This window comes from Trichogramma pretiosum, unplaced genomic scaffold (genome assembly GCF_000599845.2).
Source record: "Trichogramma pretiosum strain Unisexual culture from Peru unplaced genomic scaffold, Tpre_2.0 scaffold29, whole genome shotgun sequence".
NCBI classification, from domain to species: domain Eukaryota; kingdom Metazoa; phylum Arthropoda; class Insecta; order Hymenoptera; family Trichogrammatidae; genus Trichogramma; species Trichogramma pretiosum.
Genome location: NW_019641669.1, coordinates 1,171,632 through 1,315,810, shown reverse-complemented (window position 1 = coordinate 1,315,810; position 144,179 = coordinate 1,171,632). Strand labels below are relative to the sequence as shown.

At 40.5% G+C, this 144,179-nt stretch overlaps 7 protein-coding genes and 1 long non-coding RNA gene across 15 annotated transcripts; 3 read left to right on the top strand and 5 right to left on the bottom strand.

The window, feature by feature from the left end:
• The first annotated feature begins 2,114 nt into the window (after positions 1 to 2,114).
• LOC106660035 lies at positions 2,115 to 9,930 on the top strand. Its single transcript, XM_023460385.1, has 6 exons — positions 2,115 to 2,125; positions 6,742 to 6,841; positions 6,951 to 7,454; positions 7,522 to 7,894; positions 7,970 to 8,975; positions 9,915 to 9,930. The coding sequence occupies exons 1-6, from the start codon at positions 2,115 to 2,117 to the stop codon at positions 9,928 to 9,930; spliced, it is 2,010 nt and encodes a 669-aa protein (XP_023316153.1).
• A 134-nt stretch (positions 9,931 to 10,064) lies between these two features.
• Positions 10,065 to 34,508, bottom strand: LOC106660204 (RB1-inducible coiled-coil protein 1). 2 transcript variants are annotated; one of them, XM_014383106.2, is made up of 12 exons: positions 33,753 to 34,508; positions 31,503 to 32,252; positions 24,711 to 24,922; positions 17,864 to 18,483; positions 16,947 to 17,225; positions 16,220 to 16,839; positions 16,001 to 16,139; positions 14,252 to 14,667; positions 13,870 to 14,179; positions 13,430 to 13,795; positions 12,685 to 13,359; positions 10,065 to 12,598 (listed from the first exon to the last, which is right to left on the bottom strand). In XM_014383106.2, exons 2-12 carry the CDS (start codon positions 31,574 to 31,576, stop codon positions 12,494 to 12,496), a joined length of 3,816 nt encoding a protein of 1,271 aa, XP_014238592.1. In that variant the 5' UTR covers positions 31,577 to 32,252; positions 33,753 to 34,508; the 3' UTR covers positions 10,065 to 12,493. The 2 variants fall into 2 exon arrangements, with proteins under 2 accessions (XP_014238592.1, XP_014238594.1); XM_014383108.2 differs by lacking the exon at positions 24,711 to 24,922.
• Positions 34,509 to 43,698: 9,190 nt separating this feature from the next.
• Positions 43,699 to 49,617, bottom strand: LOC111693217. Its single transcript, XM_014383003.2, has 3 exons — positions 48,133 to 49,617; positions 47,065 to 47,271; positions 43,699 to 46,109 (listed from the first exon to the last, which is right to left on the bottom strand). Exons 1-3 carry the CDS (start codon positions 48,238 to 48,240, stop codon positions 46,023 to 46,025), a joined length of 402 nt encoding a protein of 133 aa, XP_014238489.1. The 5' UTR covers positions 48,241 to 49,617; the 3' UTR covers positions 43,699 to 46,022.
• Positions 49,618 to 49,794: 177 nt separating this feature from the next.
• On the bottom strand, positions 49,795 to 70,868 carry LOC106660146 (junctophilin-1). Its single transcript, XM_023460389.1, has 11 exons — positions 70,491 to 70,868; positions 64,376 to 64,587; positions 56,134 to 56,438; positions 55,862 to 56,029; positions 55,310 to 55,773; positions 54,593 to 55,184; positions 54,234 to 54,320; positions 53,662 to 53,897; positions 53,440 to 53,574; positions 52,985 to 53,354; positions 49,795 to 52,249 (listed from the first exon to the last, which is right to left on the bottom strand). The coding sequence occupies exons 1-11, from the start codon at positions 70,766 to 70,768 to the stop codon at positions 52,184 to 52,186; spliced, it is 2,913 nt and encodes a 970-aa protein (XP_023316157.1). The 5' UTR covers positions 70,769 to 70,868; the 3' UTR covers positions 49,795 to 52,183.
• Positions 70,869 to 70,909: 41 nt separating this feature from the next.
• On the bottom strand, positions 70,910 to 76,077 carry LOC106660150. Its single transcript, XR_001339574.2, has 3 exons — positions 75,489 to 76,077; positions 71,943 to 72,060; positions 70,910 to 70,992 (listed from the first exon to the last, which is right to left on the bottom strand). It is a non-coding gene; the product is annotated as an uncharacterized LOC106660150 (long non-coding RNA).
• Positions 76,078 to 78,707: 2,630 nt separating this feature from the next.
• On the top strand, positions 78,708 to 81,337 carry LOC106660149. Its single transcript, XM_023460384.1, has 3 exons — positions 78,708 to 78,748; positions 78,861 to 78,900; positions 79,535 to 81,337. Exons 1-3 carry the CDS (start codon positions 78,708 to 78,710, stop codon positions 80,222 to 80,224), a joined length of 771 nt encoding a protein of 256 aa, XP_023316152.1. The 3' UTR covers positions 80,225 to 81,337.
• A 275-nt stretch (positions 81,338 to 81,612) lies between these two features.
• Positions 81,613 to 132,900, bottom strand: LOC106660148 (rap-GAP domain-containing protein DDB_G0281809-like). 6 transcript variants are annotated; one of them, XM_023460392.1, is made up of 6 exons: positions 132,881 to 132,900; positions 127,746 to 127,841; positions 106,247 to 106,659; positions 103,054 to 103,394; positions 94,327 to 94,664; positions 87,628 to 87,748 (listed from the first exon to the last, which is right to left on the bottom strand). In XM_023460392.1, the coding sequence occupies exons 3-6, from the start codon at positions 106,653 to 106,655 to the stop codon at positions 87,628 to 87,630; spliced, it is 1,209 nt and encodes a 402-aa protein (XP_023316160.1). In that variant the 5' UTR covers positions 106,656 to 106,659; positions 127,746 to 127,841; positions 132,881 to 132,900. The 6 variants fall into 6 exon arrangements, with proteins under 6 accessions (XP_023316161.1, XP_023316160.1, XP_023316158.1 ...); XM_023460390.1 differs by lacking the exon at positions 132,881 to 132,900 and adding an exon at positions 128,840 to 128,868; XM_014383006.2 differs by lacking the exon at positions 132,881 to 132,900 and adding an exon at positions 128,840 to 128,868 and having other exon boundaries at positions 106,247 to 106,656.
• A 1,198-nt stretch (positions 132,901 to 134,098) lies between these two features.
• On the top strand, positions 134,099 to 143,584 carry LOC106660082. Of its 2 annotated transcripts, none has more exons than XM_014382918.2 (4): positions 134,099 to 134,400; positions 139,753 to 140,109; positions 140,273 to 140,506; positions 140,580 to 143,584. In XM_014382918.2, exons 2-4 carry the CDS (start codon positions 139,777 to 139,779, stop codon positions 140,733 to 140,735), a joined length of 723 nt encoding a protein of 240 aa, XP_014238404.1. In that variant the 5' UTR covers positions 134,099 to 134,400; positions 139,753 to 139,776; the 3' UTR covers positions 140,736 to 143,584. The 2 variants fall into 2 exon arrangements, with proteins under 2 accessions (XP_014238404.1, XP_014238405.1); XM_014382919.2 differs by having other exon boundaries at positions 134,105 to 134,400; positions 139,753 to 140,094.
• The last annotated feature ends 595 nt before the right edge of the window (positions 143,585 to 144,179 follow it).

Here is a 144,179-nt window from a genome sequence, read left to right as displayed (position 1 = left end):
CATAAAAGGTACAGTTGCCATCATATTTGAGCAAGTAACTTTACTAATCAATCCACGGGTTTAGGATGCGACATCTGTTTGTGACTTAGACACTAGTTAATATTTAGGTTGGTTACGAGGCTGACTGACATCTTAGAGATGACGAACAGCAGTGAATATATTTTTCCTTGTAAAAAGTTAAGATAATTTTATTTCATTTTAATCTTTTAGAAAATAAACCGTAAAAACGTCTAATTTATATGAAAAGACATATTACGTTCAAGTTATGAATACCATGTCGTATTCTACTGTAACTCTTTCGTTAGGCTGAAAAGTGTAAGCCAAGCAATAATTAAATTATTTTTCATTGTTTTATTAATTTATTTGGCTAAATTTTTCAATTAAATTGTTAACTAGCTTGGATTTTTTTAAATATTATGATGTTATCTTTAAAAAACTAATACGACTTTGAACTTGATATTTTGATGTCAATAATTTTACAATCATTCGAAAAAAATTTTTTCTCAAATTGACTTTATTTATACCTTCATCATTACTATCAAATTTTAAAAGGATATATCTATGCGGAGCCACTCGTCATTTTTTTCAGATATGGTGATAATTACTTGCACATGTATGCACTTTTGAGTGTTCGATCGTTGTCATTGTCGCAGAAAAGGGCTGACGTCTTGTAAACGTATTTAGTCTATGTCTGTGCACTGCTGCGCTTGTGTGTGCCTGTGTGTGTGTGTGTGTGTGTAATGCACGTATACATCGCACCACTGCCACCGATGTATGCGGGTAGATTACACATCGCATAAAATGTGTATATATACTGTATTATATACATATATTCGTGTGCTTGTACCTCTAATGTGTGTACTCGACGAGCTGTGCCGTGCGCGCACACGTGAAGCTCGACTCGCAGCAGTGCCTCACGACGTTGCGAGCAAATTTCTACTGGCGCGCAAACAGATTAAAAGCTCGCAAGCGATTTTGTATACGCTCGCCTTCTAAGTTTATTTTGCTTTGATTTGAGTTTTTCGTTTGTTGAACGAAATTATTCAATGCACGTCTTCGTAGAAATGTTAAACATTAATAAAGGTCTAATAACTAGAAAAGAAGCATTTTAAACGTCTTAGAAAATATTACCATAAGTTGACTTGATTTTGGTGATTTTTCTGTTAAAATTACGTTACGAATATCGATTGCCTTTTAAATAATCTGAAGGTGTCTATTCAATTATTAAAAAAAGTGTATCATTTAACAAATACTTTATATAGGATAATAGCACTTTCAATTTTTATCACCAGATCACGACTTCCTTCATCTGTATGCCTGCAAGTGGCAAAGTAAAAATAATTACATATAAGTATAAGTAAGTCCCAATAATTATTCAAGCAATTTTTTTATTACCGTTGTTTTTGATAATAATAAGCTGCTCATTATTGATATGTTTCAAAATAACTATACGTTAGTGTACAAATTTTTGTATCAACGATGCCTTAAGTTTGCGCAACTTGAAAATTTACTATTAAAGAGCGAAAAATAGTGTAACGATTGAAAATAGGGATTAGCACTTCCTATCTGTATAGATGCCGCGAGTGCCTCATTACGACGCCAACTCCGCAATTGGCTGAGGCAAACCACGCCCCCGCCATTTAATGGGCGGCGCTTCACACATGTATACTTATATCGTGCAGTGCGTTGCGCCCAACAAGGACGAGGAAAAGTATATACGCGAAACATACGGTAGAGAAAGAGAGAGAGAGAGATAGAACGAGGCGAAGCGGGGGTACTAGCGTTTGAGCTTCGTTTTGCTAGGTCCCAGAGTTTAGTTCGAAGTGTCGGCTCTTCGTGGATGCATCGGGACGAAGGACGAGGTTCCTTCGGGGGCATTGCGATCGTTACCAGTGTATTATTCGCTCGTATGAGGTATAAACATAGTACGCGGAACGTTGCACAGTGCTTGTTAGACTAGTGATTGTTGTATTTTCAATGTGATTATTCAAGTATACACCGATATCGTCCAAGATTCGTGCTAAAGAGTCGAAGGATAAAATAAGTTCGGTTGTTTTTTAACATTTGACATCGATTGAAGATCTCGATAAATTTTCAACAAGGATCACCATACTATGGTTGTGTTGTAAGTATTATGTATTTTATTATCAGTTTTATTAATTTGTAGCATTACATTTTTTATCGATTGTATAGGGATGCTTCAGGTGTTTTATTATTATTTTTTTTAAATTTTTGAGATTCATTTATTTCTGATTAATAAACATAATATTGGCGTGCATTTCGAATCGACACTTAAAAGTTCAATTAAAACAAACAATCGTTAACGCTTATTATAAAATGTCATTAAACCTCAAAATTTACCAAAAAAAACAAGATCAAAGCGAATCCAAAGATTTCGATAGTCTGTGGCTTTATTTGAAAGTTGTACTACCTTCATCTATTTTCATAAATAAGCAAGCTATTAACAGTAGAACTTTTATTTACTTGTTTGAATAAGTTAACGTCATTGAAAATTAGTTTAAAAGAAAAAATAAATGTTTTATAAGCACGAACAAAAAAATTTGAATTAAAAAAAACCGTAGTTGTATTTCGCATTATGAATGAATAATAATTTACCTCAAATATAGTTATTCATTTTATATTAAGGCTATAGACTACAGAACTATGATTTTCAATCACATTCTCAAAAAAATAATTTTTGGAATACTATTCAATTTAGAATTTGTATGTACAAACATGAAATGTAATACTTACCGTTAGTGCTAACTATAATGTTATTTTCAAATTGATATACCTGAATAATTATATTTCAATGTTACATTCCTACTGTTTATTTTTCAACACTGTACCAAAATTCCACTAATGCTTTTTTATTGTTTTTTTTTCACTGAGAACTCTGAGTGATTTCTGTCGTGATTATTTTAAAAAATCAACATAACTGGTTGATGTTCATAATTAAAAATAAATAAAAAAAAAAAAAAAAATAATAAATAAATGAAAAGTACTCAATCCAAAAAGTCATCGTAATTCTATGCTCCGTTTATACTGTCCGTAAAGTTCATCGCATTGAAAATTTCGATTTTTTTATTGAAAAAATTACAAACCTGCGAAATGAATTTAGACAACTTGACTGCTTAAAAAAATTCACTTACGACCCCCTCATAAAATGAAATTAGAAAATCAATCGGTTTATTCGTACAAACGAATTTTTAATACCTACACAAAATAGATACTTATAATAAAGGCCTAAGTTCGAGCGAACACACGAGCGCTGCGCAACAGCTCTTTCTCTCTAATCAGCCCGAGTGGGCGTAAAGCACGGTAGCTGCTATGGCACACGTTCTAGCCGTGCCATTGGCTCGGTGCTTTTGCGGGGGCGTTCAGACTCGCTCATTGGCGCTCTATGGATTTTCCGCGGCCGCACTATAACTCTCTCTAGGCCATTACTATATCACACATTATCATCGCTGCTCGACTGCTTTGTCTAACGCGACAAGACTATAATGTACGCACACAGTGAGCGTGGCTGACGTATACAATTCAAGCTGGTAAATAAAAAGACATCGCATCAAAATCGAGCCGAAGAATCGCGAGAAGAAAATACACTGTCATAACTATACGTAATGGACGATGATGATTGAGAGGTGCGTAGGATTATGTCCGCAGAGATTAGCCATCTCTCGACACTCTCCTGCGCACTGCGCGTATAATATGTGCATACATAAAGGACAGAGAGATAACTATCGCTTGTAGAATCGGGAGAGTCTCGCATATAATTAATGCGAACTCGTGAGCTGTTATATGCGCGTTTGTCCTTTCTTAAACATTTACGATCGGTACGTGCGATAAACGAGAGAGAGAGAGAGAGAGAGAGACCTGTGAGTCGTCGTCGTCGCTGCTGCTGGTGTGTTGATGCGCGTGACTCTTAGTATTTTGCTTTTTTTGGGATATCGGTGCATAATATTAAACGGCAACCGTTTATGTACTTTCCGTCTTTTTTAACGTGATCATTGACCCTTGAGTATTTTTACGAGCTCGCGACATGCAACCCACTAATAAGATACATCGAGTTTAATTTACAATCGGATCAATTTTTTGGATCAATTCTAGAAATATATAACTATACCTCAACCGAAGGCGATTACTTAGTCAAAAGGGATTTTCACATGGCGATAAGATTTTCTCATTGTACTTGAAACACTTGGGCTGGTGTGTATGTGTACGTGTGTGAAAGCGCTAACGAGAGTCGACTCGATCGAGCATTAGTATCCGTGTCCGTATATATAAGTAACGAGCCTTTCTCGCTTTTATCCCCGGCAAAAGGGAGCTGGTCCGAGATATTAAGTTCGAGATAAAGCGCCTTCGGAGCGACTCTCTTTCTCTCACGCGCGCTTCCACGCGAAAAGAGCCGGCAAAAAGAGAGTTAAACGTCCGAAAGATAAGGCAGAATTAGAAGAAGCTCGAGCGGCGGCGAATAATCCTTCGAGAGAGCCCGAGCTTACTTGACACTTTTGCCTCGGCCCGCGCGCACACGCCTTGAATTATTGTTGCACCTTTTAATCGGTCGCGCGCACGTATATGAAGACGTGTAGAAGTCGAGAGAGGCCGCGGAGGAAAGCGTGAATGATCGACGTAAAAGGACAAATGTTTTTTTACGTTATTAGATCGAGACAAAAAGTAAAAAATAAAAATAGCATCAATATTCGAAGGCAATCGTCGCCACGAATACACAAACGAGTAAGGTCGTTGGCAAAAATTAAATTGCTCGCGACGTACTCGCGCTTGGAAAGGTTAAAAAGAAAAAAGGTATGAAAAAAAAACAAGAAGAAGCGAAAGATAAGAGCGCGAGCAGCGGCGCGAATAAAAACGTACGCGCGCGGCAGGTATATACGGCGCGCGCCACTCAGTGTGAATGATTGCACGGATCGGTGATAAAGTCATTCGCGCGCGCATATTCCACGGTAAGGTCTTGTTCCAGCTCGGCTCGTATTTGATATTTACATTCGGAAAATCCAGCGGGTTGCTTTTTCGAGCGTGTGTATACAACATCACGTAGAATCTTCCCGAAAAATCGATACGAGAAATAGAGGCGCGCGCGCATTGCAATTTTTGGACTTTGGTAATCGTAGCGGGCCGTGCGCGCATCATCGCGCTTTGGCCACCCACGACGAGCCATAAGTATTGTAATGTTTGCGTTCGTTATGTGTGCCCCAAGAGCGAGAGAGCGAGCGAGAGAGGCAGCGAAAGAGAGAACGAGAAAGCCATAAATTGGGATTTTATCGCGATCGGCTCGCGTTCGCGGGGAGTAAGACGTACGGCTTTATGCAGCACACATCACAGCTGCCTCGCTCGACGAGGTGCTGCGCGAGCTTATATACACACGTATTCTCTCACACATATTCACTTGCGCAATCGTACCTAAATTAGATATCACCTAGAGAGAGAAGTGCATTGGACGAGCTATATATAGTACCTACTCGCGCGAGTCCCATATAGAGACTCGCGTATACTACCAACAGGGGGGAGAGAGAAAGAGAGAAATTATTTTTCCAAATCATAGTGTGTACGTACACCGCGTAAGTACACGTGTGTAAATTACCCGACGCGATATTAATTTCAGCTTTTATCGTGCGCCGATCGATGAATATAAATAACATAATCATCGCGCCGAGGAGAGAGAGAGTCGCGCAAAAGAGAGCTTGGGACACTGCACAATGCAGTATAGGGCGCACACTTACACAGTACACACGCATACACATACGAGGCAAACTGATTTATCGCAAATTTACACCTCATATGGAGATCGTTCGCGGTGATCGCGTGCTCATATGGCTTGTTTTATCACGCGTTTCGAATGCCAACGATTATTTCTTTCTCTCTCTTCTCTCTTTCTTTCTTCTTTCTTTTTCCTTGCTCCGAGCTCTGCTTCTCGGTGCGGATGCTCGAGTGAAACACCGTAGGTCTGCGTACACAAATGCGCAGAATTCATACTTTTGTCTCACGATCCTTCAAATTTTCATCTAAAACACAGAAGGAAGCGCGCGCAAGACTCGAGCGAGAAGAAACTATTTGCATTGCGGGACTGCGAGGCAATTTTTCACCGCAAAACGAGCGCGCGGAATCGTCTAACTACGTATACACATCGCTGCACACACACACACACACACTGTATAGGGCGCGCGTACGAAATAAAGCGGACTTATTAATCATTTGCTCGCTTCGCTGCGCTGGCTGCAGTACTGCGCGTAGTATACACACGCACGCTACGTAGTACGAGTCGCCCACCGCCGTGTCAATTAAATTTTGAATAATAATTTCGCGCCGAGCGCACTGCTCATACACACACGTTTATGCATACGTTTGTAGGCGTATAACAACGCGTATCCTCGCTTCGTCCGCAGCTTCTTCTTTTTCTTCTTGGCTTCCCTCGGTTTCAATCTCGAGCGGGTTTGACTTTCCGAGTATGCATCACAATCGCCCGTTTTGTCGATGATAATTCAACTCCATCGCGCACACGCGTGGCTGCGCATTGTTTCGGCCGCAGATATTTGTATTTTCGTGCATCTCGTAAATTATATTATTATTTTTATTGATGTGCACTCCAATATTATGTATTGCATATACGGACTCCTTTTTATGTCGCGTGGAAAAATGAATAACGAGGCATGCGTAAAAGTAAGAAACGTTGCTTGAAAAATTTGCTTTATTTTTCACACGTGCTTTGTTTGTGTTGCATCGCAGGAGTCGAGTTGGGTCGCCGACGATGTCAGCGACCGTGGCAGGCAATCAGCAGCAGTACCCTCACCAGGAGTGGGACATCAACGACGCAAACATACCTCTGGTAAGCTTACCATCATATCGACCGCAATCTAACTGAGAAAAAGAAGCGAAGCGCACGAGAGAGCCCGGGTGATGATGAAAAATTCCTATTCACACAGATGGTTTCGCAGATACGGGAGTTCGACGAGTGGTGCGACTGGACGGACGGCCACGTGCGCAAGGTGTACGCGCCGAGCTGCGAGGAGGCCAAGCGTCACGCCTCGGGCTGGGCCATGCGCAACACCAACAATCACAACGTCGCCATTCTCAAAAAGTCGTGCCTTGGCGTGCTCGTCTGCTCGCTCAAGTGCACCCTGCCGGGCGGCGGCAAGGTCCACATGAGGCCGGCCATCTGCGACAAGGCGCGCAAGAAGCAGCAGGGCAAGCCCTGCCCGAATCGCCAGTGCATGGGCAGGCTGCAGATACACGCCTGCCGGGGCCACTGCGGCTACCCGGTGACGCACTTCTGGCGCCACTCGGCGGACCACGTGGTCTTCTTCCAGGCCAAGGGCGTGCACGATCATCCGCGGCCCGAGGCCAAGTCCACCTCGGAGGCCCGACGGAGCGTCAGCACGGGCAGGCGGGTGCGTAGCATCGCCTCGAACCTCGACATCGAGGCCGCTACCACAGACAAGGTTCGTTGCGCACTTTTCTTTACAGCTGTATCGAACGACTTCGATTACATGATAATTGATCTTATAGATCGAGAGACTGAGGGGCACGAAACGACGCAGCTCGGAGATGTTGGAGATTCACCAAACGCAGGTGACCAATCTCGGCGTCAACGAGAATTCCTCCTTCTCCTGCTCGTGCTCGCCGTTCGAGTGCGTCTGCGGCGCTGGCAATACCGCAGGCAATCGTCGCTTGAGCTTTTCCTCGTATCAAGTTCCTCAGCACTACAATCATCATTCCGACTTGCATTACGGACAGCCGGCGGAACATCAGCAGGCGCCAAATCACCCGGGCCACCAGGCTCACTATCAGCTGTCGCAGATCGCGCAGTTACCCGCCAACGAGGCTCCGAATTACTGGCCCAATCAGGAGGCATCGACGATAGAGCACTCTTCCTTGGGCTACACTCACAATAATAACAATAACAATAGTAATAGCAACAATAATAATAACAATAACAACAACAATATCGCGCTCAACGCCAACGGCCAGGAATCGTCCTCGGGCTACCTGACGGCCACCGGCTACGCCACCTCCGGTTACAACGACGATCTGTTCGCGCCCGAGGAAATATTCCAGCTGGATCAGCCGATCAGAGCCGACTTCGGCATGGTGGTGGCGGCCAACAACAGCGGCAACAGCAACCACGGCAGCGTCGGCAATCCAACGACCGCCAGGACGACACCACCGACGTTGCTCGACCTCGGCAGCGGCACCATCAAGTACGAGGCGCCCGAGTTCGTCGCTCAGACGTGGAATCAGCTGCTAAGCGAGGACTCGAGCAGCAGCCAAGTGAGCGTCAACCAGCAGCAGCACGACAACAACGACAGCAAGTCACAGACATTCGGTGCTGCTGCGGCTTACGCGACGCCGTCGGCCAACGCGAGCTTTTGGAACAATCGAGCGCAGCAACAAGAAAATTATCCGAGTAGCGGGGCGGCGGCAATTTATGAGCCAAAATCGAAAACTCAGCTGGTTTCTAGTCATTCGCCGGTAGCCGAGGTGGCCGCTTATTCCGCATACGACGATTATCAACAGCAAATGGTCAAGAGTTACGGCACCTCGCCGACGAGTCAATCCCCCGATCAATCGCCGATTCAGCAGCAGAGACAGTATCGTATATTGCAAGAAAGATTGACTTACGGTATTCAACAGACGCCAACGACTACGACGTCGCTCCTCACTATCCAATCGCAAGCGAGTCCGGCAGAGTCGGCTTACTACTATCAGAGCAATACGGGCAACGATCGATGCCACTACAGCTGCGACGATGCTGCAGCACGACTTCAACAGCAACAGCAGCAGCAACACCATCAGGTCAACGTCAACAATAACATGACGAGCTATACCGGTGACGGCCAAACCACGGTCGACTTCGCGCCTTACGTGGATTACACCCTCGTGGGCATGCTCTGCAGTCCCGAGGACGAGGAGTCGTCTCAGCAGCAGAATCAGCATCAACATCAGCTGCAGCAGCAGCAACAGTTGCATCATCAACATCATCAGCCGCAGCAACAGCCGCAGCACCACCATCACCATCAAGGCTTCCCGCGAAACTGTCACGCACCGATGCACAATTACGTCGCGCATCACTAGATTATTACGACGAAAAATTGAAAATTTTTATTCCAAGTTATCTATAATATATTTGTTAAAGTATCTCGAGGGCATTTGTGAAGGTCTGTTCGTTTTTGGAAGGTGCGTCGAGAAGTTTTCTGCGATATTATTATTACTATTATTATAATTATTATAATTATTATTATTATTATTATTATTATTATTATTATTATTATTATTATTATTATTATTATTATTATTACTATAATCTTTATCGTTATTATTATTGTGTAAAGAAGATGTTCATTTCTTGTAACAAAAAAAGCGATCTCGTAGTAAGACTATTTATAAATAAATATATATTGCGTGGAATTGTCATTAAAAGGAAAAACTTGACTCTACAGATTACACCAAATTCTGTTGATGTTTTTGTGGAATAAATAATAAGTATTCATAAGTACTTACGTAACAATTAGTCTCTGGAATTTGTTGCAATGAAACTTTTTTTGTGTTTCTGTTTTAAAAGCAAATTAAGAAATTAAGTCCCTTGAATCTCTATCATACAAGTTATGATGGACGTACTCTACAAAAAATAACTTATCCATCAGTTATGTACTGTGAAAAATCGGTACTTTCAATAAGTTTTCAGATAAATGACCTAGAATCAAAAACAAGCTTATAGCGTTTTGGTATAGAGTTTTACGAGCTAAAACTTATTTTATTCTTAAAACTGTAAATGTGAGTAACCATGTTACGTTATGCGGTATTGAATGCAGTAAAAAAATTAAAATTTTTTATACTTTTCGATGCTCGCCTTGTAACTACCTCTCAACGTTGTATGTAATGTTTTCATTTACGAATTTTAGGAACATTTTCATTTGAAACGAAATGATTGCGTAGTGTTCGTGTTATGGTGATACACTGTTTTTTGAATTGTAAATAATATTGATTACTTTAAGAACTATTTGTAAATACGGGATATTATTCGTTTAAGTAATAATAATAATACCAAGTCATTCTCATGTAAAAGACACTTGTTTTTTTATTATCAATTAATTTTGCATCATTTTTTTTGCATTTTATTCATTTATAACGATGATAATGCTATTCTGCATGTCTATACAATTTTCAATTTATTACAGATTCGCATTCAAAAGTGACATGCGTGGATTGTATCATAATAAAAAAAGTATTAATCACTTCTCATAAAATAAATCGAGAATTCTTTATACATAATCCTTATCCTTTCGCACGTTCTTCAAGTGCCGAGTTTTCAACATTTTCTTCGATCGTGAATCTATCTTAATCAGAAATAATTAGTTTCCTTTACACGCTCTTTGATTAAAGGGGTGATTTTTTGTAGATTTTCTACTTTAATTGTAACGATTTTTATTATTAAGCTTCGTCACGGCGCATTCAACTGCGCCAATAAGTTCATTCAAACTCTTTCAATGGAGTCCATCATGTTTCAATTCATTCAGGTTTTCACACAATCTAAATCTTTTACTTGTATACAAACAATGAAAGTATAGTAGTAACATTCGATCATCACATCAGCTGAAAAAGGTACATAATACACTTAATTATTGATAAAATTTACAGCAGGCACGTAACTTTGATGTTTGAGCTTTATCCCATTGTATTATATAAAGTTAATAATTAACTTTTTGAGAAATGTGCACGTGAGATTACAAGAATTTTTTGAAATCACTCGCCATTATCTATTTCATTTTTTTCCATTTTCTATTTTTTCATTCTTTAAAACACGACGAACAATGGGAAGTTTTATTTTGAGCATGTGCAAGGCTCATACAATAGTCTACTAAAGTAAAAATTCAGGGTTTCTTGAAAAGGATTGACTTTAAGATTGGTCATGATACATTTCTGTATAAATATTAAAATGTTATGGACGACAAAGAGATAGATCACAATCGTGTTTATTATTAATAAACGCCAAAAGTGTACTGTTGTAAGAATCATTTTAAGAAATTGATTCTTTATTCCATTTCAAATTTTCAGCCAAGTTTTTCTATCATTCTGAATTGTTCAACTTAAAAATAAAACGAAGCTCTTCTGCTTAGTTTCGATCGAGGGGATGAAAAACAGAGGCAAATACATGTAGCATTGTTTAACATCATTACTGTTACATTTCCTACTTTCATGTTTTTAATTCACATGAGAATTGTTATATGCTAATTCACTACTATATACGACGTGAAAACGTTGACAGAAATATTTATTTATAATAGAGGTGAAGGCCACTCCCCGGAAAATCTCAGTTCGAAACCTTCAAATTCATGAAATTAAAATTAATAATTCATTTCACTCTGTACATTGTAAAAACGCAATAGATACGTAATACATATTATTAGATAATACATATATAAAAAAAGTAAAAAAGTTCGATTATGCTGTGCTCGCAAGTTTTCCGTCGAGTGGCAACACGTCGCATTGATCACAGCTATTTTTACGTTACACTCTATGCAAAGTGTCACTATATGTTATATTTTTATATATAATGTATATAATTATTATATACGTGCATCGGTAAGAACGGTCGGTGCCCTATGGTTTTTTTTAAATTATTTTTGCTATAAATTCACGCTTTATATATTTCATTAATAAATATCCAATATTTTTTATACGCTTAATGAAGAAAAACAATCTTAAGTTAATAACTAATTGTCGTAAGGTTTATAGCAATTTAGTAACTTATCGTATATAATACGCAATTCATTGCACGATTGATGAAATGTCCGGATGATGAATTTATGATTGAAAGTAGTCATTTGCGACTACTATAAGTTAATGGTATGTCACCAAATAACAAATCATAAACAGATTGTGATTAGTTTAGCGATGAAACTTAAAGTTTATCTTTTTCATAAAAAGTTCATATTATATCAAATTAAATGTACAAGTAATTAATTATGGAAAAATCAATCGGAAATCGAATGTAAATACTTTAAATATAAATTTTCAGGTATCTTTTTACTTAATATTAAGTAATATAACTTATTGGATTTTTTCGACTTAAGAAAAATCGATGTTTGTTTTAAAAAAAAAAAAAAAAAAATTGCTCCTCTTTTTAAGAATCATCATAGAATTCGTACGAAATTAACAATTATAAAAAATTCAAATTAGACTTTTGAAATGGCCCTCTTAGCTTTTGACATTTATAAATACTTAAATCGTCGATCCATTATCTTCTAGTATTTTTTTTCGATTTTTACCTATTATCACATTGATACAACTATCGTAGATTTAAATCAATATCAAATCTCACATTGCACTCACTTTTTCACTCATTTCACGCACTAAAGCCACATGCTTCCATTCATTTTTTAGCGAGATTCAACCATAGCTCGAAAATCATTTCGATCCATAACTTTAATTTAAAAATAAAGAACATGTCATATCGTTCTCCAAGGGCCTTTCTCAACTTCTATTGACTCTTCCCAGGCGTAACTGCGGCGTTTGACTTTTTGTGAGCCGCCACTCGCACGCGATAAAATTTCGTCCCTTTTGGTACTTTGTAGCGATTTTCCGTCTGAAAAGATTATCAATGTTATTAGTTATAATCGATATTAGAATTTAAAGCTCATAATTAATTAAGATAATTGAAGAAAAACATACTTTTCTGGCCGAGCAGTACTCTTTATCGATAACTTCAGCAAGAGTATGCAACTTTTCTGGTGTTCCGTCGCTCGATATTTTGAGATCCAAAGCGGGCATACAGTCGGAGTTTAGAAAATATATAGTCGATGATTCTTGAAACACTGTATAATTTCTATGCTCTTGATTCCATATTACAAGTACTGTGTCGCCTGGATTACAGCTGCTGCAAGTAATTTTGGTCTGTTGGTTGAAACTGTTGGTGCTTTTGACGAATTTGTCGCGCATCGAAGAGGACATGCCGCTGCCGTCGCTACGACGACGATCCATACTAGTAGCTGAATCGGCCCGCACACCCGTTAACGATAAGTCAGAAACTACACATACGGAGGTATTCATGTCTCGATTATCGCCGATTGCAGTAGCTGCAGACCCCATCATGGAGTCCGATGTGTAAGCATTTCGTTTTGTACGCTCCTTGGCATTTCGATACCGAGACGAGTGGCTACGATGTCTGTTATCGCTCTCACGAACCGACAGCGAATTCAGATCTTCTTCAAGACGGACTTTCTTTGACTCAGAAACTTGAATGTCGCTCTTATCCGAGCTGCTTTTGGATGTAACGAGATCATCGTTGCCTTGGCTCATTTTCAGTCTCTCCTCGTCCAGTTCTCTCTTAAGCTCTTCTTGCTTCGCCTGTAAACATTTTCAATGATTATTATAACAATAAGTATTTTATTTAAAATAGTTTTTCAATCAGACTAACCTTTAGCTGCTCGACGAGATTATTTTTTTGCTCAATTTCGTCACGATTGGTTGTGCAGGTGACTTTGAGATTGGCTTTATCGCTTTCTAAACTTCTGATCACATTTTCAGCTTGGTCAAGTCGTTGCTGCAAAGCGTCCTTGTGATGTTTGCATTCTTCAAGTAAAGCACTTTCACGCTGTCGATAAATTAAAAGATCTCGTTCATGTTGACTTATGATTTCGTTAGCCATACGCAAATCGCGAGTCAAAGTTGTTCGTTCTTCTCGGACGGCCTTCTTTATTGCCTCTTCCTTTTCGAGTTCGAAATCCTTCTTGGTTTGTGCAAGTATTGTCTCGTGGTTGACAAGCTCGATCACATCGACTCTCTGTAACACAATAAAGAATAAAATTATGAAATTGTACAGCCTCCCGCAGCGAAATAGTATGACGAAATTTTTACCTCAATCTTTTCTAAACTAGAATCGCTGGGACTTCGTTCCATGGCTGAAGCTGTCATTAATTTAAATCGGCTTCTTATGGTATCCAGTTGAGCTTTGTAGTTTAATTGTATTTTTTCAAGCTCGTCTTTGAACGCCTTTTGGTGTTCCATCTCAGAAGTTACAGCTTTGGCCTCCAACTCGCGTATTCTTTTTTGACACTGTTCTAAATCGCTTTCAAGACGGTTGGTCTTCAGAAGGGCCTCTTCGCTTAACTCTTTCAAGGAATTTTCCTTTTCCGCTTGCGCGTGTTCAAGTCTTTCTTTCATTTGCCTGCAATCAGGACGATATTTCGTTACTTCTTAACTCATTACTTGAAATAATGATTAGAAATAAATAACTTACCCGTAAACATTTCTAAATTCGTTAACTTGCTGTAGTTCAGCCTCATATTTTCTCATGATGGTCCTCGCCAATCTTTCCTGTTCTTGCACTTCTTGTTCCTTTTCCATCAATGCTCGTTTCATTCCTTGCAATTCCTCGTCTTTTTGCAACAGTAACTTTTTCAAATCTGCCATTTCCAGCTCGTGATCGACAGTCATCTCCTGTTCCCGTTGCCTCAGTGACTCCATGTGAACGTTAACCATCTGGCCAACCTTGTCTACGATTTCGCTTGCAGCTGTGCGCTCGCTTATGGTGTGCTCGCGCAAAATATTTAATTCACCACGGAGATTGAGCAGAGAATCGCTTGTGACGGATTTCATGTTTCGCACGAGATTTCTGAGACGTTCGTTCTCTTCCCGACTTTTGGCCACGCATTCCTGTAAGTTGAAATAATTACTTTATCAAATATAAATATTAATTATAAGCACTACGCTATCCTTGCACTTAATCGATATCTCATTACAAATTATTCATTGGTATTGACTGCAATATCTATAGTTAATCATGCGAAGTAGATAATTCTATAATTGTATAGTTATTATAAAAATTGATAGAAATTTCTTTATTTATAGCACTTTAACCTACGCATTAATAATGACTGTTATCGAGTTTTTCAATAAGCATAATTTACAAATAATATCTTTGAATATTATATTCAATTAATCTTATTATAGACTTATTGCGTCAATGCAAGTAATAAGGATATCTATCGTTAAAATAAAAATAAATTAAAGTTGTTAGATGAGGAAGAGGTGGGAGTTTTTTTGCCTGAAATAAAAATTAAAGTATTGAAGTACAAGGTATTTTCGTCGGGAATAGGGAAAAGGGATACAAATTGCGACGTCAGCTGTCCTGAAAAATGAAAAATAAATAAAAAACCGATTTCATACAACGGTAAATAATGACAATGAAAACTAACTAATACTTGAGAGTATATATCATGTAATCATGATTTCTATGAAATGCAATAACTAGAAACTCTCAGTGGAATGGTAAGAATTGTGTTTTACGTAAAATACCTAGCTATATGCGAGTAAAGTATGAAATGGCTAAAATTTATAATATAAAAATGTGCAATGATCAAGAACTTGAAGGTGAATCATAATGAAGAAACAAGATCAGATAATTCAAATGGAAATCGAACAAGTTCTCAACCATGTAATTTAATGGTGTCAGGTAAGCACTCGAGTGAAACTTTCTTTACACGCGAAGAATACAATCGCAGGAAAAAGCCTTCTTTCCCGCTTGTGAATTCTTCGCATAATCAAAAGTTGCACACCGCATCGCAATGTTGACCGTGAGTTAATGGTATACCTGGAGCATGGATACAATTGCCTGGTGCTGACTGTCAGTCGGGTGCTCGCTCAGGCTGCTCGGCAGCGACTCATCCATGTAAAAGTCCGTGGCCAGAAAGTCATTGGCGCTCCCAAGGGCGGGAGCATTACCGACCAGCGGACTGCTACCGTCGCTGCCGGACTGTCTCCTCGGCTTTTTCTGCTGTTGGCCATCGCTGCACGTCACCACGGCCGCGACCGATGGATTAACGGTGTGCGGCGAGGGTGATACTGCTTCGGCGCATTCAGTTAAGGGACTCAGGGGTTGTTTATCGGACAAGGAGGGAAAATGAAGGAGTTCGCTCGATGAAGAGGTCGAACGATTCAATGGTGATACGTTAGTTGATGTAGAAGATGTTGATAGTGTGCCACCAACCTCCAAATGATTGATATAAAATTGTTGCTGCGTAGGATGTTGTTTAGCGCTACCCTCGTACGATGTGAGTTTCGAATCCAGAGCAGCTTGGCCGATTTTCTCGAACTCATCTGTGTCCGTCTCTGATCCGAATTCTCCTCTACAAGCGAAATTATATTATGCAGTTGATATATATATGCAGGAATAAATTGCAATCAATTTTTTTTGAGATTCACGTACCTGTCACTAACTAATGTAGGCTTTATAGTTTCCTGGTCTTTGGGTGGAAGATCTACAGGCATCGAGTTACTTTCCTTGTTAACATCGCTGTTGCTGTCGCTGAGGCTTTTCGACAGGAAAAACTGTGTGATACTGTTAAGGTCAGGCGTCGCTACACTGTCGGCCAGATCGGGCACCAGCCTCTTGAGAAGCTCTATGTCCTCTGCCGTCAATTTGGGCAAGTTGGTGTCGAAGCTCGGTGGTGCCACGGTGGCGAACGGAGGGGGAATGTCCTCAAGACCGGGAAATAGCGGAGTGAGAAAGTGGGTCCCGAATCTGACCATGAATGTGTTGCGTCGCTCGACCTCCTCGTTGTGGACGCTACGCAGTTGATCGGACAGCTGCCTGGCCCATAGCAGGAAGGCCTGGGAGAAGGTGCGCCGACGCACGACCTCGCATACGGCCATGAGATACATCTCCGGAGACGTGTGGATCTGGTAGAGTATGTCGAGCTGGCGGCGCATTCGTTTGGTTTGCTCCCCATTCATGAGGAGGTTGGCGTCTACCGCAGACAACTTGCATTCGAGATCCACCACCCACTTGAGTCGACGATGCAAACTCGCTGACAATTCCTCTTTTGCCTGCGACAGGGTAAAAACGATAAGTTGAATTGTCAATTTCTATCGTGATCTCTTTTTTATCGCATCACTTACTCGTAACTCGATCTTATTAATGCGCGTACACCTACCTTGGTACACCTCCGACGAATGTCCCTAAGTTGATTGTGATTTTTTTGCATGACGAGAAGCTGCTTGATATGGGACTCGCTAAGATCGGGCAGGACGCTGTCGTCGTTGAGATTCGACACGCGTTTCATGTTCGCTTGAAAGCTCTGCGCGAGATCGTTCTGCTCGGCGACCAGCTTTCTCACTTGCACCATCAGCGCTTCTAGCTGGTACAGACGCTCGCCCAGACCCTTGATCTCCTTCATCTCCGATTTCGCAGCCGGCAGCAGCAAGTTGTTGATCTGTGAGCAAAATTTTTATAAACAAAACCATTTCCAACCATGCCAATCGGGACCAGTGATATTTTTACATTGGTAACCGAATAGTAGTATTGTATTTATGATTTTTTACTGTTTATTCAATAAGAATATGCTAAAGTTCACCAAACAATTATTGTTTCTATAATTAATCAAGATATAATTTTATAACAAACAAAGATCATGCACAGGATTATTTGAACACATTAACGTAGCATGCTTTTCTTTATGATTTTGAACATAAAAATGATCTAAACTACAATTAAAAATTAGTGTTAATTATATTCATGCAGTGAGTATGAAAAATAATAAAAAATAAAATGGTTTTTAACAGTCGAGCTCGTGTAATTATTCATTTAAATTTCGATCTATTTCACTCTGGCAAGTTATATACTGATTTGATGAAGGTTGAAAATGAACATTTTCCTCGTATCAATCATGAATGGTAGAAACAACATTGGTCGTAAAAATGTTGAAAAAAAATATTGAATTAAAAAATATTGAAAAAAAAATTTATCAGGCACGATTGTCGTCCTGGTTACCATTCTTACATTACGATGGGCATGAAGACATTCTCTTTTTGTGTGAACTCTGTATTTTTGCTTGCAAACAACAAAACTCACATCGATCTTCAACTGTTCCAGCGTGTTTTCGTCATATAGTTCGATCCCCCGGGAGTATGATTCACACGCTTCCTCCAAGGTGGTCCGAGTGTCCTTTGTCGAAATCCACTCACAGAGAGTGATCGACCTTTCGTTAGTACCAACGATCATATTTCCATCTTCTTGCTGTTGCTCCTGCTGCTGCTGCTGTTGTTGTTGTTGTTGATTGCCGTTCTCGATCTGCAGTTGACGCGGCTCATCGTCAGGACTAATGCCGAAGTCACCCAAGGCGTAGCCCTTCAGTGCCGGCAAAATCGGTATCTTCCTGAGAATGGGAATATCCTCGGTGAAGCAGCCGACGAGGTTCAAATGGCGGCTACGCGCCTCCAGGTACCCGGTGAAGTTGTGCTCGAAGTCCTTGATGCGTCCCTGGAAGCTGTCGTAGATGTCCTCGAGATTGGCGATGCAAGCAAACCATCCCTGCTGCTGTTGGTGCTGCTCGTGCACGAGGCGCGCGCAGATGCGTTCCTGGTCCTTGGCCAGGCTCAGGTACTGCTGGGACAGTTGGGCGCGCGACACGAGGGTGCTGAAGGTCGGCGGCGCGTCCACCAGCTCGTCCAGCTGGTTCTGCAGGTCCGTATCTGTATGCGAGCAGAAAAAAAGTAAAAGATCGTCAGCAAAATCATTTTAATTTTCCTGATAATGGTTATCTGGTTAGAATTAAGATGTACAGCCAGGTGGTGCGCGAGTTCGGAAATCGGCACGCCAAGTCGTATCGCCTATATCGTCTATATACAAATTGTATGTATTAAATGCGTTACGTATGTTTCGTGTGGTATACACCTTGGCACAAGAGCTATTCGACGATTCAAGGCCGCGCTCGATCGCGATGAGAGCGAGCGGTCGGAAAAATCTTGCGTCAATCGTGCTCGATGCAAGCGCATTCGCGAGGCTTCGTTCGGCATCCAAAGCGAAATTACGTACCCAACGTAGAGAGGCGTGTTGCGAGGTACCATTTCGTCGCGAGACGAGAATAAAGAAGAAAATGGGAAGAAAGATAGATAGAAAAGCGACGTTGCTTATATAGTATACGGCGAAGGAGCAGCGAGCAGAAAAAGCGAGTACAATGGCCTCTCTCAGACTTTGTATATCCTGATTACAGAAGACTCATTGTGTTGGTAAACAAATCCCGCTGTGCAGCTGTGCGCGCATATACATACACACACAGACACACGCTTAATCTATACAATACACGGCATAGCGCGAATATAGTTATATAGGTGCACGCGGCAGTGCAGCTTCATTATAATACATGCGTCTGGCAAGTGTATAATCGCTATGTATGTTTTCGCGGCCGTTATCAATTGCACACCTTGGCATGCACGACAGATAGAGAGCGCAATACATATATAATATAACGCGCCAAGCATATAAATCGAATTTTCGAACGAGCGAGTGATCTTGAGAAATGAGCTCGTATAGCTCGCTCGAGCCATCGTGCGTGAATATATAAACTTTATAAATAAATATAATACGTGTGGTTCACTATATAGGCCCTCCGTATCTCGCGGAACGTGCGCATATGCACAGCGCGTACTCGCGATGCACGTAATGTGCATTGACGTCTTCGTTCGCGATTTAGAGCATTTTTTTCTTCTTCTCTTTCATCTTTTTCGTTCCAATTAAGATGTGTTGCGTTATGCGCACCGCTGTATCTGTAGCATATGCGACGACAATCGGCCTCTCTTTCGATAAATTGCAATTAGAGAATCACCGAGCCCGCGAGTATGTGTATACGTAATGCACGCGTAACATAAACTTCGCAGACAATTGCGCGAACGTGAACAGCAGCAACGGTTCTCGATAAATAATATTATACTTACAAAAGGAGAGAGGGAGTAGTAACGACGGAGTGAAAAATGATCATACGACGGCGGGCGAGGGAGAGAGATATAGAAAACATTGTTTTTCTCTGTAATATCGTGCGTAGCGATAATTCAAAACCTTTAAACGTGTTTTTAAATATATTACCGCGATTGTTTACAATTCGAATCGTTTTCTCTCTTTCTCCCTTTCTTTCTTTCTCTCTCTCTGTCTCGATAACACGACGCTGCCATGCAAGCATGCACGCGCGAGCATAATAAAAATAATCGCCTGTTACGTTTTTATAACAATTATAAGTACGATCATAGTGTTTTTTTTATTATTATTTACGACTCGTCGCGAGATGAATGAACCTTTGCGCAGAGCTCTTTTTCTCTCTCTCACTCGCAACAGTCCCGACTGTCGAGAGAGGCAACGAATCTGTTCTCTGAAAACACGAGTGCTCCGATTATAAAGAGCGCTTTAATTACATTTCTTTTGACATTTCTCGCGATTACGGTACATAAGCGCGTATTTAAAGCTTCGCGCGCAGCTCGCGCGTCGAACAATGTAAATGGTATATCACTGACGAATTTTTTCTGCGCTTTTGTCGAAATCAGTAACCGGAACGCCGCTCGGTCTGTAATTCATATATAATGCAAGCGGTCATCTCGTAAAAAAACAAACGATATTATTTAGGTCTGCTCGATTTTAATTGTCATTATTTTTACGATTATATTTTCAGTAATTCATGATTTATACCCATTTCCTAGCGGACTATAAGGTAAGTTCATTACAGCTGTGGAACGGAACGTAATAATAATGCGTAAACGCACGTACAAAGACGAATGTTCAATTTATAATGTATAAAATGCACTCGGCTCGTCTCGCAGATTACACCTCTTGATTCCTTCTAATACATACACAGAGGATACGCATATGCTGCAGTGCGAGATATTTATCTTCCCTATTTTTCGTTGCGCGTATCGCGAAAATTCAGTCTACCTCCATACAGATAAGGCGGCGGGATTTTCTATGCACACACACACATACACAGACACGAACACACGGTGCAAGTCGGATGCTAGGTAAATACATGTAAGACCGCCGCGTATATGTATGTTTGCGCGTGCAACTCGCCACGCTGAATTTTAATGCTGGCCACACGCGGAACGACCGCCGTTGTACATGATAATAATGTATATAATGTACGATATATGGAAGGCGAGGGAAAGTCGAGCCCCGGCGAAATAATAACATTTATGTACGCGCTTCGTCGTAATAATGAATTTTCCATCGTATTAGCGAGCGAGCGAGCGAGAGTGGAACAAAGACAGAGCGACACACCAATTAAATTAAATTTTACGCGCACGGCGTATACATACACAATTCTCGGTTGATCTCTATCGTAGCAAGCTCGATACGCAAAACCTCGTCTGTCGCTGCTGAACGATCATAATTATAATAATGACAATAATAATAATTGACGCGAATATTCATCATGCAAAATCTCGAAGAAGAGAAGCTGTGCGCCGTGCGTGCGCATTTGCGTATCTCGGGCAACAAATGTCAATGTTATTGTACATCGAGATGCGATATTATAATGCGTCTGCGAATCGATTACATCATTCCAAAGATGCAGCTTGTCGGAGCGGCGCAACAAAGGCCAATGTATACATTTCATCGCGAAGAACTGTACGCGCGTCAACGCGTTGCGTATACGAAGAGCCAATGATTCGGCGTGATTCGCTTCCTCGTCGTCGCGTCGATTTACGAGATTATAAAGTCTCGATGCAAGAGCTTAATAAAAAAACGCATCAAGCTCGCGCGTGAGTAAATTTTTATTTTTCAATACTCTCGAATGGCAACGAGAGAGCATTTCAATTGTAGTTTGCGAATCTTTCCATCAAAAGCTCGCACAATTGCACGAAAAATAGAGTTGGTCAATCGACTACAAGCCTCAAGCATTGTACCCACGTTCTGAAAGTTACATACAAAACATATAGATATATGACGATCGTTATATATACACAGAGCGCGACGATAAGACGCGACACGCGCTAACTATATACACGGTTACATGCGTGCGTTATATGCGCGACTTGTGCACGTTGCACATATACATATACATATAAGTGCAGCAGCACACGCATACATAGAGCGCGAGGGACGTGCAGCAGTGTGGAGACGCGAGTGTGTGCCGAGGCGTCGCACTGTCTGCCGCTGCTGCAGCAGCGCGAGATTATAAAAGAGAGAACAACCGGTGCACTGCTGCTGCTGCTGCACAGACTCGGCATTCGAGCACGGCAGTACAGCGATATACATGCAGCATGCATATAAGCATGTTCACGCGGGCCCCGTTCACGCTCGCTCGAAGACAGCGATACTTTATTATATCGTACGTATCGTGATGCACGTATACAGCACTAGTCCGTGCATCGCTGCGCTGCGTGATAAATGCGTTTTGAGCTGCTGCTGCTGCTGCGGTTGAAGGTGTATTTCATATATGTATGTGCATTATACGAGGTCAACTTTGTAGCTCACGAGAGGTTGGGGAGGAGGGAGCGCGGCCAACGCGGCCACCAAATACGAGAAATAAAAGACAGAGAGAGAGAACCGTTTCTTTTTTGTTTATTGCGCGAGCGAGCGAGCGAGCATATTAGGTTCGCTTTTTTTCTTCTCGCGATTTATCGTCGTCGAGATGATATTTCTGCCACTGCTATCTTATACAGTTAGAGCGCGGCGTAATTATTATACAGGCAGTAGATCGAAAGTTCGCGTCTATATATTATTGTTGTTCGAGAGCAACCGAGGTAATTAATACTATATGTTTGCAGTTTTCGACTCGGAAATCGCGTTAAACAAGCTTTAAAATTTTTACTCTGTTTTTTATATGTAAGGAGAAATTTTGTTCAAACGATGGTACCTCAATAGCGTCACAAATTGCAAAATTTCACATCGCGTTCATTGCAATGCTCCGAATTCAGTTCTCTTAATTTTCTTACGCTTTATGAAATCTCCACGAAATGAGGACAAGGGATCGTTCGCAGTTCACACAGTTATAGCTCGCACGATAGATGCGAGCATACTTTTGTTCGCAAAAAACAAAATGACCCGAACACACGACCATCTCTCTCTGTTTCTCGCTGCTGCTGTATGGCTCGCTCAGCTTGCACAGATAACGAGATAAACGGTTATTGCTCCAGTCTTGTGTGTACACTCTCGGTTCGAGGCCGCGAATCGTCTCGAGAGTTTTTTTAAATATTTTTTTTCTCTCTTTTTGTTATCGTCGTGCTGTGCGTCTCTCTTGTTTTCCCATTCGAATGCGCGCAGTACGTATACACACTGAAAAAATGATCGGGCTGACTGCATCAAACTGTCGAGGCACAAAAACTCGGCGGTCGCACGAGCTACAGACCCACGATTATAGAGCTGCAGTAACTCTAGATGCGTAGAGAGACTACTCGAAGTAGTGAGGAGCCTGCGCGCTCGACGCGTCGAGTAACGCATACTCGACTCATCGAGGGAATTTCACTCGATGAAAAGCAAGCGCTGTCGCGTGTTCAGTCTCCTCGCGCAATGCGCGCTCGCTTGCTCGCCGTGCTCATCTACGTTTGCTTTCTGTATAATATACATGTATATTGTAATATTTACGTGTATATGAGCAATTCCGGAATTTAGTTTCGAATTTTTTGACTAAAAACGGAACAATTTTTTTACGTTGGACGCATACTATGAACATTAGATATTGTTCTTGAAGGTCCTAGGAAGCTAAAAAAATGCGCGAACATGAAATTTAAAGATAGGTAATTTTTTTTCATACCAGCGGCCCGAAAGTGACTACTTCCCTGCCGCTGTGCAAAGCGGGAAGAGCGATTTTCGGGCCACTGTGTACGAAAAATAGTATACAGGCCTATGCCGCGAAAAAAGAAAGCCCCAGAGCACGTGTTTATCAGCCTCGGCTTCGCCTCGGCCACTAATTACACGTACTCTGGGACTTTTCTGTTTTTCGCGGCCTAGGGCAGTAATATACTATTCTGGCTTGTGTTTTAGGGCCCAAAAAGTCATGTTTTCGCTTAATACGACCATTCACTCAATTTTTAAGTGGCTGAAAAAGTATCAAAACTCATTTTAAAAAAGTGACTGACTACTCCATTCGATAGGAAATTTCCTCAGCTTTCCGATGGTAGTATCAGATTTTCCGAAATATTCAATTTTGATAAGAAAAAATCAAAAATAAACCATAAAAAGCAGTTTTGCCGTACTGATTTTTTCGAGATATTTAGCTCGGCATGTTTGGTGATGATGTTCTCGGCGAAAATTGGAACAACATGTACAATTGTTGTTTAACACTGAACAAATGCTGCCTACGATACAATGTATACGTTATGAAGGTTTAACGGCAGAGAACATGTGAGTACTGGTTTCGGCGCGCGCGATGAAATAATACTCGAAACGTCTCACATGTAGTGTCCTTCGATTTTATGAGGGCGCTACTACTCTACATCGATGCGCTGCTGCTCGATCATCGAGGGAATTTCCCTCGATGGCCGAGAGCAGTAGCGTTTCCGCGTATCGAGGCTCTGCGCTGCGGCGTCGAGTGGTAGCAGCTCGAACATTTTTTCAGTGCAGGCACAATGCCATATATTTTTACGGTGCTACGGATGGTTAACGCAAACAGCTTCGTAATAAGAATTGGCGCGTTTGTTTGCGTCAGAACAACGAGCTGCTGCTGCTGCTGCTGCTCATTAGGATCGACATTATTATCATCGCATCGTCGCGAGAGTCTCAAGAGATGCGGAGGAATATTTGCTTTGCGGAAATATACGCGCTCGGCATATTATATATCACCGGGCGACCTTACCGCGCATTAAAATATAGCCTTGGTCGTCGTGAGCGAGCCTCGCGAGAAAATTTAATTAACGTCCCGGGGAGCACATTCCCCGCACTTATATAGCACTGCAGCCATTCGTCACGATTTCGTTGTTGTTGTTATATTACTCACCGAAACCAGTGTCGATCTTCGGCACCGGAGGCGTGTCCTTCGCGATGATGCCCTTGCTGAACAGGAAGATCGGATTGGTGGTGTCGGTGCCCGCCGAGTAGGTGCAGACTCGAGTCGACGGGTCGAGGCACTCGCCGCCGCTCATCAGCAGCACCTGATCCGACACCGGGATGTCGCATTCTCGCTCGATAGCCTCCTTCAGCTCGAGCACGCTGCAATAATCGAGAACAGTATTGAGAGCGATTTCGTTTCGCATTGTCCATTTGTCGAATAATTCTGCCGTGAGATTTTGCGCGCGATTGTTATATTATAAATTAAAGAGGATAATTGCTTTTAGCGAATTCGCGGCGGGTTGCACTAGATTGCAAACTCTCATAGACGTAGACTCGCCTCGTTATGTAACCAGCGCGAGGGGGCATATTTGCATTTTCTCTATCGCGGATACACATCGCCACCGCCTATGTGAACTTGGAGTTAATTGTCTTTTGCCGCGTTATGCGTTTGGCTGTGTCATGTGAACGACAAAAGGAAAAAATCGATCGCGTCATCGGGTTTATTACTGCGCCGTGTCGCGCGCGCGGCACGTATCAAAGCACAAGCTTATAATCTGCCGAATCGACCATTATGTACCATTATTGCACTAACGCACGGGAGACCGAGAAAATATTATACACGAGTTGAAGTATCGTACGAGTGCAGTGTCGATCCTAAACAAAGAACATGGCACCGATATGTCGAATCGAGTACGTGCGCACGGTCATATTATATTGGAGTCGAGTCGGAAAATGCCGATGATCCGCTTGTTTATAGAGTGGAAAATTGATAAGGTGTCAATTGGTCGTTGATACGGATTACAATAGATAGTTCGTGTGCCATGTGTGCGATTGTGTGCGAGAGTAGATTAGAACTCGAGCCAAAACGATCCGCGCGCACTCGTACAAATGTAGCCTCTCTCGTGCTGCAGCAGCGAGATTTTATCGCGCTCGACGAATCGCGATACACACATTATGTTTACATAAGAGCTCTTGACTCGTGTGTATGTTGTATAGTTGTCTGTACGAGCGATGACTTTTCGCGCACGACCTGGTGAGCGCAGGCCATATATATATAAATCAGAAAACAATCGGAGTCCTTGCTCGCGACGAAAAACTCTAATCGAAACCGCTCTATGAAATTTTACGAAGAAAAATCGTCAAGCTCGATGCGTCGTGTGCGCGCGCGCCTTATTGAGGATAGTCAAGGTTGTGGCGGGCTATAGAGCGAACATATACGATATTGTGCGCGCATGACGATGTGTCTCCGTTGGCACTTTTTTGTCATGCGCGCGGTGCATAAAAGCACGCAACTATTTATTAGTGCGCTTGTATAGAGTAGCAGTCGGCTTTTTTATTCTTCTGTTTTTTTGTTTTGGTCTCGTTCGAAGCAATTTCCATCGTTTGAATAATCTCAAGTTCGTCGGCATCGATTAATCGTTTCTCGCGTGCGCGCTTGTATTACATGCGTTTTATTTGTGCGTAAATTAGCGCAAATATTTACAAAGGGGGGTGTAAAACAATCAGCGACAATCGAAGCACGAACTCCGTCCATCGTCGATACGATTTATTATGAGTCTAATTAAACGTATACGTCGACGCGGCGCACTTGCTTTTCGTCGATCGTTCGTTGTTTATTCACGACGATTGCTTCTTCGCCTTTTTCATTATAATATATATATATATATGGGTCAAAATAATACTTTTTTACAAAACCGTGCGCACGTATGTCACCGATCTTGACGCGCTTTTGGTATGTTATAGTACATGGTAAAAAGGTCCCAAAAAAAAATTTTTAGACCCCCTCCCCCCTCCTACCCCCCACTTCCGGTATAAACGTCCATTTTCGATCTATATTTTTTCTGAGGACATGAAGCAAGTAAAAAATCTGAAAAAATTCATAAAAATACTTTTCCACAATCCAAACAACCTTGAATTTTTTCAGATTTTTTGAGTGCTTCAGGCCTTCAGATAAAATCATTGAAAATTTCAAAAATCGAGATACGGCGGTATGAGCCGATGTAGTACTCGGAAATTTTTTCAGTTATTTTTCGCATTAAAAAACATAACCTCAATTTTTTTCAGATTTTTTCAGATTACCTAACGCACCTTTTGAAGCCAAAAACCGATTTTTTTGACGAAAATAATTTTTTTAGGACAGTACGGAGCCTCGAAAAATCTGAAAAAAATTTTTTCTTGTTTTTTTCATCAAAATACGTAATCTCAAATTTTTTCAGATTTTTTAATTGAAGGCGATAGCTTCTAGGGCCGAAAAATGCTATTTTTAACAAAAAATGGTTCCTAGAACCCGATGGTTCCGGTGAAAAAATTTGAAAATATTTTTTTTGAATTCCTTGTCAAATTTTAATAAATTTTGACCGTTTCAAAAGTTCGATTGAAGCTTCCTAGCTCATTTTAGAGCATCAAACGAGTTTTATCATTCCTTAATGTCTTCAGAAACGTCTTCAGATATTTTGCACTAATCTTTGTCCTGCTCTAAAATGAGCTAGGAAGCTTCAATCGAACTTTTGAAACGGTCAAAATTTATTAAAATTTGACAAGGAATTCAAAAAAAATATTTTCAAATTTTTTCACCGGAACCATCGGGTTCTAGGAACCATTTTTTGTTAAAAATAGCATTTTTCGGCCCTAGAAGCTATCGCCTTCAATTAAAAAATCTGAAAAAATTTGAGATTACGTATTTTGATGAAAAAAACAAGAAAAAATTTTTTTCAGATTTTTCGAGGCTCCGTACTGTCCTAAAAAAATTATTTTCGTCAAAAAAATCGGTTTTTGGCTTCAAAAGGTGCGTTAGGTAATCTGAAAAAATCTGAAAAAAATTGAGGTTATGTTTTTTAATGCGAAAAATAACTGAAAAAATTTCCGAGTACTACATCGGCTCATACCGCCGTATCTCGATTTTTGAAATTTTCAATGATTTTATCTGAAGGCCTGAAGCACTCAAAAAATCTGAAAAAATTCAAGGTTGTTTGGATTGTGGAAAAGTATTTTTATGAATTTTTTCAGATTTTTTACTTGCTTCATGTCCTCAGAAAAAATATAGATCGAAAATGGACGTTTATACCGGAAGTGGGGGGTAGGAGGGGAGAGGGGGTCTAAAAATTTTTTTTTGGGACCTTTTTACCATGTACTATAACATACCAAAAGCGCGTCAAGATCGGTGACATACGTGCGCACGGTTTTGTAAAAAAGTATTATTTTGACCCATATATATATATAGCCTGGAGAATCGAACGACAATCGTCAATGATTGAGAAAAAAAGGCCGCAATTTATGTGTCGCGCTTCATGCATAATCATGACACATAATAAAAGCACAAAAACAATGAGCAGCGGTAGTGGCGAACGAGCCTTTTTCGTTCGGTTGCACCAAAGCTCATAATTATCGAGCGCCGCAAGAGGAAAAGACGCGAAAATTCGATACAGTACACCAGCTGCACGAATAGATTATCGATTATCATTAATCGATACACCTACGGCTTGCTCGCTTAAGATGGTCAATGACTCGAGGGGGGCTAGCGCAAGTCTTTTGCACGCGTGCGTGTCTGCTGTGTCCCGGTGCGGTGCGCGGGGGGGCAAGGCAGCACTGTAATAATACACGCACGTACGTGATACGCACGTGCCACGAACGAGAGAAAGAGAAAAGTTCAGCATCCTAAATAAGGTTCGGCTCGTGTGCGCGGCGCGGAGAGCTTCTGGTGTACGCGTTCATGTACTCAGGCACACATACGCGTGACTCTATATCTTTCTTCTCTCCGTAACTACGCTGGAGAGGCCGAAAGAAAATCAAGCAGCCACTCTTTTTTCTCCTTCTTACGCCGAGCTCTCTTGCCTTTCAACGCTGCTGCAGCATACATATATCTGTGTTTCTCCTATCTCTCTCTCTCTCTCTCTCTCTCTCTCGCGTTTATATATATATACTCTCTCTATCGGGCTCGCAGAGGCCTGCTTTTTCTCTCGTTCTCTTGCCTCGCGCGCGGGATCGAGTTCGATGTGCCGTACTACGAGCGACGACGCTCCGCTACGTTTTATGAGTTCCTTCTTCTCTTATGCCTTTTTGTCTTTTTTTCGTGAGAGCTTTGACCCTGTACGCAGCAGATATATTTACGAGATTTTCCCGAGACCAAAATATAACAGTGTTAGAGGTAGCTAGGCTTCACGCGTGATTCGAAAATGAGTACACATCGTGTGTGCCCACTCGTGACATTTCACTTTTTTTTCTCCTTTTTTGCGCGGGATTCATTTGTCTAAGATTACTGAGCGGCAGCACGTGGCCGCGCGAAATTAGAGACCACGCGTCACGTTCCATCTTTTTTTTTCGTTGTCTTTATAAATAGTATGCTACTTGGATGCTATCCGTCACACAGTGAATAATCATATTTTTTCAAGCATCGAACGTGGCAAGACTCGTCTCGACAAGAAAAGAGTTATTCATAAATTTCTTCGTTTTTCAGCTTAAAACACGAATTCGTTCGATGTGTTTTTATAAAGCCTATCTTTGAAATCATAATTATACGGACGAGTCGAGCTTTCGACATTATCGGTGGTTCTCTCTCTCCCTATCTCACTCACCCGAAAGTTTCGCAAGTGGAGTAGCTCAACTGCTCTATGGAAATAATTGCTCCCACAGCTGCAACACGGACGAGGCGCATGTTTAATTTTCTTTTTATTCAATCGGCGCGCGCGATGAGTCGAGTCTCCACTGCTCGGCCAGACACAGCACACATGCAACGCGTATACATGTCGTTGATCTCTTTACCTATATTAAACGTCCGATCGCTTCTGCAAGCGGCGCAACAGAAAGAGAGAGACCTATAGAATATTCAAATGCGCGGCGTGCATTCGTACGCGGAAAAGCGCGTCGAGCCCATACAGTTGCAAAATATAGACGCGCCGCGCGTTGCGTCGTGCTGCTTTGTTAAAAAAAATTCACGCGATAGTGACTCAACTCGCCAAGAAGCCCCGAGACGTTTGACGATTTTTGACACACGATTAATCGTATGCCGGAAGACAATAAAAACAAAAACAGAACGAAACAAACTGTACAACGGCAGCGAATCGGTCTTTTTTTATATTTCATGGTCTCTTTGAATTGTGCATGCGTCGTGGATACACTATCTTATAATTATACATACACGCGTCGATCAATTCTCAAACGGTGTTTGGTAAAAAAAAGTGCATGAAAAAAAAAACTAAAACAAAACCAAAGTCGGCGATCGGACTAGCATGTATACGTTACGTATATCAACACACTTGACTCGTTCGCCGATATATACGCATGCTTATCTCCGTCTCTCTCTCTCTCGCTCTTACCGATGTCTGTTTACATAACAAGTTGGTCGTGTGCGCGCAATGTGCAATTATATTGGGGTACATATATCATGTGTAATACTATGGCATGATTATTGTCACCTTGCCATGTAGATCAAAAACCGAACCGTCCAGAAGCGTGTTTATGATATGAAAAAAAACGAGGAGAGAAAAAAAATCATCTAGAGCATTATGTGTATACGTATATAGCGGTGTGTGTTCGATTACACAGGCGGTGGCAACATATATTGTGCGCGCATACATTTAATATTATTAATACAAACGCGGCGTGCACGCTATACACACATACGTGTACACGTTCGATGCAACGTGATTCGATTTATGGCTTTGAACCGACTCTTTAATCGTACGCGCATGCAAACACAGACACACACACGGACTCTGTATACGCTACCATAACACAGGCTACACCTTATTAACGTAAACTATATCATATGCGCAAAGATCGTACATTATAAGTATTATACGCTTCCATCCACTCGATATGGCGTTGCTGCATCGCTCGCTCGCGCGTGCCCGATGCATTTTCACGAGTAGAAAATAGACGGAGGCTCTCGTTCCCTTTTTCCGACTCTCGGGGCCGTCCATTGAGTATTAGTGTACACATGTATCTGCGCAACATACTGATGAGCGCACAATGACTTGTTTTCTATATAAATCATCGCCACGATGTAACGCGCGCGCGCAACAAACGTTTCGACCACGTATGCTCCGATCGGAGGTTTCGAGCTTCTATTTCGGAGTTTATTACACCTTGCGAGATGTACGCGGCCCGGTTAATCCAATGGAAAAGTGCGAATCGCGCGCGAGCAACTCTTTTTTCTCTCAATTTCTTCGAGTAAATAACGTAACGGTCAGGGAGAATGAGATTCGATGGATCGTTCGACCAATATCCCTATGCAAGAAGTGGCCTTTATCTATTCGGATCAGTGAGAAAGATCGAACGCATCCTCTTTCACTCTACAATAATTCAAGCATTAATTATATATGTATGCCACTATCATTGGCGCTTTCCTTCTATCTCTATCACGTTGTGTTCTACTTTATGAACTTCTCTCTTTCTCTCTCTCTCTCTCTCTCTCTCTCTCTCTCTCCAAGTGTGCATGTTACTGCTACAATCGAGATTTAATTGAAGCCTATGCTGGTTGGCAATCAGAGGGTGAGGCATATTTAAGGAAAGATTGTTTTTGACCTCATTGGGCATGCACACGAACCATAACCGAGTTTAATGATTTATTAAATGGAGTGCCAAATTGTTGCAAAGCTTTTTTATCTAGACCGACTGACTATTAAACACACTGGGCCTTAATTAGATAACTCATTAATCAAAGTTTTATAAGGTCATTTTGGGTAGAGTGCCAGGAAAAGAAATCTTAATGTTTATGTAAAATAAAAAATTAATAATTTACCTATCCAGAGCATGTTTGATCTCGAATGTGTAGGTGCAGCCGGTTTCAACATGAAATACGTACAACATGTTCATGCTCTTCTGACTGCTGCTCTTGATAGAAGATGGTGATGCAGCTGCAGCAGGTCAAGGCAAACTCCTAGCTGCTCTGGCTTGATGGTCATCAAATAACTGACTATTGTTTGAAGCCTTTTAGTCAGCTCAACCGGGGCCGATCCCCAGGTTGTTGTAACTGTTCGAGGATGGCCCCTGACTTTGCTGTGCTCATCAGAAAGACCAAAACAGTTACCTGCTCGATTCACCAATTTTAATCTAAAGAGCCTTTGATGCTCTAACGTTGGCCAACTTGCTGATATTTATCAATTTCATTCAGATCAATTGAAAACTGAATAATATTCTTTTATACTGAATTCTGTGACAAGTTAAATTACTATGCCGTTGAAATTAGCTTATTATTTAACAGTTATACTGAGAGATCAATGAGACGCTTGCTTGAACAATGGTTGTAGTTAATTAACAACTTGAGAAATTCTTAGGAACCTTGCTTACAAACAACAATTTTCAGTAAAAAAATTTGCTCGCTTTTGACTAGTTATACTATCATTCACTAAATTATCTGCACAAATCCGTGATAAGAGCTGGAAAATATGCTTTCCTTTAATACAGTATTTATTACAGCCTTAAGTTGAGGTTTAGTAAAGAAGCAATGTGCTCTTTTCTTGACTAAGTTAAGCTTGTTTTATTGCTTCATCTAAAACAGAAAAAAAATTGTTGTTACCAACCTTTTTGAAAATTTCATTTTAATTTATTTCTTAAAATTACAGTTCAATTATTTTCAATTTTAGCAGTTAAAAATGTTTTTTCCTAGATTCTCAATCTTATTTTCATATAAAAAAAATCAAATGCACGCGACGTACACAGAGTTTCTTCAGAACCTTTACTTATGAAATGAGCCAGAGCGTAATAGTGTATTAAATTTCATTATAATAGCATTCAAAGAAAGTCTATGTACTGTACAGTCGCGGAGATCTCGAGTAAAAGTCAATATTGAATAACGTTCGATCCAATTATAAAAACACTTCAAGTGTATAGAAATACATTTGCAGCAATTGGAATCTCCGAAAGGGAAACAATCGCCGAAGCCAACCATTGACTGTAATGTACGAAGACTCCGAAGTAATATGCGAGCTCTGCAATAACGAAGGTGTGTAATATAGTAGCTCGGCAGCAAGCAAAACAAAGGAAGGGGATCGACGAACGATCATCATCCAGCCTGGTCGTCGTCTGTCCCTTTAAAACGTGGAGTTTTTCGAAGTAAACAAGCCGACGGTGGGGGTTGCTGCTGCTTCGACATAATGAATTCGAAGCAGATGCCATTTACATAGTACATCGTTCGTAACCGCAGTACACGATACGCGTAGTTATGAAAATAGATCGTGCAGTGTCGTTGGCATAGTCTTTTTTTTTTTGAAAAAGAGAAAAGATGGAATGAAACTTCGAAAATAAGACCTACAAGCATCTTACGGTATACACAGCGTTATAATGTATACATATATAGCGAGAGAGAGGCTCGCAGGCGCAAGAGAGTCGAGCACTTGAAAAGCGAATCGATATCTCTCCGACTCTAGCAGGCAGCAGCAGCAGCAGCTGAGCCTGTGTGCGAGCGAGCTAGTGCGCGGCTGTCTGTGTACATGTTGTGCTTGTATACGCAGCAGCAGCATGTATACATAGGCAGCTTTTCCTGCGCTCGTGTGTGCGTGTCTGTGCATGAAACTTCTTCTCCCACCTACACACATAGACGCGCCACAGCTCGCTCGCACGCATATATACACTGCACACAGACACGAGCGTAAACTCTTCATGTACACGAAGGTAAATATAATACGAGCGAACGAGTAGCGAAATAGATATATATACGTATATGCAGTCACAAGAGCGCGAACGAGTGCAAAAAAGATAGCGCGAGCAGAATCGTTGCAGTGCAAAGTACACTCGTAGGTATATCTCTATATATGTAATGCTGCTGATTATATATAGGTATAAGGCAAAATGTAACGAGGCGCGCAGGTTTCGACGCGTCCGCTCGCAGCAGCCTCGGCGCTCTCGATCAGCTGTAGGTCCAAAACAAAGAAACAGCACGTACTGTGTATACACACTACCATCTATATATATATGCTGCTGCTGCTGCTGCTGCTGCTATATTGCGTTATATGTATATATTATAAGGTTGCGCGAATGGCCGTGCACTCACCAACGACGTAATTGTCATCCATTCTCAGCCACGATATCACGCTCGTATCGTAATGATCCGACGACGATAGCTGCGTAACTGTCTTATGTACATTGGGTAGTAAGCCCTCTTGTGATTTTTTTATTTTATCGCATGAAAATATCCACTGCCGAGCGCAGGTATCTGTACAGACTGACTCGTATATAGGAGAACAAAGGGCTGTACTCCGGGCTCGGTGGTATATACGTTTGCGAGCGTGTTATGACTGTCTCTCTCACTCGAGAGAGAGCGAGACAGCGTAAGACAGATAGAGAACGGTGTGCACAGCTCGTCAACGAACAAAAGACAACTCGCAAATGTTTTATATTATTGCGAGATTGTTGCTAGTTCGGAGCTGCGACTGTGTGTGTGTGTATGTGATGCGTGTCGACGGGGTTGACGACGTTGTAGCTCGAAATGCTGCTGTACGTGTGTGTGTGAGCACGATAAAAAGGAAGCTCCAGGCCCCTTCGATGTACTACACACACTTTCTCTCGCTTTGGGCGAATATCTTTGTCGTAGTCGTCGACTTCCGCGAAAACTCGCGGTTCAACGATGAAACACGCACGAGAGAGCAACGAAATTCACCGACAAGAGCGCAAGAGACGCACTCTCTCGCTTCGTTTTTCTTGATTTTTCGTCGCACGTAAGTCTTGGCAACTGTCGCACTTGCTCGCGCGTATATCTATCTATTAATTGTGCATATATACAGATATAGCTAGGTAAATATACACACGCACTCACGCACTATAACCGAAGCGAAGAATTGAAAAAAAGGAGTTCAATATAGAAGAAGAAGAAGACGAGAGTTCGTAGTTTGTATACATATACACTATATGTATATAATTCTATATTATATGTTGTGTTATTGTGTGTTGTGTGTTCTGGTGGGCGATGCGCTCACTGTATAACGCGCACGCCCGACTTCGCTGCTCGCCAGCTGTTCACTAAAAGTCGCGACGACGACGGCAGCAACACACGGACGATGCTTTGCCCCCACGACGACTCGACTCTCACGTACACAGCACACACACTTGCATTGCTCTGGTGCTGCTGCTGCACAGAAAGCGAGTCTCGCAATTGGAAACGCGCGCAGCAGAGTCGCACGGCGGGCAGAATCGCTGCGGCGGCCAATCCTCATAGGTGTGTGCGTGCGATGTTGCTATATGACACGCACACACACACACAACAACAACAAGCTGCAGAAACTCTCGGTTCGACCGCTAGCTGCTGGGCTGCTGCGCCAATGTTTACGTGTGTGTAATGTGTATGTGTGTGTCGGAGCAGCAGTAGCGGCGGTAGTGGGGAGGGTTGCAAGCGTGCTACATCTAGACGAAGACGAAACTATAAGTCGGAGTCGACGGCGGCGCAGACCGCTACTGCGTCTCAGCCGCGCGATATACAACACAACGCAGAAGCTCGATCGTTTCTGCTGTCACATTATGTATACCTATATCGTATGGCTGCTCGCAATACTGTGCAAAGTGCAGCACGAACTGCGACTCGAGCTAGCTTCATGACAGGCTAGTCGGATAGTAGTCGCCTATAATAATCTGCACTAAACGCGCGCGCGAGCCGGCTATATATCGCCGCGAAGCACCAGTAGTTGGACTTGCTCGTGCAACTCGCGTACTGCGTGTAGGTATACCTGCGCCGATGTTACACTCATTCGTCTCTGTCTTTTTTTTCTTTCTTTCTTTTCTGTCTTTCTTACTTTGTTTTGCAGCACTGTAAGTATACCGAGCGGCTTTTGTTTCATCTAGATAATATTATATACTTTGTTCGAAATAATAAGGGGGATCGGCTCGGTTGAGTCAGAGCGACTGATTTCCACTTTCGATTTTTCTTTATCGTCGTCGTTGGCACTCTCGTCGTTAGACTATTTCGATTTGTATACTTATTAATGTATAATGTCGTCGCACGGACTGCGACACACGCGATCGTTCGAGAATCTGAATTCCGCAAATTTTCAGAGCGTATCGCGACGTTGTGTGTATAACGAGAATTTATCATTCGAAACTGTAACCTCGTGGGGGGATGTGACAACCTTGAACCTTTTATCGTAATTTGTATGGGTTTTAACAGGAAACTAAGTCCCTGATGCGAGCTTTAATTTTCATCTCTTTTTCTTTCACTGACGTTACATAATTTCTCCGAACAAACAAAGTCACGCATAGTTACAATTAGGGTGAGATTCGATTATACTTATGTACGAGGGAAGAGAACGCTGAGTAACCCGAGATCCATGGTAACAATAAAAGCTTCGTTCATCACAATGAAAAAGACTGTCAAGAGCCTGCGTTTTCACCTTCAAGTCTTCAACAGTTATGAATTATTTAATAATAAAGAGAAAACAGTTATTAAGGTCGTAGCGCAAAGCTCGCGATGGTTAAAGATCCAAGCAAAAGCGAAGAAGAAGAAAAAAGAAAAAAAAACGAGAGTCATTTGGTGCCTCTGCCGTATTTTTTTCTGCGATTTCAATCGTTCTCGTATACATTATTGCTGCCGGAGCTCTACACACACATATAGGCCCCGCAAAGGTTGAATAACCTCTCTCGATTCAAACATATATATATATAAGCGGGTACACGCGCGTATAGATATACGCGTTGGTACTACATATTATTGTATATACCGCACACTCGAGAGAGAGAGCTCAAGTTTTGTTACAACAAATTTTCCAAACTGTCCGCGCCGCACAATTGCGAGAGGAGCTGCGATCATTGCGTATATATGACTCGGGTGCATGCACGATATGCACAGACGCGAGAAGCGGCACGAGCAACAAATACGTATGAGCAAAAAACGACGTTATGGTACTATATATGCAATATATGTATAGTACGTGAGCGGCAAGCGAATCCGCCGAGTACATAGTACATACACGCATGTGAGTTTGTGTGTGTGAGCCGTCGCGGCTATTTGTGTAATCGCTTGGGTTACATATACGCGTCTCATCTTTCTTTTATAACACACGACGCATACATCCAAAACGACAAACGGCAGCGCTTAATATTCGTTACATTATATGCGAGAAGAAAAAGTCGTGTGCGCTCTCATTAAAGATTAGGACGATGTGACAAAAACAGTTAAGCTCGTTGAATTCGAGACTGGTAAACTTGTTCTCTGTGCGTCGTTATGAGCTACGTTTTTTAATTTTAATAAGAAAAAAAAACTACCGAGTTTGACTGACATTGGGCTTGACGATCGCATTAACAAAAATCGAAATTTTCAGTTCTTGAAACTATTAATCGAAAACGAGTTCGATATAAAATTGGTACTAGCTCGCGTGATTTTATTACTCGCAGCGATTTTTTTATGACGAGATGATCGGTAACGTTCACTTTCTATCAAGTATTTGCGGTACAATTTTAGTCAAAAAAAAGCTCTAAACGCAATTAAAAACACTTCAAGATCGAACTCGTAAACACGGTATCATTTCTCGTCTTTGTTTTGAATTAAAAAACTCCATGTTTTCAAAACCAAACATTGTCCAAGTCAAAACGATGAGCTTTGATTTGTCGGTAAACGCGATAAGTTGACAGGAACTCTTGGCGTATACAGCATCAGCATTAAAAACAACAAACACACTCATCGTCTAAAATATAATTATCGCGTTACACGATAAGGAGTCCGCCAAAAGGAGCTCACGAGTGAAACTTGTCAAATCTGCTACATCTGCTTTCACCGTAACTTTTTCAACGCGATCAAAATACGCGACGAAATGGCACAACGCAATTCAGCGATCGTAGCTGTGCGCGCGCGGCAATAATTCAAGTTTAAATTTTCACGCGCGTGGCGCTGCTACTAGTGCTCCAATTGTGCACGCATCAGCTCTCAGCTGCATGTAGATCACAGATGCAGCTGCTCGTGCTGCTGTCAAACGTCCCGCGAGCGCAGCCAGTTGACTCGTCGTCGTCGTCGTCGCAGTCGGGGGAGGGCGGCGCAGGCGCACTTTGTAATTCGATATATGAAAATTCGACCTCGACGAAATACGTATCCTCTCTTCGCTATAATATTTTTAGATATTTATATGTATCCCGTACAAGCCAAATCATCGTCGTCGTCGTCATCTGCCTCATATCGTTGTCCTTCGGCTCACTCCCCCGCTTGAATCTATATAGAGGATTATATTAACGAATTTTCCGGCGCTAACCAAGAGGGAGAGAGAGAACGAGAGTGAGAGAACTTGGTCACGTGTGCTCGCGAGTCGTTAAAATCGATTCCCCCGAGGCATCCACGCACATTGCAGCGCTATATATTCCCGCCAATATGCACACGTACACACACAGTGCATACATACAGCTTATTACGGCAACGTGTGACCTTGCTTGTCAATGATGTAATGCACCACCGAATCTCTCGAGAGCGCTCGTTAATTGCGACCGGTGCAGGTTGAAAAAGCTCGGGTGCACTTATAACGCACGATCGCCTGCAGATAGACTGCGTCTCGTGTTGCGCCCGAATCGACTCTCGATGTCTCGAGGCATTATTGCGATACATATTGTTTTTATGTACACGAACTATATATCTATAGATGTGTAAGCATATAGAGAACAGCTGATCTCTTTAAGCATCGGGAAAACGAGTTCAAACTCGCGCGTGAAACGTAAAATATCGACCTTGTAACATACTTCTCGCGCCTCTCGGCTCTTTACGATGGGCAGATGTATATGTAACCAAATGCAGATGCAAATAAAAGCTTTTTACGTGATTCAATTTTCGTGTCCCGACTCGAGTGCATCGTTGCACGCGCAACTTTTCCTACTCAACTTTTTCCACCATCAGCTTGGCGTTCATATGACTTTAATGTCATAATGATGTGTGCAACAATTCGTCTAATATCGCAATTGAATTAAATCATATTGGTTAATCGCGTGTCTGTATTACGGACACATGATGAAGCTTCTCGAGATCACTATGAGTTGTACCACATTTACCAAAGATCGATCATGTACTAAAACAGAGACGCGCTCGCCTGCTGTATNTTTTAAGCGGCTAACACGCGAGTACAACATGGTCGAGCATTCGTGTACTCGGCTGTATGTTTTTTCATCAGCCGAACGAAGAGTTTCATGATTAATAATTTCCATCCATGGCACCCCCACTCGGCTTACGTAACCCAATATGTGTATATACTCGGTGGCCCACGCACAGCACACACACACACACACACACACACACACACATACAGTCGAAACTATATAGGCAACGGCGCTCAAGCTCTAGCTTCGAGTAAGAGCCACACGGGAGAGCGAGAGAAAAAAGAGGGGAAAAGTCGAGAGTTAACGCTCGAGCTACTTTATGCGTGTGTGTGTATTCGGCACTAAAACCTGTTCGATATGTAGGAGCATATGCGCGAGGATCACATCGGTAAAAGTACGGTACAGTCGCATGCACACACACAGACATATCGTTAATACATGTTTATGCGTTTTTCTTTGACTGCACCTGGTACACACACTGCCGATCGGCTGCCGAGCTTATACGTATATACGCGCGCGAGTACGAGTCAGGCGAAATGTTAATGACTCGCGGGCGTCATAATAATAACTCGGAGTGTATGTATCGCACGATTACTGCGTCACGGCAGCAGCAGCAGCAGCAACAACAACAAGAGGAGAGTATATACGTTCTACTTTAGGCCGATTTACGCGGTAATGGCACATAGGATAGGTAGCTAGCTAGCAGCTCGTGCTCACTCGCGATGTATGTTTTCACTTTTCTTTTCGTCGACGCGGATCTCCCTCTCTACCGCCGTGCGAGAACCACCTTTTCGCTTTCTTTGTTTCTCTCGCGATGTGTGTACATATAAAATATATACCAACGGCCGCCCGCACACGCTCGCACACACACACATGTACACGCCTTTCACACGTGAGCTAATGGCATAGATTTACAAAACCACAGATCGCGAGCTGTAGAGGAGAGAACGCGATCGCCTTCGACATATCGTATAAATATTATGCGCGAGAAGTATAAACATGCATTTAAATGTCACGTGAGCTCGCTCGCGCGCGATGCCTATCCTATAATAAATCGGAGCACGATATTGAGGTAACGTGGCGTGCGTTGGAGACCCATTAGAGACCTAAGTTGGTTCGAATATTACAGGGCATATAGGAATATTCTTATTTTGGTTTGAAAAGCAATTGGATTATTCCCAAAATTATCGTTATAATTTAGTAATTTTTTCAAAGTCAATGATCTCTCCAACTTGGATGTTTCTCAATATTTATATCGTGTTTTCGATCTAAATAAAAGTAGATATAAAATCGAGGTCACTGGCGGACGATTTTCTGAATAATAACGAGAACAAAAGAGGAAAAATGAAAGAGCGAGCTGCCAAGCGCCAATTTGAATTAGAGCCTTCACTGATGAAATATATCGTTGGTGGTATATTAGTGAAAAGAAAAAAAATGAAGGAAAAAAAAAAGTAAAAACTTGTTATCTTTCATTCGACGCTCTGAGGACGAGCGCGCTCGACTCTCTTTTTCTCTCTCCCGCGCCGTGCAGCAGTGTATATACGATAATGTAAGAAATTCAAAACATGAATTTCATCATCCGACAGCCACAAGCCTTACACATATAGCAAATATAATGTATAGGTATTAAATTTTTTTCATCTTCATGCTACCACTACTACTAGATATAACACGATGAGACTCCACATGGCATGTATATATTGTTGTACACCTCTATATGCGCTACTTCGTATTAACAATCGGTGCGCGCGACCGAACGAACAAAACACGTGAATCACGCGACTTCGCGCGACCAAAACATAGGAGGTGAATACACAACACATAAACGTATACAAAACTCTTATAGCGCGTAGACTCGACGAAACTCGTCATCGTTTTTTGCGCGTTGCTCTCTCATGCGCACCATAGCAAATGTAATGACAAAACAAAAAGAAAAAAAACACACGCTTTACGCCGTAGTCAGTAGTGTGTGCGCAATTTACGCCGTTGCTATACATTGCGCCGCTGTGCGTCGCGATTATTAGACAATTACTTAACCGTACTAATATATCGTCGTGAATGTGTGTGTGTGTGTGTGTGTGTGTGTGTGCGTGCAGTGCGCATCGCATATCGAGGTTGCACAATTGCGACACACATTTTCACATATATATTCACGTAATGAAAAATTATAAAAGCGCGCACACGACGCATGAAAAATAACAACGACATAGAGAGCGCGAGACAGAAAACGATAAAAGTTGACATAGCGAGGCTCGACTTTATCTGTGCGCTCGCGGAGGCTTTGTCAGAAATAATTATTATACGATCGTCTGATCGTGTCTGTGCACTCGATTGTCGAGAGATTAAAGGGGAGTCTATATCCTATATCGAATAAAGACAATTGCAAGTATGTCATTTTCTCTGACGAGTTTGGAGCGCGACGATTTGGATTGGATCTAAATGCACGCAATATTTCGAGCAGAGAAGCTTTTTACATTTTAATAATCAAAAAATTATCGCCTTCGGCGACAGCTGCAGCTGCAGCGTCAGCCACAAAACTAAATTATACGGAAGGAGACACGCGTACATTATTATAATATGCAAGACAACGCAGTTTCTGACGAGTTTCCGCGCAGATAACTCGCATAGTGGCGCGTACGATATAAGAGTGACACGTGCGTCGCTCGTCCACTATCGTAATAAGCTCGGTCGCGTCGTACCCGAGCGCGTTAATAAGTGCGCGCGACGCAATTTTTCAACGCTGCGATTCGCTACTTGCGACGCAGCGCGTCACACGCCGTGCATCGGACCACCTCGTATACAGGTACACCTAATGTGTACACGAATGCGCGTCGCAAATGTGTTTATATTGCGTTTTATAATACTGGGTGAAGGTCGACGAGTTTGATTCACATGTATACGCGCGTATTGTCTATAAGGTATGGGTATAATGCACTATTAACGAAAATAAGAAAGAAAATTCCATGCGAATACCATCGATTTAAGCGCATCACTCTTTTTCATACGTTTACCAAGTATCATTTATTTTTGGGTACGAGTACGATGCGTGAGCTCGCCCTCTAGCGGATTACGTAGCGCAGACTACTGGAATTACGAAAAACCCCATGTTGGGATTCGATCAAAATATTTTTATTTTTGTTTGTTATGGGTCATATCTTGATGTTATTCAATCGTTTCGCACTCGTCGTGCCAGTTGCAATGATTGTAAAGATTTTCGTCATTTTTTGGCCGGTAACGTACACTCTTTTTTACATAAATCGTTTGCGGTGCGGCGCAATAAGTACGACAGCTCTCCGATCTGAATATCGTCTGACTCATCGCGTCGATCGAGAGTATGCATGCCGCCCGCACTATACGTGCTAGTACAAGTGCACACATTCTTACACGCGTGTTTCTTTTTTTTCGCGTATATAACGTTCCGATGTGTTTGACATATCGTTTTACTACGTCGGATTGAGATCGCGATCGCATCGATCCAACCGTCTGCGTATAACTCAATAAGTCTCGCTTGTTGCATCGTCGAATGCACAGCTCATCGTGCTGCACATCGCACACAGTGAAATGTGCAAATTTACAGTTTTTTTTCATCACGCTTTCTTTTTAATCATTGAAATAACTAGGAGCAATGCTATGATTTAATTATCGCTCCCGTTTCATCTGCGCAATCAAGGTCAATGGCGAGGTTACACTTATTGCCATTATGTACGCATTGAAACGGCGCAGACGTTGTATACATACGCGATTATAATACCGCGCCGAGATCTCTTTGGCTCTGAGCAAATTGATTACAATTGCAGACGGTGCGTACGTTGAAATACACTTGTTCCGCGTGCGAATTATCGAGTGTGTGTTTTTATTTACCTCATATTTACACTATCGTTCTTGATAAGGATCGGCGATTCAGAAGATATGATATTGTTTGTTTTTTTTCTCGATTTTTTCGAGAAAAATTTAAATCGATCTATTAAGCAATTACAGCTGCATTTTAAAATTGTCAAATCCGATATCAGCAAAGGAAAAGGCGCAATTAGAATAGTTTCCATCTAATCGAATCGCCAAAGTTACGCAATCGTCTTTTTGTTGTGACGAATACTTTCAATATAAAATTCGATTTTGTAATTTTCTGTTCGATGAGTTATAAAAAGGCTAAAGCATAAAGATATTTTACTAAAAAAACCTTGGCGTCTTCGTGCACTTTCAAACAAAGAGAACAATAAAAAAAAGCAAGAAGCGCGATATCATTATTCATAGTTGAAATGAAAATTAATACAACACAGCTCTGTGCCTCGCGAACCTTACGCGATTATTCATTCTCATTCGCATCACGATTGCATCGTTTATTTATTCACGCACACACACACATGCATGACACCCGCACAAGGCAAAAAGTTGATTCTGTCAGGCGCGCACCGGAGCGGTGTAACTGTATGGTCAGGCTAAAAATATTACCTTTTTTTGCTGCCCTGGACATGCGTGTAACAAGCACATCATCATCCGTCACTTTTACGCATGAACGATATAACGATATAGCCCCTGAATGACTACTACTACGAGCGTCAGCCACGCCAGAGTCTCTGGAGTATCGACGAAGGCGCGAAATTTTAGAGAGCAAAAAATAATATGGAAAGGATAAACAAATAATGCAACATTTTAATTTTTTCCAAACTAATCGTCGATTTTACATAATAAAAAAGACAAAAGTATATAACTCTTATGATTTTATTAGTTGATTTTATTAGCTTAAATATGAATGTGTCTTATCGATATAGGATAAAACAAAAATCGATGTATCAGTGTGTAAGCACGGAATTGCGTAATCATTTGGCGTTCGCAATCATTTTGGAACTTTTTTTTAATCAATTCAATATTGAATTTTTTCACAATTAGCATTCAGCAGAGTAGATAAATAAATCATCCTTTTTTAACAATAATTTGCAGTGGCAAAATTTTGAAGTTTTTTATCTTGACACTTATTGATTTTATTTATCTAATTATCGTTTTAGATTTAAAAAAGTACACAGTCATGATATCATCATGATGATAATCATCTGAAAAGCGAGAGTTTTACTTTCATGTAACAATTTCGAAACAGCTCATATGCAATGCAAGCTTGGCTTGTCATATTATAGAATTGATTCGAATTTAATAAGTCAAGATAATTTTGTTAATTTGTTTCATTATTAAGCAGAGCTGATTGCATGGATTTCAAATTAGTTATCTGCATTTATTCAGGAAGGCATAGAAGGCACGAGATACCCAAAAAACATCGATACTTTTGTTAAGCCCAATTATAGTAATTAAATTGCTTTGTTTCATTCAGATGTACATGATAACGTTTAATTGCATATATCAAACCGTGTAATTTCCTAAATTGCGATCTTCAATTAACAAGGAATCTAAAAATGGTTACGTATTTCGTTCGCCCTAAAGAACGCTGATAAATGAGCACAAAGCAATCAGGGGTTTTCAAAAGCACCATATTTTCGTGTGATGGATAAATACATTTTTGTTTTTGCAAACGATTATAGACTCTCGAGGTGGTTCAATTTATTTTTATTATCACACGGCAAACGCCAAACGAAAACTCAGCTATTTACCAGCGTTCGATATACACTTACTTATAGCGAGTTTTTTTCCATGAATAGTTGCTATTTCCAATTCTAATCTTCATAACGTTTTTTAAAAAATTGCAAGGTTTAAAGTCAATCAAGAGATTAATTTTTAATTTACATGTTTCAATTCAGTTTTATAGTTTATTATACTCACACTTGTAATATCTTTCGGACTCACACTCAAATTCACAGTTGCATGCACACGTGCATTCCCAATAAATTTTACTTTTTCTTTATAATTATTATAATCTGTCTTTTGTGTAGCGCGCGGTGAAACACTTGTTTATAGGAAAACGTTCTCTCTAAATTTGAATTGGTAGAAAAAATGTTTTCTCATCCCATGGCGTTTTTTTTAATTTTTGATACCCATCTTTTGGATCTTTCACTGCTTTGACCAGAATATGCAAATTTTGTATTTTTCCCTATGAATAAATAGGAAATCTTGTAAATATTGTGCAAGTCGCCATGAAGCGACGGAATATAGAAAATGCATTGTAATATTTGCATAATATATAATATAAAAAAGGAAAAAACGCCATAGAATCAGACTGAATTCTTGCTTCCATCAAATATGATTTTTTATAAACGTTGTAGAATAAAATCTTTGACCATTGTTCTGGCTGTGTTGCAATATAATCTATATATATATTTATAATTTATATGTATATAAGTTTATTCAAAGGTACGTTTTTGTGAATTACAACGACAACGAGCGACTTTGTCGTTTGGCTTCGTCAAGAAATATATATCTATTAAGTATATTTATACGAATACGTATTTATAATAAAATCGTAAAATAACATAGCGGCAAAGTTACAAATGTTGTGCAGTTGACGATCATTTGATTTCATAAAATATTTCAAGTACATTCTTTTTTATTATTTTATTTTTTTCGTCGCTTCGACTCGTATTAACTATAAATATTTTACATACTTTATGCTTAATAACGTGCTAAAAACGACCTGGCGATATGCTCATTATATTGTTCCTCTTTCTTTTTTGCATTATAAATATCAACATTTCTTCACGCATTTGGCTTCATTTTTTTATTATTCAATATATTTATCATTATCAATTAATTAATAATATATTACAAATAGCTTCATCAGTCGATCAGTATGGGCTTAATATTTCTCCGCTACAATAGTTTTGTGTCCGTCTCAAGATAAAAGTTTCTTTTGTCGATACAGTTAAATAACAATACAATTTATTATTTATAAAGTCCCGTTATTGGCATCGCACTGCGTGCCACTTCACAACACTAAAAACCTTCGATACAACTTCGAAGATCCGACGTCGATCAATTAAGTAACAGTCACGGTTTAAAACGATCGTCGATGGCTCAACAGTTTAATAACATAATTTTTTTCCTTTTTTAAATTTATTTGAAATTCTTATTTTGCTAAATTGTGTTTTTTGTGCGCTTAAGTTTTCGATTCTTCTTTTTTCCGAATCGTTAGAAAAGTTCGTTTCTTTTTGTCACATCGATGCGGCTTGAAATACTCGTCCCATCGTTCATTGTCTAAGATTTGTCTGATACTTGAGTCAGTTTCTGCGTATAAATATAATTCGTAATTATCCTTTCGTCGTTTTCAAATTCTTCAAGTGACTTCGACGACTCGACATTCAAGCCTATGGTCACCTGCCTCTATATGCTACGTCAACAGTCTCACGAACATCACAATCAATGAAATATTGACAATGAAGATGAGAAGCACCATTTGTTGACGAGAAAACCAGTCCTGCAAAAAAATCCGATGTAGTTTTAATTGTATTATAAAAAATGAAATATTTTATAGCCGCTTTAAAGCTATTGAAAATGATTAATAAGATCGATGATTTGACGAATTGTCGGTTTAACAAGAAGATTTGTCTAGACTTTGAAAAGAATACATTCAAATTGACGGATGATTTTAGAATGCTGCAATGTGTGAGTATTTTTGTGTGAGGTTTCAAGATAATTCATGCTTTTCTTCAATGGAGAAAGAAAATGACCAATGCATAATATCGTCGCCTCAGCGCAAGAACCGCACAAATAAACGCAAGTGGCAAAAAGGTGCCTTAATCCTATCCTTTTAACATAGGGATAAGGTTGTTTTTGCCCCTTAAGTTTATTTGTGCGGTTCTTGCGCTGGGGCGACGATATACAACTGATAAGAGCGATAGGAATTAGAAATGTAATAGTTTATATTCACTAATACTACTTGAATTTAACATGAAACATTTACTATATTTTTACAGAGAGATCCAAATTTTATTTCAAAATCATTTCCTATTTCAATAAAAAAGGGACATTTTAAAATAAAATTTTTTAATTTAATGGTTATTAGCAAGAATGATGATTTTCAAAAAAAATAGCTATCCGATGGAAGTATGGAAATAATCTAATATATGATATTTACAGAGTAAGTAACTATTTTACATAAATAGAAGGACAACTAGGTTTTTAGAAGCCTTATTTCTGGTGTTCTTTTTTACAGAGTACCCTAAATTATTAGTCCTGCAAAATGGATTAGTAAATCATAGATTTGACAATTATTTTGAAGTTTATCATGATTATGCTTTCGTTTAATCACAAATCCATCCTCAACGCAATTAGTTTCAATTGGTTTCATGAATTTCATTCAAATGCGAGGGCCAAGACACTGTCGCTTTGATTTTGTTGTCACTGTCGATGACATAATACATGAAACTCACTTTGACTTGAGGACTGACTAGATATAGCAGAGGATTGGCCCTGAGTCTCTCGTGTTCGTCGTATTGTCTTCGGATTTCCTCGCGCCTCATGCTGCTCAGTGCGCTGACCTCTTCCCTGGAAAGAGGCGCCGTTGCTGCGAGTTGTATGGGTTGCGCCACGTCCGGCAGTGACTTCTTCCTTTGCAGACCAAAGTTCATTGGCATTGCCTAAATAAAAAGGGTAGATGCAGTTGGCGTTTTTGAGATTTCGATAACTTTTACACTGTTCCACTTATATGAGATTCATCGTAAAAGGTTGATGAAAATTTGCAAGATTAGTCAAAGCAATTAGCAGTTAGAACAATTTAGTGGAAGCTATCATAATTTTATTCACGTGGGTATATTTTGGAAATGCCATTTGGACTGATAAAAGAACCAACAGTTAACTAAAATTTTATCAAAGAAATTATTTTTACGAATGGTACATTTACTTAATAGGATCCATTTTTGGAGAAAAACTACTTGCACTAACTGAAACGCAAGTCACTTCAATATTTATCATCAGATTAGCTAGCCGAAAATGTACACATTTACAATTTATGTGCGATGTTAGTGAATGTTTTCTTGAATCCTTAAAACACGTCGTTGAATAAACCGAGATTTTGGCGATGCATTGCATCAAAATGTGCATTCAATCGAGCATGTATAATTAGATCAAATGCATTCGAGAGTTTCAGATCAGACGATGCAGAGAAATTTTAATGTTAGTATCTGCTATCGGTTTTAAAGAGCTCAAAATTACTCTGTACGACTTCATTGAGCGTAAAAACATCGAGATTTAGTACCGATACAGAGTATCGAATGTTGAACAGCCTTCAGCTTTAATGACTATATTTTATATAATTGACCGCGTGGCCAAGACTATTTTTACGACTCATAAGCATGCATATCCACCAACTGAGCGTGGTGCGACAAAATTGAGATAAAAAAAATTTTCTTTAATCAAAGAAAATATATAGAGAATGAATTGAACGATAGTAGATACATTTTTTTTGTTCGAACCGATATTCAGAGTATTCTCTTGTGTACCTCAACAGGTGGTGTGTCGATCCACGATTCTGAAGCTCTCCTGGACATGAGAGCAGGACTGCTGAGGAGTGCTTCTTCATCCTCGTCTGGCTCGACTGGCCAAAACATTTTCACGTTAATCTGATCAATTCACACTCAACACTAAATAACTATGTGACAAAATGGAGTTTTTTAAATAAGATTATTGCTCAAAGAGCTAGATTGATTTGGAATAACTTTTGCTTTTAGTTATTTTTATCACAGTGCTCTATTTTGGAAAAAATGCTTGCTTTTTTCACTAAGGTGGGGGAATTTTTAAACTTTGCTTCAAGTAAAAATATGATGACACGAGCAGAGGCTAAACGATAGACTGAAGCGCTCGACAGAAATAGAGCGATGGTCGCAACATGAGCACAAACTATCCCCACTTGCGTGTCTTTTTACCTGCGCGCGTGTGTCATTGGGGTATGAAACGCAAGTAGATACCCTTTTTTGTGCATAATCGCAGTCCATCGGAATAATCAGTTCTGGGGGTGTAGACAGTATATGATACGAGAAGAAAATTTTGGAACACGATGTCAATATTTGATGAAGCGGTTCGAGAAGCTTATTGTTAGAGGTTTTTTCGAGAGTATTAAGTTGAGGAAGTAAATTCAAGGATTTTTAAGAGATAGTTCAGTTTTCGCCAAGAAATTGAAGGACAAATTAAGAAGAAACTGTATGATACCGTATACCACTATGAAACGATTTTGTATATGAACTTGAAATGCATAAGAATTTTCCCAATAAGCCTTGATTCGCGTGACAGCGGTGATGAAACAATAATACACATTTCTGGGCTGCTCGCATTTTTCAAATATTTATCTGAGACGAAATCGTGAAAATAATAATTTAGTGACTCAAGTATTATTCAACTATGCATGTCGCTGAACGCGTAATATCTTAGTTTAAAATGTTGGCACGAGTTTACCAAGAATCTAAGAGACTAGCCGATCATTTGTAAAAATTTTTAGATCATTGAATGCATTGTTTCGAGTAATTGAAAATAAATCGATGAAGAAAGCAAAAAACTTGGGGTGAAAATTCAACAAGTTTTAAAAACGTTCATGAGCTTTTTGATTCCAAAGTGAACAGTAAATACGATATTTACAAAGAGAAGACAGATGTATAACATTATTATTTTAATATGCGTTTTATTTTACCCTGATATTGAAAAAGTAATATGTATAATAATTGTAAAAAACATACTTTTATATGACGAAAAATTATCATTAAAACATCGCACACTTGGCAAGTCATTAGTTAATCACTTGTTTATCACAAAAAAACATAGTAGGCCTCGCTAAACTATTCAAGCTAAAAATCTAATTATTACATATATTTTTCACAAGTATCGAAGTATACATCAATTTAGTATCTGATCGATATTTCTCTTACTTGTGAAACGGTATATTTATTTTTATACGACACATTTTTTTACCATTTATAAAGTTCACATGTAGTATATATTTTTTAACACTGCGTGCGCGAAACACGGGCTTTCTAACCTTAAAGCGTCAGAAAACCCTAGTTTCTCGCAAGCAGAGTTAAAAAATATCGTTTGCAACTAGTCCGCGAGGAAGTTGACTCACCCAGGAGTCTTTGCACCCTCGCTACGCTCGGGTGAAAACAACTCCTGGGTGAGTCAACTGCTTCGCGCACTTGTTACAAAATATACTATTATTTAAATGTGATTTTTTGGGCTTATCATTTTCTTGAGCTTACTTTTAAATAAATTCCGTATTTTTTTATTATGATATATAATAATGTATGAAAATGTTTGTATAGTCTCAAGCCCAAAAATATGTTTGAATATTTATTTTTTCGACAACAAAACACTTTACGATTCAAACAATATTTTGGAATATCTCGTTCGAAAAAATTATCCTATCTTAGTATGTTTCTTCTTCAAGAATAAAGACACTTTACATGGCTTGGCACTTGTTTATATTTATCCAAAAAACCTACTTCATTTTCCTCTTCGTATCAATCACGAGTTACGTCGAACTAACTAATCATTTTTACTATAATTCTTATTCTTATACGTGTAGAATTTAACTTCTATAATTTGGCCGCAATTAGATATTTTTATTGTTTTGTTAACATTCATAATGTGGTGAGTTCACAATTTTCAAAAAAAAATGTTAACGTAGGATAATAGGAATTTTTTGTATAAAAGATATAACTAAAATATTTTTAGGTCGTCCTTTTATGGCGCATCAATGCTTCAACATTAATAAATCGAATATTTTTTCTGACGAATAAAAATAAAATTTGCGGTCTAAACCAATGTTTAACTTAAAATCATGTTTTTTCGGAAAAAATGTCAGAAATTTTCCTGAAGATTTAGTTTCTAAATGTGTTCGAATGAACAATCTTGCGGAATGCCTAAATATTTTTTCAACTCCGAGTTTTCAAACTTGGAAATCGCTGAATAATTTAAAAATTATTCTTTAATCAAGATAATTGGTTGTTTTTAAATTCCCAAATTTCAATTCATTTTCAAGTTTATATTGAGAAATATACATATCTGCAATCGTGAGTTTATCTTACAATAAATTAGTTTTAACATTGATAGATTCACTGTTTGTTAGGTATTTATTAACAGTGAATTGGACATGCGTAAAAAATTTAATATAAAAAATTAAATCATTACAGGATTTCGTGTGGAGGTGGACATACTTTTTTGTTCATACATATCATGCAAAAAAAAAAAATATCTCTGTAAAAAGCAAATAATGTCTTTAATATTTACTGCAAATCAGAATTGTAAATTGATAAAAAAAAATGTACACAAAGTTAAAATTTAATATTTTAATCATGCGTTACACAACTTTAGAAAAATTTGTTGTTCTGGTCCCCGCCTCTACACAAAGCGTGAAAACCCACAAATGCATACTTTATAGCTTATGCATCAACAAAATGGTGTCCATGACAATTTATATCAAAATATTCACAATAAAAATGTCATAAGATACACGTAAAAGAAATCTAAAATGTTCTTGTTTTATCGTTGTAAGATACTTTGTACATCGAACATTGTTATATTTTTATATAGTTTTAATTCTAAAACGCTCAATTCACATTTATTTTATTGAAGCGAATAGAAATAACAATTGGAAATTTTCTATCTTGTATTGAGTACAAATCACTGTTGTGATTATTTTTTAAAATACTGTAAATGACTCTAAATAACATTTTCAATATGACGTCATTATTCGACCCTTTATAATCTCGAGTTGATAAAAATATTTGCTCATTAATTCAACGATCTTTTTAAAAATAGAACTTTCGCATAATGAACGAGCGCCTACAGTGTAGAATAGGAATTCAATATTTGCTATTTATTATGATAGGCTATAGGAACGTTTGACTTTGCAGCCACTATTATTGTTCTTTCAAATATTAGTATATTTTATTTTTGACAAATCTCATTTTTAGTTTATGAAGTGAATTATCAAACCTGTCGGATATACTATAATTACGATAAAAAGCTGTCCTGTCCATCAAACATTAATTTCATTAATTTATATCTACTCAACATCTAGTTTCATTTTAGTCAAAGTTATTAAATACTAACTTTATCTAATCGACAATAAGCTCTCAAACAATTGATTAATAGCATGTTTCAATTTTAGAAATAGAATATTTATTTGATAGCTACCTAACATAAATTCTATCTATGCACGACAATAATATCGTGTTTTATTAGGGAAGAAATCCTTACCTAGAGCCATTTATTTTTCATGCTTTTATATTCAGCTATAAGATATAAATAAAGCTGAAAAAGCTATATTTAAAAAAACTCTTTTAACTATAAAACCATTGACCGCCCAGTGTATGCAGTGATTGACCAAAGCAAAATGGACAAATAACAATTATGAAAATGTCTCATACAAAATTTTGTTTCTATAAAAGCATAAACACTAATATATAAATAGTATATATGTAATTGAATTATTCTCATAAGCCGTCAATCCTCATCATAACGTTTATCATACAAACTGTGATAGATTGTAATGACTGAGGATACTTATACTTTGAGGGTAGCGGGACCATTAGTTGTTTCTTCGAAGGCGAGGGCCGTCTGGCTCGCATCCTGCGGTGTCGGCATGCACAAAACACAAGTACAAATACCAAAACAGTTACAGACAGTCAAATAATAAATTTGCAAAAAAGGATTATAGCTATTAAAAAGTATCGAGGGAAAAAATTGGACTATACATAATTTTTCTCTATAATGGGGTATCTGCTGGTTAAACTTTTATCAAAATAGATCTAGACATCAAAAAATTGTATGAAAATCGGATTGTTAATCATTATTTCTAAACTAAAGTCTATTGTTATAATTAGAGGTTAGCTTATATTTGTAATAAACTAATGCTATATTTTGAAGCAATAGAATTCAAACTTTCATGTTTCAATAGATTTTTAAAAGGTTATCTCTAGAAGAATATTTTTTACAATTACAATTTCGTAAAATATTTCTAAGCTCTTATCATCTTAACTATTTCTAATTCTAAATTAAGTTGAAATTTACAATAAGACTATACAGCTCTGTAAGTATCAATTTTTGGCGTCATGCAAAAATAGTATATTAATAATATTGACTAATTTTCAGCAAAGCTATAAAATAACATACTGCAATAAAATAATGTTAAGTGTGTACTTTGTGTGCAGCTTTTTTGATGTTTTATTTATTACAATCATAATTTGGTTATTCATATTCGTTTTGGCCCTATGCTTTAATCATTTGTTTCATTTTGAACCAAAAGGTCGTTAATAAAATTGTAAAATATTTTTCAAAGAACACCATTAAAACGTAAAGTCTTACCTTTCTGACTGCACCACCACCGCCGCCGCCGCCGCCACCTCCACCAGCAGCGCCACTACCACTGCCTCGGCCAGCTCCGCCGATGGTTGGTTTCGGTTTGCTACCACCACCACCACCACTACCAATACCACTACCACCACCGGTGGCAATACCACTACCTCCTCTACCTGGAGTGACATATAAACTTTCAGTTCGTTTAGGTTGACCCAAACTGGGCAATATTTCCTGTCCAAGGTTTTTATTTCTCAGCAGAACATCCTCGAACTGACCGATTTGTGAGGCAGGATAGGACGCGTTGCCGCTGTTCATAACCACGGAGCCGTTCAGTGGTGTGGGCGACCTTAGGACGCTGGAGCCCCTCATCGACCTACTGTTGTGAAAATGCAAAAGACGAATTTCAGTGAGACCCAAAATTTTCGCGACGAAATAATTAGTTATTTAATTGTATCACTTACTTGTCTGGAATATCAGGAGTCGGTGACGATGGCATTTGGTCCATAGACGCTTGCCTCGATGAGCTTATGAGCGGATGCCGTCTGTATCTATCAACTGAATTGTCTCGACTCGGGGGTTTCTTGTAATGATCCAATCTGAAAATCCATCGAAATAACGAATAAGCTTTTCCAATGCCGTGCGTAATTAATCATGTAAATAAATAAACTTCTGCCGGGACGAACCTGTCAGAGAGGGTTTGCTTGACACCCGTGTCGGTGCTCTCCGTAGGAGTCAGCACTCGACTGGTTCTTCGTTGATTGATTGTGCCACCCGGTTGTGCTTGCTGCTGGTTCGCTTGATATTGCTGGTCAGGCATCTGATGGTTCTGAGCGTAGGCGTTAGGCTGGTGCATCGTGTTACCGTACTGATTCTGCTGGTTCATCATCGGTCCGTAGCCGTATTGATTCGCCATCTGTTGCTGAAAATCGAGTCGAAGAAAATTCCTCCGCATTATTATTTATTACTTGATGTTACGTGGTTCTATTTGCAAATTGTCTTCCGCATTCTAAGAACTAAGAAACTCGCAAGCTTTAAATGGGAAAAAATGAAGAAACAAACACCTAACGTCTTCCACGTCGGTTACAAGATGTGTGCCAAGAGAGTTTGAGTAAAGTAAATAAGTCACTGTTAAATTGAGAAAGAGGGGTGGCTCAGGATTGGGATGTCAGAAAGAATCTTATAACGTGAATCTATATCTATTTGATTTTAGTAGCATTTTTTTACGACACGTCAAAACAATATACGGGCCGCTTACACCGTAGGGCTGTGCTCCATAAAGACTCATTTGGCTTAAGGACATTGGACTGTACGAAGTTTGGGGTGACTGTTGTTGCATATACATCTATAAAAGAGAAAATGAGAGAACACAAAAACAATACATCCTTTGAGTAAATTATAATTGAGAGAGAAAGAAAAAATATGATTCCTTCTATGTAATGATATAAGTTATATCATATAACTTTTTCCACGTCACCTGCGCATAAATTGTAACTTTTGTATTGAGTATCGGGTTTTCCGTCATAATCGCATCTTAAAAAGAACATGAGCAAAAGAGAAAAGAATAACTGCGGAAAATAATAATGATCGATGATAATTGATCTGGAAACGTCGTACCTGATGATTCTGATAGCCTTGGCTCTGATACTGATGTCGCAGATCGATGCCGAACGAATTGACCTGGGACTCGTTGATGTACTGCGTCGGCTCGTGTATCGGGAACTGATTGAACGGCACCTTGAACAGATCGTTAACGCTCATCGGCTTGAACGGCTGCTGCTTGTTGTTGATAAACTGATCCGGCATCCCTCGAGGGCCAGTGCCGTACATGTAGGCGCTCTCGCTGGGCGGATTCGACGGCGTCCCCGGCTGCGACGTCATCTGGGCCTGCATCTGGGCTTGCATCTGCTCGGCCTGCATCATCTCGAGCTCGAGCGTGTGCTGGGGCAGTGGCTTGCCGCTCGCGCGTCGATTCATCAGGCTCTGCATCTGCTGCTGCTGCTGCTGCTGCTGCTGCTGCTGCAGGGTTGGATTCGTTTCGTTGTCCGACGGGCCGGACGGCAACTGTTGCTGCTGTTGCGGTTGTGGCGTCTGCTGCCTCATCGGTGTCATACTGTTTTGATGATCGACGCTCGGCCTCCTCTGTACGCTACGGCTACCAGCCACCGAGGCTGGTGGGGTATATTTTGGCACTGATGACTCTTTCACTCTGGTGGCGGAAAATGACTCATTTGCAGTCAATAAAAAACTCGCTAGTGGGAATTCTTTATTTCTTTTTCACGCGTGTCGTGGTCGTGCGCTATAGTTGTAGTGTATAGATATAATAATATGTACCTTTCGAAATCGGGCTGCTTAAAGTCCGGCGCGAACTGCTTGGCCGTGGCGATGGCTATTTCCGAGTCTTCGCGGGCCGCCTCGGCGGCCATCTCGGCCGTCTCGGACTTGCCACGGGCCACGGCGGTTCGCGTCACGGCTATGTCGGCCTTCTGCAGGGCGATCTTGCTCGCCCGATTCGCCTGCTGCACGGCCTGGTCGATCTTCTCACGGAACTTGGCCGAGCGCATGTAGAAGAGATTCTTCTTCTTCTGACTGGAAACGAGAATATTGTGCTTGTATTTACCTTCCTCCTTGCTGCCGTCGCGGAAGGTCGTCACGCCGAAGCCGTATTTCTGATTGTTGAACCACTCGCCCTCGTAGCGCAGCCCGTCGCTGCGCTCCGAGATTCCGTAGCCCGTGCGCTTGTCGTTTTTCCACTCGCCGAGGTACGTCTCGGTTACGGCTGGATCTAACAGCTCGTCCTGCAAAATGAGAGGCAAATGTCAGTGAGAGATTATATTTTGATTGATTTTTGCGATTATTTTTAAAAGGAGAGTTATGTTAACGAACCTCGACAACAAAGGAGGCGTTGCTGTCGGTGTGCATCGAGGCGGAAGCCTGGCTCTGCGAGCTCTCGGTCGACATCCACGACACGGTGCTCGCATTGCTCCGGATACTGCCTGCCGTGCCACGCTTTTCAAGATCTCCCGTGCTCCTTTGCTTACGCATACGCAAGCCCTGCAACATCGAATTAGCACATCAGACTCATTAGAATCCGGAAATTAATCCTTAACGTTATTGACGCAATCTCAAAAGCGTTTGGAGTTTCGTCCTGTACTTACAGCGAGAAAGCCCCTCTTCGGCCCCTTCTCGGTGAGGCTGGCGCGCCTCGATGGAGGCGCGTCGCTTCTCGCTTTGAGCACGAAGCCTCCTCTGTTCTCGTTGACGCGCCTGTCGCGGCGATCGGTGGGTTCGGGCGTCGGGGCCATGCCCGGAGGTGCAGGTGCCTCGTTGCTCCTCAGGGACGACAGCGACGCCCGGACCCCCTTACTCTCCGGCTTGATGTACGACGCGATGCCGAACGGCGCGCTCGTTCGTACGCCGTAACCGTGGCGCATGCCCCTCGACCATTGTCCTTGATACGTCCCTGCAACCAAGTTGAACGATTTAAAATTACGGAATTTTAGCTTTTTCGAAAAATAATTAACCTTTTGTAAAACTTTAATAGAAATATTATTCATACAATTTTTCTTCACTGTTTTCGCTCGTGCAGTCAATTTTACTTTGTCATTTATAGATTTACGAATAAACGTACTTTTCATCTAGTTGTGGAGACTCAAAGTGTTATGATAGTCAATTGTCATTTTTTGATTATTATGTCATTGTTAATATTGAGCCTTTATATTTATTATAATAATTTTCTTTGAGCTCAGTAATTTACGTTTCAAATTTTATTGAAGAAAAAAACACATATTACATTGGTTTATATTGATTGAATATTTTTACAGATGAGCGTATAAACGTGTTATTGCAGCCCAGTTTTGTATAAACATCTTGATTCGTTCATCAAGCCCGTAAGCGTTATAACTAGCGGGCAAATTCTTATACACTAATGATGTAAGTATCATTGAAATTATAATTGCATCGTATTCCGCGTCTGCGAGCTCTTTCGAGCGATGAGAACGATTTTTGTATTTTACATTCATATTTGAATAAAGTAAAGGTATCATTATTTCTGTACCAAGTACAAGCAAACATTTTCTAACTTATTTATACATCTTTTATTTTTTCAGTGATATCAAGAGGTGCGGTAGCACCTAGCCGACAAAGTATTATTTTTTACATTCATTTTAGATTTTTTCCTTTTTTCAGAAATAAATTCGAAGCAAACGAGGGGTTGAAAGAAAAGAGATGAAGAATTTCACGAGTGTTTAGATAAAAGGAGATAATATTTTAATCATTTCATTTGTTTTTGCAACGCCCAGAAATAAATATTTAAATCCAAAGATCAAGGTGCACTGTGCAACGGATAAAGGTATGTTACAACTGAAATAATAAGCTTTGACACTTGTAACCCTGGGATTTTGCACTTTCACAAAGTTTTTTTTTTAATAGAACCGCGCTTAGATGTATACAATTATTTTGACTTTACCACTTGCAGATTTACAGTAGTAGAGACACTCGCCATCTAGTGGTGGAGATTTAAAATATTATTATTATATTCAGAGTGTTTGAGCATTGATTTCAATATTTGAGTCAATGAAATTGTCATTTTTAGGTCATTTAATAAGGGAATGTATTTTAAAACGTTTAAAACGGTAATCTTTCGTTTATTAGGTCATTATTAATGTTTATCATTTCTTCGTGGGTCGTGAAATTTGAAAATCTTAACTTTTTTTGTTGCCGAAAACATCGAACATATAATCCATTACAATAGTTTAAAACTCAAACTCTTGACTCGTCTGTATAGCAGTCGCGCACAGGCGCGCGTGTATTTAACAGCAAATCTGCTTGAAATAGCGCTAAAGTAGTATAAGATGTTGTTGCCCCGCGTGCTATACTGCCTGTTACAGCTTAGTGCGCTCGTTTGCATCTCTTTCTCGCAGCTGCAGTAGATCGCTCGCGCTTAGCCACTATATAGTTGTATGGAGAATTGGCCGTATATTTTCGGTGTATCTGCACCTCTGCTATGTACGAGTGTACACTTGTGCGTATCGAGTATTGTTAGTTTTTCCGAGGTTTCCAATGATAAAGCAATGCTACCACACAATTATTTTTGAGCAATTGCTTACTTATAAGCATTGTCGTGCCTTGGAAGCAGTAAACCTATTTAGCTAAGCGCGTTGCACACGATATCGCTAAAAATTAATTGTGTGGTTACGTTAATTTTAAGCTAGAGAACTCGGAAAAAATATTAAATATAGATGCAATGTTTAAAGTTGAATAAAACATACTGATAAAGTTGAAAACATTTTTTATTGTTTTTTTTTATTGTTACACGTGATTGAAAATGAAAAAAGTACTGTTTTATCAGTTAAAATCTATTACAAATCGAGAAATATACAGTTTACAGAAATTGATCAAGAAAAGTTTTCTTTTTTATTATCCCAAATTAACTAAATAAAAAAATGATCCAGGCCCCAACTTTATATTTGCTCTAATTGTTCTAAATGATCGATTGGAACAATTAACCACCACTTTATTACGAGAGACAGCTGTATTTTCACCATTAAAGGTAATATTTGAAGAGAAACCTGCAATAATTTTTGGATCTCATTTTTCTCATTTACGCACGATATTTATCACCTTTACTGATTGCAACGTATCTGTAGCCTTGTGCATCTCTTTCTCTCGACGCTTATAAAAGTTTCAACAGAGCTCGAATTATGTCAGGAGGTGGTGGATTTTGTTTAGCACTAGTGTAGTCAGTGGCGGGTTATAGAGTACGGTAAATGAATTATGAATTCTATGTTGTCAGTAGTAAGTTTTTTTTAAAGTACCTACATTTAGAAGGCCGAAAATTTCGTCGAAGGAATCGTCGCCAAATTAGAAATTTAAATTATCTCAAATATTATTAGGATAATTTATAAACAGATAAATCGGTACTTTAATTTGTAAACAATGTGATTGTTTCAATTTTGACTCCATGATTAGGATTATTATGTTTACAATAAAAACAAATTAGTTTAAGTGTTGTCGTTCCGAATGAAACAAGTCACAAAACGAAAAAATAAATTTTACTCATTCAATTTCTGTAGCACGAAATAAAAGGATTCATAATTACAACGAAATGAGTGATAGTGAGGAGAAATCCGAAAAATTTGCCACGGAAAATAATTTAAGTGAACACGAAATTGTCGATTCAGACGACAAACAATACGTTTGTAATATTTGCCAGGAGGTATTTACACTTGAATCAAGTATGATAACACATCGAGTCACAATTCATAATAATCAGAAAAATTACGCATGCGACAAGTGTGAAAACAAATTCGAGTTCCGAAGTCACTTGAGTAGACACCAAATATCAGAACACAAAAACTGCGAAGATTTTGCATGGGACAGGTGCAAGAAGAAATTTGTGAAAAAATCGACTTTGTGTACTCACCAAAAATTAGTACACAAAGATCGCAAAGATTTCACGTGCCAAAAGTGTGAAAGGAAATTTGAAAATAAATCAACTTTACTTAAGCACAACAAAATATTTCACGAAGTTTTTAAAAATTACCTATGTGAAAAGTGCGCCAAGAGATTTGTAAATAAACAGAGTTTACTCGTGCATATAAAGACGGTCCATGAGCGTTGCAAAAATTTCGAATGCCACAAGTGTGAGAAGATATTCGGAAATGAACATGGTTTGCTCGTGCACATAACAACAGTCCACGAGGGTCGCAAAGATTACGCATGCGACAAGTGCGAAAAAAAGTTTGGACATAAAGGGGTTTTGCTTCTTCATAAAAAGACAGTCCATGAGGGTTGCAAAAATTATGCATGCGATAAATGCGAGAAGGTATTTGGAAAAAAATCGAATTTGCTCGTACACCAAAAGACGGTTCACGATGGTCGTATTGATTTTGCATGTGATAAGTGCGGGAAGAAATTAAGACACAAATCGTCTTTGATTGCGCACAAAAAGACTCAACATAATGGTCGCAAAGATTATGCATGCAATAAATGCGAGAAAGTATTTGGGACAAAAAAAAATTTGCTCTACCACCAAAAAACCGTTCACGAAGATTGCGATGACTTTGAATGCGACAAGTGTGAGAAAAAATGTGGAAATAAATCACATTTGTTGTACCACCAAAGAACAGTACACGGAGGTCGCAAAGATTATGCTTGTGATGAGTGCAAGAGAAATTTCGGATTAAAATCAGGATTGCTCCTCCACCAAAAAACCGTTCACGAAGGTCGTAAAGATTATGCATGTGACAATTGCGAGCAGAAATTTGGACGAAAATCGTGTTTGATTTTTCACCAAAGGACAATCCACGAAGGGCGTAAAGATTTCGCATGTAACAAGTGCGAGAAAAAATTTAAACAAAAAACAAGTTTGTTTTATCACCAACAAACAATCCACGAAGGTCGCAAAGATTACGTATGCAACAAGTGCGAAAGGAAATTTGGGAATCAAAGCAATTTGAAAAGACATCAAAAGACTGTTCACGAAGGCCGCAAAGATTATGCTCATAACAATTGCGATAGTAAATGCTGATTTACAATTGTAAATATGTTTAGTTGCTTTTACATATGTTTTTCTAAAATCTCAATAAAAATTATGCCGAAATGATTGTATATTATCTGAACTTAGGGCGTTCAACTATCATTGCACCTTTGTTCACTTTCATGGTGGTGTACTTTGGTATTAAATCAAAATTTCGCAAACTTTTAATTACAACTCTCTGTAAAATCTTTGCTACTTGTTTGTCGCAGCTATTTATGGAATGATTAGATCATCCCAAAGTTATTTTTTCACGTTTTTTATGGAGCTGTGCACGAGACAAATTTTAAGTTTGATACTGAACTTTGTATAAACCTCACTTTTGACCACGCATGTAACAAGTGCGAAAGGAAATTCGGACAAAAAAATAATTTGCTCTACCATCAACGAACAGTCCACGAAGGACGCAAAGATTATGAATACGACAAGTGTCAGAAGAAATGTGGAAATAAATCACATTTGTTGAACCACCAAATAAAAATTTGGACTAAAATGGAATTTGCTCAACCATCAAAAAACCACCTATGAAGGGCTCAAAGTTATTACTAGAGATAAATGCGAGATTGATAATTTTTAATATGTATATAGATACTTATATCTATGTTTTTCTAAAATTTCAATAAAAATGTTGTCAACGCGATTATATATCTCCTGAATTTCGGGCGTTTAACTATCATTACATCTTCATTCACTTACGTGGAAGTGCTTAATTGTTAAACTTCATGAAATTTCGTGAACTGTTTATTACTACTAACCGTAAATTCTTTGGTATTTGGAAGATTTTGATGAATTTTCTGAAAGACGGATGCTAAAATAGATGTGGCTGGTAATAAAAATATTTTCTTATTAAAAAAACTAACCTGGAAATTAATAAGTTAATTTTGACCAAAAAATGTTTTCTACATGGGGTCGTTGCTTTTTCTAATACACGACTGAGCGTAATCTCGAAGGGTTTGCGATATACATCCGAAAAAATAATGATGAACCCAAATATTTCCTTCTACGACATGATCCTTTTTCGACCGAAAAGGCGGGCGGACAATTTACAAATACGGACTTCTACAAGGTTGCGGTCACCAATAGTTTTTAGACCTCTAGTAGGCATATTAAGTTTTGTACTCTGTATCTGTGCCAGGAAGTGTAAAGGAGATTTTTCCGTCGATGGATACTGGATTTTTTCTTGGAGCTTGACCCGTCACTGGATATCAAATTATATCAAATTTATATCACATTTGCTTGGCGCAGCTTCTCGTCGAAGCTCGTAATAGTGATACAATATTTTCGTATGTCATTCTATTATTTAATTATAGATTTTCCGATTCAATAAATTGAATAAATGAGTTACTATTTTTCTATTAATAAGCAAAATAGTCTATATCCATATAAAAAATATAAATTTTAAATGATTACATGATAGCGCAGTCTTATAAGTTGAAATTCTCAAAAAAGTAAAATTTCTCGAATTTTCTGACTCGCCTTGATTTGATAAAAATTAAAGAAAAATTGGAAACTCGTATACTTCCTGTATATCACAGCTGCTTATCAGTAAAAACTCACTTTAACGAAATACCGTGAAAAAAAACACACCTCGTTGGATGCCGTGAAGAAAAACACATCTTATTGAAACGCTGTGAAAAAACACACCTCATGGCGTTTCAATGAGGATTTTATAAAAAGGTTTTTTTTCATAGCGTTTTTCACTGCGTTTTTACTCATAAGCAACGGCGATATAGCCTACATGTAGCTTCTACACGCTAAACATAAGACTGGATCTAACATTAGAGTCCAGGATAATTTGTAAATTATCCTGCTGCCTTTTTTTGTTGTTCGTTGCGTTGCAGAGATTTCGTTTTCTTTTTTTTATTTTGTTTATCTAACATACACGTTGATGTTTATTGTTTGTATAGCCAAGAGTCCAACGAATAATAATAATAATTTTTTGATTAAACCATGCGCTTTGCAGTAAAGCTCTCCACAGTATGTAACAGAGCAGTATGCACACGAGCGGTAGAGACGGACGAGATTTTAAGCTCACGCGCGTGCCAGTACGATGGATACGATCGCGGTACGATATTTTTCTATCTCGTCGCGCTTCCCTTTTTTTCTTGATTTGTTTTTTTTTTTTTTATAACAACTACACTCAATGGCCAGTGTATATTCGCTCCGTTCGCTCGAACATGCGTTTATACACTTTTTGCGCGTGCATAGGGCAGTACACGACGTCCGTACGGTCGTTGTATAATCGTTACATATCTATATTTGTCGCAGCGTAAACGCAATACGTTCGGTACGCGCTATGCTGCCTTACATATGCACGCTCACACACACACACACACACACACACACACACACACACACACGGACATAGTTTTTGTTGCACAAAAAGAAAGAAAAAAGCAAGAGCACGAGCTCGAGTTTTCTGGCACGCGCAAGCTCGTGCAAGCTTATTCATCTCGTTGATCGAAAGGGACATAGTTTCGTGTTCCCATTTTTATGATCTTTCGCACACACACGCACACACATATAACACATTTTTTGCGATGCAACGAGAAGAATAGAAAGAGAGAGAGAGATTCGAAATTTTTCGCGCGTTATGTTCTGAGCGATCGCGCCAATGCGGGGTCAGTAGTAAAAGTACGAGACTCGCGCGACGCTGCAGACGACGCAACGACGACTAGCTGGCGCCTACGTACTCATCTACGCGGCCATGCTTGCAATATAATGAATATGGCTCGCAGCGGATATTTTCTGTAAATATATATTACATTTCAACATATATGTCATGCACGTGCATGAAGTTGAGTATCATCATTCGATTAAGATGACATTTTTCACGCGCCATATTCACAATTGAATTGTTCTTAAAAACAAAGCTGTTTTTTGGGGGAAGGTTATAGGGAGGACGGGCTAAATATTTGTTCAAATGCATAAAAGATCTGTGCATAACAGACATTCTATTCTCTGACGACGCGAGTCGCATCGAAAGCATCGAGCTTGCAGAGTCCGAGCAAAAAAATTAATACCTCTCGCTTTAGAATCCCATCTCTCGAGTCTTTTGTTATTCCTCGGTATATATGTATAATACCGCAGTCGTGTATTCGATCGAATTAATCTTCGTAGTATATGAGCATTATCTGTCGGCACTGGCCGGCGCGTCTGGGGGGCCAAAGTAGCACACACATAAAGCAGCATGATCTCTCTCGTTTTGACTCGCCAAAATGCCGCAGTCTATATACACAATTTTACGTTTCACGTACGTTGCAGTAGCTGCTTGCCCATTAATTTATATATCCGAGAGTATGAATACGCGTCAAAGACGAAACTTTGTATTGTGCATCGTTCGCGTGGGCTTATATATCGCGGATTCGAAGAATATATGTGAAAATACTCTGGCTATTCGAAAATAGTTTCATTAACGAAGAGAAAATAATAGGTTTTGTCTTGTAGTCGTTGCTTTATTGAACTACAAAACTTTATAAAAGAAAAAGAATTGGTGACGAGGATACTTGGTCAGTTTTTATATACGATTTTAATCGATCTTCCGATAATACGCAAGAACAGTTTTTATCAAGCGATGGTATATCATTCTATCACAGCTTCGTTCAATCATAAGCTCGCAGTAAGTCATGTGTAAACCCATATATTGGTTTCTATTTTAAATAGTACGACGTAAATCTGCTCGTTGTTGCAAGACGCACGTATGAAAATCAACTCGCGTGTTGGACGTCAACACATGTGATTGTATTATGTTTAGCTCGAGTAATATAGGACACCCCCATGTTTATAATTAAAAACTATTTGTGTTGTTTATCCTCAATTAAACAGAAAAAAAATTGTTGTACATCTAGTTACTAAATGCCTACCACTGTCGCCGTAGGTCTCGCTACCGTAGCCATCCTGAAGGCCGTTGGACCAGGTGCCCTCGTACTTGGCGTGCGACGATTCCGACATGCGCACGCCGTAGCGGCCCTTGAAGCCCTGGTGCCACTCGCCCCGGTAAATCCAGCGGCCTCGTCTCTCCAGACCGATGCCGTGGCGCTTGCCGTTCTGCCATTGACCCTCGTAGCACGAGCCGCTAAATCAAGTTTCGATGTAACACATTTCGCAACGATTAGTCTAGCTGATGAATCATTGCACAATTTCTACATGTGAATGCTGTTAATGCGCGCACGCGCGCTACACACGTGCTGGAGTCATGCTGGTTGCGGTGAAGGTTTGGAGCTTTGCCCGGGGGTTCAGGCACATAATTACTAATTCATGCTTATTGTTACGAATCGACTTGCGAACGACAAATTGACATATGCAAATCTATTAAAATTAAAAAAATCATAATAACCTTTTACAAACCATAGTGAAACAAAATAATAGCTATTATAATTATAAGCGAGCATGCTAATTAAAGAAAGCTTTTGTGGTTGTTATATTGTGCCGTAGCAGTTGTATGAACCCGATTAGTTTGGTAGATATTCATGCTGCGAGAACATTTATAAAAACAATAGCATCGATTGAACTGAAAAAATGAAATGTACTTTGTCTTCCTTAAAATGTATCCGTTCGCTATTCAAGATCGTCAAGAGCTTGAAAGCGAAAAATCTCGACAACGTGAACTACTTTGTGAGTGGCACACGTTTAAGGATTGTTCCCATTTATTCGTTATAAAAGTATCATAGAGAAAAAAGTGCAATGTCGAATCGACATTAGCGGCGTATTATTGCTCTTCGCACGTACGAGATGGGGCACGTTTTGAATTATTCGGCTCGGGCATCGATGTCATCATTACTTCTCTTCAACGATGTTCAATATCGCGAATGTAGCAAAAATTTTACGCCAAGCTAGCATACGAAACCTTTTCTCGCGAGGCAGCTCGTGGCGCGCGCCCGTATATCTATGCAGCGAATCACAATAGAACGAGAATTAGACGGAAAAAGAGCAGCGAAGAGGAAAGAAAGAGAGAGAGAGAGAAAGAGAGAGTGCGACAACCGCAACAGTGAGAAGCGTAGCCACCGTTGCTGCACCTGATGATACTCTCGCGGCGTTCTTGTGTATGTGTGAACAGAAGCGTCGGCTGCTGCCGCTGACCTTGCTCCGGTTAGCACGTTTTCAAGAGAGATATATCCCTCGCTCGCGCCTCATGCTTGCGAGCGCGAAGCTGCTGTGGCGGCAGCCACACTGGGTGCGCCGGGAAATTCGCCACACACGCACGATTCACATATGCACGTGCATATACATTTACATGCAGAAATGCCCACAGCGCGCGCGCAAATGTAGGTTACTCAAAAATATCGAAAGCCACTCGATCGTCTCAACGCGAAACTCACTTTCTTCATTCTTCTCTCTCGAGCATCTCGTGCTCTCGAGCGCGGCGCTCATTAATTGCTTCAACCAGAGAGCATCGATTGATTTTTTCTTCATTCTCTGCGATAACCACACGGCCGTCGACGATTAATAAATTTATATGCGGCAACGACACTCGAGCATGCTTATTGGGTTACCGAACAAAGCCCCGGCCGGATTGGAGATTATAATACAAATAGTATTTTTTTCACTCGAATAGAGGTACGAAAAAACAAAAGAAATGTGCAAAAAAAGCGAAACAAGCGAAATCGCGAAAACGACTGCCAGTGGCAATTTGTATAAAATAACTACGGAATTGTGTCTGATTTTCGTTTCGTTATGTATATAAACGAAACGCATACGGCGTGCGGTAAAATCGTGCACGGCTTGTTCTCGCTCGCTCGAGAAAGACACGAGCTTTCAAAATTGATATTGGAACGCGCGAGCTTTCGAGACTTCTTCCCCATTGCCACACGAGCACGAAATATATATACGCGCATTCACGTGCAAGGTCGAGTTTATATCTTCCAAAAAAAATATACGTTCGCGCGCGTCCCGACTCGCGCTCGCGTTCCGAGTTTTAATCATCATTATTATTATGATGTGAATTTTTTCACGCAAAAAGCTCGCAGGCTGCTTTCACGATATGATTTTATAAATAACATCGGTTATGATAATTCGTTCGCGCGCCGCCGCTGGTCCAGCAGTATAGCCGTAAATCAAATCCTATTTACACGAAAGACGCGTGCCGAGAAACTTACGACTCGCGTTATATACGACTCTTTGGAAAAATGGAGCGAACTGTGTAGGAGCGCGTCTGCGAATTGCGGCGGTGGAACGTGATGAGAAAAATGCATTTCGTTCTCTCAAAGATATCGAGCAATAGCCTTGCCGCAGCGAGCTTTTACGTGTGCGCGCATCTGCAGTTAATCATTTTTGATTCGGTATAATTCCGATCTCTTTTCTCTCTTTCTTAGATGATCCATAAGCCAATTCAACTATATACATTTGCGAGATCGCCCTACATCCCACACATACACTCATATACACACGCTTGCTGTGCATTGTGCGCGCATGATGAACGATCTTGTGTTTTCGAAAAACAAGCCCCGAGAGTCGTAAACGCGTGCGAGCGAGCGCCTCTCGTTTACTATATGGAGTGCAGCGCACGATGATATCATCTCTTTGGAGCACACACACACACACACACACGTACGTACACACCGACTCGCATAATGTGCGCTAAGTTCGCAGCGAGCCGACACTGAATCGATCGATAATGCAAGGTCAACACCGAGGAGTATAATGATATACCGCTACCGAGATAATGTCCCTCTTCCCCGATGTTTATCCATTTTTTTATTGACTACTTCAGAAAAAACTACGAGTCGAACTTTTGTTTTTTGTCGAAGGTATAGGTATACCGATATGTATCGTGAAAAATTTCCGAAGCACTTTTCGAAAATGATCGACGAGCTCGCGTCGGCTTCAATAAAAATCTCTCCGAGCTAGTCTCGTCGTAAAAAATGAAATTATATACAGTGTTCGAGATCGTGCTTTTGTTTGTTTACGCGAGCTCGCACATGTCTTATTCGGAATGTCAAAATGTTTGACGGATCAGCAACGGTCGCTTTATTTATTTATTTATTTATTTACTTTTTTATTTTATACTTTTTATCTAGAGTATAATCGACCAGTGGCCCGCGCGAGCCAATTCAATCATTATTCAAAATTTGGCATGGCAAATCGATCTATTAATATCTAGCGACATGCACAGAGACTTCCGAAGCGACGAAACAAGTTAAGCTTGACGCGCGAGCCGCTGTCATATTTATAATAAGTGTTTCCGAAAAGAACCGATGGAATCGCGCACGCCCTTTGCCGCGAGCTTGCAAACCACGTGCTTAACAAACATTGAACGAACATATAGGACCTTTCCGAGTTCCCGCAGCGTTTTTCAGATATACACACTCACGTGATACATATTCGCTGCCATCGAAAGAACGCAAAAAAAATTACCTTGAAAAATCGAAGCCACCCCAAATTTAGACGTATACAGTTAGTGTATCGGATTTCGGTAAGCTCGTATAATATGTCAAGATTGCTATCGTCGCGCTTACATTCGTACTGTACATTCAAGCTCGTATACGCACACACACACGAGTATTATACGTATATTATACGCAGGCATGACTTATGCATATATTACGGCAGCATCGAGGAATTCGTTGAAAGTCAATCGTTCGTTCGTTCGCTCGCTCGAGTCTATTTCGATCCACGGGCTATTTTTATGTTTACCCGAGCGCACGCGTTCTCTCCTGCTCTCTCTCTCTCTCTCTCTCTACCGCCGACCGCCGCGCGCGCGTATATAGTAGGCGGCCGCGCGCATCTCGCGCAAAGCTATACATTAATACCGACTGTATACGATATCGAGACTCGCCCGAGCTTTCAAACCTATAACGCGCCGATCGCGTTCACGAGTGAGCACATGTTTTATGTATAGGTGCGTAATGCCGGCCCCTTCTTTTTTCTCTCTTGCGATTAAGTTCAGCTCCTTTAACCGATCTCACGACGGGTAATCTTCTTTTTCGACACGAGCAGTGCAGTGGCGTGAGCTGCAGTTCGACACATAATACGGACGATTCACGATATCTTGATTAAATGAAAAAGTCTTCATAGAGAAAGGCTACAAAAGAGCCCCGTCGATGGGATGATTAGAAAAAAATCGATGAGGTGCCAAGAGGTGTAGGCGATTCAGCGTAGCCAATATAATTTCAAGATTATTTTGTAAGCGCAAAGAGGATTTTCGTGTCGTTTCATCTCTCTCTTCTTTTTCTCACCCCCAGATGATGTATAAAAAGACCTTTTGCCAGTCCTTCAGCCTTGAAAAGCATTGCTATTCAGAGAATAACTATATACAATAGCGGTCTCCGAGCTTTATATTCGAGTTCTTGTCGTCTCGGCCGTGGGCGCATTTGCACAAGCAGTAAAAAAAAAGTAGTATCGATAATTTTCCCTTTCCGCGAGTCCGTGTGTGTTTGCGTACATACGTAAAATACGTAAAATACGATGACGACGACGACGTTTACGTACAATGTATGCGGAAGATTAGCACGTGCTTGAATCCTTATAGGTAGGGCTTGTCCTTGCTCGTATCCACCCACGCTCTGTCGTGCTTTTCTCAATGTACTATATACGTGCTGTGTTAGCAGCGCCAACGCCGAATAGGATAATGCGTGCATTCGTGACCGAGAGAGAGGGCAGGGAAGATTGAACGAAAGAGAAGAGAGAGAGAGAGAACGTTATAACGAGGGAAATGTGTCAAGGTCTTGTGCGGCGAAATATACTTCCTGACTTTTCGACGAAGATCTCACACTTTTAATGGACAAGTTTCTCGAGCTATATCAGCTATTAAGCAAATACTGACGAGTGATGCGCGCGCCCGACTATATAAGAATTAATCAAGCTCGAGGCTGTTTGACACCAGCTTTTATATGTATTACGTGTACGTATCAGAGCCACGAAAGTATTCAAATATGTGCATTGTGCACAATCGAGTTTGCTCACTGTAAAAAGAGCAGTACCCTTGAATCCGTTACTTTGGAATATTCTAGATGCGCCGCATGCTATTTTTTTTCTTCTATTTGCGAACTAATAGCGAACAAAAAAAGAAAAGAGAGAAAGAGACAGACAGGCAGAAAAAAATAAGCAGACACGTTTGGCAATTTGCGCGAGACGCTCGCGCGCCCCCGCAAAGCTTCGAGACTGAATCATGTCTGCTGCCTTTTTTTAAGATAACTCTTGAACACAGCCTCGGCAACGCATTAGCATTTTTCTTATTAAAATAGTTTTCCGTAAAAGAAGTCCATTAGCCGAGATGCGGAAGAAAATTGCGAAAAAATAATTCTATTTCACGCGAAAGCTTCTGCAGCTATCGCGACGTATACTACGCGGACGGGTGCGTGGTGTACATTTAATACAGCTTTAATTATAACGCACATATGGACTTCCATGAGAGCCGAGGCAGTGCAGCGTATAAACGTTCGATATTTCGGCCAAATGGGAACGCGCGCGCGAGTCGCTTAACGCCTAGGCAAAGTCAATTTTAGACTATAGTACATTTCATGGAATTATTGCTGCAATTGTTTATTCAACAAATTCCCGAGTGCCCCTTCGAAGCTTACGTGCACCTCGCACACACGGGCACATACACACACACTGCTCGAGCTTCGGTTTTAACAAATCGTTTTCCTGGATTTTCGAACATAATATTATTATGGTCGAGGAAGGAGTAAGTGACGTTTATTGTGTATTGGCCGAACGAGTAATTTTCACGTTCAGACGAAATAAACGTTCCGTAGTGTTTTAGTCGTGTGTTCGAACGTTAATGGGGCAGTTTCGCTATTCGCATGCAACGAAGCTGCCTCTGGTCTTAATTCAACTTTTGTTTTTTGTTATCTTTTTCTTTCAAGCGATTCGGGATATAACGTGCATGAGGATATTGCATTAGATAAATAAATTGCGTGATATATGCAGGCTATGCACACATAAACATACACGGCCAGTGCCGCAGTCAGCGAGAAACACGTGCGATCAGCCGCAGCGGGGGTAGGGTAGCAGAGAGCGCATGCAGATCAGACGAACCTGGGCCACGAGTAGACGCCTGACACCTCGAAGCCGTAGTGCCAGCTGCCGGCGTAGGCGCCCTGGCTCTTGGGCCCGGTGCAGACCCCGTGGCCGTGCGCCTTGCCGTCTTCCCAGCCGCCGCAGTAGGTGCCACCGTCGTCGAAGTCGAAGCGGCCGCCGTTCACCTGGGCCCGGGCGCCGTATTGCAGCGCGTGCTGATGGCCCGGGCTCTGGGGCAGCTGGGCCCCACCCGCCAGGCCGTTCGGCGCCGGTACCTGTGGCTGGGGCGGCTGCATGCTGTTGTTGTTGCTGCTGTTGTTGTTGCTGCTGCTGCTGCTGCTGCTGGCGGTGGTGCTGGCGTTGGTAGCTGCAGCGCTGCCGACGGGGCTGCCCCGCTTCGCGCGAAGCTTGGGCCAGTACTGTTGTTAGCGCCGAGGCTGCTGCTGCTAATACTGCTGCTCGAGGCCCCGCCGTTAGTGCTGTTGTTGTTGTTGCTCGGTTTTGATTCGATATCTCTTCACTTTTGTACGGAAGAGAACAGCAGTACCAGCAAGAGAGATTGTGAAGGCGAAATGTTAGTGTAATCGGTTTTGTATTGGGATTTCTCTTTGTGAGGCATTGGGTCATGCGGAGTTTAAATGGGAGATTCGTCGATGTTACTTCAAACTTTGAAGTCTTTATCGCTTATGCTAAATTAGTTTTATCGTAAAAAATTGAATAAAATAATGATTTTATTTAGGAAAGCTCGTCTACAATTCCAGATTATATACTTTTGCCGTATAATTACTTTTCATGCAAGCTTAATCATTTAAATTAAAGTTTTAGTAAAGCCTGGTGAATCCATGATATAACATGGAAACTGTGCCTGAGTTTTGATTTTGTAAAATATCATATTTTATACATTTCAGAAAATTCAATGATTGCAAGTATATTAAGCTTTTCTTCTACACTGTTAAAATTAATGTAAAAATATAGGACGTAATTAACTTCGCGTAAATGCATTCAATCTCGTGTAAAATCAACACAATCAATGATCGGATTTTTTAATCGTCATTTAATTCGATGACTTATAAAATTATTTTCACTTTGCCACTTGCAGATTTCCACATAAGTGTAATCGCCATCTAGTGGTAGGTGCCGGATTTAATTATGATTGAGTTTTCATGAAATTTTTTAGCATTTTCAATGATAGTATTTAAATTTTAGTACAGAACTAAATCGTTTTAGTACTGATACATTAATTTTCAACGGACATCTATTGTGAAAGTACTTTAATTTAAATGTCTGATTTTACATTCAATGTGATTTAATCTTAAAGCTTTTTTTAAATTTTTTTTTTGGTAATTTGAAATACCAGTAGAATTCATAAGCTGCGATAATAATAATGGAAAAAATATTGATAAAATGCATGAGATTATCGACATAATTGGTAAAAAAAAATAATTCAACAATAGCTAAATTTTTAATTACCTTCTGGGCTCGTTGGACTGCCCATACACACACAATCATACTCTGTTTCCTCTTCCTCATTCTTTTTTGCCTTTTTTGACTTTTTCCTTCGTAGCATACCTCAAAACCTCGATTGACTCTGAAAAGCAAACAAGATAAACCTTCATCACATAAACTATCTTTGAATAAAGTGAGATTAAAATTATCTAATTGAAAACATCGAAGAACAGAATAAATCCACTTCTCTTTATGCGATATCGTACGCTATGCGGGAGAGAAATATGTACAAACGACTAAAAATTTTTGATAAGAGCTGCGAGATATATTTTCGGGTACGTTTAGTCAGCTGGTGCATCAATTCAAACCTGACCCAATACTCACACGCGGTCCTTGACATTTTTATTTACAATCCCCCTTCCCCTTGACGAGGTTCTTGAACTTTATCTCGTCAACGAACCGAGCCATGTTCGATGACCCCTTCCCTCTCTCTCCCCTCACACTAGCTGTCTACCTCCCGGTGTATAGTGCATTTTTAATTTAGCTTCGAGCTTTATATATTTTACACTCATTTGAATAATGAAGCTTTAAGTTGATCACAGAACGACGACGAAGGGAGCATTCATTACTTCATTCATTTTGAGTCAGCATGTTAAGGAGGAAAATTTTTTAAGGTTTTTTTTACCCATTACCCCCGGACGACGTTTCTCGCTTGCCGTCGTGCAATTGATTAGGTTACTTTGTCGGGGTGTATTTTAGTTATACCCGCAGAAGGTACATAATATGCTTGTTATTATTAGAGATCTCGGACTAATTTTGTGCTCTATTATAATGCCACGATTCCCCACCTTTGTTCAACGTCACCGCATTTTTCAATATAAATCAGATAAGTTGAAAGCATTTAAAAATATCAACAGGTAGCCTCGTTGGAAAATACACCATGTTTTGTGGTTGGATATATAATGAATTTAGCCTTAAGAAACATATCAAATAAATAATTAGAAAAAGTAATAACCTCGATTAATTCAATCATTAGCTCTGTGAATCAACAGAAAAAATCGTCAAATAATAAAACTAACCGGAAAAATATCGAGACGCGTCAGAATTATGAAAAAGTAGAGTTACAGTTGTATGGTATTTTGGCACTTTACCGTTACAGTGTCTGCTTTCACGCACACGTACAGAAACACATACACACACATGATCGAAATGCACACCGACCGAGACACATATTTTGGACGATTTTTCCCCTCCGATGCCTCTTTTCAAGCGTTCCGTGCAGTCTCGGAAAAGCGCGCCTGTATAGGCTTACATACGGCTGCTGCTGTTGCTGCTGCTACTGCCACTCGCATGTGGCCATTACGCAATAAGAAAATATCTCTCTTTCGTTTGCAACGCACGCGTGAAGCAATTGTTAATCTCGGAGGAATGCAAATTTACATACGAACAAAATGAATGAAAGAAACTATTTCTTTGGAATACAAGACGTGCATTTGAAAGTTACTCTAAGGAATTTCTCTCGCTTCGAGATGACATTTTACACGTCTGGTCTGGCGTTCAAATTTTTCCCTCTCCAGAGTTGCTTGAAGTTAATTTTACATGACTCGTTGACGTGCATGAAAAATCGCCATCCTCGACTGAACGAGACTTGTCGATGGGCACGAGAAGCGATATTTTTCGACTGAAAATTAACAAACGGCATACGTGGCTGCTAATTGAGATTCAGCTGGCGATCCTAACGTTGCAAAACATGCAGTGCACGATCGGACGATGACAGTGTTTATATGAAAAACGTTGGACAACAGAAAGAAGATGAAAAAATAAATAAATAAAAAATGTTACGCATATATACGCGCGAGGGGTCTGTAGAAGACGACGATGGTACGAACGATGATGATGAAGAAGAAGAAGAAGAAGAAGAAGATGATGATGAAAAAGAGAGCGAAAGAGAAAGAGAGAAAGGTTTGACCGTATAGTAGTACAGTAGGCTCTAGGCAAGAGCTCCGGAGCTGAGAACTATTTTTACTATGGGGTATACGTACCTCACTCACGCGCACACGCATACGCACATGCATACGCTTACACACATACACACACGCGCGCATCCACACAAATGCACGACGATGCACGAATTGTTCCCTGCGTGAGAAAGAGAGAAAGAAAGAAGAGAAAGAGAGCAAAGCTTGCTTGTAGTATTATGTGCCGGTGAGCGCGCACACACTCATACAGACGAGCCAATGCTATTCTCACGTACGTATACGGGCATAAGATATAGACTAAACTCGAGTATAACGTTCAAATCAATTTTATAAATAGTGAGACGTATGTCGAAAAGACATTATTATGACGACGCTTTGACAGAAGAGCGAGAAAATAATATGTACTGGATCCTCGGCTCTCTGTGTATAAGCCATACATCGTGACAAGGCGTCGGTGTGTGTTGTTGCACGAAGAAAGAAGGAGGAGGGGAGCTTGCGGAGCAGCGACAGCTTCGAGTCGTGAAAAAGGAAAATAGGCAAATTTCTTTTCCAAACGCCCGTCGAAAACGTCAAAGTTGGGCGAGCACTCGTGGCCGAGCTTTCTTACTTTTTTCGTTTCATTGTGTAAGAGAAAAAATAAAAGAAATAAAGAGAAACCTATTTCACGCACGCACTCACACGCACAGAGAGTTGTATAGTAATATATTAAAAGCACACGTACAGAGTGAGGCAATAAAAAAGCTTCTCGCAAAGCTCTCGCGCACTGACCACACGAAGTATAACATATACACAAATATAGCTCGGCCACGCTCTCCTCCTATCTCTTTCTCTCTCTCTCTCTTTCTCTCTCGAGGAAACTCTAAGGCGGTATACGCACTCGTGACACATTTCTCGCTCCGAATACTTGCTCGAAGCAGCAGCAGCACACCAACACGCGTCCGCTGAACTGTACGTTAAAAGCTCGTCGCGCACTCGTTTACGCACACTCAAACGCACACCACACACACGCATGTATGCATTGCAACAGCAAAGTCCAACGATTTGTTTTTTTCATTTTGACATTCAGCTCCGGCTTTTTTTGGCTTTTCATTAGTAAAAAAAAAGTATTCCTGGACGAGTCTATGACCTGTAAGACAGAGGCACATAGACGCACGTAAAAACTGCGAGGGAAAGTGACTCGGACAATCAGCGATAGCTAACCTACCTTGGGTGTGCATACACGCTGCACTAGGAATATATAAGAGGCAGGTAGTCGCGTCGCGCGAGAGTCAGAAAGAGTAAAACCGGACGAGAAAAACGGAGATATGCAGTAAGCCAGTGAGAGAGAGTTTGCCTCGGAACTATATGTATATATCGATCTCAGCCCCTCCCCCCTCCCCCCGAGCATGAACAGTAGCAGCAGCAGCAGTAGCAGAAGTGGTAGCTAAACAACACGTGCGGGACGATGTTGTACACTTTAATCGCGACCATACGTGCGATTGCAAAGCTCTGAAAGCTCTACATTACAACTGCCGACCGCTGCTGCAGTGCTGCTTTGCGTTACATCGGACTTTTTATTGTAATAAACGAAGTTTCCTTGATAATTAAGTACCTCGAGATGACGGACAATTGCGACTCTGATTGCGGAATACGCGAATGATGAAATTTTGCTCGATCTTTGTGCTTTTCTCTTGTTCAATCTTGCTTGCACTTCAATCACATAAAAAAATAATATGTGGCACAACTAAGCGTCTCGACACACTGTCACTGTATAATGATCTAATTTTTTTTAACACTTTATTTCTGAATTTTTCTCAGCTTCATGAATAAAAAGCACACTACCGAAGCACTGCCGCTTATACATGTATGATACACGTATACAGGACGCAAAATGAACAGCTCACTCTTACTGCTTCTTAATTTAAAAGCCAACCAAATCGTGCGGCTCTAAATCCATCTGCTGTAACTATATCGCGTTATACGAGGATTTATAAAAGTAATCAAAAGACTAGGCCCAATTCAGCAGGCACCACTTTGACGATGCCGGGCAGCTGCCACCGTTTCACCCGACATACTGCGGTTCGAAGTGCATCGCGCACAGCCATACATTATACACACACACTCACACGCACACACGGAGCAGCCGTCGTTGTCGTTGTCGTCGTCGTTCACCTGCGAGTTGCTTCGAGTGACTACCGCTGTAGCTGCTTCTGTGCCTCGGTCCGCGCGGCCCAACGCGACTATAGCACACACGCACGCGTTATATGCTCGCGCACCGAAAAAGCTCTCTACTCCGCGGGGAGCAACTGTTGGCGACGTGGGTCGAGCAGCCGTCGGGAGTGAAGCGGGGAAGAGGGAAGGCGGTAGCGCAAGCTCGCATGCGCGTTACAGGTATACGAGCTTACATATACCAGCGAGTTGTGCGGCCGGCGCTATATGGGGGAAGAACTGTTTTGGGCAGCTTTCATTGGTTTGTTTGGGATAAAGACGCTTTCGATGTGACATCTGGTGCTGTATTAACAAACGAAATAAGAAAAAAAAAAGATATGATGTTTTTACACTATACAATCGTTTCAAAGATGATGTTTTCATCGTTATTGACCAAAAACAAATGTAACAGAAGCTTTCACTAATGTAAATTGCGTGCAGTCAGTCGTGCGGATCGATGCTGATAATTAACAGTGGCGCCGCACAAACGACTCCTTCCGTACCAAACATCGATAAATGATCGTAACCGACTGCAAGCTCGACTTGTGATCCGTCGTTTCGAGAAAGAGTAAGAATTGCCCACAGCCTGCAAGCTCTCCGCGGTGGTCGGGCTTTCGCAGTCGCTGCTGCAGTTTCTGCAGTCGCGTTCGACGATTTCACAAGAGGTGGCAGCATACGTATATCGAAACAAGCGCCTGGGGGATAGGCAATTCGACACTTTGCTCGCGCTCAGCTCTGCCTATCGCACAATAATAATAGAGCTCGCAGATTCGCTCGTCGATGTCGTAATACGCGTAATATGCAAGTATTTTTCTCATGCAAGAATATCTCATATGTAGAAGCGTATGAGAGATAATCGTGTGTCACGAATCGCCGAGTGAAAGATACGGATTATGGAGAAAGAGAAAGAGAGAGATGCATTTCGTTCGCCAATGAACTTGCACATCAGTGTCGGCGCGCAAGTTTATAAGTTCGAGGCAACTTTCATAACAATTATTACGACACTCGCGCGGCGCCGCCTTCGGTTCCAATATAGCTGCTTTTAACCGAAAAATTATTGTGAAATTTCTGGGGCAGATAATCGAGGGACTGCTTTATTGTTTTTTGCCTTTTCGTCACTTTTTCGATACTTTACATCAGCTAAGTTAACCAACATCGATGCTATTTCAAACTGGAGATTAGTCAAGAGAGACGGAGAGAAAAGAAAATATAATCCGTAAAGCGAAATATTTACACCGAAATTATATCCGGGAATAACGACAACATGCGAGGGAGCCTCCGCTTGATAAATAAACTACGCGTGCATGGGCGTGTGCGCGCGGAAGAGTAATAATACGAAACTCGTTGGACGTAAATATTTTTCAGATTCAACGTGCAGCTTCGATGAGGGGGGACCATCGATACAAAGACGTGCGCGTGCTTGTGCAAATATTTTGCACGTAAAACACGTGAGTGCATTATATTTGTGTCATATGCTGTGCCAAAGAACGCGCGATTCTACAGTTGATATTTTTCAACTCATCGAAGCGAAAATCGATCGTCACGAGCAGATTTTTCTCTAATGGCTTTTCATGCGCGCAATAGTCGCAACAATAATATTTCATCAAGTCGTAGTAGCTGCTATTACAACTAACCGTCACTGATTTCGTCATCGTAGTGCACTATACGTATCAATGCGTATATTATACATCGATAATCGCGAGGCGCAATAATCGCGCATCATCGTGTAATCGTTTTTCCCATACATAAACAACAATTTGTCAATCGGTTCGATGATGTGTCGGTGCATGACGAGCGATCGACTCGACGTATTGTATACGGAAATGCAAATTTTATATATAGTCGCCGAAGCAAAAATGAAAATCTCTCGATGTACAGGCGATGATTTTGTACGCACGCGCTTTATTTATGTGTCAAACGCCTGATCTGCGCTCATCGACGAAAGCTCCATGTGCGCTGGATCGTAGGGAAGTTCATTAGCTCAAGCAATTCTGAGAATACCTTAGCGCTACATACGATGTATACACCCGTAGAGAGAGAGAGAGAGAGAGTAAGAGAAGGAGCGAGAGAAAGCGCATATGACAGTGGTCAGCCTGTATAACTGTCTCTTTGAATTACCTTGGTGCAGGTGTAGCGCATAGTGGCTCGTTAATACACGTATATAGCGGCGCGAGTATCCCACCTTGCTGCTCGACTATACTACCACTACTACTACTATCGCATAGAGCACGCATACACCTGTATAGAGGCCGTACGTACCATACGCGGCCGCAAAAGGTGTTGGGTTTCAGTGGCTAATGGAATTATACCTCTCTTCTCTCGGTACTCCCTCTATATAATACGCTCTCGCTCGCTCACTCTCTGTCTCTAGTGTCTCTCTCTGCCCGTCGCGACTCTCTACTCTCACTTGCACACCACCGCACTGTCCCTCTCTTGTTTTCTCTCTCTCCCTTTTGCTCTTTTGCTCTTTTGCTCGGACTCGACCGTATAATATACCTGTAACGTGCTTGCGTGTACACGCGATGATGATAAAAAAAAAAGAACATTTACCGTCGCCCTGCGACGTGTGCGTGCGTGCCCACGAACGCGCGCACGTCTAGTAGTTCATAGTCTTGTCTCCGACATGTCAGTCAATGGACGTCCTCATGCTGCTTCCGAGCATTTGTAAGTTAAATCATTATATACGAACATATATACAAGTTATACGTATATAGCTTGGTCCATTCGCTTCTGCAGCTTTAAGATGTAATAGTAGTTATATGTGGCATGCCCTTAGATCTGTAGAATATGCCAAGCCGCGTAATAGCCCTTGCTATGTAGTCAACGATTAACATATCCGCATACCAGCTGCAATAATTTGCATCGTTGTAGTTCACACACACACAGTGGTATGCATATTGACGTGTGTCGCAAATGTGTGTGTCTATGTGTGTGCTGCAATATTATACATTTCGAAGTTGCCGCAGTTACACTCGATAACAGATAAGAGAATTTCGTCATCGTTGTCGCGAATCGTGTGCTGCATATACCAGAACACGTGTTTTCTTCCCATCTTCCCTCTTCCGCGCGCAATGCAGCCTCTGTGCATTAGCTTATACTTGTATCATACGCCACCGCCGCGCTCGTTGTCGCTAGCTATTTTAATTATTATTAATTATCTGTTCGACTTCTATATACCGTGTGAGCTCACATGCATTTACACGCATCTGTGTGCGTATGCGCTCTATACACACATGCATCCGTGTGTATTTTGCATATCGTTCTGTTACTGCGGCCGCTGCTGCTGCTGCTGCTGCTTGCGCTCGAGCTGCGCCGCCAGAAGCTTCTCTGCCTCCGATATATATAAGCCCGGGCTGGCACGTGTGGCTAACTCAGTACGGTATCTAATATCATCTCAATTGCACACGCGGAGTATTATACATTATACATAAATCAACAGCTGAATATTAGCGTATACGCCGCGATCTATATAGCCGCGCACATTACGTACACATAATATACTCGTTCGCGGTGTCCAACTCTGTATCGGTTTTCCCTGCCGAGGCTGCTCTAGCGTGTCGATTATTATTAATATTGACTCTCTGCTCTCTGTGTGCTCTGGGCAGTGATCGTTCGGTAACGGCCGAGATTGCTACGGCTACTACTACTACGACCAACGACGACAACAGTACCTGCAACAGCAAAAAAGGCAACAGCAACAGCAACATGGAACTCTCGACGCTTAGCCTGAATTTCGGCTCGCTGAATCTTCTCGAGCTCTGGAAGAATCGCTCGGGCGCCACAGCGACCAGCAACAACGGCAACGTCGGAGCGACGGACGAGAAATCCACGACCTCCGGAGCGCCGGAGCAGTTGGAGATCATCACGCTCGACCAGGTGGCCTGGCACGACACCCTCGAGGACTGTTGGCTCGTCATCTGCGACTACGTGTACGACTGCACCGAGTTTCTCAGGAGCCATCCGGGCGGCCAGGACGTGCTTCTGGAGTACGCGGGCCGCGACGCCACTCTGGCCTTCGTCGGCTACGGTCACTCCAAGGGCGCCAAGAGGATACTCAAGAAGTACCTGATCGGTGAGCTGCCGCTCGAGGAGAGGATATTTCGCACCGAGAACGGCATCAAAGTTGGTGACTTTGACTGAAGTGTGTCCTCTCCCAGTGCTCACGATAATTGAATCACTTGACATAATATATTTGCTGTTTCTCTCGGCTAATTTTGTTTTTCGAGGAGCAAAAAAGTTGACGTATAGCTTTTTTGTTTCGAACTTACTCGAAAAGCCAAAAAACTTTTCTCTCTCGATTGAAAAAAAAGAAGAAGAATTTCAATGATTCGTGTAATGCGAGTGCGATAATTGTCGGTTTACGGGTCTCCTCGCTCATTAAAAGCATTTATCATGCGACGAACTGATGAACAAGGTCGTGCGCGCGCTGTGTGAACCGCTGCCTTCGATATATTACACTGCCGAATGTACAAAAAAAAAATAGTGAAATTACATATCTTTACACTTACGCAAGACTAAATTTTTCTATCTCGCTCCTGTAACAAACGACATTCGAGGCGTGATATTACTTTGATTGTATTTGTTATTCAATAAGCAAAAATATCTTGCACGATGAAAAGCAGAACGACGTACGTCATATTATAGTTAAATTAAGGTAATTATAGATGTTTAAATACATTAAAAAAAAAAGAGCAAGTGAAAATGATCTGCTAAAAATATAAATACGTGCCAACAACGTTTTTATATTATGAGTTTAACGATTAGTCGGTAATGTTATTAATGTCCGTTTGTTCAACTAGAATACTCGATCGGCACTCGAGTGAGACGTATACAAAGAGAGCAAATGTGCAACACGGATAAATACACAACATGTACAATCGCGCATCGGAAAATTTATTTGCGTAAATTTCTATTTGCATGTATACGCGAGATGGGGCGCTCTCGGCTCAATACGAGAACAAATAATAAAAGTGAAAAAGACGTGAAATCCATTTGTATTAAATCTCTCTTTGAGTTGATTTCTGCCCCTGAAAATTTAGTCTTGAATAAAAAAAAAACAACGACGAAAATTGTGGCCATATGTACTCAATGTTACTTTTAGTACGTTACGATATTTTTTTATACGCAATGATATAAACTTAATTGCTCATAGATATTGTCTTACATAAACTAGGAACAGATCTAATTTTAAGGAAAAAAAAACATCAACTTGTAATTTTGTGAAACTAGTCTTCTGTTTTTTGATACTTGAAATAAAATAAAATATAATCAATCTAAAATACATATTCATTTATCTTCTTTTGACATATTATCAATTACCTTATAACCACAGATAAATCAATAAAAAGTAATAATAAAAGCATTTGAATCAATCATCAATATAAACCGAAGTCGCACGAGCGGACAGAAGCAATATCCATTCAAAAAATATTTGCTTTACACACGAGCAAAGATATTGCAACCTGGCCGCAGCTAACAGCTTCACATACGACATCCACGTAGATGACACAGATTTGGGTGCAATTTGATAAGGCAAGAGCAGTCCTGGATTTGAGATGCCCACAGACATACATATAGACAGATCCCCGAGCTCGTGTTAGTGTGTTGCGGCTTGCGTGGACCTCATTCTCATTGCATTGCTCGTACATATAGATATAGAAAGTCCACCGCAACGTTTCCTCGGGCGTGCATCAGTGTTGTCTCACGTGGCTCCTTCGATCAAAGATGATAGAATCTGTGGATATATATGCAAAAAAGGGGGGAAAACAATAAAAAAAAAGGAAATAAGGAAAAGCAATTGTTTTTCGTTTCCAACTTCGAGGGAGCGAGTAGTGATATTGGATGTTGGATGTAGATACATGCATATAAGGTAAACAAACGTATCTTCGATTACGAATGAAAAAACTTCAGGACATTTTCACATTTTCCAAGTTATATTTCTTGGTCCTCTAAACATTTATACACAACATTTAATACAGTATGTTTTTTTCTTCTTTTTTTGTCAATTATTTTTTATAACACGTTATATTATATAATATGGTATACGCGTACAATTAAGTGTTGAAAGTTCATTTCGTCAGTTAGTGCCTTTGTATCATATATGCGCGCAGGCGAGCTGCTGCTAAGAAAGTCATATATTATTATATTATAATCGGCTTGGGCTCGCACGCACGCATGCACACAATTCGTTTATTTCGATACGTTGATAATGATAGCTATAATCTTGTTTTTTCTCTCCGTTTCTCTCTATATGAATTTGGTTTATCATCGACAATATTTGGGTAAAGTAATGTTTTTTTTCTGACCCTTACTGGACGAATCATCGTATAGTTCCCTCTCGTCGCTTTTCTCCCTAGTCATACAAAAATATCAAGTCTTCGCACGGCACTGCACTGCATTTTTTTACACAATAATCTATCTGTCCCACTCTCCCAATCGCCAGAACTGTTCGTGCGCCATTTCCTCAGCCAAGTTTCGCTTATATATTTACGTAACGCATAAACCACTCACGCGTCGGAATCGTCGACTTTTCAAAAGCATCGCAACGCGCATAAGTGCGTATACATATACACTGGAACATTACATATCTTACATATATAGACGTACTCGCAACTCGTTTTCTGGAACAATTGTAACTCGATACATTATTTACATGTGTGAGTGATATAATTGCATAATCGTTACGGTGGGCATGCACACTTACTCAGGCCGGGCCGCAGAGATCGCGAGCTACCTATGTGTGAAGGTGTGTGCACGAGCATTAGTACATATTAGTAATAAAGTATCTGTACAATCGATACTCGAGAATTACACATAGATGTAAAGCGCAAAACAAAAATTAAAAACAAATATACACATATTTTTTTAGTGTATCGAAGAAAAATATTCATCGTATATATTAGAAATATATTTATCAATCGGACGGTGTAAGGTGCAGTGACCAAATTAATCCTTTATGCTGCAAATCCGTTGTTGTAAGCCAAAAAGCTCGCTCTCGTACCGTATATACGTACCGCGCATTCAGCCACGTGGGCGTATAGTAATTTCAACGCAGACAATTCAACTCGGTCTCTCTCTCTTCCTGTTTCGCCACTCATTTGCATTTTAATAAAGCTTACGATAAAAATAAAAAAAACAGACACGTATATATACAGGAGCTCTGAGCAAGAAGAATGCAGCGAGCAAAGTGTTTTATTAGCATATCCTATGTATAGTGCATATAATCGGAGCCAGCTGCAGAGCTTTTGCGCGAATCGCATCTTTTTTAGCACCTGACGCAAGCTTGCGACATATTCCATGCATCGGCGGGAATACGCAACAAACACGAGCATACAATTTTGTCACGAAAGCTCCCACCGTTCTCTCGCATTTATGTACACGTATCTCGAATTTAAACTGACATATTTCATATTTGTTTTCCGGCTGAGCTTTCTTTCTTTCACACTCTGACTCTTTTTGTTGTATTCGATGCTTCTCGGTTCTCGAATCGCTTGAATTTCATCGAAGTTAAATAAGATATCGTGCATTAGTCGTTACATGTATGATGGATATGAAACTCTAAGTTATTGGATTATATATAAATAATTGTTCGTTTTCTAAATTTTAATATCGTTATGTAAATATAAATAAATTTAGAGCGAACCTGTTTCAAAAGTAATGCTCGACTTTTAATACTACCGTAATAGTGGAGATTCGTTCCAGCTCGATCAAAGTTTTGTACTTTACATAATACGGGCCAGCGATCAGCATAGCTTACACATTTTAGCACTAAATGCATTTACCTACATCCTCGTAACATTTTTAATGTACAATTATAGTCATTCGTTTAACACATTTTTTTCTCCTTTATAATAAAAAAAAACATAAAGAAATTTAATCACTTACAGCGAGGAAAACCTTTAAATATTTCTCGTTGCAATTTTATTATTACGCTATACATGCATCGAACTCGTACACATATATTCATCTGTTTTCAAACATGTTTTTAATATAAGAAGTAGACTTACGGTAATAATGTTTTATGTATTTTTAGAACTTTTGCGCTCCTGGCAGTTCTATGATCCAAGTGTCTTAATAATATAATATTCATTCTTTTCTGTCGCTATTTTTTCGTTTTTGTCCAACCCAAGATTTGCATCTCTCTTTACTTTAGACATATATAATTAAGTGTGCGCTTAGACGTAACGCTGACTGCAATTAATTCGAATTCAGCTGCAAAGTTTCATCATATTTTTTTTTCTTATAAAACCCATTTACTCTAGAAAGAAGCATTCAACCTTTGAATCAAATGAATCCGAATGACGATCGGGTATTTTTAGATCGTTTGAAGGGAGGGAAATAAGTGGCCACGCAATAATACAAGTACTAATCGTTTACGCTAACACATTCTTAAATTTAATTATTAAATCTTTAAAACGCATCCATCCACGCCGTTCGAGTTACAGTTTTATTTTTTTCCCTTTCCTATATTAGACGAAATTCAAACTTTAATTTTTTAACATGTGATATCGCGTTTGAACGGTTGCCTTTAGATTTATATGTGATCAGAGTCTCTTTTGCGTGTGCAAACTTTTGTTTTATTGAAAACCACGAAATCGATTGCCAAATAAATTATGGAAATTGTTAATATATATAAAAATATGCATTTATATTTATATATTTATGTATAATACATGTACGCGCATTGTTTGTTCATAATCGTCTCCGTAATCATCCATACGCATATGAAAATATTAGAATAAAAATATCATCGTTTTTTTTTACGTTTTCTTGATTCATGTGTATTTTTTATATTTATACTTCTCAACACGATTATTAACACGAGTTTTCGAATCACGACGAATCAAAGTGAGATCATTTCTCAATTCCGTCGTACTTTACTACTTTTCACGAGATGTCGCGTGTTTCACCTTTTTCACCGTTTTCTTTTCGCGCTAACTTATAAATAAAATATATCACCTATTTGTATGTATAATACTTACAGTTGCTTAGGAGCTATATTCATTTTTTCTCTTAAGTATAAAATGAAAAGGAAACTTCCGTTTGTTTCGCACGCTCGTACCCACTCGCGGCAAAAATGTTTCTTTTGACGGTATAATCCAGAGTTATAATTGTTACGTTAGTTCGTCGACTAAAAGTTGGAAAAAGAGCTTAGAGGACCAAGATGTACTTTGTTTTTATAATATAGCCACATCTTCATGCACGTGCACGTATAATTCATATATTTTATGTTTATATTATAATTATTTTTAATATATATTGTATACATTATCATTAAAGAAGTTTTTCCGTAGATCGATTCTGTTTGCGTGTGATTTTGCGTAAGAGTTTTTGCCATAAGTGTGTCCGTGTTTGTGTCGTGTGTATGTGTTCACGTCGAGAAAGTATCGATTCGTTGGCCTGGCCAACTTTATAACATTTATATACGCGAGTGTAAATCGCGCACTTGTGTGTTTTATCCATCAGCAAATGATGTGGGCTAGTATTTGTACAATCGAGTTTTTGCGTTTGCACGATGATGCGTGTGTTCCTGTGTGTGTGTGTGTATGTGTGTGTTTGTGTATGCGTGTGTGTCGCACGTGAGTGCATCGAATGGATGTGGGTGTCTGTTACAGGTTTCGTGCGGTATATTGTGCTCGTGTCGCGGTGTTAACACTTGGGGATCAAGTCATTTGTAAACAGTCTCTACAGTAAGGATTTTTTTTGTATGTTATACACGAGAGCTAGTAGGACACACACTCTTTTTTTTATATTTTTTAGTTTTTTTATCTTTGGGCTTTTAGAACTCTGTAAATCTCCTATATCAAACGCGCTCCAGGTTGTTACAGCTGAACGAGTGCGATTCATAACACGCCGGTCGAGCAAGCGACCGGGATTCGTTGCCGCATTTTACCTTTTCTTTTTTTGTGCACAAAGACGCACGTGGATATACGTGACATATTCTAACTAACTACCAGTTTATAACACGTCTAATATCGTATATATTCATATGTATTTCAATTTTTTAGTGTTTCACTCGTTACTTGGCCGATTTTAGTATCGTAATCGTTTAGTAGGTCGATGAAAATTATATATCAATAACTGAGAAACCTTTTCGTAACATATTTTATATACTTTATATCGGTGCTCTTTTGGTTTCTTTTTTTCTTCTTTTTTATTTTTTAACAATGATGAGCGAGAGATCCATCGAGCTGTCCATTTGAATTTTTTTTTTAATCCGTACACGTAACTTATTGGCGAAACGATGTGAACGTGCTCACGCACGAAATAATAGTCGTGAATACTAACAATGTAATTTAAAAATTTTACAGTCAGTGCGTCGTGGTATACCGTACGTACGTATTTATGTATTCGGAAAAAGGGCGTCCGCGATTCTGTTTTTCATTCTCGTGCTGGCGCAGTAGCGAAATGTTTTTTCGAGGTTCTTTTCTCTTTCTCTCTCTCTCTCTCTTCTTCGGGCCGTAATAAAGTCGCAATCAGTGAGTCTACTGTATTTCATAGTAAAAATGAAAAAAAAACGAAGGAAACGTATATATGTAAAATAATTTGCATGAACTCGAAACGCGTCTGGTTTTTACAATGTTCGCGTATACTTGTCGTTACAGCTTCGGATTTCTCGACGCAGAAGGATTTTTTTTTCGTTGCAAACTATGATGCATCGATCTCTTCTATTTTTTTTTCGTAGTTTTTAATTTATTTTTCTTTCAACGAAATAAATATACTATATGTAGATTGAAATATACTTACAATATAAAAAATACATCTCGTTTCGATTCGAAAGCAATCGGTCATTCTTGTACTTTGTACTGGGCATCTGTGAATGCTCTTAATTTTTCGCTCATTCTCTTTCTCTCTTCGTTTATTCAATTAAAATATACATTCGTAAAAAGCACTGCTTCGTTTTGGTATCTACATGCAAAAATATATCGTAAAATTAATATCGAAAATATCTCTTTCTTTTAATCCCTAGTTTTCTTTCACACTCTTACTCGCTCTCTTTCTGACCAGTTATAAGTTTCCACCGTTCCCACCGGAATATATGCTCGATGAAGAGTTGAAAAAAAAACGGTTCATTGAAATTTCAAAACTTACTTTTGGACTTTGCTTCTTCTCTCTCGTGCTATTGAATTATCTCCTCGAGTTTATTTCTCGAGAAAACCGATTAAATGTGAGTTTGTTTTTTTCTTAAATTGTCCAATTTGTAGAAAAAAACCGAGGAGGTTTATGTAACAAAGTTCACCTATAATAGCAGAACAAGACGCCGGGTAAGTCAAAGAAGGGGAGTAGAAAAAGGCGGTGTTTGGTCAGCCGAGTGCTTGAGCCGTCTTCTGAACCAGCCAGAAGTAAAGAAATAATGAAGCCGGAGCCATTGAATTTTTTTTTTAGTTTTGTGTTTTCTTGTATAGTTATTTTTCGTTTGTTGTAGTTGATGTTGTTGTTGCTGTTTCCTTGCTGTTCTTTTGTTAGTAGTTTTTTGCTAACTTCGTTATCCCGTGCTAAAGTTGCTCGTTTTTCCCCCATTACTATTATTACTATTAATTTTTTTACATGAGACTGCAGAACGAGATTCCATTGTCGAAGGCCGACTGAATCGCCGTTGTTTCCATGCAGAAAGCGGCGTCCGCACACATGCGTTGCTGTTGTGCTCGGCTTTCGCTCTGAGATCTGCAAAAATACACCAAAAATTATTTCCTTTAGTTTTTTCTTCTTCATTTTTTAGCTCGTATTTTTTTGTGGCAAGTAACGAGTTGCCGAAATACATTGAGATATCTTTCGAAGAATTTATTCGTCATATATATCCACATACACACTTGTACGAAGGCATAATTCATCCCTGGTAGACCTTTATTTGACTAAAATGAACCGAGCACTTCATCTTGAAGATTTATGCTCTATTTTCTCCGAGAAAACGACGATGAAATTATCATGCTTGGTCGGGAGAGTCGTGGTGCACTGCACATATCAGCCGAGTGTGCTCGCTCGCGTACAGCCAACGGCCAGGATTTATGTTTATATCGATGCGTCCGTAATCAATTCGAAAAAAAAAGAAAAATAACAAAAGAAACGACGTAGGACAGAGCATTCTTGTAAATCAATTACCTTGATGAAAATGTTCCATCTTCAATAGATCGCAATAGCAAGTAGAACAAGAAATAAAAGACAAACTGTTCGATCATTATAAACATTGTCGTGCTTCGGGGCATACGAAAAGTTTTCCGCGCCACTCTGGTAATTTGAATAAGCAGCTCGACGTCCGATATATACTTTTGATTCGCTGATGCGCGTATGCAATCGGTAATGTCTCTTACGCTAACTTTCAGGTCATCGACAAGATGTAAAAACTATTACGGCCAAAGAAATAACCAATTGATCCGAAGTTTTCTTTACATGTTTTTAACTGCTGTCTACTTATTGTAAAAAGAGCAACGACGTACGTCCGGCTCCGCAGGCTAATGCATTGCGCACATTTATATATATATCGCGGCAACGAGCAGAAATTCATTATTCACGGGATTTAGTCGAGCTAAGTTAGCCCAACTAAAGGTAAACAAGCTCGATCGCCCGCGCTGCGCCTTCGATTGTTTCGTTCAATGAGCAGCCCGAAACAAGACCCTCCGCCGCGGGTGCACTTTCGGCTGCGATGGCTTTAGCTGTACAGGCACATGCACACTCACAAACAGCCGCTATTCTTGCGAATATTCTCTTTGTGACTCGGCTTGTGCTGTCAACAATGTTCATAAATGTTTAAGCAGGCTGAATTTGTAGTTCTTTTTTCGTAGCTTACTGCAGCAAACAATGCTTGACACCCTGTATCGGTAATCGCCGAAATGCTGCTTCCATTCATTATTTCTATGTTAAAGATGAAATAAATTCTACACTTTCTTTGTTGGTAAACATCATAAATTTGATAAACTCGTTGGGCGATTAAAGAAACAATTAAAGCAGTATAACAACTATATAATTTCCAAACAAAATAAAACTTCGAGTATATCATTGAATCTTTTTTGTTAATTTTTGTATGAAAATTAATGTACTTGAAAATAAATCAGCACTTACATAAATTAATTTTATAACAAACATCTCCAGTAAAAGTATCAGAAATAAAATTCAGCAACTTTAAGAGAGATAGAAACATTCTATGGCTGAATTTTGGGCTGCAAAAAATTTTCTTGGACATGAAAAGGTCCAATAGAAATTAACGTATACTAATAGACTGGCAGATGACAGATTTTGCATAACGATTTTCTTACACATGTCTTTTGGGGTACATAGAGTATGTCCAGAGCTATCACATTCAGCCTGAGTGATCATAGACCTCATAGAGGCCCGGCGGGCCCGAGACGGAGATGGAGCGCCCGCACACTGGACGAGGAGGTCTTCTCCGAGCGGCTTTCTGGAGCGGGGATCCCTCATGCGACGCCCGAGCGACCGGAGGACATGGCGGGTGCCCTTATCGCCGCCATCACCGAGGCCTGCGACGCGTCGATGTCCGGCGGAGGAGGACGCCGCCGCCGCCGCCGCCGCGAGCCCGTCTACTGGTGGACAGACGAGATCGCCGCCCTCCGTCGGCAGTGCCTGCGAGCTCGCAGACTTGCCCAAAGAGCGCGAGGACGGCCCGCGGAGGATGCTCGACGCGTCGATTTCGCCATCGTGAGAGGCCGACTGCGCGCTGCAATCGAGGAGAGCAAGCGCCGGTGCTGGAGCGCCCTCTGCGACGAGGTCGACCGGAACGTATGGGGCCGGCCGTACGGGACGGTCATGTCGCGCTTGAGGGGTCCCAGGGCGACGCCTCCAAGAGAGCCATCTCTGGTGCGCCGGACAGTCGCCACGCTGTTCCCGACGGTGACCGAGGCGCTGATTCGGCCTCCGGCGGGACCTGCGGACGCCGAGGTCCCTGACGTCTCCTTGGAGGAGCTGCGAGGAGCCTGCGCTAGGATCCGGGATGGTGCAGCACCCGGACCCGATGGTGTACCAAACAGGGCTCTCAAGCTCGCCGTTGCCCTGCGACCGGATGCCTTCCTGCGGGTGTACTCGGCGTGCCTGAGCGGTGGCGTCTTCCCGAGTCCGTGGAAGAGGCAAAGGCTTGTGCTGCTGCTGAAGCCGGGCAAACCGCCTGACGCACCCTCGTCCTACCGTCCGCTGTGTATGCTCGACACGGCGGGCAAGATCCTTGAGAGGATCATATGCAGACGCCTGGAGGTGTACACGGAGGCCCCGGCCGGCCTCTCGGACCACCAACACGGTTTTCGGAGAGGAAGATCGACCATCGATGCCATCGAGTCGGTCACCGCTGCGGCCCGTGAGGCGGTTGGAGGCGCGAGGGGCGGCCGCAAGTATTGCGCCGTCGTCACCCTCGACGTACGAAACGCGTTCAACTCGGCGCGGTGGAACAACATCCTCGCCGCGCTCGAGAGAATCCGCACGCCTGAGTATCTGCTGAAGATCATCCACAGCTACTTCCAAGCCAGAGTGCTGGAATACGATACCGACGATGGCCCAGAGTCCTGCAGCATCACGGCCGGCGTTCCGCAAGGCTCGGTCCTCGGCCCGATCCTGTGGAACGTGATGTACGACTCCATCTTGCGCCTGAGACTGGAGGAAGGAGTGCGCATAGTCGGCTTCGCTGATGACATCGCCGTGGTTGCCGTGGCGGGGACGACGTACGAGGTCGAGGACATGCTTAGCCGCGCCATCGCAAGAGTACGCGACGCGCTGTGGGGGCTAGGCCTCGAGACGGCGGACCACAAGACTGAGGCCCTGCTGCTATCGAAGAAGAGGAGGTTGGAGACCATCACCATCGAAGTAGGCGACTGCTTCATCGCCTCCTCTCCCTGCATCCGCTACCTGGGCGTGCAACTGGACGCGAGGCTGACGTTCAACGATCACCTCCGAGCGGCAAGCGAGAAGGCATCGAGAGTGGCGGGTGCCCTCTCGCAGATCATGCCGACCATCGGTGGCCCCAGGAGCAGTCGAAGGCGGCTCTACGCGAACGTCGTCGACTCGATCCTCCTCTACGGCGCCCCCATCTGGAGCTGCGGAGCCGAAACACGGGCCGGCATCCGTCGGGCGGAAGCAATCCATCGGCGAGCCTGCCTACGAGTCATCAGTGGTCGCCCGCACCTCTCGTACGACGCTACCTACGTCGTTGCCAGCATACCACCGCTGGCCTTACTGGCAGACGAGCGTAGCCGGCTCTATCAGCGTCGCCACGAGGATGCGAGAGCTGAAGAACGCCAGGAGACATTAAGAAGATGGCAGAGCCGATGGGATCGCTCGACAAAAGGACGATGGACGCACAGGCTGATCCCAAACATCAGTTTGTGGATAGACAGGAGACACGGAGAGGTAGACTATCACCTCACCCAGCTCCTGACAGGCCATGGCTACTTCAAACATCACAGCCAGCGCTACGACCGCAACGCCAGCGCGGATTGCCCGGCCTGCCCCAACACGGTCGAAAACGCAGAGCACGTGTTCTTCCACTGCACCCGATTTGAGGAGGAAAGAGCAAAGCTCCACCGTCAGCTCCAAGAAGTTGCCAGGCCGGAGAATGTCGTCCAGCTAATGCTAGCAGACAAAAAAAACTGGCTTGCGGTAGCCACCTTCGCCAAATCAGTCATAACGAGACTGAGAGCCGAAGAGATGGCCAGAAGAAGATGACCGGACGACGCGGCATGAAGAAGACGAAACAACAAACAGTGCAAACGTGACGAGCTCGGTGCACCAGCCCAGCCCCTCCCCGCGAAGTAATGCCCAACGGCGGTCCCGCGGGGGTCAATCAGGGGCAGAAGGAGACGTCGATGGGTCTATCACACTTTCTGTTTTTATACTTATTTTTAAAAAAAAAAAGCCACCTCTTACCCTACATAACTTATGTAGCAGAAATACACAAATGTATTGTAATACATTTTTCTCTTCAAATAAACTGAGCCCATCGCTCCCATTAAAAAAAAAAAAAAAAAAAAAAAAGAGTATGTCCAGAGACAAGACTGAACCTAAAATTTTAGCGTGATCCCATATAGATAAAAATGTCTTGGCGCATGCGCGTGTCAATAAATAAAGACTTGGATATTTATTTTTTAACTTATGCCTCTTTCATATAATAATTGTGAAGTATTAGCCCAGCTTACCTTGAACAAGGCATAAGTGCACATAGTAGCCTTAAATCTACAGGTCTAGACTCGAAATGTAAAAAAAAATAATTTGAGGATATTACTTTTTTAACTTATGCCTTTGAGTTGTATGAAATTTATTGACTAGAATAGTTGATAAAAAATATTGGTATAAGCGCAGGTAGTAGCTACTCAATTTAATGCGCTACAAAGGTGAGCATTTCTCAAAAGTCGTTTTTGGGATAACCATTTCTAAACTTATGCCATTTCTCTGAGAGGTAGAAAACGATGATATGAGCTCATTGGGAAAGAGGCATAAGTGCTGTGTATAGCTACCTAAAATAACGTCTGAGCGTACCATAAGAAAATTATGATAATAATTATAATTTATCTCATGGTACTAACTATGGTAGCTACATAGTTACTGGTTGGTTACTGGTGAGGTCGAAAAAGCAAATCATCTTCCCAATGGTGCAATTAGTTTTTGGAAAAGTTGCTTTGTTTTGCGAATAAAACAAAAGTAATGAAACTATTAATCAAATAAGTTAATTATCTGTTCAAAAAATTCAATTTTCCAAACTCTAATTGCACTATTGGAAAGATGAGGCAAAAATACACAAAAAACATGTATTTGTTTATTTTTATGGCGAAAGGCTAACGCGTGAAAGATAAAGAAACGTAAAGTGCACCGAAAAAACAGGCCACGGCGCTCGAAAACGGCCGACCGCGCTCTCTTTCCCTCTTCACCGCATGCTTATGTAAAATCGCGAGATCTTACGATCTAGCTAGTCAGAAAGTCAATCGAAGCTGAACTCGGGAAGTTACAACGTGTTTTATCTTCAAGTCCATTTTGTGAGGTTATGTAGGCACATTTTTGCCTTTTTAACCTCACCAATAGAAAGCCGAGGTAAAAAACTATCGAAAACCTATGTTGGTTTATTTTTCTAAATTTTATTTAACCAATTCTGTGCGAGTTGAAAACTGATCAATCCGGCTGTTTTCGCTGCCCGGGTGTAGCGCTGGGGCATTATTGGCGTTTTTACGCATATTCGTAATGCAAATAAAATAGAAAAGTCGCAAAAACGCTAATCCATGAATATGTTAAAACATTTTTAATGATTTTTTTTCTTTCTAGGACATTGTTTATATTGAGTATTTCTACCAGGAGTAAATTTTTTTATTTTAATGTCTGCTGTTTCATCAAATTTGCATTAAATTAATGGTTTTTTTATTAAACCAGTGTATTATTTTCTCAATACTCCGGTATCTCATGTACTACACATAAGTGCGCATAAAAATGGCCTCGTAAATATAAGTTCCGGCAACAAATCACGTACTGGTGAATTAGGATTCAGGTGTCAAGTTTGCTTACATACATACTCACATACGTCACATCACTCTCTGACGCGCGAGACCAGATTATTACGGCGCATTTGAGCAAATGATACGTGGGAGAGCTTATGTAAGAAAATTAAAATATAGAAAAAAATATTGTTTCTTTCGCACTCTTTATTTCAGAAGATATCCTTAAGCCAAATGTCTACTGATCGGTATGTTTGCGGCTTTAATATACATAAAATGAAATAAAAAAATTAAGAAAAAATCGCAACATGGTAATTATATTGTGCCTTGGCCATAAATTGTTGCCGAAGGCCCAACGATTCGTCTTGGGCTTCCCTCATCGGCATCTCCTATATATCTTTCGTTGCTGCTGCTGCTACCGCTGCTGTTATTAAGTTTAGCAAACTCAGAACTGGCGAACTTCATTTTCGGTTTAAATATCATCCGTGCCATTATCGCGTGCGGCACCGCACACCACCCACCACACACACGCGCGAATGTACATGTGGGTGTGTGTATACGCTACTGTGCATGTACCTATCCTCGCTCGCTCGTTGCCGCTAGTCGTTGACTTTATATCTGATTTAATTAAACTCGGCTGTAACTGGAGCGGCAACTGCTTAAAATTATCGATTACGCGCCGGTCTATGTACGTACGTACTACGTACGTGGCCATAAATTTTGAACGCAGAGGCGAATTCGCGCTAAAGTGCAATCCCTGTATACATACGCAACTGCATCACAACGAGAAAAATCATAAGAGCGAAAAGAAGAAGCTGTATACCGTACCTCGGTGGCATGGCTCTGGTTCGCTGCTGCCTGGCCGCCTGCTTCTTGAGCGCCTGATGCTGGCTGAGCAGCTGGTGGTACTGCTGGGCCGCGTGCTCGGCGCCGGCCTGCAGCGCGAGCTGCGTCAGGTACTCCCTGAGCTCGGGATGGCTGGCCAGCAGCTCGCGGCCGACGCTGTGTATCTCGAGGCTGTTGGCGGCGTTGTTGGCCGCCGTCGTCGTCTGCAGCATCGTGGACGAGTTGGACGAGTCCGTCCAGGGCGGGGGCGGCGTGTGCGAGCGCTGCAGCAGGCTCTGCTTGTGGAACAGGTACTCCTCGTACGAGGGCGGTAATCCCGTCTATACATAAACAGAGTAGCATCGTGGTTGTTGTGTTATTAGTTTTTTGGCTGTTTGTTTTGATATGAAGGATTACCATGTAAGAGTATAAGAACGAAAATACGTGGAATTATGCATATTATCGCGAGGGAGCAAGCGCGCGGGCGAGATCCAAAGCACACACGTATTCCCTGCACACTATAAGCTGGTACATATCTTGTGTGCGTGTGTGTATGTTTTAGTACAACACGATCAACGCTACCACTAATACATACCTACACACACGTACGTAATCTGATTAAAAGTTATAAGCCTTTGCAGCGAGGCCGCTCTTGCTCGCACACATCGAACAAGCGCCAAGAATGCGCCACGACGATAATGCATCATTGTATATAAATATACACACGTATCCGTCTATTACGTGGCTGCACATTTGCCGCGATCGCGCGACGAGCTCGTGCCCGGGCCATGTATGAAGCTTTGTGTGTACATGATGCAAATCATCGCAGCAGTTCGCGTAGCGTGCATAGACGCGATAAGAGAGACTGTCTCGGCCAGCGATTTATTAAAAATAAACGATCTCTCTGCTCTACGTAGCTATACATCTAGTTGTCGATATGATGCAACTAGATGAAATTGCGATTGTGTCGTGCGTGTAAAACCGCGAAAGCCGATCGTGATGTAAATATCTCGACAAATTGCAGCCGAATGCGCGTTAACTACACATGCGACTGATGCAAAAATGATACGGTATTATAACAAGCCTATGTGCACACGCTGCTGTAGCTGTGATCTCTGCGTACGTTTGTAACGCTGCCACATATATAATCACGTTCGTCGAAGCGAGCAACGTAATACGTATCGCTGGCGTTTTTAGCGCTATACGAAGCATTTTTTGCGCTCGCAAGCTCACCAGCCTGGCAAAAAAAAGAGCAGCCACAGTGATAGAGAGAGAGAAATTAACTAGCTACGTTAAAAGTCAGTTCTGCGCAAGCAGTGGTGCGGTGAGCCTCCACTCCAGACTTTTGCCTTTTCATATCCAACGGCCAAATTTTCCGTGTTTTTTTTTCTTCCTTCTTTTTTTCGTTACTTCTTTGCAAACCCAGAGAGCTGCGCATTATGCACACGATGCTGCGCGTAAGGAGCAATCAAAAGAGGAAGAGAGAGACAGAGACAGATAAAAAGTGAAAAGCGAGTAATGCGAGTAGTACTGTGGCTGAAAGGAGTAGTTTTAGAGAAATGCTCATATGTGCGCGCGTGTACGACTATACTTATATTCCACATTTAGATAGATACGCTCGGGCTTTTTATTTTTACCTTCCTTCTTTTTTTATTTTATTTTTTTACGCATATATTTCTGTAAAATTACTTTCATGCACCCGTGTGTCTCTTCACTAGGTAGCGGTCTTTTGAATTTCATTTCTTCCTTACCTTCGAATCCGCCCTTACCTTTCCCGCATTTTATCATTTCCACTCTTCATATCTGCGAAACTCCAAAGAGTAGAAGCGTATATAATGGAGTCTTGCTAAAGTATATATACTTATAAATACGATTTTTATTGACGAAGCTCACTAACATGTTTCGATTTAGCAACATCGTTCTTGTATCCTTTCCACCTCTTTTTTTTAGAAATAACTTTGCACTCGCGATTCCTTCCGTACTTTATTCCTCGTATAGTTTTTACCAAGTTGCTCGCATTGCGAAAGTATCCGTCAGTTTAGAATTGTTCGCGTGCCGGATGTCAACGTCTCGTTGGTCGAGTCTTACGTGTTTCCGATTTTTATCCCAGCCTTTTCTTTTTCCCTTTTTTCAATCGAAAAAGGAAAAAAGAAACGTCTAGTCATTCGGAACTTGTACACGGACAGTGTAAATGTAACTTTTCGAAAGATAAAAATACCGATGAAATTTCACGCGAGCGCGCGTAGGTGTATGTATTAAAAAGGAAATTGTGGAAGGTTAAAAAAAAATTCCTCGCGTAGGTGCGCGTTAAAGCACGTTGATACGTAATATGTATAGCTACGCCGCAAGCTCGCATTCACATTTTGATGTCTCGTCTAGGCGTTGAAAAATATCGTTACGATAAGATTTTGTTTCTCTTTATTTCATTTTTTTTCTAATTACTTTCTTACGTCGTGCTTTTATTCTATTGAAAATAATTGCTCACGCTCGCAAGCCGTACTAATTCAATTCATTTGATATCTGATATAAAAATGACTTCTCAATATTTAATTTGATGCTATATTTATAAATATGAAGCAATCGTCGATAAGTCAACAAGTCAAGAAGAAAACGCCTTTCTCTTTTTCCCTCGATACAGGTAATGAATGAGATTTAATTTTCATTCTCAAGTTTTGAGCTTTATCTATTATGATCGGAAACAGCTATATTATGTCCTCAGCCCGCATTAAACGAGTCGCGCCTCGTAATGTTACAACGATCAAAAATCGATATCGCTTAGAACCCAACTGTACTCAAGCCAATTATATTTTTAATCGATTTCTACACTCCCACGTGCTCTTGCTCACGTATGCGTACAAGACCTGCGAGCCTAATGAGATCGCGCGCTTCTATTTGCCCGCTTTAATCCTTCTGGGAGCTGCGTCACAAGCGATATCAAATCATCCTCAAAGTTGCCCTACGTTTACACTGTGGCTTGCAACTTCTTTACGAGACTCGAAGAAAAAAGTTACGCAAGCAGAAAAGGCAGCAGGAGCAGCGATCGGATCCCAAGGGGACGATTGAAATTTTCCTCCTCCGAAACAGCTCGTCGCGCGAGTGCGAGTTGTTTATTATTTAGTTCTTATATTTTCTCGCACCCATACAAGCATGCATATACACTCACGGACGAGAGCATTGACAGCAGTGTCAAATGGCACTTATGAAGCTCGCTCTTATGAGCCGTATTTATGAGTGTACATATACGTGTGAGCGAGTGTGTCTCAAAGACTATAGAGCGTACATATAGTGGCAAACTTTTCTACATCGTTTGCTATCGGCGAGAAAAGCTCTCCTGCGAGTATAAAAAGTATACCCACACACATGCACGAAAGCTCACACACATTCTATCGTGCTAGTAGTCAGGCTCGCTCTTTCTCTCTTTTCCTCTCGCGTTCCCCACTGTGTACATAGTTTACGAAGCATTCACTTGCATATATCTATACGTGTACACACATTGAAAAATGGAAAGAGATAGAGGCTTGAATGCGCGAGCTACAGTGAGAGAGCGCGAAGTAGAAAAAAAATGAAGAAGAGAGAGAGAGTCGAGTAAAAGGCACGCCCGCGAAAAAGGAGCGAGAGACGGAGAGAGTCTCAGCAGCCGAGCAAATGCACTCCTAGCTATCGATCTGCGACAAAAAGAAGACGTCTCTGCTCTCTCTCGCTCTCTTCTTTCCTTTTATGCGCCGTTGCAAGCTCGCTGCTGCTGTTGCCTATATGCCACCGCTAGCAAGTGAAAACGTGGACGCGCCGACAATTTTACGTATGCATATACTACATCCTCGAGTGGGCGTAAAGTCTATCTTTGAGCAAGTAAACGCATCGCCTCGTGTGCTGTTGCTGTTGCTGCCACGACTAAATATATTCTCCTCTGCTTATACAACACTTATACGCCATCTCTTTGCGCCTGCGATGAGCATGTATAATAATAATAAAAAGCTGAGATGAACAAAAAGGCGGCCCGAGTGTTGCAAGGGTGAAAGATTATATTCCGCTTGACTTTTGACAAGCGTTGAAAGTGTGTATGTGTGTAAGTGCAAGAAGGAGAGAATTATTTTTTTTTCTTCCAAAGATTTCGTGCGAATTGATCGCAAATCTATACGAAAGCACGTACGAGGTCGACAAAATGTTCTCGCAGGTCGTTTGACAGTTCTTGCGATTTGAGAAAAATCGAGGCGTTCCAGTCGATTAGCTACGCGCACATAAACTGCTACTGCGATAACAAAAATCCAACCTCGAAAGCTCGCGAACTTAATGGGGTCGAAGGCTGCTCGAGACAGCGCGCGAAGAAACACATTCGGTTAATTAACGTCCGTCTCATGTTGCTGTCACTGCGTGCGACGAATACCTTTTGTTCAAGTGGCTGTGTCTGTGTGTGGGCCACAACAGTAACCTTCGTCACGTCAGTTTCAAAACGTCGGGTAACATACACACTTGCTTTTGCTCGCAGGTCGTCGGACTAATTCGTATACCTCGCAAGCTCGCGCGTGATATCAGTCTAGCGATGCGAATATTTACATGGAAACTCGCTTTCGGAGTTTCGACGCGCCTTCCGGAACTCCTGCTGCGAGTGCGACTCGTGGCTATACGGAAGTGCAAGCTCTGCCTCGTGTGCCAGGTATATAGCATGTGCGTGCATGGAGTATATATAGACAAATGTGTCCTACGTAAACTAGAAGATGCCATTGAGAACTTGCAGCTGCACGTCCCAAAGTTATACGCGTATAAATACAAATATGAGCAAGCATCGCTCATTGTCTTGACCGCACTCGGTTTGAAGAGCATTTTCGATGCAACAAAAGCTATGAGCTACGGGCTGCTCATTGCTCGCTAAAGTTTCTACCATTGTGGCGTATTAATCGAGCCCTTCCGCTTTATACGCATATCGTTATTGAAAACTTATGTCGATAGATGATATCACTGTTATAATAAATGTCTTCTGGGTCAATGTTCTAATGGCATGCAGGATGACACTCCACAGTCTATTACGATCACCGTCTTCTCTAACTGATTACAAATTTTCTTCCCCCTCTCTTGCGAACCCATTTCATGATCAATTTTCGATATGTTACCGTAACAGCTGTACCATAAGAGAAATATTATCCTACGTCTAACACGATGCATGAAATATCTTACGATTCAATGGTGTTAATACGCGTTAAGAATCTATGAGCTTGCGGAGAGCTTCGCGCGTATTGATCGTCGTAAAATTTCACGAGATGCCATCGTCGATAATTGAGGAACGCGCGTCAATTTATATACGACCTGCCGTTAAAATGCCGACATCCATACGACGTCGGACAAGGATGTACATGAAAATGTAATGGTCGAGCTTATAAAAAAGCTTCTATGGGTGCATCAAGGGGATGAGTTTTAGAAATGTGTACGTACCACGTATGCAAGCTCCTACATTCCTTTCATCTCGTCTGAAGCCGATCCCCCCTCGCGCACGCGCTTGTGTGCACTTTATCATTCTCCTTTATACTTGAGCCGGGCGTGGAGATGTAAAAGGAGGCTCTACGTGTGTAATGTGTGCAGCGTCGGCCACACGTGCTTACACACGATATATATTATTATAAAACATGTTTAGAGACAGAGCTAAGAACCCGGAACCGAGGAGTACTTGCACGCGTGTTCGCCACGCACGTCTGCACACGCTCGAGCAGCAGCTAAGGCAGATGCAACTTAACGTCTTATATTTAGATTGCATAGGCTTTCCGCAAAGTGTATTTCACAGATCGTTTTGCCAATGCGAATAATGCGTTTTTTTTTTGCTATTTGCGAATCTACGATAGCAATTGCTATTATATTTATTTGAATCGGAGCAACTCTGCGGTACCTTGTACGCGTCGCTTCAAACGAGCTTTTACACAATACGGAAATAACGTAAAGTAAGTAAGCTCGTGCTAAGCGAATCAAGGTCTTTTGAGATTTTGCACATAATGTATACACGTAACTCGTAAACTCACCCGTGCACGCGCACTTGCGGCATACGTAGTACGCGCTATTAAGTGTAGCACGCCGCCGCGCTGTTCTTGTCTTGCGATGATTCGAGTGCCGCTGTATACATAGGTATATACATAAAATGCCAAAGAGTCGTCTCTGTGCGAGGGAAGGCGCGCGGCGCCTGCGCCTCGACTTCACTCGGCCAGACGCGTATACGATGTGCTTAAAATGTAGGTCAGTCTCCGAAAGAGAAAGAGAGAAAGCCAAAACCATATAACCGAATTTTGATAACTCTCGAAAAGCTGGTTGTTTTTTTTGTTTATTTTTTTACTGCCGTAACTGTATGAATCGAGTTACATATTTCCATTAGGAAAACGGGGAATTTCACTGATTGGTGACGAAGAGATGGAAAAGAAGCTGGAAAACTGCGTTGGCGTTGTTGCGAAATTGTGATTATTGCGTTGCAGGCGTAGCTGACGTAAAATTAAAAAAAAATGGTAACAATGATGATAAATACATAAATAAACCAGTCCTTCACGTTTTTGAAATTTGGTGTAATATAGTTTGATTCGAGTTTGAGCTTTTACAAAAGATAAAACACGTTCACAAACTAGACTATTCCAAAAATCCTTCTAAAGCTCGTCACTTTCAAAACGCTGGGCAACAGTATACATTTTAAATATAGCAAATATTTTGTTTTTACGACCTATCTTACTTTTAAATTGAACGAAGATCAAATATGAACTTATCTTACAAGTATTTTGAAACCGATCATATTTAAGTGACATTTGGAATAACCTACTTTTTATCTTTAGCTTTGATCTATAATATTAATAATATATAAACTGACTACGCTTGTAAAAAAGTCGCGCAATTTCTGCAGAAATTCCTGCAGGAATTTTGCTACTTTTTTACAAGGGTAGTCTGTGGTGGCAATTACCAATTCACAGCTAAAAAGTTTCGCAACGCGCCGCAGCCTAAGCTCTGAAAAAGCTCGCAACAACGCGTTCTTATAATAACGCGCGACAGCAGCATGTTTCGCAATAATCGTTTTGTTTATCTTACGGCTATATACGTTCTAAAAGACAAGATAAAGAGAGAATCTACAGCAACACCAATTTATTTAATGGTATTTTTGCTGAATTTTCTCGAAAGCCGATGCCTATGCGTACGATATACCGCGTGCAATGGCCCAGCCGCAAAAGCTCGCCGCTCTCTCTCTCTCTTCGACGCTCGCGCGTATCTAGTGCAATCAATTACAACTCGCGCGTCGTCGCTACTGCTGCTGCTTCTGCGACGTCCATTACGGCAGCGAAGTGCATGCACATAATCTACTTTCATCTCTATACAGGCGTCGTCGTCGTAGTCGCCGCCGTCTGCGCGTCTCGATATTACGTACATGTGTAGTGCACACACACATGGTCACATGTATACGCACTACACGAGCTGCTTACCAACGTACCGCTCGCACTATTATACCATAACGCACGCGGCAGCTAAGGGTGTATGTGTATGAATGCAAGCTTCTCTATCTCACTCTCTGGCTCTCGCCCTCGCACACACACATACACACCAACGTATAGCGCTTATATGACCCAAATTAGGATGGGCATTCGAGGCTCCGAGGAATTTGCATTTCTCCCTTGACTCTACGTACTACCTATACTAGCTCGTGCGCTATATTGCTCTCTCGTGGCTTGCGCGCTGGATGTGTGTACATATTCGGCCAGAAGGGGTAAGGGAAGGGAAGGGGAACGGGGACCAAGGGCATCGAGATGCCAAGACTATTTGCCACGTATTTTAAAGCTCGTTAAGCGCGTTTTACGAGACTATATACCACACGTGTATAAAAGCTCGCTTGAACCGAACGGCCACGACGCCATCGCCACCGCTGATTCGAAAAGCTTATTATTTTATACACCTTCCACGCGCGCGGATATAACGAGATCGTAATTCCTTTTTGTTTTCGCTAAATTAGCTGGTGATCGTGCCCCAGGGGAAGATTTATGGGCGCGTACTTGCATCTATTCTATGTTTATACATATTTAGATATACATATAGATATATCGAGTTTACAGCATTGGCTTTGCCCTTCATCGTTTGCCGCGTGTTATGCGTAATATAACGTAGCGCACGTGCGGATTCAAAAATAAGTTTTATGTTTGAACGCACTCGTACGCGATTGTTAAAGGGTGATGGCTAATTGCGTGTCTCTTTTTGTCCGTGCACGTGTGCAGCGCCACATATATATTTATATATATACTCGGATTTTGTTGAAAGCAAACGAGCAAGCAGCGGCCACTACTGCGTACGTTGTGAGAAGGGGAACATTTGCGAAATTCGGTGTACCATTAACGCAGCTGCGAGCAGAGAGAAATTAGCGAGCAATAAAGCTCGAGCGCGAGGCCGCGCCTTTACATGGCATACATTTAAAGCTGATACATACCTAATCGCGAAACTCTGGCACGATTATATTATAATGTTACGTACGCTTATGTATCTATACGAATGGGGATTCTAGCTTTGTGTGTGTGTGTGTTGTGTTTGTAGCATCGCGGCTCGCGACGCATTATTAGCTTATACGTGTTTGCTCGAGGATCAGCGAGCGGCTTAATTAGATCTCTCGATCCATAGTAGTATCGCATTTAGCGAACGCAAATCAATGAGACATTTAGATCGAGAAAGAAAGCGAAAAACTCGACGAACGTTTTATCTCTAAATCAATGTAATTTCTCGTGCACAACGCACCTGCCAAGTCTTGGCGATGACGACGTCGTAAGTAGGCGGCGGCGAGGTCATCGATGGGATCGCGTGCATCGGGCGATTGTTCTGTTGCTGCTGTTGCTGCTGGGCGGCTTGCGTCGAATGCTGCTGATTAATCGCGTTATTGGACGCTGTCGTTGTCGTCGTCGTCGTCGGGGCTGACGCCGCCGTCGCCGACGTTGTGGACTGTTGTGGTGGCTGCTGCGGGGCACGAGTCTCGACGATCACGTTGTTGCCGTCGTCGTCGTCATCCTCGCCGTCGATCGTGCAGTACAGATGCTCCGCTATGGCGCTGTCCCGAATGCTTGCGATACTCGAGCCAGAGTCTGCGCAGACGTAATCGGAGGAGACAAAAATTATCAATAAGAATTTGATATTGTACAATACATTTTAAAAGGTTAATCGCCTGTTTATTCAAGATTAAATCTAAACCGTGTTTTGACTTATACAAGTATTTTTACTTCGCCACTTGCAGATTTACAGATTTAAAGGTACTCGCCATCTAGTGGTGGAAATTGGCTTTAAATATGATTACTTTTTTGTACGTTTTATTGCAATGGAAGCAAAAAAATCAATATTTATTCTTAAATTTCGAACAAAAATTTCATGTAAAAGGACCTTAAATACAAGTCAACAACGATTACTTTAATTTTATTGTCTAATTTTACATTACTTTTCCATTAAATTTAAGGATTTTTCAAAAAGTGCAGGGATTTGAAATCCATAGTGTATTTTCAATCCTTATTATATTTTGGGAAAAATGTATTCATAAAAATATGCATACCATTTTTAAAACAATTTTATACTTTATCTATTGAAACCACATTATTTCCAAGCTCAATTTTCAAAACTCAGCAGGATTGACTTATACACACGCATTCAATCGTACACAAACACTCTTAGAAGGTAGCTCAGAATATGGAGCTTGCAATGTTGCACAACAACAGTGGCAGCGGTTAACTCGCTTTATCCATAGCTATTCAACTTGAAAGGCAGCAACTTAAATTAACCCTCGTCTCCGAGCTTTCCACGCAATTTATTATTTCAACATAGAGAGAGACAGAGAGAGAGAGAGAGAGAGAGAGAGAGAGAGAGAGAGAGAGAGAGAGAGAGACCTGCATGCCTACATTGACTTTTTTTCGCCAAGTTTTAATTAGGTTAGCAGTCGCGCGCAAAGACAAATCGATAACCTATCGTCTATGTACACACACATATAGACGGTACGTATTTGTATATACTCGCGAACGCTGAGAGAGCTGCGAATGTGGCAGTGCTATATAACGTTCGTTCATTGAATAAATATAATGTGCAAATCGATGATTTCATAAAGGATACTCGTATAATGTACATTGAAGCAGAGCCCCGCGCGCGGTCGCAGGCACAGCTCGACGTTTCCGTTTAATTAATGTTTGGTCTGTAGCTCGCTCGCCTGCTCGCATGCGTTAAACATTTTATAAGTTGGAATTAATGTGAATTACACGCTTTACTCGGTCCTCCTCGTCGTCGTCGTATCAAGAAGCTACCTTTTCCATTCCCCTACTCTCTTTTTACCTCTTGTACGAGCGCCGACCCGCGCGGAAATCATATTTCAACTCTTTTGCGACGTGCGCGCGGTTGCAACGTACATTAACGCATCTTATCCTCGCACGAATAAATTATAATGTGGAAAAAGTTGGATGCAATAGAAACAAAAAAATGATTAAATTTTTAACTTTACATGTCATGCGCTAACGCTGGAATCTCCCGATTATTGTCATCGACGTGGTCGCTCCGAACACTTTGTATACTACGAAATGTTCAAAGCTAAATCGACCGTGATCGTGCGTACAAAGACTACTTCAAAAACTATTGCTTGTCTCTCTCTTCACCCCGGTCCCCATCGAAGCGTAAGCTCGCTTGACTCAGAGTTCGTTTAACGAAGCACTTTTCTATCGTTCATACACATGCGACTGACTTTTGTGAAATCGAGTGTCCTAAAAAATTTTGTTTTGCTTTGAATTAAAAACTTATTGTTTTTGATGTCACTTATATTCCCAAACTTTATAAGAATTTTTGAAAACCTTCTACGACTATTTTTTAGAGGCCCAAAATTGGTATTTATCCAAAATTTATGCTTATTCCAAGTATTCAAAAAATTTCTAACTTCACCTTGAGTAACTTAAAGAAAAAAGTACGATATATATCTTTTTACTATAAAGAGAAATATAAAATATAAATCGAATTTAGTTGAATTTTTTCTTGCTTTCACCAAAAAGTTTACAAAGCTTACTTACAATATCAAATAATACCACTAGAAGGCCAAAAAATCAGAAATATAAAAAATAGATTGATTTATTTTTTTGGTCATTCAATTTCACTGAGAATTAGTTTTATTTTGATATTGGCTAATAATTAGACCCTTTGACCCGTAATGTGATGAGATTAATGACGGTGAGATGGCGAACGTATGGAAAGATGTAAACGCATTATCAAAACAATTTAGTTAGTCCTATATCAATAGGATCTAAACAGTATATTTCAATAAAATTGTCAATTTATGAAAATTCTGACTTCTTTGTCATTTTGGTATGTCAGAATGAATGAAAACTCAATTTATAAACAATTTCTGAAAATCGATGTGTTCATAATAAATTTAAAGTAACCTTGGTACAGAAATTCTCAACATTTATAATGTTCCAAAGATCCAAAGATTAGTATTTGCAATGTTTTAAAACACATTACGATTGATGAATTTGTTCATACTAATTGATTTAATTTAAAATGACCTTGTATACTGAAAATGACCATTTCAATATTTCAAAAATTTTCAATCCGTTTTTTGACCACTTCAAACTTCCACCACTAGATGGCGTGTACCTTTGTCAGTAAATCCACAAGTGAAGAAAGGAAAATAATTGTATGTATGAAAAAAGTATAAACAGGAACCAAACACGCGTATCTTTCACGTTTGCGAGCCAAGTTAAACAGGAACTCGTATATTTTGAAATGATATTAAGGTACACAATGGTATACATTGGCGAGATTTGGCGCACGCGAATTACTTAGTGGTAACTCCGACTGCATCATTCGAAGTAGCAATGGAGTATCCGTATTTAAATTAAGCAAGGATCGCATTCACCGATCCATCCCATCATCGCGATAAATTACAAATATTATAGATCTTTTCTCAAGGACTCACCGATATACGTGTAATGTGACTCGGAGATTCTCTCGGCGCTACGCGTCCGCCTCCCCGAGCTGAATCGTTTGTCTTTTTTGTTGCTGGTGTTACCGTTGCTGCATCCGCTGCCGTTTTTACTGCTATACCTGGAGGACTGATGCTCGGCGACGGAGCTGGTGCTGCCCATGTCGGAGGCTCTACTGTTGGGGCCGCGGCCCCTCATCGACAGATGCTCCATCGATTCCGACGTCTTTTTCGTGGTTTTGCCCGAGCGATGATGATGCCCACCACCGCTGCCGTTTTCTTTTCCGTTTCTCGGGATGTATATGTTGCAGTTGCGAGTCGGTGTCGTGGCCTTGCCGTAACGAGCTTTCGGCAGGTCGAGCACGACCCCGCAGCCGCACACAGTCGTATTGTCGTTAGGCATACTGCTGCAACAAACATAAACATGTACGAATACGTTAGTAGAAGTACTAAATATATTATAATCTAGTATAGTTCAGAACAGTCGAGGGTCGAAGATTCTCATCGGCCCAACGACTCGGTCATTATCAAGAGTGGCTTGTTAATTAAAAGTTTTTATACTACACAGCACCCGTCGAGAGAGCTTAGAAGCTCTCTTAGCTCTCTTTATAGCAGCAGTTGCTCGGCGGCGGCGGCCGTCGTCTTAATACTCGCCAGACACACGATCGCCGTATATAATTATATATAATAGATGTAGCGCGTCGGGTGCCAACCGCAGACACAACACAGCTCGCGCCCCAGGAAGCGTTACAAAATCTTCCTAATTACTCTCGTTTTTTTTCTCTCTCTCGCTCCTTATGCGCTCCTTATTGTCTCTCCTTGAGCTCGCTTATAAAATCGTCAAATTGCTCCTTACAACTGACTACGAAGCGCAAGGATTGTTGTGCACGAAAGCTCGTTTGGGTACGGTTACGTGCGCGCAGCAGCTTTGTAGTTGCACTGCTGGCTGCAGCTGCTGCTGTATGCAGGAGAGCTCGTGCTACTATCCGCGTGGATCTTTTCGTTTAATTACTGCCGTGAGTACGTTTCGCACTGATTGCCATAAATCGCTTCCAGAAACATATACATACGTATGCGTGTACAAATGTACGAATTTTCGGAAAATTTAACTCGAGCTCCGCTTGATTTACAATGCGATTAGCAAATGAGTTGCTTTTTTGGAAAAAATTGACTTAATTTACGTACACTTGCGCGTCTCGGAGTGCAACGTATATAGTGTAGAATGTATACGCGATTACGCTGCACACAGCGATATTAAGCTTCGATCTCGTTACAGCGTAAACTTGAACATGTACACATAAACTGTGCATGCATCGGATTTATCGAATCTTAATTAGAAATGATTCCACGTTTGGTTTAAACTTTAAGCTTTTGCGCGCATGTCTAGTTGCCTCTATCCAAGGAGGAGGCAAATTCATTTAAAAACTCGAGTAATATGCACAAGATCGAAAAGCGCAAATTTAAGCCGATTTCAAAGTTTACTCTCGCCGGAGCCCGCATGGCTCATTCAAAGGTTTCCCTTGTGATGCACATATACACACGCACACATAAATGCACGCAGGCGCGATCCTTTTGACAGATGAAATATTGGAGTTGAAAAATAGTTTTACGAAACGGGCAAATGCACAGCAACAGCGGCGGTACGTAATGCCATTTTCCCCCTTTTTTTACGTTTTTTTTTCATGCTGCTACAAGAGGGAAACTGTTGTTGAAAACTACGTCAGGAATAATGAAATGAAGCGAATGAAACAATACGAGAGAAACGAAGCTACTTCGTGGAACTACTGCGTCTTGAGGCGCGGAGGAGTGTACCGGTAAAATGTACGTGGGAGAGGATTGCGCTCCGCACTGATGGAAAAAAGAAATTGCTAGGTAATTCGCGCGCCAATGAAAGGATTTTCTCGGAGTGCGCGCCTCGCGACGCATCTCTGATTTCTATGTTCTTACTTTTCTCTTTGGTTTTGTTATTCTTGTTTCAGCGCGAATGCGAGATTTTTTGCGACGTACTTCAACTGATCGGGAGAAAAAATAATATATACAGACAGTCGTAATGGAAAGCAGGAGAAATAAAGCAGATTGGCTGGTATGAGCTCATGAGATCCAACGCAGGACTACTGATCCATGAATATTCAATAAAATTGGGATTAATTTCTCCGAAAGAACCAACAGGCTCAAATCCAATCGCAATCATGCAAAGCCGCTTTTCTTCTTTGCAGCCAGCAGTCACTCTGCTCTCTCTCTCCCTCTCTCTTTTTATTTCTCTTTCTTTTTCTTTCCTTTTCTATTTTATCAACGTATTATACGGCAAATCATTGCTGACGTTTAGAAAAAATTTTTACGCCAAGAAATGTATTTAACGATTACATAAGCTCGAGGCTATATGAAAAAATGTTGAACGCACTGTAGATTGGCTAAAATTAAATAATTAAATACTCAATCAAACATATTGTTACATATAGGTAACTTGACGTTACATTTTTCTATGAAAAATTTCCATTATATGAACAATAAATTCGTCAATTCTTTTTGTCTGTTCTCGCGCAACAATTTTCCGTCAATCGAGAAAACTTTAGAATTTAAGAGCTAGGAAAAATGTTGATCGAGCAATATAAGACGACCTTGGAACGCCTATAGGTACTCAAAATCTGGCGAGAGAGAGAGAAAGAGAGAGTAAGAGAGTCTGTGAGTCTGTCCTTAGGACAGTTAAGTCGGCTAACGGAGCAAAGACCAGAGCGAGATGAAAACCGGGTCATACCGGGCTGGAGAGAAGAGTATACGTGAGAGCGAGCACTGAGTGAGTGAGTGAGAGAGAGAAAGAGAGAGAGAGAGCAAGAGGATTGCGATAGCCGCCCCCAAGCGTTAACTGGGTCGCTTTTCAACCCGGTTTACCCCCTCTCGATTCATCTCGCTCGCTCACTCTCACTCTTGCACTCGCTCCCACACACACATACACACACATAGCATACGTACACAATCTTCATTTAGTTGGCCCGTTTCTTCACAGAAAATATTCTCAGCTCCTCTCGCCGAGGTATTCCCTTAAGTAGTGCCGCTGCCTTGCCACTTCTGCCGCAGCTTCGACTGTACCACGCTGCCTCGTATTCGCACTACTCGCGCGCGAGTGCAGAGCTTCGATTTCGCGCCTGCAACTCCGCGCGCTGCACTACTGGCTGTATAGTGCTATATAGACGCGCATACACATACACACCTTCTTCAGGATGACATATATTGTGTGCCATCAGCCGCGAGTACTCCTGCACCTATATATGTACATTCGATCCGACAAGTGTTATTTGTTTCTCGGCGACGCAGCGGGAGGAAAAAAAAATTGACCTAGCCGTCACAAGAGTCGAGGGTGGACGAGCCGTCAAAATTTTAAAGCTCCCAATCAACTGATTCGATAATAGATATCGAATATCTTCCTCTTACAATTCGAGTCCTTTTGATTTATTTTTCTTTTCTTTCTTCCTTTTCTCGTTCTTCAAAGCCCCTGATTATATTCGAGGGATTCGGGAAAAGCATTTTTCTCCTCGAACAAAAGTACCCTCGCTACTCGAAGAGTTTATCTCGTGGATGACTTTTTAAAAGTAGTAATAGCTTTTTACTGTGAGTGCAATGGAAGAGGAGCGAGCGAGAAATAGAGAGAAAGAAAGAGGCAAAGAGAGAGAAAGTGGTATGAAAACAAATTCGCAAAAAGTATCTATAGGGGAGAGCGCTGAGCTTTGTAAAAGCTGACATTTCAGCTTGGACGATATCGATAGATGACTTTATCTCACTGTTTCTCTCGCTTTCTATGTCTCCACAAAAGCACATGCTTGATTTCACTCGAGTGATTAATATCGCTTATCTTGGTAACACGAGCACATGCACACATCTGCACACAAGTACAAAATATTCTGTACGTATGTCCGTATGCAATATGCGCGTTTGTAGCTTGTACAGTTCCCGTGCTCCACTGCCAGTATTGGCAGTAATGGAGCTTGTGCACATACACATATCCACACACATAGAAGCAGCAGCAGCAGCAGCAGCAGCAGCAGCAGCAGATAGTAGCTTTTGATCGATGCTCCCCGAGTAATTGAGACTCGCGGGCGAGCGAGTGTTAGAGAGCGAGAGAGAGAGACAAGTTTGAAAGGCATATTGCCTACTGACTATCCAGCTGCTAACTTGGGAGTCTGATTGCGATTACCGTTCGATTGATAATCCCAACTACCTGACCTTCGGCCTCGGCTCGGACGCGTGCTACAGTGCATGCTACATAGTGTCGGAGAGCTTTTTTCTCTACCTTTTTTTTTACTCTCTAGTACATCGCGCTTTTTCACGCTCTCTTTATAACTTTTTTTCGTTTGGCGTACGTAACGAGCTCAATTATGCTGCCGCGCGTGCAAGTACACACTTGCACGACAGAATTATTGCGCGTTAATTTGATGCTTAACGAAACGATGACCACAACAAGCCGTGTGAAAAACTTTTACTCGTTCATAATGTACTTTAGTTTTTGCCTCTCTCGCGCGCATATGCGCCGTCCATCAATTTTGGCAACAGCAGCGGCAGGAGGTACGCGGCGTATAATACAGTTCACTCATCGTATCGACAAATTCCACTCGCACGCGCGCGCTCGTGTACACGCATACGCAAACTGAATTTCCGAGCTCAGTTTGCTTCCACGGTAATTTCGTCGTATTTTGTCCTTTTTCCGGCTCTCGAGACTCTTTCAACTAGCTATTGGCGAGTAGAATAAGCGTGTATTGTACATAGGCGGCGCTTCACTTAACGCGTACAAATAGCTAAACATGATTTTCCCCCTTTCTTTCATTCGCAGCTAACAGCTCTTTTGTGAACGTGTGTAAATATGCGCGCTAAAATAATTTTGTATGATAAATTGTTGCTGCGTAAATTCACAAACTATAACAAACGTGTAAAAGTAACAACAGCAAAATAATAATAAAAGAAACTCGACTCCGCGTCCCTTTGAACGTTTTTTCCCCTGCGTTTCGCGTTTTGCATTGAAAGCGCGAAATGAAATTATTCTGAAAAATCTAGCTCACGCGGGCACGCGCGCGCTCTCGCACGTCGCTGCAGAGATTTGTGAACAATTTTTTTACACTCTTTTTTTCCTTTCTCTCTTTTTTATTTTTCATCGAGTGGTATATGTGTGTGTGAGCATGGAAAAAAAGTTGTCATTCCGAATGAAAATTGAAGTAAAATGACAGTTTAACGAAAGAAATAACAAACCGTTGGCGGGCGCGATAAAAGTGAAAGACAGTATCGACTAAAGGTTTACGATTTTGTTTTAGTTCCGTTTGTCAGTTTGTTTCAATGTAATCTGATGTTTTCCGCATCGAGAGTATTGCAGTGGCAGCTCGGCATATAGCGCGGGGAGGCACGGAATTTTTTCTCTTTTTTTTTTTTTGATAAAGAATGAGAGCTATCGGGTACTTTACGCAGTGATTGACCGCTTTCAACCAGTAAATGACCAGTTTTGGATACATGCAATAATTATACTTTTCGCAATATGCTGCATACAAATTGACATGAAAAGTAAGGTGCATCGTTAGATACAGATTCCAATAACCCCCATACAAATGTACTTTTAATTTTTTCTTCGCCGCATATTTTTTATAGTGCTTATAACAAGATTGTCTATCACTCAACATGAGCCGTGAACAACGTCAAAAAGCTACGACGCGAGCTTTACCCTACGTATATTAAAATTCGCACATAAAAATAATGAGAGACTTAGGGTTCGCTAAATTTGACATTATCCATTAGATTTTTTTGGTAAATTCAGTGTAAAGTTCGATCGCATCTAGTAATAATATGAAGAATTAAGCACACGGGCCAGTAGGTCAGGTTGAAAAAGGTTTTGAAATAGTACGCGTTACGTACAACTCAACGGACGGTCCGCGCGAGTCGAGAAAAAGCAGTCGCATTCATCTATCTATAATGCGCACATCGATCCCTTAAAAATTCTAATAACACATATTTCCTTTGAACGCAGTGCGTTGCTCGGCTTCTATCTCCTCTAGCTTTTTCGATAGAACACCTCGTCGAATAACAACGTCCTTCGCGCGCAAAAAGTGAGAGAGGAGGAGGAGAAGGAGGAGTAAAAGAGCTTTTTTGTAGGTATATAAGAGTGCGACGTATTATTTTTATGACTGTTTTGGCATCTACTCTTTTGTCCCTCTCGTGGACAAAAGGCAGCTGCTACTACTACTACTACTACTACTACTACTACTACTACTACTACTACCACCACTTCTCTTTCGCTCACTTCTTTTTTTGCATATAGTCGCGTTTTTTTACTGCTACTAGTACCACTGCGAGCTATGCAACTACACTTCTTATTCAAATTTTCTGGCTCCAGTGCTTTCGATTATAAAAACCTCTTTTTCTCTCAGTCGCAGCTCGCTCGCTCACTTGCTCGGAGAATAATTTCCGACTGCCTTTCCCTCGCGCACGAGCGTGCGTATGTTTTCTCTACGTTAACATATAAATGTGCATGGCCATGGGCGGTACTGTCGCGCGCGACCCGATGGCAGTGCAGGCTTATACACATAGCGAGCTCCTTGCTGCAACTGTGGCAATTTGCGCCGCGGCTCTATACCCTTGGCATTTCTAATGAAAAATTATGCTAAGCTTTATGGGCTTGTGCAAGCCGCATCGTTTGGCGCGCAGGCACACTACCTATTTTACTTTTCCTCGATTGTTTTTCTTGGACCAAGTCCGACTCTCCTCCGCTCGTGTTGTAAATTGCTGTAAATTTATCTCGGTTCTCTTTCTCCACTGCCACCCACATTATCAAGCAATTAAACTTCGTCGAGTGTACGGCACCGTAAACGCGCATCGATTAACACTCGAGGAAAAAAATTACAGATAAATGAATACTTTTACGAATTGCTCGTACTCTATTTACCGAGCAAGTACATCGAATCGTTTGATAATGATTATACTCGACCGGAGCCAAGAGTTTTCTGAAGAGACTCGCGAAATTCATCGTCGGAACACTTGATGCCGTTCAGTAGCAACACAGCAGCATCAGCATTCATCAGTAGCCCGGTATATTCATATTTTCGTCTTCGTCGAAGCAAAAATTTCCGTCGTGTATTGCGACCGAACTCATCACTCGTTTTGTGCTTTTACGGATTAAAATCGAGATCAAGCACGATTGCTACGACTACTACGAATACCACTACACTCGCAATTTTGAAGCATCTACGGTTCCGCCTCTGCCCACGCTGCAGTCTCTCTGTCTCTTTTTATAGCTACTGCTCTTCAATCAACTGTCTCTAAATACCTCGATTGGCATAAAGCACATATATCAATTAAACATCGCGAAATCTTCTGTGTTCCTCTGTGTTACGCGAATTTCCGGCTTGCCTTTATCGAACGTACATGCATACACACGCCCTTTATACGTAAGTCATATATAACTACCTCGTTGTGGGTGGTCTTGCGCGAGTTCTATTGTGCAGAGGGTATGAGCATAGAGAGAGACAGAGAGAGAGAGAGAGAGAGAGAGAGAGAGAGAGAGAGAGCAAGAGACTAAGCGCGTAGCAGCGCTACTGCACTGAAGTTCATGTATAACGTATATAACGAATCGGTACGCGCGCCGACGTCTGCACATAGGTGGACCTTACTACTGAAACTGTGGCGAATTTCTACGTCGCGCTTTTTGTTTGACCTACTCTTTCTCTTTCTCTCTTTCTCTTTTCTCTCGATCGCATGAAAGGCAGATTCGTTCGATTGAAGGGCTTAGAAAGCTGGGGCAAAGAATTGCCCGGGTGGCCTTGTATGTAATGCTTTTATATAATGATATTTGTACTATTGAACATGACACGTATGCATCTTTATATATGATTCTTTTTATCAATTAACGATGTAAATGTGATGAAATACGAGATAAGATGTAATAGGTGCACCGAAACTATATTTCACTCTCGATATAATCTCGGCTAATTACGTTGAATTTTCACTCGTGAATCGAGATAAAAAAAAGCCACTCGTTATATCTCGAATCGACATAGCAATATACAGTATTTAACTACGGTAGCTAGATATAATATATAGCACGACTAAAAAGATAGAGAGAGAGAGAGAGAGAGACATGGGTTAATCAAAAAGGATCAGGATCTGGATTAAGAATATTGAATGATGCGCAGCACGGCGCCCTTTATGCATATTATATACACGTGTACAACGTACATCCACATCGTATCCATCTCGTAGTAATCTCTTTCCCTCGCCTCTCTCGCTTGCCGGCCGTCTCGTGCAGCAGCAAGGCAGGAAATCGGGGTCGACACCGACCAGTATATATAATATGCATTGCTCGCCCGGCCGAGTCGTCATTCCTGACAGTAGGCGTTTTATACATCGAGAGTAACTTTTGCTCTTACGCTTATGCACTCCCTCGTATACCTTTCATCGGCTCCTTCCGTGCATACGCGCGCGTTCACGGTCAAAGATGATGAGGCATTCATTAAGCTGTCTCTCTCTTCGATGTGCTGCGCAGCTTTTGTACGTGCATAGAGCCATATACGAACCATCGCTTTTTCCCGGGAGTGACGGTATAAAGTAGATATAGCATACGGTACGACAACGATGATTATGATGATCAAAAGGACTTTGGCGATAAAACCAATTGATCCTCGATGAGATCGGATCAAGTTCTTCCGATTCTTTTGTTTGAGATTTGCTTTTAAATTCTTCTTTCTGCGTCTCTTACTTGCAGTGCGCGCACATGCAGTTCTCGATGGATCAATTACTTTTTATCTTCTTCTTTTTTCTCCTTTATTTCTTTTTTGCCCCGCCCCCCCCCCCCTTTTAAAATTAACTTTTATCATGAAGTCCAGGAATCATGGTTCCATTTCAATTTCAAATAATTGTCGATCAAGCGGAAAAAAGCTTAGAAGTACAAGCGCTATATTAATTCTTTCATCTCTCGGGGTCGAGCTCGTTGGGTGGTGCACACGTGCATGATTTACTTTTTAATTGCATCACTAATTACACAAACTGCGCTTGGACACTTTTATCGAGCAATTATTTTCTTATGCGACTTTTTATATCAACGGATCGCTTATAATAAGCTTGTCATTGTCAAGAAATTTTTTAACCACACAAACACCACCCATACATGCAATAGCATTCACGACGATGAATTCAACTATCGGTTTGTACAACCGAGCAAACAATTCGTCGGACAAACGAACGATTGGACGTAGCTACGTCACAATAGTGGCGTAAAATCGAAAAAAAAACAAACACGAATAGACTCTGGGTGTGTGTTTGTTCGCACATAAGGCGGACATAAAAAGAAAAGAAAAGAAAAGTATCCTGCCACGGAACTGCGCATTGTATCGATGTTCACCGTTTCTCTCCCTCTCTTTCCCTGAGTTATAAATGCAGACCCAAGTCGGATTGAGAGCTTTTCGATATTTCATATACGTTGGCGAGGCTATTCGATTTGCATATTATTCCAAATTGATTCAAAATGCATGAAAAGAGCTATCCGTGGCTATCGTATGCAGAATAAATTTGTATGTGTGCATGTACGCGTTTCTTTTGCTCGAAGAAGCCGCGAGGCAAAAAAGCTCCCATCTGAAAATTGGATTAAATAATGGATCATTTTTCTCGCTCGTCCAACAACGATGTATCGAAGCTGCGTGCACGAGTCGAAAACAGATATACATAGAAAGACGAGAGAATATAGTTAGAAATTCTATACACTTTGGTACGTCGACTCACGACACGTTGAATTTTCGTTAATATCATTTCGATTCCTAAATACACAAACGAAGATAAACGCACGACGATCGCTCGCAGAGGCACGATGGTACATACCTCATAGACATGAGCCTCCCCGCGAAAGGATCTCGCAGCCTGCCTACATTTATATATACGCGATCGCAACTTGCTAAAGGCGCCGAGCGGGGATAAAGTAGGTCGTTCGCAGGTCACTGAGCTGTCAGCAAACAAAACCCACTCGTTCGGCCGTGAATTAATTATAAATTTTGTATAACTGAACGCCACTCGATTACATCCATATATTGTATATCACTGTTTTGTGTGTGGCATGCATTCCGGTATTGTTTAGTTCCCGCACGCTTACAGACAACCATGTATCATTGAGTACATACATTGGAATCGTGGATATATAGTATGCTCGTGTTAGACGTCGTCGTTGCGTGCGATTTCGCTCGAAGAGACAAAAGACAAAAAGGAAAAAAACAGGAGGAATTATCGGTATGTAGGTGGGTATTTATTCGTGTGCGCGCAGCAAGTGCCACGGCAATTTTTAACGTTGCTGCGAGAGCGTGCGATGGGTTGCGGCTTCATTTGGGTCGATGTACAGTGTGTACGCCAATTGTAGCATTTAACGATGTATTTTGCAAGTTTCCCCCATTGTTCTGCAGACAACTGCGCAGTTTTTTGCCACTCAGCCGTAAATTAACCCTCGAAAACGAGTATTTTTATTCTGGTATTTCGAATTTTAATACAGGACGAGAGTCCGCTTGCCGTCGATCGAACGATTGTTGTATTGGCGTGTAACACGAGGAGACAGCCGAAAATTAAAAGAAAACTTTATGAAAATCGGCTTCATCGTCCACGAGAACGAACGCGAATAGATTTTTAACAACTGCAGAGTTTTCGAGCGTCGATTCTCCATTATTGTACAATTAATGATACAGACACACACATACACACAACAAGTGCCTGCACACTGGTACTGCAACCTCTGAGCCCACTTCAACAGAAAAGGTATAGAGCGTCAATGTTGAATTCACTCGAGTATTACACTTATAATGAATTTAGGATCAACTTCGATCATTATAAAACGCTCTCTCGCTTTTATACGTACGCCGCGAGCTTGCACAAACGTCAAACGCAAACTTTTTGACGCGCTTCATTAATTTTCAGTCCAAAAAACTTTGTTCATTGCTTTTGGATCACGTTTGTTTATGTTTTACGACGTTTATGTGTATACCTTGCGCTAGGTAAATTGCTAAAGTACGCTGTTGTTGTTGCTGCTGTTATTGTTGATGCAACAAATCGTGAAAGTAAGTAAGTCATAGCAGTCGTTATGTAAAGTCCAGCAACGATATTTATGCTCGAGTTATTTTTCACATTGTTTTTTCCTCGTACATAAAAAACATGACGACCCTTTTATTTTAAATTATTCTGAAATTATAAAATTGATTGAAAAAGAGCAATCTCGAGCTATAACTCAAGTGTTATACCATCAAGTATAATTATAATTTATACCTCAAAAATGTAACGTAAATAGTTGTCGTTAAACAATTATTTCATTTAGTTGGCCTTGATACACAGATCATTTTGAACTGATTATACAAAAACAGTATCAAATCACCAAAATTCATTATCATAATTCTTTAATTAACACACGTTCTTCTCTGAGATGTATTATCGTCATTAACACTAATTAGTTTGTAAGTAACCACTAGATGGAGCATCTCCGTATTCTTGTAAATCGCAAGTGAAAAAACAAAGTTCTGCAAACATATGAGAGTGACCAATAAGTTGTTTTACATTGTCGTATCTCTAACATATAAATGCAATTAACATTTAAATAAAAATTGATGATTACACTCAAATTTAGCATCTCTCTTCGATACCGCCCGTATGCCGTGGCATGGTTGGCGTGCTCTATAATTCAATATTGGACGATAGACGGAGGAATCTTATAAAAATGAGACATTTAAGAAAACGTTGAAAAAAGAATAAAATTTAATTCAAACCCGAAGACTATTATTTTCGATTTCAAGTCCTCTACAAGGTCTTAAACAGGAGCTTAATACTGTAAGATGTGACTCTGACACCCGATGTAACGAGCTGGCAATGGTTTTAATTGTATACACGATATACGCGTCGAGCGCGGCAAGTTAACACACGATGTCGTAGCGCCGCGAGTTGAGAGGCTAACTCCGATTCGTGTGCTAAACCCGTGTATACGAGCCTTTGGCCATAACCGTGCCTCTCACGTGTCTCTGTCAGGAGCTGAAACTTTATACCGTGCATACATACGCGTTGGAGAATGGCTCCGATACGTAAACAGTGGCACGCATTTCGTAGCCCTGCACATGTACGTAGGACGAGTCTCGAGAAACGTGCGGGGGTGAAGGGCAAACGTTAGAATATCTTGACTTTCACTGTCATAATACTTGTAACTTAACGTTTGGGGCGAAAGTACGAGTGTAGTTAATTGTCAACGATACATGTCCATTACTGATGCAGCGAAGTGTGATATCGCCATGAATAAGCCGATATTTTATGTAATTATTATTAATATATTTTCTAATGATCGTACGAATGAGACGCAATGCAACAAAGTGTTAGTGAATGGTACAATTTGAACAACAAAATTGAATATAACAGTAATTATTACTATAATAATTTTATATAATTAATAAATAATAATTGAAGCGAACAAACGAAAGAGTAGAATGATGGTTGGAAGTGAATGAGTAATCGCACATACGCGCTCGAATCGGATCAAATTATAAAACACCAGTAGCTTCCTCCACTAACGTAGAGCCTTTGTGTAAGCGTCTTGCAAATGTACATAAATTAGCTTCAGTCTCATTACAACCTGCTACCGATCGACAAGTGCGTGATTGTCCATTCACGCTCCACCTTTCAATTATCTGTATAGAAGTTTAAGAATGTGAGTAATAAACAATATTATTTATTAGTACGTAATTTCTATTTCTTCTTTCCAAAATGATTTCTATTTCTCTAATTCAAATATATACTTATTTAAAAATATATATATAACAAAATAAAATCATCAAGTCACTGCCACCATGCAATGAACAGTATTCCGTTTTGCATGTGTGAAAGTGATAATCAAAAATATAGATAAAAGGGTAAATACAGTAAATAAATATATGATTAACACAAATTCAACGATTGCCAGTGCTATGGGCTACTTGAGCTCGGCACAGAATCATGCAAGGCCAGTGCAACTCCCGTTGCATAATAACTATTCCTAATATTATTTCAAACTTTTATTATATTTGACACTTAAAATGCTCATGTCGCCCCCGCGACGTGACAGAAGCATTTCAAATTACACAAATATGTTGGTATCAATTTCATATTTACCAGTAAACTACCCACAAATAATGCATTATGGATGATTTGTATACATCTTAAATGTACCAATTTATGTAAAATTAAAAAAAAATACATAAAAATTGCATATTAATTGCAATCGGTTAAAAAATACTGATCAGTAACGCCTCTGTTTGTACAATATACTAGGAAAATTTTAAAACCGTCTTACCGACTAATAAATGTAAGTCTTTATAAAAATCTTGCGAAAATCACAATTTTCCACATCATTTCAAAGAGTGCACATTGTACATTAAGAAGCAAAATAATTAACGCAAAAACAAATTATTTACACTGAAAAATTCAGACTAGTTGATTTAAAACATATAAAGTTATCATGTAACATTGTTACGCATGAAAAGTACGAAAAGCCGCAACGTCAGGACTTCGCTGCACCCGAGCTTAATAATATACGTCACGCGTGCTGCTGCTAGTGCTGCTGCGACGCTTCTCTTTGAGAGATATTTCCGAATGCTCAATTTCGTTAAATTAACTTACAAGCTAGAGCTCGAGGTGCGGTAGTTTTGCACGAAGCCCTTAGTGCGTAATGAACGCGTTCATGCTACGCGCCCTTCATCACATTTTGTACCCCAAGAATGTAGATCGTTCCTGCTTTCATCTCGGTCACGAATGAATATTGTATTTATATTATGTTTTCAAATGAATTTCATAAATACGAATTGCTTTCGACGTAACAAAAGAACCACAATCATTAACTTTCGTGATGGGTACGGTAATGACGAAGATACTCGATATGAGACCGATAGTTTCAAATTCATTCGCGATCGAATCTTCTATTTGCTCGTGTGCAATATTGCTGGAAGATATAAATATTCGCGTCACATTCGCATGACTATATTTGCTCCTTTGACATCAGATTTTTTTTATTTCTTCTCTACCCAGTACCTTCAAAGGGTTCAAATTTCAATTTCCTCATGCAAACAAAGCTCGAAAGCAAAAACGATCGTCTTGCGACGGGCGTGCACCAGAGTCAATAATTAATAATGCTATATAAGATTCGAGCGCTCGAGTCATGCGCGCGATGCAGCCTAGCGCAAAAACACTTGGCTCGAGCGTGAATCTGCCGAATCAAGTAATCTTATTACCATACGTGCGCGACGAATACGCACAACACACGTGTTTACGTTTGCATGTGCATTTAAATGCGAAAACGTTGCCAACGACGACGAACGAGTGAAAAAATAACAGAAGGCGAGCAAAACGTGTTTGTCGTCGCGTGTTGTAGCGAACTCGTCATGCACTACTGCAGTGTTTACGTGTACTATTATAAAACGCGTTGACGAGCGACAAGGTATAAGCGTGTTTCGTTGATTTAATGACACATGTAATTTTAACGACACTCGTTTCTACGTATATACACGGAACAGAAGAGCGAGATAATTATCCTTACGCAACCGGCTTACTCGTCGCCCGTATAATCCCGCAACTTCTTCGTTGCAGCCGCCGGCCGCTATCTCGCGCGACTTCTCGTCCTATCTATCTGTGCGCCCCCCCCTGTTCATTGCTATTCTTACCGAGGAAATTTCATAATCAGCTTAGGTAGGAGTGTATATAAAAGCTTATTCATTCAATATATACCATGTGGCTGCTAAGTGCTGCGCTACCTGCGAAAGCTCGCACAAAGTAAGAAATGCTATACTCTATGGTTGACGTAAAGACATTTATGGATGCAAACGCAATTTTAGATCGTTTTGAAACAGCAGCCGTAGCTCTTTTCATTATCAAAAACCAACTTCGAGAAAGCATATTTTACGTGTTAATGTCAAACTGGTTGGTCTGGCAATGACTCACGCTTCTTTCTTTTTTTCTCTATAATTTGAATATATTTCTTCCCGCATTGGTTCGAGTTTTTTTTTCTTTAATACTCGTGGACAAGTAGTACATCCAATTTTCAAGCGGTTCATTCATTCTGTAGATTTTTGGCTCGTTGTCAAGTACATAAAACCCTTTCTTGCACACACTGCCACTGCGTCGATCATTTTTTCAGTGTGGTTCAAGCGACGCGCGCATAATTTATAATCCCTTGATTGCGCGTCGCTGAGCCTCGTGCCGAGCTTCGGCGCAAAAACGATTATCAAAGCGCGCCACCGCGCTCGGCATCCCACATTCTGCACGTTTTGAGATGCACATACACATACACACTTAGCGCGAGCCGAGCAATGTTACGCATTTGACCCAACGAGTCGCGAATACATAATGCATGCCAAGGCAATTTGCCCGTGGAATAAAATAAAAAGAGGGGATCCTTTTTTTATGCTTCGCTAGGCGATCGCTGCATACCGTAATAGTGAAAGTAGTGGTAGTGGTAAAAATGGTATATAGAATATGCCAGCCTGCACTTGCACTCAAATTTACATCAGCGAATAATGTTGCGTAAACATTTCTTGATTTTCTTGGTTAGAGGCGTATATTTTTAATTGAAAAGGCGCGCGGTGTAGCAGCAATGAGCGAAAAAACGAAACTCGCGCAGTTACGGAAAAACGTAATATTAAGCAAATATAGAAAAAAAATCTGGACGAATGCATCTGCAATCGATATTCGATCTAGGCAAGGAATTTTTTTTACAATCATAAAATGTAGAAAAAATCATCAGAAATGGAAATAATTTTCATTTCCATCAGAGAAGATCGAAAATGGAGAAAAAAAAATTGATACTCGATTGAACGCATCGGCAGTTTTTCCTCATATAAAACGCGTTTGCGCGCGGGCGCGTACGCACGTTTCTTGGTAATTCCACATTCGACTTAATCCCTGTTTATTGTTGTAATTCTAGCTCTACAGTATTTATAGGGCAGGAAAACTCGGCCGATTCATAGAGTCTGTTTAAGCGTAAAAATTTCGAATGGAATTTTAAAGCCAATAGAGCTTGCAAACAGTCAAAGCTTTGGGGCTTTATCTTTCTCTTATTGCAATTGCTGCTGCACATCGTGATTGATACAATTCCTATCTCTCAAATATCTTGCAAGCTACCATTGTTTAGGGCTCAAGAGAGCCGCCCTCGGTTTTATATATGACCGATTCTACTTCAAATTGAACTTTTTAGCTGACATGATAAACATGTTGTCTGTCCTGTTAAGAATTTCCAGAATTTTTTATCCTTCTATGTAACCTTTTTTAGAGAGACCTGACTAGAGCAATTTTGCTAAATTTTTGGGTTTTAATAAAATTAGAAAAATTTCCTGGCAAAGCCTGAAGAAGAACTTCGTTACAACGTGAAGAAGTATACTGAATATTTTGGTCACCGTGTTGAACTTGATTAAGTTTTAAATTTTATGTCACTTTAGGTGGAAGTCACTTGTCTGACTCATATCTTTCTAGAGTGTATTTTCTGAAAAACTTGTATAATTTTCTGCAAAATGTGCGAATAAATTTAGTTCAGTCACTGTAGGACACTAAAAACGAGCCTTAGAATGACTCGAATGCTCTAATAAAATTCAGAGTTATCTTTGACATGACACGTTCATCGCTTAAGCTAAAAAATGTATGGTCCATTTAATTTGAACAGAGAATGGGTCACATTCATGGAAGTGCGCGCGCCATACGGTCTCTCTCTGACATCTTAATCCAACATTACGACATGCATAACATTCCAAACAAGTGTGCTCATTAAAAATTAGTGCGGATCCCAATGCTCGGGAGCAGCAGCAGTAGCAGTTCGGGGCCACACCGACGTGTGCACTTAACGTATATCGCTCATTATAATACGTGATCGCCAGCAGCTGACACGGAGAGCTTGCGAGCTCTCCTCTCCGAAAGGCCGTTTTCGTTTATTATTCTGCATTTGTCAAGCCGTCCCCGCTCGGTGACTAAAGTCAAATATCGTGGCTCCTTTCCTCCGCGACAGTACTTTATTATATATTTTTAATTGGTCTTTCCTTTTTTTTTTGATAATCACAGAAAGAGTAGTGGCGACGTCGAGACGCAGTAGAACAAACGATCCACGCGCGGCTACTGTTTAATTATTTAATGTCATTCAACGACTCGAGAAAGAAGAAAAAAAGTCATGACTTCGTAGGAATTTCATATACGTAGCGCTCACAAATTCGTTAACTTGCGGGTCTTTCGCAAAATCGCTTCGAAACTCTCATGGACGATCCGACGGTGTTCTTTCTCTCTCCTTCATCTTTTAGCTCACAACGAGAGCTCGGACGACTATAACACGCTATAAGCTCGAGCTTTTGCGCATCTCGTTCCCTCCGGTCACTCGATTAAAACTGTTTAATGAGTTTCGCCCGGATTTTCTCTCTGTGCCGTGCTTCTTCTCGATTTTCTTCTCGCGAGCGCACACGGCCAACGTCATGTATTAATTCGCATTCGTTCTCGGCCCCACGTGCGCCGCGCGAATCCCTGCCATATATAACGTATAATGATTGAGCTATGCCAATGAGGCTGTCATCATTAGACAACTTTCCTTCGAGCGGTACACGCAAACACCTACACGTGTATACATAATAACACACGTGGTTGATTAAGTCATTGTGTATCGGAGCTTTTGTCTTTCTTTAATGCGCTGCCTGAGGCTTTCCAATATATAGTCACAGTAGAATTAAGCAACAGCAATAGCACTTTGTCGAGAAAAATCATTTCGTTGCAAAGATTATTGGTGCTCGATGCAGCACACAAACCGAAAATCAATTAGTGTTCAATGAGTATGAATATGAAATATGTTGAAGTACAAAATTGATAAAAATTTGAAAACTTTTGATAAAATTTCAGAGGTTTAAAATATTAATTTTTTAAAATTGGTTTTGAATTGTAACAAGATTGATCCTAATCAAGGTTTGATTATAGGTTTTTGATTATATTAATAGATGGCTTATTGTAAGCTCGCAAGTGGCAAAAAAATTCCCTATTAGTATGAGATCAATAATAAGTACTATAGTTTCATCGTTCTTTATACACTTTTGCGGGACATTATAGTTGTAGTCCACATAAGTTTTCCCACTCGCTTGCTCGTACTCCTTTTTTCCGTGCACGACATCCCGACGTCGGAATACGTTTCTTACGTAAATCTGCAGCAAACTAGCAACGTGTACGGCTTAAACTTTATGAATTTGAGCGCGCATATATGGTGATGTACATACCTATCTCATCGGGCCAGAGGCCGAATATAAGTAATAAAGTGTCAAATATATAGTCCGCTGCGAGCTGCTAAGTACACCTACACAGGAGCACACACACGCGCATATACACTCCAGTTGCAATATAGAACTGACAGCCGAGGATTAGCATTGTATTGTGCAGCAGTGGATGCTCAGCCTTTCGCACGAGAGCGACTGAAAGTCTTCCCTCGACTCTCGCGTGCGCAAATTTTAAGGATTTCCCTTTTTCGCAATAATACACGTATATAATACTTTATACATAGTACGCGTACTTTGCGCCTTACGTTCTAGGCTCCCGCACTCATAAAAGAGAGGAGAATCATTCGAAGCGTAGGAAAGAAATCATCATCGCTTATTTCGAATATAGAAATTAATCTTCGCGAAGTTCTTTTCCCGGCGCTCTCTCCCTCCTCTCTCTCTATCTCTCGCCCTCTGTTGCGTGAAAAAAAGTCTCGTTCTTAAATTAAAAGCAGATTTGCTACGAAAGTTTCGCTCAACGCCGTATTACTTTTCTTCGCCCCCCCCCCTTTCTTCCTTCGAAGTATCTCTAAAAGCTTTGAAATGAAAAATTATTACTTTCAATAGCAGGTTATAACGTAATGTCTTTATTCGCGATTCACGAGTCCATTTAATTCTCGGCAAATTTCACTTGTTATTCTTCATTTTAGTGCTGCAACTAGACGTTATTACTGCCTTTAATGAAATTATATGTAAACCGTATATACGCGCCGATAGACCTATGCTATGCTCTCTATCTCTCTTTCGTGTGCAGCAGTAGCGGCACGTCGACGCACACAGACTTTTTTCCCTCTTTCTCTCGCATAGCAGATGTTAAATAAACGAGGCAATAAAAACTCGGGAGGAAGATTACGACTCGAATGCGTAAGTCTGCGGTACAGAGTGAGGAGGAAAAGGAGAAAAAAAAGTATAGAGAGAGAAAGAGAGACAGAGACTCTCGTTCAAAGTTCGACTCTCTGGAAAATAGTCCGAGTTTTACGACTTGGATTATTGCGCGAGCTCGACCACTGTATGTGTACTGTGGCGTATATATTATACGCGTCACACAGCTACTACCTCATGCTCTTATTCTGAAAGACATTTCGCGTAGAATTTTTCGAGGGAGAAAAAAGAGCAATCGTTGAAGTAATTTTTTTTTCCTCCCTCCTTTTCAAGATATTTGAAATTTCATTCGCAGCCATCGACTTTTCAACTAGATATACGTACTACATGTACGTATATGGCTTTAAGAGGTGAGTTACGCAGTTTGAAAAGTAGCCACGACAAGACGCGCGCGCACAGATGCCTTGCCTTTATAACTTTTATATAAATTACATGAAAGAGCACTGTTTTTGGCGTTTATTTAACTTCTTGCTTCGAGTTGCGACTTTTGGTCGCGGTTCTGTACTTTCGCAATTTGACCTAAAAGTAACGCAAAAAATATATATGACGAGCAAAATTTCATTCTGGTTTTTCGCATCCTTCTATACTGCACATAAAAAACAGCTATCCAACTCATTAAAGAACACGAAAGAATTTCATGAAATAAAATATTGAAATACGATAAGTCAGGACGAAACAAAAGAAAAAGTAAATAAATAACTAACGTAATAGTCGTTGACAAGAATTAATGTCTCTTAACACGACGTCGTCGTCGCTCTAGTGCATTGTTTGGCGTTACCTATATATAACGTCGCGTCGAGCCACGCTCGCGACGCAGGCATCAAGCAGCAGCAGCAGCACACCTGTCCCCGGGTTTTTGCTTGCTCGCGCTCGTCTGCGCTTTTTCCTCTGCTGCTGCTACTGTTTGTGTCTGTGACACGTGAGACTTTGAACTAATACGCCAGCTCAACTTTTCAAAAGGTGTTTAACGCGTTAAAAAAATACCTCCGGCTTTCCAAGGAATTACTACGCGCTCTCTTGAGTATTGGTTTCTAACGAGAAAATATTTTTCGATTGTTTTTCATACATTTCGTTAGTTGATTTTTTCTCGTTTAGTAGATGGCGAAGCCGTAATCGTCGCTATTGCATAAAAAGAATAGTTCTCTAAAATATTGGACCGAAAAAATCACGCAACCATCCGATTCATGCAAATGACTCGAGACAGAGGTAATAAACGGTAGGAATGGAGTGAGCTATGTAACAAAACGACGAAGCACGCTGGAAAAATCGAAGAAACACAAGAATTTTTTCCAATTTTCCTCTCTCTTTCCCCATATTACTCTCTAACAAGCTACTTACGAATTTTTCTTTTGAAACTTTGAAACTGAACGAGAGCTCGCAGTCCCGTCTTTTAATTTGAAAGCATCGTATTGCATCTCGAATGTGCACCCTCTCTCTCTCTCTCTCTCTCTCTCTCTGAGTGCCTGCACGCGCTCATCGGAAATATTCCGTTATTCCATCGCAAAAGAATACCAATAGCTCATTTGCCTTGTTATTCATTGTCTAAGCACACGTGGAACGGTAATTCAATTACGCGCCATTCGGAATTTAATTTACAAAGCATATTTAATTTACGATAACAATCCAGGGGGGATAGCTTGAGCTGGGACTCTCGAATTTCACGAGGAAGGGGGCTATTCACGGTATTCATTTGATGGAAAGAAGGGAAAATAAATTACTTGAATTGTAACTCGCACAAACAGCAACAATGCTTGTTGCGCAGTAAAAACTTGAATTGATATTTCGTAAGAAAAATTCTGCTACAAAGTGCTTTTGTATCCCTTTTATAGAGGGAAGTTTGAATCATTATTAGAGTTGAAAGTGCACTTTATCATAATCCTAGACATCTTTGAACAACTAAGTCTCTTGTCTTAAAAAGTGAGTGAAAAATAAATTAATTTTTCTTCCTAATTGAGAATAAAACAAACAACTTTATGAAAGTGTGTTTTTTTTTTAATTTACTGTCGCCCTCCTTATAAGTAGGCTATAATTTGTTTACTAACACTACATTCATTATACCTTTAAAAGCACGTCAAAGTACTTTTGCAGTATTGGACAATTTTATCGCTTCATTGGAAATCTCTGTTTGCACGGTTGACCGGAGCATACTCAAGTAGAAAAAAATACATTATAAGTTTATCAACAAAAAAAAAGATATAAAAAACTGTACCAAATAGGTCTCAAATGGTCGCAATTTTTATAAACTTCGTTTTTCAACAAGCTTTAAAAATGACTCATGTGCGAATAAAAGTTTCTATCAAAATTGAACCATATGTAACGAGAAAATTTTTGTGACTGACCTGTGATTTAATGCGTCCGTTCGGTAACGTAGACAAGAGCAACATCGAACATCGCTCTCTCAGCTGACTTTTTTCCCTCGGATCTCTTCTTCTGCACTGCAAGACAAAAATCAAGATTGATGGTGAGTGATGAGATGACTTTGCAAGATCGATGTATTATTTGCATTGCAAAAAAGTTCCATGGCGAAAAATGCTAATGCAAGGAAAGGCATCAAAATGCACTCGGCAACTCCCAGCTGACGCGCAAACATATTTGATAAATTTTTTTAATAGAAAACAATAAATATGATAAAAAAAAGTAAAAACAAATGTGATATTTAATTACAAAACATCGAGATGAAAATAATTGAGAATAATATAACGAATGTAAATTAATTTAACATAGACGAGAGAGATGCGACAACAACAATATAAGTGCGAAACTTTAGTGGGCGAATAGAATTTACAATCGAGACACACACGCGCAACGAGTGCAGTAAGCCGAGCCATTTCAATTTTCACGGCGAGGCAAAACGTATCGTGCGTATATGTCACTGACTATTTAGGGTCAGCGTAATTTGGAGCGTAAAGTTTGTTTCCGTTCACTATAGATATGATGCACGATATGCTAGCTTCTCGTGGCGGGTACATTTTATCGCGGGCGTGTCGATGGCATACGATTATAAACACGAACATTGGCACTTCTCGGGGCGCGGGCGATGCGAATTCAAAGTTGTAGGTCAAAAAAACACGTGATTGAAATTTTTCGTTGTGCGAAAATAGAAAAGAAATTTGTTTTGATGATAAAAATCTACTACAAATTTCAAGTAAAATGAAAAGTTTCACCAACTTTGTGAGTGAAAAACATTGAATGATGAAAAATTGAATGAACCTGAGAATTTCATTGTGGAATTTAAATGAATAGAAGAATCAAAACAACTAATAACAAAATCTGAAAATAAAGAAAAACACAAAAAAATGCACACACTCGCACATGTACGAAAACCCGAAAAACAGACGATGATATATTATCAATTCATATATTTCAGTTGATCGAACAAATAAATACAGATAGATAGATAGTGAGTAACAGAGATCGAGTGAGGGAGAGACACCTTTGAGCGATGCTTTGGCACGTGAGCGCACGAGGCGTACTGAACTCGGCTGACACCGTGCAGCACGAGCAGAGTGCACATTACGCGCGGGACGAACCGGCCGAGTTCACGCATACACGCAAGCATAAATGTGTGTATGTACGCCAGGAGGCGCTCGCTCGCAAGCTCGTGGCCCATCGCACACAAACACATCCACACGAAATGCAAGCGAGCGTTGATAGTAGCGCGCGCACACGATAATACACGTTTGTATAGGTAAAGCTTTACAGTTGTGGGTGGCATAGTAGTGCAGCAGCATAGTAGCTAGGGCTGCTGCTGCAGCCGCCGTCGCCGCTGTCGAGAGAAGTGTGTTATGGATTGGGGCGCAGATTCCTTTGGCTGCGCAAGCGCGCCGTTATCTACACGCACGCGTACACATACAAAGAAAGAGAGCGAGCGCGAACTACAGAAAGAGAGAGGGAGAGGAGAAAGTAGTAGCAGAAGCTCGAGCTTTTGGCCACAGAGACGAAGAGATCTTTCGGACACTTGTTTGATTGTCGCCAGCGCTGCTGCCTGCTGCTGCGAAGCAGACGCGCGCGCACGCGCTGCCTCGAGAGCATGTACATTGTACGACATCGTTTTTCCTTCATTCATTCATTCATTCGATCCTTCTCCAAAGAGAGTCCGCAGGATTTCGTAATTCCCAAGTCGAGTTCGCGTCGTCTGTTGTCCGCGATGACGCGTGCAGCGCAAGCTCAAAAGTCGGAGACGTCAAGCTCGAGCTTGCAAACCAACCTACGACTTACGAGAAACATACACGCGACGCGAGAAAGGGATCTTATATACGTACTTGGCAAATGAGCTAAGTACCTTTGGTCTCAAAGTTGCATCTCGCCACTCTTCGCCTCTTGCGGACGTTTTAATTGAGAGACGTGTGCGGCGACGGAATCCGCTTCCAACTCTCGAGCGAACCTCGTCGACCGCGGTTAATTTTCACTTTGCCAGTAGCAGAAGACATGTCTCCGGCGCTACATGTGCCCGCGCGAACTTGAGCTGCCAGAAAGCTTGGCTCAGATTACACAAACCGAAGCCCTTTGAAAAATCAGCCCCCGCGACTCTTAACGAGATCCTTCTCATCTGTACGATGTAGTAATAATGATAATAAACGACGTAGGCGTGCGTGGGTTACAATTGTGTGTAACACATATAAGCGCGAGCTTTTCGATAACCAAAATACCCTCGATTGGATTTTTTTCTACGCAGTATTTTTTAATAATACCAACAAAGTCGGATTAACTTGAAAATACCATGACCTCTGGGATTTTTTATCGATCTTTGTATTTGTGGCTTTTGATTAACGATTTATGCAGCCATTTTGCCATACAGTTATTTAAACAAAAAAGACAGTATTTTTTCCCCATGAATGAGCAAGTAAGTTGCGTGGGCGACTTGTAAACTCTCGTGGCTAGCAATGTTTTGCAAAATGTACAGTTTGATTCCTCTGCTCCGCATAGCGTCAGCATTTCGCGGGAAATATTGTCAAAGACCATGTATTTCATTTTACTAATGAGGTTTTTCTTCTAATTGCGTCTACATTCGTAATGATGTTGAAAGTAGTCGGCTTATAGCGGCTCTTATTAACCCATTCACATTTTAATAAATGCTAGAACGAGAAGGAGAGCGGAGAGTGAGTTCGAGTTAATTTTGAAACGTCGTATAATTTGTCCGTTATCCTAATTACTTTGAAATTATTTCTTTCGTTGCTATGTACACATCGTACGTAGACGTGACTGTTTCACGTTCGGTTGTGGAAATTTTATTTGATTTTATAGTTGTGAAATTCTCATCCACTTGCGTGGATAAAACTCGAGCCTCGACCTCCCTCGACGGTCCATGTTTGTTGCTGCCACTAGACACACGCTGCGCTTAATCTCATATAGACATTGATACAATTAACGAGACTGAAGAACTCGGGTGAGTTTTTCGTTCTCAAGTTAGTAATTAAATTTCATTTTTTTTTTCTTTATAAACCGAGTAGAAATCTTGAAATTACTGTTGATCAGCAGACGTGTAGGCAATGAGGCAAAAAATCTTGATGGTACGTTTTTTTTCATTCTTTCATTTTCAAAAATGATTGACTATAAATAGCGCGTGGGGGTTCCTGACTATTCATTAGATACACGAGTTGTAGGAGCGCAAGCAGCGCTGCAGAAAATCCGTGGAAGCTCTCTTTCTCTCTCCTACTCTCTGTCCGTAGAGCTTGATTCCAATCGTTATTTATTCCAACCGTACACTTTTCTGCTCCGTTCGGCGATGCATATACAGTGAAACGGGCGGGCGGGCAAAACAAGAAAATTGCATTAGCACGACGAATAATCATGACTGCCTGACTGCCTTTCTATTAGCCATTCCGCCGCTGAGGTGACAGATGTTTTGACATTCAATTTGCCCCGTTGGCTCTTCTCCTATACTGTTATACGGGCACGCTTGTTTATTTTTCATCTTTTTTTTTCTCCTTTTTGTCTATAACCAGATTATTTGAAATAAAAGTTTGCATTAACTCCGTTTATTTTTTTCTCACTTAGTTGAGCAAAGTCCCGGGGCAGTATTTTCTCTCTGTGATTTTGACGCAAAGTTATATTAAAAATATTATAACTGGAAGACATTAATCGTCATTTGAGTTTTTTAAAGCAAAATTTTCAACTATATAACTTGAAACTTGAAAAAAGAGGAAAAAATTCTTGAAATCGAGTGTGATTTCAAACAGTACAAAGCAACGTGTTCACCTCAAAGAGAGTCATGAATCCTTCATTGGGAATTTAGGGAATTAAAACTTTTTCGTCATTAGCGAATTTTCGATACCAACTGCGCGAGCGCCGAATCCGATTATCTTATTTTCCGTCAAATCGATGGATCAGTTTAAATCTTTTTAAAACCTTTATACCTGCAACAACTTTGTAGTAGCTAAATAGTTTGGAACATAAATCGTTCGTGGAAAGGAATTGTAGTATGTTATAATATAAAGCATGCGGTTAATTTCGTTTTTAATTGATAGTTACGAATAATATTACAAATCTCTTTCACTTCTTTAAAGTTGAAATTATTAGAAAATTATATGGAAAATTCTTGATATTCATTGTTTGAATTGAAACCCGGTAGAAAAATTTTCTTGATATTGCGCAAAATATTCATGAAATGAAAAAATCTCTATCAACCGCTTTTAGCTGAAACAGATTACCAATAATTTAAGCATTATTTTTCCAATATAGAGTATCATCAAGTGACTCAAAGCATTATGCATCTTCCACGAAAAATATCTGCTGGTGGCTAAAACATGAATGAAATAAAACTAATACTCTCGCAAAACCGAAGTTTCTTATCGTTAACAAAGTTATAAAACTCAGGGTAAAGACAGGAGAATGACAAACTACTTATTTTTAGTGTGAAAGGATAGTCAAAAACTTTTTATCTGGGCGCGAATGAACGGGAAAATAATAAATGATTTCACGACACCGAACTTCAAGTTGATTCAATTTTTCCCCATCTACCGTTTTAAAAGCGGTGAAACTTTTGCTTTTACTTCAAAACCCGGGCATTTTTAATTTGATCATATAAATCCGGGAAAGTTGTACAATATAGTTGTATAATTGCGTCGGCCAATTTTTTCAAAAAAGGTTCGATCGAGCGAGTGCATGTGGCGCATTAAATCAAGGGCGTACATTTTTCTACGTTACACTGTGATGATATCACAAAGAAGTTTTTCTTTTACTACTTTACTGCTGATACCAAGGAAAAGTGAAAAATTTTTTTGCTTAATATTAAAACAAGTAATTCGCTTTTTCTCGATTTATCACAATCTCTTTTCACCGTAAAACTATCTTCTCCTAAACTTTTCGCATTTTCTATGCTCTTTCAACAAAGTAGTATTAGCAGTACTTGGAGGAAATAGGTAGCGGAGAGTGAGATGAAATTTTTCTGATTTAGGGCGTTATTTTTCTCTCTTTTTTCACGAAAGGTTCCCTCAGAGAAAAGTTGCAATTTTATAGATTTTCATATACTTACCTTTAGTCGCATACAATTTCTCCTTTATGAATCCTTCAAGAAAACTTTGCGATGAATTCGAAAATAACTTATACCCCGAATGTCATGGGACGAACCAGTAAATTTTAGACAAATATCTGTAACTAGTGTAAGTAACATTGCTTTGTGTCGTTATTTAGTTTTTGCGCTTGGATGTGTTCCACCGCTGACACTCAGATTTGAGATATTCCACTACTTTATTTGTGAAAAGAGAGATTGTAACACTCCACTTCTGAGTTACAGGTAAGAAAATATGTCCTTGTATACTTAATGTTGATTATAAAGGTAAGTCTTTCCAAATTTTGAATACTCACCTCAAACAAGATAGAAAAAGATCTTTTATATAATTATTATTGACGCATTAAATCATTATTGGAAGTCATATTCCTTGCTAATAGAGATTATAATCGAGGGTCTTCGAGTGTTTCACAAATTATGAAGGAGTGGAATATTACGTTTACCAAGCCCTCAAGATCAAGTAAGTATGAAACAAACTTAAAATTTCAATTTATAAAAATGAGTTCGTAAAGATCAGTATTATGTCACCATCATATTTAGTAAGTTTATTTGTTTTAAAGTGTTACGATAGTTTTAAGAGTATTCAGTATTTTATTAAATATAATTCTAAACTCTAATCATTTTTATTTAAGATGGTCTAATAACATATATTATGTTCAAGGGACACTTAGAAAAGTATGAAAATTTCTTATAATATCACCTTGAATAGCTTCTAAGATTTCCCAAAAACGCGTTCGATTTACTTTAGCGATCGAGCCCACGCGCAAAAAATGTGTATATATAATAAAGCCCAAACTACTGTAAAGGCCATGTACGAAAAATTACAGAACTTAAACAGTAAATAGCCTAAGGGCATATACGAGAGAGCGAATAATAAGAAAGAGAAATAATTGGAGAGATATATAGAACAGAGTAGGCGACTCGGAGGCTTGCGAACCGTGAACTATATAGGCGGAGGAAAATGATCGATAGGGGGTAGGTATACATCCGATGGTACGGCGAGTCGACGCTGCTGTCGGACTGGAGCCACTTGCAGCGATATCGCACTGCGCCTATCTGTCGTACGTACCGTACCTCGCTCGGAGCGCATTACTATAACCCAGCGTCGTCGTCGTCGTCGTCATCGTCGTAGCGGGTGGGAGCTTTTTCCAAGATGGCCGCGCGGCATCGCTATACGTGTGGTCGGCTTTAAAGCTCGAGCAGCGCCGCCGAGGATTTTACGTCGCTGCGCATAACAGGCAGCAGCAGCAGCAGCTTCGTCGTGCCATATATCTGCCTCCTCGTCTATAGCTGCTGCAAAACAGCAGTGCCGAGTCGTCCTATCTCCTGGGCTTTTCTCGACGACGACGATTACGACGCTGGACTATCCTCGACTCTGCACGCTTCTGCTCGCAATTGCTTTGGATTTTCGATTTAACAAAAAAGTGAATATTCGTTGGAGGGTCAAGCCTCTCCGTTTACCCATTCTGTATCAGCAGACAACAGTAAGTAAATCTGAATATTCTTTGCATTTTGGCCTATGGCAAAGCCTAGTAATTACTGCAGTTTCTTTTATAGTAACGGTCGAAAAAATTAACGGACGAGGGTGTATATGAGTAAAATACGTGTATGCGTATGCACGAGTGCGCGCGCGTATGTGCGTGTATGCGTATGAGTAGGTGTGACATTTTCGAGCGTATATATATCGTTAGGGTGCCGGCCGTCGCCTTTATGTTTCACGATCGATATTTTTTATGAGACTGTACGTGCCCACCTTTAGTCTAGCGATTTTGGATGAATGAAAAAATTCATTTTGACTTCGTTGGGATCGTGTATTTCGATGCACGTTTATTGTAATTTATTTTGCGATTCCCGAGTTTTCGCTTGGGAGCCAGCTTTTGCTGTGTTGCAGGTGGAGTATAACGGCTCGCTTGTTGCAGATATACTCTGCACCTGTCAACAAGTCGTGTAATCATAGTTATATACTTCTCGGTGTGCTGTTTGTTCGCGACAGCTTAGTAATTTGTTACAAAATTTCAATAACCGATTTTGTTTACTACCCCCACGCAGTACATTCACTTTACTTTTATACTTTCAGACTGGTCCATTAACTCTGTAAATACGTGTCAGAAGGTATTCTGCATTATATATACATAGACATATATTGGGTGTATGTGTGGGTGCATAGTTGCTCGCTCGAGCCTCGCGTTGTTCATATTCGCAATAATGAATAGCTTTAAATTAAGCAAGATGGATCAAGCTCGAACAAGTGCAGTTCACAGCTTTAGTTGCTCGAGCGCGAAAGAGAATTACGCTGTACAGTGACTCAAGTGTTCAAGGACCAATTGGATAGCAAATGCATCGCGATGATTCGCTTCGAGTCTTTGTTTTCTCTATAACACGAACGCGCTAAAAAGCCTTTATAGGTAATCGATGTGAGTATGTTGTCAACTTCTTATGCTCGTTTTGTTTACATACACACATATACACTCGTGGACGCCGCTTCCGCTGATGCCGCTACTGCTGCTGGTGCAGCTCGAGAAAAGTATCAAAGTTAAAGCTTGAGTGTAGCCTCGGGCTCTCGTGGAGAAAAAAATGATAAATAAATCATTGCATGATGTGAGATACAATAAGTGCAACGACGTGTCTTGTATAAAAATAAAAGAAAAGTAATATAAATGCAAACCAAGAATTTGTTACGACGACTCCACTTTTTCTTTGTAAGACGTCATCGAATATTTTCATAAATATAATAAAATACGATAGCACGTGTCGAGCATAAGATCGTCGAAATATGATGCGCGAGATTGTTAATTTCCAACAAATATATTTCATTTTATATGAGCGGCGTAAGAAGTAAGACGACGACGACGACGACGACGACGACGACGAGTATCTATACGAAAAAAGCCGAGGAATATTATCGATATAATCCTCTTTGACTAGATGCCTCACTATTCATCTCTGAAACGGTGAGACAGAGATAGAGAGCGGATCTTCACACTCGACCTGTCCCACAAGGATTTTTTCCAGAACATTTTTTCAGGCGTATGACCTACTGCATATGCGAATCATTGCTCTATTACATGCTCATGTAATGTCCCGCATACCTTTTTCATTTATACGTGTGGGCGCCCTCGCGAAAGCTTTTACTACTTCAACTCAAGCATTCCACGGCTTGATTATTATTTTAACGATTATACATTGGGGATAAAGCTTCTGTTTTTCAGTTGAATGATCCAGGGGCGAGCGTGCAATAGCTGTACTTTGAAGGCACGTCTATTGTTTCGAATCAAAATAGCGAGCCCACGGCATATCTTGGCCAATCACTGGCCGCGCGACCTTTCCCCCCCCCCCCCCCCCNCCCCCTCGTGCAATGCTCTGCAAAATTTGTAATATAATGCTAATGATCTATATTGGCTAATTGGATTTATTTTCTCAAATTTTTCACTACTGAAATTAAAGTCTCTGGCGTCATTCGTCATTATTTCAGAGTGCATAATTGCACTCTGTGTGTTAATATTTTTTCGCTGTTTTTTGATCTCCTTGTTTTACTCGCTCAATGAAAAAAATAAAGTAAATTTAGAAATGTAATAAACTAAGAATTTTAAATATTACTGTTGACTTAAAAAAGTCAATATACAGCTCACAGCAGCTAGATCAATTTGATATAGCTCTGCCAAGTTGACACGTGCGAAATTATTCTTCATACAAAGTAGAGCTGTTACTCTTTGCGTATACACGTTCACGTGCTACATTGAAATGTGCAATATCACTTGAAACCACGTATTAATCCTGAAATAGTTCGGTATCTCTCGTAAATCGAAAGCTGTAAAAAAGTAAATGCATAGAACCCGGTAAAGAGAAATCAATCGATAAAATTGATTGACATACGTGTCGCATTATATTAACATTTACATCAATAATAATAATCCTACTTTGAATGCAGATCGTAATAAAATATAAGCTCTAAATTTAAATTGCAAAAAAAAAAATGAAAAGTAGGTGCGAAAAAAACTGGGACGGCGCGATACCAGGACGTTTACGAAAGACTACCGATACGGATCCAAGCGTCAATAGCTGATTCCGCCTGATATACATGTATATCTTACAAAGGGGCCAATGCGCGAGTCCACTATTAAACGTCGAAAGACCGGGGCTGTGAGCGCCAAGCATCGCGTAGCTGAGCTGAGAAAATTAAAACGTTGCATGTGTATATAATTTTCAGCCTTTGTTCTGCAGTCCTTTAGCAAGAAACTTTATATTTTGCTTTCTTCGTGACATCGAACATAATGAACACGGCGTTACATGAAAAGCTCACCCCAAAGACGGTGGCCATGCGTCTTTCTCGGTAACTTTTTGCTCTCCCTAAGCTTGGCGATACTGGCACATGTGAGCCCTACACGCTGTCAACTTCAAAAAAGTTGTTTGTGCAATAATTAGCGTCCGTATACGTATACATACGCGAGCATCATCGTTTGTACATGTATAATATGTACGCGAAAAGCTTAGGTACGGATTTTCCCTGAAATTTATACCCGAGAAAGTTACACTTCAACATTGGTAATTTGGCCAAGGTCTTTAGACACGAATATATGACATAGTGACGAGAGTTTTTTTAAAAATTCATCGCATACGCATCTCTACCGCAGCGAGGAGCACTTCAAAGAGTGTGCATAATTATAATCTTTTAATTGCGTCGATTCGACTTAATTTATAAGCTCCTCGTGTGTCCTCGACGATTTTGATTCTCATTTGAAACTTGTTGAAAACTTGTTTCTCTCGTCGTCATGTTTGCGAGCATTGTTACAAACATATAGTTGAACAATCGGAATTGTTTCGACTCAAATCATAAGTAAGCAAGCCATTCTTTACATGTATTGCAGCACGTCCATGCAACTTGACCCGTTTTCTTTCGAGGCAGCCGTTTTGCCCAAGAAAAGCACTCCCTCTTTTTTTGTGTGAATTCAACTCCTTCATTATTAGGACAAAGCAAAAAATAAAGGAGAGCATCCTCCGAATTCGAGGTGGCTCCCCTCTCGCTCTGATCATAGAATTTTTGCAAAAAAAAAAAAAAATTGAAACGCACTTTCGGAAAATGGCATATCGGGGTCTGGCTCAGCTTTACTACGCGGAGAAAATGATTACATATAATAAAAGTAAATGCATGTACATAGATATAGTTGCGATGCGTACCAGAAGAGGCGAAAAAATAGGTCAGAGTTTAGTAACTCGATGAAACGTATAAGATACAAGGTTGTTGTGCCTGCCCAGCGCAGCCAGTTCTACGTAGAACATGTAGTTTATACCTTTTATCAAGTCTTCCCTAACAAGTTTTGATGAGATACTTTGCTTGCACTTTCAAGCTCTGTGCGTCGAGTGTAAACGTTTTTCTCTCTTCATCTCTCTCTCTCTCTCCCTATCTATCTTTTTCTCCATGTGCTCGAGCGTATAGTTAACACGCACGGTTCATTACAATAGTATAAGCTTTGTTTGTCGTTATATCTCAAACTTGGTTTCGGCAATATAGTTACTCATGTTATGAAAGAACATTTTGATTATTCTCATAATTGCGACAATGACATTGACGATCGTGTCAGAAAAAGAAGGATAAGAAAAATGTTGTCGGATCTCGAGAGCTCGCATCTATGGAGACAGGCAGATAATTTATTTTGACGCGCTAGTGACACGATTATAATACTCCGGTAGCATATCTGAAAGTCGGCCACTGGGTCGATGTACAAAGCAGCGGTGGCAGCAGCAGCAGCCGCCGCCAGCCCCGACGAGATTCTGGTTTGATAATATATATCCTAGCGGAAACCTATCTCTGGTCGTTTCCACGACGACGCGACAATGTATTTAGGATACAGATATACATTTCGTACAGAAAAATTTGCACGTACGAGTGTATAAAGCTTCAGAGGGGATTTCGAGCAGATATATATGTATAGTCGTGCACGACAGTACATTGTTGAGAGATGTGTGCAGGACTCGACTATGCGAATAAGAGTGAATGCGCGAAGAGGCTCTCGTAAACAAGAGCGTGATTATAATAGCGGCTCTTCCGTACGTATCCCTTCAGTTCGTCGTATGTTTTGTTGCACCAGTCTAAGCTGCATGAATGCAATTTTGCAAAGAATACTTGTAGGGTAAAAAAATATCAGCATTGTTCGCGATAAGAATGTGTACACGCGTAACCAATTTTCTGTCGAAACCAGCATGTATATCAGTCATAGTATTCAATAGCACAAGAATTTCATTCAGATGAACATTATGGCCTTTTATTAACCTTTTACGATTGATTTTTTTAAATAAATTTCGAAGAATTCTAATCAAATATTTTATCATGTTTAAACGAGCTTTTAAAGCTGAGTGCGCCGCATGATTTAACAATTTGTGCTATTGTTTCTACTAACTTTTGATCCGATTATTCGAGTTAGATTTCTGCTTTAAAAAATTCATATCGAATGTTTATCGGTTAATTAGTCGCTGAAACTTTGTGAAAGTTTATAGCGAGCTTGCAAAAGTTTTAATTTCAAAGCTTTTTGTTTGCCAACAAGGAATTTTTGATTTTACTTTTGATGATAAATTGGGGATCTATTTCGTTATGCATCAATTTCTCTTTGTAAGCACAAGCGAGATATATTGTGGAGAAAAGATACGTTTGTAAATGTTCTTTTACCAATAATATAATACGTAATGAGCTGAATGATCAGTACATTATTTCACAATCTAATTATTTTCATCCGATTGAACAACTGAACATTATTACGTGACAAAAGGTTTTTTCGTGACAAAAGGTTTACTCGTCACAAAAATCATCAGACTCGCTTAAGATCTTTTTTTCTTTTGCGCAGAATCAATTTCCACTCGCATAAAGTATGGCACCGTTCAAGATTCGTTTCTCGAAAATGGGCAAGTCGCGCAGCGGCGACAGCGGCTGCAGCGCCGGTGGCAGCCACAGCAACAGCATCGAGGTCGAGGAGTGCTGCGCGCCGGCCGAGCAGACGCCGCCCCGGCACCATCGTCATCTGCTGGGTAGCTCGGAGAGCGTCGAGAGCGGCAGCGGCGATCTCATGGCTCTGCCGACGCCGCCTCAGTCCCAGACGCAGCACGACGGTAATAATTACGCGAGCTTGCAGGACTCGACGATGCCCGCCTCGTCACCGCCACCCTCCTACGAACGGGTACTGGAGGAAGTACGTGAGCTCAGGGTTCGTTTGCTCGCCTCATTTTTCCATTAATCGTACATTCGTTATATTTACCTTTGTCACACGGCATCGACCTCGTTCGACTTCACACATTTTACACAACGTTTGGAGTTAGCGATTTAAATGGCCATATAACCGATTACGTGTCGCTTTGTTTTATACGCAGACGAGACTCCAGAGATCTTTAGCCGAGGAAGAAGACGCAATCGAGGAAAGCAGCAACGGCGAGGTTGAGGCACCGCCTCCGGAGACCAAGAAAAAACACAAGAAAAAGCCGCCCAAGCCACAGAAGAGTCAAGAAATCGTGTACAAGTCGAGCAAGGAATTTTATCGTGCCATGGCCAAGCAGTGGGGCATCACTTGCAAAATGAGCGACAACTGTAGGTGCCTCGATTGTCAGGTAAATAAATTTCATCGTACTCGTAATGAAAAATAAAAGAAGAATTATGTTTTCATCTCGAACTTTTTTTTAGTCGCGATACTTCGACTGCGGCTATCAGGAAAAGTACTGCGGTACCGGCGAGTACGGCGAGACCAAGTATCACGAGCAATCGGACGGTGGCCTCAGCGCGAGCACACCCATGTTCGTATCAGAAATGATGCACGGCTCGGCTTGTCTACTACTCTAAATCTGCACATACTTGCTCCACAATCTATATTATAAATATATAAATATATCTATCCATATGATACAATATACATATGACTCGCGGGCCGATGTATATATGCTACAGATCGAGTGTAGCAACCATACTAGCATGTGTCGATGTATGTGCGTACGCATGTGTTTGTTTATAACCACTTCTAGAAAACGAGCGCACATGACCTCTGGTTATTATTACGATACACACGTCAACATGCATGTATACCCGAACTAGCAGCAGTAACACCTTCGTCCCGAAGAACTGAATCGGAAAGTGATAGAGAGTAAGTAAGAGAGAGAGAGAGAGAGAGAGAGAGAGAGAGAAAGAGAGCCTGTGTGCAAACAAAAGAGGCCTTATATGCATGCGACATAGATGGCTATAAACATTGCGCCATCTGTTTAAGCTCCTTGTTGCTTTTCGTACAATTATATCTCCTTGTATACCTGTATGAACAATCTACAATGTATGTGTACTTTGTCCACGCGAGACTAAAGCTGTATGTAAATTTGTGTACTGTACGCGTATACAAGGTGCACCCACTAGCTGCGCTAGACGCACGTTTCATCCTCTCTTTCCCGTCCCCTTTCCCGCTATCGAGGTGAGGTTTGTTGTTTTTATCAAGTTGTAGAGTCATCGCAAGCTCGGAAATATACGACATACACACAACTCAAGTATTTAACATGTACACATGCAGTGCATACTCGAAAGCTCTTGAGGCTTGCAGAACTTGCAAATTCAACAATCTTGAATTTTGTTACAGTTAAGTATTTAACTGCAGTTTCCGTAATTGGATTGTTGAAAAATTCGTTACGCTTCTACATCTCGCTCATAAGTCTAGATATAATAGCGATTCATTTTTACTGCTTCTAAATGAGACGCGATTGGCGCGAACTCAGGGTGAACTTGAAATGAACTGTCTATGAAAAAATTATTGTTCGCAATATTGGTGTTATTCAAAAAACCGATCAAAAATGTTTTTATTTTTATAAAATCATTTGGATACCCTTTTGTAAATTCGATTGGATTATAATTATCCAATATTAACGATTGTATGTTTTTCCTCTTGTTGAATTGTGTATAAATTTACGGAGCTGAAAAAATTTATTGAACATAACACTAATATTTGAATAATTATGGTTGCTTGCATATTTTAAGAAAATTATTATTCTTCTTAAGTATGTGCAGTTGTCACATTTCTATTGGGTTATTTGGTAAAAATTTAAATACTATGAAGTCACTTGAAAGTAATGCAAGATGAATATATTTTGAATGAAGGAAGAAAAAAAAATACATTTAAACTATTTGATATTTCAATCTTCAGTGAAAGTACAGATGAAACCTTTAATAAACTTCTCTTTAAACTTTGAAAAATAACAAGAAGAGGTTGAATCATAATTGAACGACTTTTTTTTATCCAAACAGTTTTAGTAGTAAGAAATAATATATAAGATTCTTAAGTGATGCTGACGCAAGCACAGACAGATTACTCGTTTTGTTGTCAATCAAACTACAACCCATACAATTGGATTATAAATTATGACCTGATTTTGACTTAACAACTGGAACCAAATCTAACTAGAAATTCATGCGCCGTTCAATTATACAAGTGAATATTTCATATTTTATTAGCAATATGAATAAATATTAATAAAAATAATTGTTAGAAAAATAATCTTGAGAATAATCAATCGAGTCTCGAGTATAAAAACATAATTGAGTAAAAAATTACTTCACCATTTTTCAACTAGACTATAAATTAATTCTACCTAACGGCAATGAATTATAATTAAAACAAAAATTTGCCCGTGGTCAATGGGTTAAGTACGTATTACTAAATTAAACGACCACTACAACTATTAAACATGAAACAACTGGTCAATATATTCAATCAAAATTGGTCCATTGTATACCCGAATAAAATCACTAATGCAAAGCCTGAAGCTGTATGCCGCTAATACTTATTGAAAACGAAGAAACATTGTTATGAAAGCCTCACTAGTATTCATAACGTTTAGCGCTAAGAAAATTAGTATTTCGAGAAATGAGAAAATTTCATGACGCTGTCGTGTCCATGATTATTGAAACTTATTTCTCGGAGTACACATGTATCAATGTTTAGACTTTTCCTAAACACGCCAACGCAATTGACTGTTTAGTACATAAGAATTACAGGATAAACCAAACCCACTCTTACCCATTTTCACTAAAAATCATTTAAATGTTCGTAAAATGGAAAAAAAACATGCCCAGTGAAATTAAAATGAGCACAACAAACTTGTCAGATATAGCGAGTGGCTGCTCGTAAATATTTTTGAACTCTTAAAATCATATTTTGCAATGGATAATGTTTCAAATTATGAAACAAGTGTAAAGAATTTTTGCTCAACTTTGTAACTTTAATGATAGGATGAGAATTAAAAAAAGAAAAACATAAACGCACAGCGAAAGAACGCATATAATCAATAACGATGATTAAGGTATTGATGAAAAATAGACATTAGAATAAATTGTAAGTTGATTCGTACTAATATATGTGCAGTTAATTGAATAGAAATTGTACAACTATCAAATGTTTCTGTATTCGTAACTAAGTTTGTCGAGCTTGTATTTCAGCAAATTTTGAGTCGATGTTTGACGAAACAAACGATAATTCATTTAATTACAATGTTCAACCAGCAATAGCTCAAAGAGAAAAATAGCGTGGCCTAAATATGCTATGTCAGTTCATAATAGTGAAATATTTTATTTACTAAAATATTAAGATCTGTACCAGGCTCGTGAGCACTTATACTTTTCAGGAAGTTTATTCGCGTGTTTTTGTAACTCCGGAAGTTTTAACTGTTAATTTTAAATAAAACTTAATTTCAAAAAATACTTTTATAATTTATTTTTGACTTATAAAGTATTGTTTTATGCCTTTTTTTTAATCTCAACAAATTAAAATAAGTTGGCAAAAAAAATCATTATTCCTTACTACTACTGTGTCGGTTAGGAAGAAATTGTTTCTCTTCGTTGATAAAAATGTACTTACCCAAAAACTATTATATACACATTTCTCGTCAATTCTTGCTCGTAATTTTTCGATCTTCATTTTTAGAGCTTGAATGAAGTACATGAAGTACTGTGATCAAATCACAGTCGCAAGCTTTACGATTAATCGATGAAAATGAAGTTTGTTTCAAATATCGTCATTCACAATGCATTAGACCTACTGGAAGGAAAAAACATATTAATCTGTTTAGCGCTTTGAGCCTTGGGAGCGAAATACAACCCGTAAGTACAGTGTAACCCGACTCGTGCCTCTCTGTTTCATTTTGTGACATCCTACATATAGCTATCTACGTCTCTTTTTTGAATAAGGCGCCAACGCATCGAAAGTCCTAATCAAAACAGCTAAGCCTGCGCCGGTACCGTTGTTTTACCATTCTT

Coding starts and splice junctions, on each gene's coding strand:
- LOC106660035 (XM_023460385.1), top strand. Junction 6,842..6,950: donor ACGACGCAAACATACCTCTG/GTAAGCTTACCA, acceptor ATGGTTTCGCAG/ATACGGGAGTTCGACGAGTG. Junction 7,455..7,521: donor AGGCCGCTACCACAGACAAG/GTTCGTTGCGCA, acceptor TTGATCTTATAG/ATCGAGAGACTGAGGGGCAC.
- LOC106660204 (XM_014383106.2), bottom strand. CDS start 31,576: ATGAACATGTTGTACGTATTTCATGTTGAAACCGGCTGCACCTACACA. Junction 18,484..24,710: donor GAAGATCGACACTGGTTTCG/GTGAGTAATATA, acceptor GCTCGCATACAG/ATACGGACCTGCAGAACCAG. Junction 14,668..16,000: donor TTTATATCAATCATTTGGAG/GTTGGTGGCACA, acceptor TTCAACTTACAG/GAATGCGTGGCCAAAAGTCG.
- LOC111693217 (XM_014383003.2), bottom strand. CDS start 48,240: ATGTTTTGGCCAGTCGAGCCAGACGAGGATGAAGAAGCACTCCTCAGC. Junction 47,272..48,132: donor TCGACACACCACCTGTTGAG/GTACACAAGAGA, acceptor CTTTTTATTTAG/GCAATGCCAATGAACTTTGG. Junction 46,110..47,064: donor TAGTCAGTCCTCAAGTCAAA/GTGAGTTTCATG, acceptor ATTTTTTTGCAG/GACTGGTTTTCTCGTCAACA.
- LOC106660146 (XM_023460389.1), bottom strand. CDS start 70,768: ATGCAGCCGCCCCAGCCACAGGTACCGGCGCCGAACGGCCTGGCGGGT. Junction 56,030..56,133: donor CGAAGAGGGGCTTTCTCGCT/GTAAGTACAGGA, acceptor TCGATGTTGCAG/GGCTTGCGTATGCGTAAGCA. Junction 53,575..53,661: donor AAGCAAACCCTCTCTGACAG/GTTCGTCCCGGC, acceptor ATGGATTTTCAG/ATTGGATCATTACAAGAAAC.
- LOC106660149 (XM_023460384.1), top strand. CDS start 78,708: ATGTCAGTCAATGGACGTCCTCATGCTGCTTCCGAGCATTT. Junction 78,749..78,860: donor CATGCTGCTTCCGAGCATTT/GTAAGTTAAATC, acceptor GCATGCCCTTAG/ATCTGTAGAATATGCCAAGC. Junction 78,901..79,534: donor CGCGTAATAGCCCTTGCTAT/GTAGTCAACGAT, acceptor GCTGAATATTAG/CGTATACGCCGCGATCTATA.
- LOC106660148 (XM_023460392.1), bottom strand. CDS start 106,655: ATGCCTAACGACAATACGACTGTGTGCGGCTGCGGGGTCGTGCTCGAC. Junction 94,665..103,053: donor TCATCGCCAAGACTTGGCAG/GTGCGTTGTGCA, acceptor GTTTATGTATAG/ACGGGATTACCGCCCTCGTA. Junction 87,749..94,326: donor ACCAGAGCCATGCCACCGAG/GTACGGTATACA, acceptor GTATTTTTGCAG/ATCTCAGAGCGAAAGCCGAG.
- LOC106660082 (XM_014382918.2), top strand. CDS start 139,777: ATGGCACCGTTCAAGATTCGTTTCTCGAAAATGGGCAAGTCGCGCAGC. Junction 140,110..140,272: donor AGGAAGTACGTGAGCTCAGG/GTTCGTTTGCTC, acceptor TTTTATACGCAG/ACGAGACTCCAGAGATCTTT. Junction 140,507..140,579: donor GTAGGTGCCTCGATTGTCAG/GTAAATAAATTT, acceptor ACTTTTTTTTAG/TCGCGATACTTCGACTGCGG.